This window comes from Lepisosteus platostomus, chromosome 2 (assembly GCF_059453375.1).
Source record: "Lepisosteus platostomus isolate fLepPlt1 chromosome 2, fLepPlt1.hap1, whole genome shotgun sequence".
Taxonomy (NCBI): domain Eukaryota; kingdom Metazoa; phylum Chordata; class Actinopteri; order Semionotiformes; family Lepisosteidae; genus Lepisosteus; species Lepisosteus platostomus.
This window is the reverse complement of record NC_142612.1, coordinates 2,936,276-3,043,139: the sequence shown is the minus strand read 5'-3', so window position 1 is coordinate 3,043,139 and position 106,864 is coordinate 2,936,276. Positions and strand designations below refer to the sequence as shown.

Here is a 106,864-nt window from a genome sequence, read left to right as displayed (position 1 = left end):
CCAGCAGTGAAAGCTGAAAAAAGCGCTTTCTTCTCGTTGCAGGACACATCGCATGAGGAGTTCGGTTCGATAGGGCTCTCGGTGTATTTCTCTGGGACTACCGATGACCTGAAAATCCACTTGATCAGCACCATTGCCTCAGGTTTTCATTCTGAGCTTTGAGAGGCTGGACTGAAGCCGACTAGAGAAGGGGCTGTTTCTGCTTGCTCCGGCTCTCTGTGAGCCTGTCTTTGCTGCTCTGCTCCCTCTTCTGACTGTATCCATTCCGGTGGCACGTTATCCCTCTCAGCAGTCTGACATCTGTCTCTCATAAAGATGGTCCAGCAGAAGAGGGATCTAATGTCATGCTCTGTTGAGGACCCTTCTGCTGATGTTCACTGTATGATGTAGAGTTAGGGAACTAAAGCATAAATCTGCTTATTTCTTACTTTGGAATTTAATTTGACCCCTTGCTAACAGGTATATGCTGTATATTTCATACTTAACAATTGCTTGGGTAGCTGTGCTTTTCAGTATGTCTACTAGTTACTGCCTTTGAAGCCTTTTCCAGTTTTCGACAGTCATACGTGTAATCTGTGGTTTCATGGTTTCATGAGAAGCTAAGAAAAGAGGCAGCAGATTTGTTTAGATCAATCAGTTTATCAGACCAAACGCTTTTACATGCAGCACATGATAGCAGCAGCACTCACAAGCTACAGACCTCTGCATCTCAATACTAAACTAGAATATTGGCTTGATTAATTAATTTTCTTTCTACATCTTGCAGTTTCTCTCAGTTAAAAATATGCCTTGAGAAAACACATGGCACTTAACGTCTTGTCAGAAAATCACATTGGTTGTGAGATCAAGTCTTTAGAGACAGGGTTTAAAATTAAAAGTAAGTGTGAAGCAATTGTTTATTTCATCATAATTACTGCGATTATAACTAAATTATACTGCAATAATAACTGAATGAAACACAAAGTGCAGAAAACAAATTCCTTCGCATTATTTTTCGGTATTGGTTACTTATTTTTTCCACTGAAAGGTCATTATAAAAGAGCACATGACCTGTCTGTAAAGGCTGCCAGTCGATTATTTAACGTTTGGGTGAACAGTTCTGTCTACCCGAAGACCTGTTTACTTTATGTAGCTCTGTTGTGCTTCAGGTTTCCAATACTTTCACGAATAAAGTGCAGTCTTAACGAACAAACTCCTCTGGTTTTGATCACACTAGCACACTCGAGGCTACAGTGAGCGCGATGAAGGTGTGTGCAAGAATAAATGTATTTTCTGGCTTGGACGGGTCCCACTTGGCGAAACTTTCTCAACGTTACGCACCCCTGAGCTTTAGATATTTTCCAAAGAGGACCTTTGGCTCAGCAAGAATCACGTCTGGCGCCCTCAGATTGTGTGATGGCAAGGGCGCAGGTTACAGCCGCGGTCCGACGGTAAATCCCGACGGCTTCTCGGACTCCGCACGCCCGCCTGTCCGTCCATCACACGCCTGTGGCTCAGGCGGCAGGGCGGGCGGAGCTCGGCGGTGCTGATGCCCCTCAGCCTGGCACCTCTCCCCGCAGGGGCCAGTGCAAATCCCCCACGCGCTCCGGCCACGAGGTGAAGACGGAGGAAGCGCGTCTCTCCAGCCCTGGGCAGCAGCAGGGAGGCACAGCATGGAAGCACCATTGCTCTGAAGGTGCCCCTCACTGAGGAGACCGCAGGTGAGCTTCCGACAAGCCTGTACTCCACCTGTCTGGCACGGCTGCACTGCAGTGACGAGGCCAGTCGAGGCAAAACCGGCCTGTATTTCCCAAAGGATTCGACTATTAATGAGGCTGACAAGGAGACCCTGGAAAGCTCATCTGGGGTCTCAGCCTCTTTTTTTTTCAACATTGGGCTTCAGTGGTTTAGACTTATTGGGTCCTTTAATTTACGTTTATAGTTTGAGTTTGAGCTATTGGTTTTGTATTGGCAAATAAGGGCAAAACCCTTTGACTGCCGGCGTCAATCACACGCCCAGTCCATGAGTGTGATCATGCAGCATTTACTGTATAATGATCTGGACATATATGTGATTGTGAAGTCTCTGCAATCCAGTTTGTCCAGAGATATATGTATCTATATATACACATATGGACACCTTGCGCCAGAGGCAACTGAAAAATGGAGACACTGACACATTTAACAACTCATTATCCAGAGTAATTAGCACAATCAGCTCATCAGTTCATTTCTCCCAGATTTATTTTCAACTGACATCTAAGAAGATAATTAGCTCAGAAAAAAAACACCTAATTATCTGTGTTTTATTTGCTTCAGCTATTGCCAAATTAAGAGCCCAGTACAATGTAGCTGAATGTCTTAATTATTTTTAAATTGCTTTTACATCTGAAGACAGATGCTCTTGATTTCAAAAGACTGAGTGTATAACAGGTTTATGTCATTTATCTTTCAGGCTTATAGCAAAATAATTTTATCGTGTGATGTAAATGTTCATTGTTTTTGTCTCACAGGCTCATTACTGTATTTTCATTACATGACTCTTTTTAAAACATTAGCTTTAAAAGTCTGCATTTCTTTGAAAACTACTCAAGGGAACAAACTTTTTGGCTTTTGAGGATTTACCTGTGACTCGAAATGCCTTTTTCCATTTGCGCACTCCTACATCGAGCTGTTGCAGTGATTGCTCTTAGAGAATGTAGTGGTATCTAAGGAAATAAAAAGTAACAGAACAGATCATCACTCAGAGCTGTGATATGATTTTTCTTTTCTATTTAAGTAAGGGTTTTCAAGAGTAATACACGTCTTACAGATGAGGAATGTTGGATATCACAGACATAAAATGCAGCAGGTCCCAGTTAGTGAAAATTCATTTTTTTTAAATCGCAAGCTACAGTATTAAAAAACTACTGTAGTTTTGTACTGCAATCAGTGCAGCTTCACCAAAAAAACAATCAAAAATTCCCTCACACCACAGACAACAGCTCCCCTCAGAAAGTGGTTTAGGAGAAATGAAGACTATTGCTCCTGGAGCACTGAGAATCTGGCACTGAAGACGTCAGGTGTCTGAGGGACTGTTGAAGCCCAGTGACATTGCCTCAGGCCTCTGTTCTGAGACAGAGCGTACGAAGAAGAAGAGTTTAGGCAGATAAGATGCATCTTTATAGTAATTGCAAGTGATTTGATAGGTCATCATTGCACAGCAAAGAGAGACGTAGATAATGCAGCTAAGCTCTTCCTTATCTTCAGCTGCAGTCATCTGTGTAACCTGTCTGGGGACGATCACTCAGATTACAGCTCAGCAGCTGAGCTGGCTTTCGGAGCTCTTCGCTCCAGTTCAAATCTTGCACCACTGTACTTCCTGCAAACAAAGACCAGCTCAAAGTTAACTTTGCTGGCACTGGCAGCTGCCTGTTCTCCTGTCAGAAACTGCGCCAAGCGCTGCAGTGAATGATGTGCTTGGAGGAATGCTCAACCTTTAATATCATTGCTATACTGTTCTCAGAGAACAGCCTGCTCATTTTCACCAGGTACAGGTGTTGAAAACAAAAGGAAACCTGTCTAAATAAAGAAGCACATATATATATAAAAAAAAACAAAGGAGGATCTTATAAAATTATGTGGTGCTTGTGACTGTGAATCAGAAGGTGCCTCTGAGCATCTGTGATTCCGTCCTGCTGGGATGGTACAACATGACTGGGAATCAGACACTGGGCTTGTTGCAGAGGATGGAGTTAAGAATGGGAGGACTCTCTGGCACTGAGCCTGTTAACGAAGGAGACGGTAATCTGGTGGGAGCAGCGTGGTGTTGGATTCTCCCTCAGCCGGAGGCCCATCCCTTTGGCATAGCAGAATTCTCCACTGACTGAGCCGTGGCAGTGTGTGGCTCTGAAGACCGAGCTGCTCTTCAGCTGGCTTGGAGAATTTGCAGCTGGGGCACAGCTGTACAGTACATTCTGTACTCACCGTGACCTAACGAGCAGCCCTGATAACCATGAAAACCCAGCTTCACCCAGCCCTTCAGATTGTATTGCATGTTCTAATTATAGGGATTAGACGTAATGGCGTTCATATCCCGCAGGATCCCAAATTCTCCATGTGTAAGAGGGGGCCCACGTCCTCCAGCAGGGAAGAGCAGCTCCCCCCGGGTGACATGGGGCAGATATTCTGCACCAGCAGGCCCACTGCTCCCATCAGGGGCGAGAGGAAAGAGATTCTATACTGGGCAAAGGAAGCTTACATTATGCGGCAATTTAACCATTTTTTAACACGTATTTTTCTCTTCCCGTCTCTTAGTGTGATCTTTGGTTTCTTCCCTTTGCTTGTTTTCACTGATGTGATTTTTGTTATGTACAATACATTTGGCTTCCAGGGAGTGTGTAGTCCCTCATTGCGGTCGTTTGAAACAGCCGCTATTTCTGCATGCTGGAATGAGCACGGATTGAATTTGCCGACCAAAGGAGCTAAACGTCTAGATTTGTACACCTCACAAATGTTCGGATTGCTGTACTTCAGGAAAACCACCTCAAGTCCTCTGAAACTCACTATCAATGGTATGATCACTGATACTGAAGACTGTTTCTGCCGAGCAATTAGTACACAGAACAGCATTAGGTTATGCTTTTCATTGGTTTACTCACCCATGTCCTTGATTCACAGTCTCTGTACTATATAAATCTTGATATTCAGAGAATGTCGGAGTCATGTGCTCATTTAGGGAAGACTTTAATTGAATTTGTGATCTAGTACTGGACAGTTATGCCCTAAGACATCCCTGGCCCTTCTCGCTGCCTCTGATAGCTTCCACCTTCCAGACTTTTGCATGAGAATTAAATGTACAGAATGTGAAAGTTGATGAATGAGAAATAATTATGTTAAGGACTGAACATTTTTTTGCGTACTGTAGGCTTAAAATGTGCCCGCATTGCCCGTATTTCTGATTTACCATTCTTACTGCAAACTTTTACCTCCACTAATGTATTTTTCAGCCTTAAATCTTTTTACCCTAATATGTAGTCAATTGCTTTGAATTGCAGGAATCACACACAATAAAAATGCTGGCATCTGAACGCCTTCTTACTCCAGGATGAAGCCATGTGCCAAGAACATCCCTCTGACGTTTCAAAAGAGTTTTTAGAATTTGCTGCTGAAATTCACCCTCTGGATACTAAATGGTACTTAAGAGGCTCTTGTGCCCCCTTTGCTTCTCATCCAAGCAAACTATGTGGTGAGGGGATCTCCGAGGTAGAGACCGCCGCTCTGTGTCACGAGGCCAGGCTGCTCCATGAAGAATATGCTGATTGCCCGAGTAGGTTGGTTTCACTAAGACTGCAACAAACGCAGTGTTCAGCCTGTAGAGCCGCGCAGTGCAGCCGCTCGTTAATCAATGTGATTTGCGGCTTGTCTGAAAACCCTGCTGCTTGTGTTCATGGCGGTGATGTTTCCACAGTGCACGCTTGGCAGGGGTTTATTATTACTGCTGTTGTTGTGTTTTTTGTTAGACTCGCTGGCTTGGGCTATCAGACAGCATCACAGTACTATTCCCGTCAGCATCCAGAGCTCCGGACTCCGGATGTTGCTCTGATGCCGATTGCACTCTTCTGTGCTATCTGACATTTCAAGTCCCGTCCACTACATTTCAAATGCAGCTGCCAACCTCGGCAGACACTGGGGATTAGGATAAATTGGTTCAGGTAAGTCTTCATGCCTTTAAATCCTCCTGTCAGAGCAATTTCTCTTCCACCCCGCATTCCTATTCAGTTTCAATCCCCAGGTTTTACTCATCTGAGTATTAAGATCTCATCCAATTTCCTGCAGATTTGTGAAGAGACGATATTCAAGGACATTTTAGCCAGGAGCCTGGTTGCCTCTGCCAGGAGGCTCAAGCGTGGCAGACAATGACCAATGACCAATGAGTCAAAGAGTAATAGATGGTTAATAGACCACAAAATCAAAATTTTGCAATGGCCTGTGGTTTGAATAACCGCAGACTGATGGATATCAAGGATCTGGAAAGATTCTGTATGGAGGAATGGTGTACGATACCCCCCAATGTGTTCTCCAGTCTTATGAAGTATTAGAGAAAAAAGCTCAGTGCTGTAATCCATGCAAATGGAGAGCACACAATGTTATACATGTGCAATGTTTTCATTTTCTTCTTTTTTTTTGTTCGCATTCTGTTTAAATGTACAGGAGTGCTGTGTGTCCATAAAAAAATTCCCCCAGGGGACAATAAAAATCTTATCTTATCTTACGTACTGTAATGCCAATAATTGCCGTCCTTAGTAGTTCAAGTAGGGAGCTGCGTCAGAACAAGTAAAGGTTCCTTTCACACCTGAGAAGGCTCCACAACCGAAACGTTGTGTTTCCTTTCCTCTCTTTTCCGCAGGGAATAAACCTTTACTTGTTCCACTGCAGTGCTTATTTTTCTCGGAAATGTAATTAAATAAATCGAGAAGTGTGTCATTACGGTTTATCGTTCAGCGGTGTGTAGTCAGTTCTCAGCTGTCACTGTGCCAAGTGGCTGAGCAGCAGATCTGTTGCTTCAGAATCTTTTCTCAAGCTGGAACCCTGACGATGGCTGTAGCTTCTGATGGCGGAACTCATCCAGACCTTCTCAGAAGCCGGAGCAGTTGGCTGTTGATCCATGGAGACGTACAACAAGAAATCAAAGGGCTGCTAATCCTCCCGTGAGATCGTATCTTTAAAATTACGTTGTCAGAGCACGCGAGAAGCTTCGGAGGTCAAGACGCAACAAGAATCATGCTCTTGCTCTGCCTGCAAAGGATAAATGTGTGATGTCACTTCATTGATGTTTTTAAAACTTAAAGGGGAATGTGTTGCTACAAGGTGTTTGTACAGTCTAATTGGCATTCGATGGCTTCATTTTTTAAAAGCAAGCTCAAGGATCTTAAACTCACTGCCTTCACATGACATGCCAGTAAACAATCATTCTGGGCAACTGTATAAACCATTATTCATTAACTAGATACACTATTATTTAGTACACAGTCAGTCCCTGGTACGAGCCCATCTGATTGAATATTTCCAGCCACAGCAACTGGGCTCTCACAGCAGAGCTCCAGTGTGAATGTTTGTGTCTGCACCGCTGGACTGCAAAGAGCTGAAATTCTGCTACACAGCAGACACGAGCAAAACACCGGCTGACTACGGAGCAAGGCAGAAGTTAAAACAAATAAAGAGTCACAAATGCATAGCTGGACATGGAAGAAAGTAAGAGGACCGCAAAGAAGATAAATGAAGAGACAAAATTACCCACAAGATCTCAATAACGGACCTCTCATTTGATGACTTTTATGTGAGCACGTAGGTTGTAAGGCCCTTCTATATAAGTTATTTCTTTTAAGAGGTGGTTAGTAACTGCGAATTGGATCTATTGCAGAGGAGCAGTTTTTCAACCGTCTCAATGAGCACAAACCCGAGGCACGGGAAGGATTTCTGCTGGAAGGAACCCACTGCAGAGGTAGAAAGGTCTCATTTGTCACACGCCTGACACTTCCTCCAGCCCCTCTTCAGCCTGCGCAGCGATCCAGCTCTTCCATTTGCTCATCCGACTTGTTTTGGAGTCAATTTAATCACTGAGAAGAAAGGAACAAGGCTTTCTGAAAATTCTTGGAAACCTTCTTACTTCAGGTAAAGGAAGGTCATGACTGTTTTGTACTGTAAGAGCTGTTCCTTCTTTATAAAGGAACATTTTATCCCCAGTCTTCTCCTCTTTATCTCACCGCCATGGCTCTGACTTCATCCCATCTTTTTATATCTTTCGATGATTTATTCCACCTACTGTTTACAATTCTGCCTTAGAGACAGTGTTTATCAACAGAAACGGCACGTTCTCATTTAGCTCTTCTGTGATTCTCAATGTTCTGTCGAGGTCCCTGACATGGCAGTGTTATGAGAGACGGGCAGAGCCCGTGTCTAATTTAAGGGATGGCAGGTCAGAGTCCTTTATCCAGCCACTGCAGTTACTGAGTCAGAGGATTGCTATCACACAGTACTGAAGTATTATCCAGGGGAAAGGACACTGTACCTAAGGCATTCTCCATTTAAAAGAGGGAACACATTCTAAAATATCTTGTTTTATTTTAATACAAACTCGATTTTTATAGGTTCAAATAAAAGCAGAACCAAAGAGAATGTACTAAACTTTTGTAAAAGCTCATTTTTATGTTGAAGGAAGGCCTGTTTCCGATCCAATGTCTTTGTCATGTTTCAAATGGCAGTCAAACAGTCCTCTGACGTTCGTTCCATCACTCTCCATGGCTCAGTGTGCACTGGTCTCAGATTTTGGGCCGCTCTGAGCAGCTCTGGTGTGAAGCTGGTGCCCACAGCACTTTCGGTGCCACTTAAGAGAAGATGAGGATTTCCAAATAATACGTCTCATGTAGTCCCTTCCTCTTTTCCATTATCATCTGTGGCTTGCACTCCAGTATGCAAAGCCTATAGTTTCTCAGTTAGTTTTTACATAGAATATCCTTCCTCTAACATCCTTCTTCTATAATTAGAAGTTAATTATAAAGAGAAAACATTTTTTTCCCTTTGATCTACAGTTACCATTATTTCCTCCTGGACCCTGGTTAAGTTTCTCTGGTTAAGACAACCGGCAGCTGGATTGTCACACCTCTCAGCTACCGGTTTCTCACTGTTCTGCGTGTTTTAATTATTTCTGAAAGCTCTCTTCAGCTTTCTGACTGAGCAGACATCACGCCGTTAATCCCAGCGGGTAATTGTTCTACGAGCTATGAGGCAGAATGCCGGAGAATGGTATGTTAGAAGAGTATAAACTCAATTAACATTCTGACAGATCACCCTGTTGTTTATGTTTTGAGCTATAATAATAATAATAATAATAATAATAATAATAATAATAATAATTAATAATAATAATAATAATAAAAATAATAATAATAAATGCTTCCACTTATATAGCACTTTTCTGGACACTCCACTCAAAGCACCTTACAGGTAATGGGGATCCCCTCCACCCCCACCAGTGTGCAGCCCCACCTGGATGATGCTCCAGAAGGCTCCTCACACACCAGCTCTCAGTGGGGAGGAGAGCAGAGTGATGAAGCCAGTTCAGAGATGGGGGTTATTAGGAGGCCATGACTGGTAAGGGCCAATGGGAAATTTGGCCAGGACACCGGGGTAACACCCCTACTCTTTTCAAGAAACGCCCTGGGATTTATAATTACCACTGAGAGTCAGGACCTTGGTTTTACGTCTCTTCCAATACAGTGGACTATACTGGGGCATTAGGACCCACACAGACCGCATGGTGAGCGCCCCCTACTGGTCCCATTGACACCAGTTGAAGCAGCAACCTGAGCTTTCCCAGGAGGTCTCCCCTCCAGGTACCGGCCAGGCTCACGCCTGCTTCTAGTAAGTGGGCGGCCAGCTGTGACTTGCAGGGTGACACGGCTGATGGCTTCTGCTCCTTGAGTAGTTCAGAATAGCCCGCAGGCGGCACTGTGGAGTCTATCGATGTACAGGCATGCACAGTGCTGACCCGCTCAGGTACTGTGTGTGTCTCTCTAGCAGTCGTGGCTGCTGCTGTCAGGAGTGGTCAGAGCGCTGCACCCACAGCTGGAAAAGGACCAGACTCTGCAGGGTGGGGCTGTTGTACCCGCCAGAGAAGAGCCTCTCTCAGATCTGTTCAGCAACAGCGCCCAGCTGCATTCATGGGCACAAACGTAAACTGCTCTGGCTGAAAGTGTCGGGCAAATAAAATTGTCATAAATGTCTGAGATTTTTGCTCTAGGCGGTTACGAAGCCCCTAATGGCCACGTTCGAAGAGCACAAAAATCATTTAAAACGTCCACGTGTATTGCAGAGCACCGAAGCCATTCAATGCCACCGAGCTGGTTATTACTCTGTGACATGCCCTGGTTCCAATACGTCTTTACAGGGCTGGGGGCACAGTACGGAGTTTGCTCGTTTGTCTGATCGGGATTTTTACTTCTTCATCCAGGAGAGATGTGTGAAGTAGACTATGGGTCACCTCTTTGAGATTCATCATTTCCTTGAATGTGTAACAGACCTTGAAATCTCCCTTTGTGTGTGTGTCCAGTGTTCATATCAATTGAGAAGCACCGAAGACTATTGACACTTTAGCATTTATTAATAGTTCAGTCCTGACCTATCCTCCAGTTTGATTTTTCAGTTTGAGTTCCTTTTATAGAATAAAGGGAAAAGGGCAACAGGGCATACACTGTACTCTGCTGAGGTGTTGGATGTGATTTTAACCCTGTCATCAGGTGCCAGAATACTAAATGTCTATTGTATTAAAACAAATCAGTGATCCCACTCTCCCTTATGGTTTTAATTTTAGGTGGTTTTGAATTTCAAGTGCCAACATTTCATCCAACATTAGGCAAAAGGAATGCACTAAATTAAATGTTGTACAAATAGAGTTCTGAAGGGATGGGTAAACACCATTGTAGCTGCAACACAGCTACCAAGAACATACTAAATTCATTTTGTTAGTGATTGTCAACATATCACCACTATACATCTATTTAAAATAGAGATGAAAAGGTAGTATACTGTAGGTGACTATGGGCTTTAGGAGGGCACAACACAGCTACAGTGTCAGCTCTGCAGAATCTACTCATTGAGAATAAGTCTATAGTCTTGTTTCTCTGAATGTTTATTATGACGTTCTGTTTGTCAAGATGTAAAAATAAATTTGTCTGTTTATGTATTCTCACATTATGTAGTCAAAACCAGATTTTTATGGCCTCAGGGCAGAAAACAACATGTACACACAGACCAATATATACACCTTAGTGCATGCCAGAAACCCTGATTGTTCCTAAGTTTGTTAACCTGAGCAAGTCTTATAGGTATAGTTGAAAAAATACAAAGACATTTTAGGATTTCGAGTTATAGCTTTAGGAAACAGCTGAGGACTTATTCACAGAAGTGGATTCACTGACACACTTTATTTGATGATGGCTCAGTTAAATTGAAGTAGTTTAATGAAAATGCCATCAGATATTCCCCCTGGCTCTGTATTAGAGTGAAAGCGATATAACTGGTAGGATATTATAGGTGCTATTAGGATACTGGTTATGTGTGTCAGTTCTAATCAAGGTTGAAGTTCATTGTTTCCAGATTTTGCTTCACTTTGTCCTTCTAAAGTCTCGACTTCTCTGTAGTGGAGTCTTTGTTTTCTTCCTTTCTCTCCTGGTTGACATATCTTTTAATGGAAGACCCTCTGGAGGGACACAGTGGGGCTCACTCTTTGCTGCCTGGGATAGTCCCTCTTTACAGCTGGCACTGGTTTATATGTAAGTCCGAGACAGAAGGAACTGTTGGTCTTTACTCCCTGTGCCCCAGTCTGAGTTTTTGCTGCCCAGTTTGACAGGAACTCTGCTGGGGTTTTGGATGGTCCTGAGAGAGCCTATAATAGAGTCACCAAAACTGATCTTTTCTCTTTGTCCTTGTCTTCCACTATTCACTCATGAATAAATATTTATGTTTGATCTAATTTCTCTCTCACTCAAACAGTAATGTTTTGTGTAATATCAGTAATACAGTTGACTTCTAAGCCAGGCAGAAAGTCATATAATCAGATTTTTTTGCCTCATGAATGGAAATGCCTTTTTAATGGCAGTGCGTGAAACAGTGATGTATATTTAGAAAATCCTTCCACACGCAGAACTGGATACTTATTCAGATCAATTTTCTTTCAAAGTTCTCATTTTTGCCCTGGCCTTTGGCCAGTCAGGGAATCATGAGTTTTTCTTCTTCAAGACAAAAATACTTTAGTTTTAAATGTTGATCTGAGATGCCGATGCTTAATGCCCGGCAGCCTGCCTAATTTAATGAATTGCGCACGTATGTGTAAAAGAATTTCAGCATGTTGTGAGTCACTAGACCCCTGAACTCCCTATCAGGTTAGGAATGTTTGTCCAGCAGATGATGAATAGTTTTAAACTGAAAAGGGTCAAGAAACCTGCTATGAAAAAGAGGTTACTAATTACTCACTCTCTCATAGCATGAGTGTTTCAGGTAGAAGGCACAGCAATGGTCAGGAATTTTCAAAAGGATCTCTGCTAAACAAAGCTGACAGTTCTATTCAGAGCCCATACACTATACGGCACTTTCTTTTTCATTTTGTTTTCTGTCAGCTAATATTTTTTCATAACCTGTCCTTTGGAAGAAGATTAATGCGCCTGAGCAAATGTTCATTCTTCTGGTGTTTTGTTCGAGAAAGAAGGAGAGGGCCAAGTCAAGACAGGGCCAGTTTTCCAGCAGCTGTCCTGTACGGTTTCGTCAAGAAGTGTTCATCTATGCTACACCGGCATGCTGTTTTGAAAACAGACTTCTATTAATTGGATATTCCCTAAAATGTTGAGTGAAACTCCTCTAATTTCCTAATTAAATTGTGGAGCCACAAAGGCCATGGAGATGGTGGGGACTGGTTCAGGATGGTTGTGGGGGGGTGTTGGTAGGAGAGCTTGAGGCAAGAGGCCAATCATTGTTAGGTTTATAAACCAAATTGTTTTTAAAGGCTTTTCTTATTCAGAGACTTGAAATCACCACAGAATACTAAAGCCTTTCAAAACAACAGGCCTGTCCACCTGCCTGACAAATCTCAGTACTGGGATGGGAGACAAGTGGTACGACCAGCAGGGGGTGCTCTTCCCTCTCTCCTCTCCCCCCCCCCTGCTGTGTTACTACTACAGTCCAGCAAATCTGTGAGGGAGTGTTTAAGACAGAGATCCGAAAATTATTTGTACGGTTACAGATCATTTCACAGGGATGAGCTGACTTGGTGATGTGCATTTTTTGCAAGATACTACAGAATTGCTGAAAATTACATGTTGTTTCCCCAAAAAATCTTGTTAAAAGATGTTATAATAATGAACACAGTTACAAGATGTTACGGTTATGCTACAGCAATGAAACACTAAATCAAAATGACTCCACAGTGCTCCCTTAAACTATGGCAGCTTGTGTAGAGCATGTAATACTTTAAGTAAATATTGGAGGAGTTGGCTTTGTTCATATTTCTCATACTATAACCCTTTAGAGCTCTGTGTTTCTTAATGTATTCAGTGTCATGAAATAACTGTACAGAAAAGACAGATGGCCCAGTAAAAATCAAACTACATATTTGATCAGTCCCAGAGAATTAAGGGCAGGGCAGTAACTAGAGCAAAGGTGTGGCATAGTTATTTTGCATGCAATCAAAATACAAAATACAAGAAGACGTTTATTGGTTGTTGGCAATGCACTTCATTAGGGCTAGAGTCTTTTTTACGATAGGGTCAGCTTTAGTACTGAGGGTTAAAATTGGAGGTAGACATTAAGAATGAAGGTTATGATCAAACACAGGGTTTAAGGAACAAGAGTTAGGATCAGTCTTAGGGTTCAGAGGTCAGAGCCTGCTACATCTTTGTGTGCAGGGGAGTACATTTTTATAATAATAATTTATTATTAAGTTATTAAAACAATATTTAAACCCTTTTTTCATGCAATTTTCACACATTGTGTATTACCATTTATTTGTGATTTGTAAGTCTGTTTGAATGACAACTTTAATTCACACAGTAACACCAAACCAGGTATGAATGAGAACTTAAATCTGTTGGTTTTGGAGTTGGGGAGTCGGTATCTGCGTTCTCATCGGAGTAACTGGAAATGATTAAACAAGGGGCATGAAGCATCATCGCAGATGGATTTTGCTTTACGCAAAACACGTCTAAGATGGATGGAGGAGAGGGCTGGGAGATCAGCACCAATGACCTCCTGACATATTGTCTTGTCATTGTTGATACAGTATGTTCTTACCAAATAAAAACCTTTTTAAGTGACCAGATCCTAAGATTACCTAACTGAAGTCTACTGTGCTTTATTCATCACTATCAGAAAGTACAGTAGATCCTTATCCAGTGCTCATTTAATAAAGCAGAAATACAGACACTGTAGGTGACGGTAAGTCAGGCTGGAAAGTGAGAAGCTGCTCGTACGTCTTGGAGGTTTGACAAGGTCAACAACAACAGGAAAATCACCAGGCACATTCAGCAGACTGAAGGGAATCTGGAAGAATGGAGAGCTACTGAAAAAGGCCGAGCTGGGGATTCTGAATGCACATGACCTTGACCACCTTATACAGCATGTGTAAGACATGGACTTTGAAGAGAACAGAGAGAAAGCTTGAATGTGTTTAAGATGAAGAGCTATAAGCAGCTTCTAAAAATCAACTGGACACAGTAGTTAAAGGTTATAACATAAAGGAGGAAAGACCTAAACAGACTTAGGAAAATCCATAGAAATGTCAAAGTTCAGAAACAGGCACTACCATATACAGTAAGCAGAAACAAAGATGACGGAATGCTTGCTGGGACAGGCTCTGGATCTCCCATGATTCCATACTGGATAAAGCAGTGAGAAAACGGGAAGGCCGTGACGTTGTGACAGTGTGGTGTGGACAGAGCCGCGGAGTCAACTACAGGGCACGGAAGACCATCGCGGTGTGAGGCTGGCAGGGACCGAAAACTGCTGTAAGTGTACCGCTGTGCCTCGTGACCTCCAGGCTGGGATTACCCCATCTAACGGGGGGCCAGCCTGGGGAAAAAAAGAGCCGCCAGCACAGCGGAGACCGGACTGGACTGACCCTGTTGAGCGGGGTCCAGTCTGGTGGAGCCGGGCGCGTCAGGCAAGGACAAGACAAGAACTCTGTGTGTGAGAAAAAGGTGTGTGTGCGCGCCTGCCCCAGTGAGAATACGTGATGGGACCAGCAAAAAGAAAAAGAAAACCTGACACGGGTGCAATCCCCCTCCGGGGCTGTCGGTGTAAACTCCCCCTTCCAGGCGTGTCCCGTGTGTCTTTACAGGACCCGCCCCGCTGGGGCTCAGCATCTGGAAGCCTGGACAGCCGGGACTACAAAGGCGAGACGTCGCCCTTCGACCAGGGCTCCACACTACCCTGGGCACTTGTCTCTGGTGCAGTTCAAATACTCCACAGTGAAACCCTTTCTAAGGCTACTGTACTGGTTCCTCTTTTTTCTGCGACTTCTTCTGGTTCTGCCTGGTTGTCAGTCCTTTTCTGGGCCTGTGAGTGTCAGTCCTGCTCGAGCTGTCTCTTAGCAACATCCTCCATCGTTTACAGCGGGGGTGCTTTTTTTCCTTTCTCATGTCGGTCCGTGTGTGGTCACATGATGAGCGTCTCCATGAATGTTTGGGAAAGTCCACTTTAAAGAGAGGCTTGACGGCTGTGCTGTGATCTATCACGATGTGGTCTCATTTCTGCCCTGCTCTCACTGAACGAGTACAGCCGTTCTGCAATTTTCCACTGCGCTCCAAGGAAAGCAGTGATGAAAATGTTCTGTGATCTTATTTATTCCATGTGCTCCAATTCATTTCCTTTTCTGTTACTCCTTGATAATACAGATTAAGTATGTGTTCCATTATTAAAACATCTGTAACTAGTAGGAGCAGTTCCAACATTATATTATAGTTTTTTTTAAATCTACACTTTCATGCTTGCACCTTAGCTTTGTTACCACAGAAAGATGGCTAATTAACCAGTCATTTCCTTAATTAAATTTCCCTTACATTTAGGTGTGATTGATTTCAGTGTCTGCAACAGACTGGTGTCCCACCCTGGATGTATCCTGCCTTGTGTCCATTGCTTGCCAGGTTGGGCTCTGGCTCCAGCACGACCCTGGACTGGATAAAGTGGTTATAAAATGGATGGATGGATGATTACAGTGTTTAAAAAGAAAGGCAGAAAAAGAAAAAAAAATATTGCACATTATAGCTGAGGACATTCATCACAGAAATGGTTTTGTTTTTATTTTTGGCGCTGTATCAAGGAGATCAAGATCTGTGATGTCCATAATCTAATTCTCTTAACATGCCCCCAGAGTATTGATCTAAAGAATTAGTCGAGTTGTGTTTGCTGAGAGCCTTGCGCTGCTCGTTAGTAAGTTAAATGTGATGTAGAGCCAGAGAAAGGTCATCTCCCTGAAGCACCCCAGCCACGACCAGAGGCTAAGATGTGTTCATAATTAAAATACCTCCATTGTCCTACTGCCATTTTCAGCAGATTCTGAGACATCAAGGGCTCTGAGAATCCAGGCCTTGTACTGTATAGAATTATACTTCTACAGTAAGACATTTTGCATTTTGCCTAGTCCCGATAATAGCCTGTGAAGGAATATCATCTTAATTCTGAAATATTTTTGTCTTCTTTTTCCAATTAAGTCTCCGGCCCTTCAATTCTGTTGTTCTGTTTAACATTTTTCACTGTCTCCTATTTTTATAGGTTGTCACTATCAGTCACATTCTTTCACTGCTGTGAACTGTTCACAGTGCAACTCAAAACTTCAAATAATCTACTGCAGTTCATCTCGAGACTCGTGTTCATTTTAGAACACAAGCCGTGTTGATGGATGGGATGATCTGATCATGATAAAAGAGAGGCAGGGTAGCACAGTGGTGAGCAGTGCTGCCTCGCAGCAATGGGGCCCTGTGCTTAATGCCCAAGGTGCTGTCTGTGTGGAGTTTGTTTGTTCTACCCTGCTGTGAGTTTGTGCGTGTTTGTGTCTGTGTGTGCCCTGCGATGGACTCATGTCCAGGGTGTATACGAACCCCCCAAAAATTCGGCATTGTGCCACACGCAAACTAGGTACATCAACTGAGGTACTGACTGTAATAAACACTCGTATTTACTAAACAATATTTGATGCCTCCTGAACTTCCTACTGTACATATCCTAATTATTCTAACAAGGAGCCCGATACTGAGAAAAGTGTATTTCAGCTTATATAATGTCCATAAACTCAGCTTTGATTGTTTGGATGAAATAACATTACTCTAAGTAAAATCATTATCGTTCTATAGGTTTATAACCTGCCGTAACGAAAAAAAAAGATTTTTATTAACAAAAGATCACAGATAAAATCTTAATCAGAATGCACTTATACATGAGTCTCTGAGTCTCCTCTGTAAGCTGCAGCCAAAACGTTCTAGATTGTTTGCCATTGCACTATTAAAAAATTGCATAATGTAGATATTAAATATTTAAAGACTTACAGACTCAATTCCTGCAAAAGCCATGTCATTTATTGGCTAAAGCTGGAGGTCTTTTTGCAGAGGAATGTCTCTTTCAAAGCCTTGCTTTCATTTACCATCTTGTTTACAAAAGAGTACACAGTTTAGAGCAGCGATAAGGAAAGGGGGTCTTGACACAAACATTGACAAGAATGAAGCATTTACATAAAATGAATTTCATGAGAGCTCTTGATTTAATGTATCTGCTAGAACACTAAACAAGATGAAAGATAGAAAAAAGATCAAGGAAAGGCACCACTGTAAGCAGCTCACTGCGCTTAAAAAAAAGCACACACAAAGAATAGGACAGACAGCTGAAAGGATGGAGAGATTAAACAAATGGTGTTTGTTTAAACAGAAATTCAGGTGGGGCTCGGTTTTAAATCTCGCACTTCGTCTTGTCTCCCGGCTGAACGCGAGGATGAGCTCCCCTCCCTCCAGAGACTTCACTGCGGCTTGTCCTCCGTGTCTGATACCTCGTCAGTGATCTCCGACCAGCACTGTCACTTCCTGAACCAGACGAGCCACACCCACATCACCCAGTATACGGTCGGTACAGCCCCTACCAGTCATGGCCTCCTAATAATCCCCCTCTCTGAACTGGCCTCATCACTCTGCTCTCCTCCCCACTGAGAGCTGGGGTGTGGGGAGAGGACTGGAGAGTAATCGGTCAATTGGTGTTCATTTGAATTTCAGAGGTCTGGCTAAATTCCTATGACGAAACCAGACAACACGTCCTGTAATAATAATAATAATAATAATAATAATAATAATAATAATAATAATAGTTACACTTATATAGGGCTTTTCTGGACACTCCACTCAAAGCGCTTTACAGGTAATGGGGATCCCCTCCACCCCCACCAGTGTGCAGCCCCACCTGGATGATGCGCCAGTCCTCTCCCCACACACCAGCTCTCAGTGGGGAGGAGAGCAGAGTAATGAAGCCAGTTCAGAGATGGGGATTATTAGGAGGCCATGACTGGTAGGACTACAAGCTCTGGAAGGCAAGAAACCCACTGTGTGGTCGACAGGGTTATTAGATACGGAATGACTGCAATTAGGGAAGGGGGAGATTTGTCTACGTTTCCACATTCCTCTAAACATCCAGCCAGCGGAGCAAAAGAGATTCACCCATTAAAGTCATGGAACATTCAGTTTTAGTTTGTTTCATTGATTTCGTACTATAACTCACATGCTGGATTCTTGTGTACTGGCACCAATACAAGCAATGCTAAATATTTTATTTAGAAATTCCATTAACCACTGCACAGATCAGTCCTTGAGCAAAGATGTATTAGAGACTTGGCACGAGTCAAAGGGAGCTTTCTTGGAAAGATGATTTCAGAACATTCACACGTCATCTTTAATAAGGTAGTCTGGCTTATTGCACCATTCATGTGATATGTTTCTGCACTGCAAACTAACTTCTAAGAAATGCTGTACACCAAAAATACATACATATATCATTTTGTAAGTATTTAAAGTAGCTCTTTCTGAAATTAAGTCATTTGTAAAACTGAAATTAAATTAATAAATAAAAATGGTAAAATAATTGGTCATTGTTTTCACAAATGAACTCTTCACCACTGGTCTGGAGCCGAGCCTAACAAGGGTGTGGAGGATCTGAGTTGTGGTCCAGTGAGTGTGGTCCAGCTATGCACTTCAACTCCCCAGAAGGGTTTTTCACTTAGGAATCTCTATGGCTGGTTACAGACACAGACAGGATGGCCTTTTTGAGTGTGTGTGTAGTCCAGTCACACTGTGCATCAACAGGAGTGGTAACCGAGTCTTCACCGACAGCAGCTGTGAGCTCACAAGTGCCTGGCAGGTGACAGGGATTGCTGCTGCACTGGGAGCTGAGGATGTCCAGTACTACCACAGAGGAAGGCCTGGTCACCCTGGTCTAATCACAGAGCTCACACCTGAATTGTCAGCGTCTCGACTACAGGATTCGCATTCTGAGCGTGTCCCATTTGTAAGCGGCAAATGTGTTTTCGCAGATCAGTACACGTGCTGTGTTCAGCCAGCGGTGACCTGCGTTGAGTGCCTCCGAATCGGGGTGCACACTGCGAGCTCCCGGACAGGGCCGCAGACGATGGTGGTGCAGGAAGATATTTTAGGGACTTCAAGAGCTCGATCTGGTCATGATGGAAATAACACACATTAAAAGGCATTTCCAGACAAATTGCTCCAATGAAGTTCAACAACTCTAAATTTTAGGGCTTACCAGCAAGATCTTATCTCAGACCTAGTGACCTCATTGAAGGTGAGCCCTCATGTGCTTCAGTCTAGCCCCTCAGAATACTCCTGGAGGCACCTACAGCCTGTACTGAGAGTGGATTTGGAGCGTAGTGTTGTCTTGTCGGATGTTATCAGGGCTCTGATTGCCGACATGTGAAAATTTAAACAGTTGTGAATGCATCAACTGCCCTGAGAATGGGTCTAGTTGTTGAACAATCAACACTGATTAGCACATTTTTTTCTTTCAATGTAAATGGAGGACTGGTCTCACCCAGTTGTGCAGCTTGTACAGTACAGTATGTCATCATACTTCGTCTTGTCAAAATGGAAATGACAAATTCTGTATGGAGAGACACTGCATTATAAGATTCTTTTGTAGCCTAATTGTATCGTATAAGAGCTGCTATTTTTCAAAATAAAAATTATGACTTTTACATTTAAAAAAATCCTTATAAAATATTTTGGAAGACATCTAGTTTATGTCTTATACTGTACATGTAACTATGTTCAGTTTAACCATGTAATGTAACCATCAGAGATATATTACTTGTTTGATGTTCGATGTTCTACTGAGATCTGAACTAGGTGTTTACGAGTACAGTATAACTTATTTGCTAACTTTTAATGATTCTTTCATTTAGCTATTTATATCTAAGATATTTATTTTAGCTTGAACATATGGAATAGAACTACAGCATCAGCCTGTTGTAATGATAAAAAAGAAGTTGTGGTTTCCACATTATGCATTTGCAAGGTACTAATAATTTAATGTAATGGATTTAATTAAAAAATACATATTACAGAAAAATTGGATTGATTTCCTTCCTAGTAAGGTCTAGAACAACATTATATTATTAGGCTAAATAACACATTCTTGGTACATATCCCATATCTTTCTTATTCTTGTAATATAAACAATAATTCCTACTTCTATGTTACACATTTACAAACTCAGTTCAAAACCGCCACTTCCAAAAATACTTGTGGTTGTTGAACAAACAGTTTACTTTTCTAAGGAAATGTTTGAAATTGTTCTGTTGTAAAGAATGAACAGTTGGTTTTGAAATCTGAAAAATAAGCGCACTACACAAATTCCAGATCAGATCAAGAAAACATAAAGCCGGGGATTTCTCGTGATAAACCTCGAGTCCTTCTCATTCTTTCGAACAAGCTGAGATCGCGTGAAAGCAGTCCATTTGCCACCAATATGAAAAAAAAATCAAGTGCCTCTCGACAAGCATCCATCAATGAATTCATCAGGTATCTATGTCACCAGTTTTGGGGAATGTACACACAATATCTGTTGGGATAATGCGTGAAGAACCTAAGAAATGGATGAAGATGTCCTTTAGAGCCGTCCAATATTTGTTTCTCCCTGTCATTCTGCCTCGCGCCTTAACTGAACCACTTAATTGAATAATTGGCTGCCTTTTCCAGGTACTAATAAATAGCTCTTCAGTGGCCCTGCAGAAGCTACCATTAAAAGTCTGCATTGACTTGACTGTACTGGCCCCTGTCATCATTGTATGCAAAGGAAAAAGTAAAGGTTAATTCTACACTGAAAAAATACTTTGTTTTTGTTTTTCTACTTACTAACCTCTGTTTATTCCTAAGCAGCACTGACACAGCTCCTCATTTGCATCTTTTTTATTTCAAAATGCAAGCAGGAGGGAGCAAATGACTCCACGGCTGTCGTCTTGGTTGATTCCTGTTCCTTTTGTCATTCAAATGGCCATCGTTTCCAGGAACAGACCGAGCATTTAACAAATGTTTAAGAGCATGATAACAAGGAAAGAGATTCTCTGAGGCGTTTCCAGAGTCAAAACCTTCAATCTTGTTTAATCTAGTTACAGCTGAGAGATGATAATAGAGTACAGTCCAGATGTATTACTGTTATCCAACCTTTCTGTAAACAAGAAACAATTATGCTGCGAGTCTCTAAACAGATGTCTGATCTAATCAAGAAGAACACTGCCCTTGTCAGCTACATTTCTTCTGGGCGTGAATAATGTAATAGGTGACTAACCCAGCGCTCCAGGGTGGTACACTGCTGCTCTGAGATGTCTGGGGAGATGAAGCTCACTGCTTGAAGGAGTGAGAAGAATGGTTATTTCATCAGATGAACATCTGTCAAATACAACATCATTCAGTCCTTCAAAGTACAGTGATTCTCAGCTCATGACATGGACAATCTTTTAACTGAACCGCTTTAAATTATTCATAGTACAAGTTACATGTGTCACCTCTAGGCTATGCATTAACAACACACACACATATTCAGTAAACACTCAGTCTAACGGACTACTGGGGGCAAGGGGTGTCTCTTATTGCCAAATGTCAGTAAAAACACAAATGATTTTTTTCAGGCCAAAAACACTATTATATGACATTATATATACTATAATATGTATATGCTCTCTGGGTATTTTCATTTAACAATTGCAATCAACACAGTCAATAAAAATTGTTTCTGTGCCTTCTTGGTCACAACTATAAATTATTTATTTATTTGCCAATAAGTATTACCTTATAAAAGTTGCTAGAGCATAGAAAACACAAACCAAACCTATCATAAACAATAGACCTACCCATATAGGGGACCACTGATAATTCCTGAATATGAAATCTATGTAGTCTTCATTTTTTAAGGTTTTATTATTTGTGCATTTCCCCATTATTGCAGGGAAAGTTCAGTAATTCTGGTTTAGGAGATTTTGTCCATTAAATCCCAAGTCCATTTAACCGAAGGTTCGCTGATGTTTATATATGCTATATGTGTGTCTCGATCATCCAGCTAATAAGTGTCACTTATAGGGGATTATCAATACTCTGCTAATACATGTTTAAATACATTGAATAAATGAGACTGAAGGATTTTTAATATATCTTTCATATTACACCATGATAGTCTCAACATCATTGTAATCATAACTCTTGTAACCTGATGCCTGTACTCTATGCAACCAGTAGTGACTCTGGTCACCGATGACCTCACATTGGTTAAAGGTTGTGTTTAAAACGCTTCTTTGTTAACAACGCGTCCTTGTAATTCTGACATAAAATACGGAGACTGCAGGCGGCTACAAATTATTCAAGAAAACATTTTTTCAGAGAAAGACAGGAATGGAAAGTCGTCTAGTTGCCGGATGAGGGCGGGTGTGTAGAAATGAGAATTGTAACTTCTGTTATCTGGCTGTAAAGAGAGCTCAGCCAGGGGAGACCGGCAGAAAAAGAAAAAGAGAGAGACCTCTTCTTCCTCCCATGCTACTGTGCCTAGACTTCAGCCGAAATAAAGGCCTGGCGATCGCTGCACACTGAATAAATACGGAGACTCATTAAAACCAGAACAATGTTGTGTATTTAATGCCGCTCAGGACAGTATTTCCTCAAGGAACTGATCTGCAAAAGCTTGAGTGGTGGTTTTCTTACCACAACTATGACCGGGGGGGGGGAAGAGGGAGGTTTATTTGCTTATTTCAAATTTCTACTTTCCGTTAAAAAAAAGGCTGTTAACTTACATTCTGTCACTAATAAGTGTGAAAGTACCTTACACATACTGAGCTAATTCAGGCTGCGGATGGAATGCACATGCTGTCGGTTGTACACCATGGTGTCCACAAGCAATGAGTCTTTAAAAAACATCCCATGCATCTAAAGTCCAATGCTTGCCGCTTATCTCTCTGTACCATTACCCTGTGTTTATTTTTATATGAAAATTAGAGCTGATATAAGAAGATTTATTAAGGCCCATTAAAGATTATATTAAGGCCCATTAAGAAAGCAAGTGTCAAGTGTGGTTAAATGGACAAGGGTAACTTCAAGCTGAAAAGTTACAAATCTTTCACCTCGAAAAAAACCTGGAGACATATCGTATCATTTACCTATGTAAATCATCTTGATGATGAAAAACACATAACCTCTTGCTCCCTAGGACTCAATTCCATAAAATTAGTCATGCAAAATTAGTCAATTAGCAAATGAGTCGCTGGAATACAGTGTCAATGTGAACAGCTGTAGTTATACATCAGTTAAACACTGTGGATTTTATTTTTTGGAGAGGTTGATATTCATACTGTATATCCAAACACATTCAGAACTACTTGGATCTCAACTAAAACTTCAATGCAAGAGCGTACTGTATATAAGCTACTTCAGCTTCCTTCCTCTGCTTTCTCTAGCCAGCAGCCATATCACCCTGCAGCTCACAGCTCACAGCTGGCAGCCCACTGGAGCTCAGCAGTGTGAGCCTGGCCAGTACCTGGATGGGAGACTCCTGGGAAAAACTAAGCTTGCTGCTAGAAGACATGTTAGTGGGTCCAGCAGGGGGCGCTCACCCTGCAGTCCGTGTGGGTCCTAATGCCCCAGCATAGTGATGGGGACACTGTGCTGTAAAAAGGCGCCATTCCTCTGAATGAGGCGCAGGACATTTCTTGAAAAGAGCTTGGGCGTTACCCTGCTGTCCTGACCAAATTTCCCCCTGGCCTTTACTAATCATGGCCTCCTAATAATCCCCATCTCTGAACTGGCTTCATAATGTTCTCCTCCCCACTGAGAGATGGTGTGTGGGGAGCATACTGGTGCACTCTGGCTGCTGTCACATCATCCAGGTGGGGCTACAAATTGGTGGTGGTGGAGGGGATCCCCATTACCTGTAAAAGTGCTTTGAGTGGAGTGTCCAGAAAAGCACTATATAACTGTGAGGAATTATTCCTCTATATTTCAGAATAAAATTCTAAATGTTCCTGCTCACCATGAAAGGATTAATTTCCTGCGTACCTTCATATCATTAACTATCGTCTTTGAGGTCTGTTTTCGATCTTCCTGTTCTTTTATTCCCACTATCAAATCCCGTCTTAAAATGTACATTTATACTCTAGTATTTAGTAGTTTAATTTACAGTATTAGCTCTATGAATACTTTTCCCTTTTGTTATGTCTTAAAGTACCTTGAATTGATGTATAATGAACAGGACTTTATAAAACATAAGACTATTAGTAGAGATGTAAATCTCCCTTCCAATGAGCCTTTAGTTTTGTAATGGGTTTTAGTTGCAAAGGTTAGGGGACCAAATCAAACTTTCGAGTAAGAAGCTGCGTCAGCATGCGCAGGCTGCAACAGGACAGGTAAAGGTTCATTCTGTGCTGAAAGGAAAGTAAAAGAAACCCAATATTTTGGCTGTGGAGCCCCCTTACCCATTCCTTAAAAAATAAAACTTTATTCTATTCTGCTTTAACCTCCAAATAAAAAAACAATTCAAAATCAAAACAGCTCAAGCGTGCAAAATCCTTGTCCTGAGAAAGCGGAACGTGTGAGCTCTGTGACTGTTCATTAGTTTGCTGTGTAAGGCCGTGACTGATGAAGGGTACATTTTAATAGAAAATAAACAAAGGGAGATCCGTGCAATGGGTTCACTGCCATCCTGTAATCCACACTGCCTCTGTCTAATAAGAATGGGATTACACACACCACATGACCCAAGTGTAACAGGACTACGCAAGACTACTATGACCGCCCCCTGATGGGCGTGGTGTAGCTATGCTGGTATTAAATCGTATGATTTTTTGCGAGCAGCATAAGGGATCCATTCAAGTAGGCATTTATGTGATGTTTAAACACAGCGATGTGAAATATAAAAACAATAATTTCCACAGTGCAAATCTGTCAAACCAGATCTTCCTCTTTTGCAAAACAAAATGCATTTCAGAGTGACAGAGCACCACGTCTCCACTTCACTGTTCATAAAGCCCCACAGAACCGCAAAACCGCAGCTGTGATTCTAAAGGAGCATGTATGTGCATGTATCCCAAAGCCAGAATGAATATCGCATTCAGCTTTTTTAAAGATGTACAGTATACCACATGCCCAACGAACCTCCTCCTTTGTAAGTAAGGGGTCCTGCATGACACCCCTGAACATTCCTGATGAGATGTTGAAAGGTCGAATCTGAGAAAGATGATCCACTCCGTTTGCAGTATATGTGTCTGCTAACTTACACTGTAAAATAAGAATGTATCATTGTCACCAAGATTAAAGAAAAACTAGTTACCATTTGTACCTCAGATGTAAAACAAATATGGTGGTGGTCCTGATTTACAAAAAAGGAACATTCTGTAGTCTATAACTGATGAGCAACAGACAAGTCAAAGTTTTCCTTATAAAAACTCACTCGATTGCAAGATAACATGACTAAAATGCAACACGTCCGCAGTCAGCTGATGAAAGTCTCGGGTCTGGAGGCGGGAGGCGGAATGCGATTGGAGGAGCAGGGGCTGAGCAGGCTGTGCACAGGCAGGCGAGAACGAAACCAAAACTCTGTCCAGACGCACGTGCAGGGGTCCAGAGCGAGGAAACTTGGAGCGAAGCCGCAAAGGATGATCCAAAGGGGTGGTCCGAAGCTGTAGATGAGCGAGCAAGGGTTAAAGCCAGGTAAACACAAAGCGAAAACACTGAGGGTTGTGGAAACAGGCTGGGTACAGAAGCACAAGATACAGTCCAGCGTGGTCAAAAGAGGCCGGGTTGAAGCACGAGGGAGTGATCCAGAGAACAATGTCAAGCAAGAAAGTAAAGAAGCAAGAGACAACGACCAAAACACTAGCAGGAAAATGCTGAGATACAAGAAAACACTCAATGATCGAGCATAGAGTTCTGTCATCGCTGATCTTAAAAATCAGCTGGAGGACAAGGTAAGTATTGGTTAACTGTGCGCAGGTGGGATAGATCTACACTGCTGATCTAGTAGCCACGGCAACTGATGAGTCAGCAGTTAGTCTTTTCTGGTAATAATAATAATAATAATAATAATAATAATAATAATAATAATAATAATAATAATTGCTTACACTTATATAGCGCTTTACAGGTAATGGGGACTCCCCTCCACCACCACCAATGTGTAGCCCCACCTGGATGATGCGACGGCAGCCATAGTGCGCCAGAGCGCTCACCACACACCAGCTATCAGTGGGGAGGAGAGCAGAGTAATGAAGCCAGTTCAGAGAGGGGGAGCAGTGGTTCTGTGCTGCTGTGAGAGCAGATATGATATTAACAACATTACCTGACCTTTTCTGATCACATGCTTATGCTTTGATACATATCCAAGCACCACAAACTGACATTCACAAATGTTTTGGAAAAATGTTTCCCACTATTTGTAATGGGAAATTTACACATTTTCCAACATTGCCTGACCTGCTTGGTCTCCACTTTTGATGAGAAAAAAGGCAGAAGCATAGACTAATGGGCATAGAGACATAGTATAGCGACAGCAAGATAAAGTACAGCTATACATCATTCCAACAAAAACTGTAAATTAATTGGAACAGCGTCCCATTAGTACATATACTGTAGTATAAAGTAAATATATTAATAGTAAATTTGTAAAAGGCACAATTGTGAGAAAGATGCAGCAAACACAGATAAGCAACACTAAAAATGACCATAACATTTAGTACCAGGGTACTATTAAACAAATTACCACAAGTTTCAAGCTTGCTTATATCACACTGATGGACAGCAGTCCCAACAGTCATTGACGCTGTGATTACCAACACAGTGCGCCAACTTTAAACAAACGATATTCAAAGCTGCAACATTTCTTCATCTGTCAGATACTATAAATCTCAAGTTACTCCATACAGAAGTGACACACTCTTACATCCCCTTTTGCACTGGACCCGTGACACCCTGATAGAGATCTTGAGCAGACGTCACTGAAACAAGCACAGCTATGTGAAAAAGAACCATGAAGAACACTGTTTAAAAAGCTGTGTTCACACCACATTGATTGATAAACCGATAGATTATATGCTGATTGGCCAAAGGGCCTCCTCTCCTTTGCAACCTCTCTTATGTTCTTATGTGTCACGCGCGACATCCCTCCCTAGGGGGCGCTCCACTGCTCCGTTATTGTCCGTGTGATTAAGCTCTCCAGGTGTACCCTTTTAGTGTTATTATTTAAAGACCAGCTCCTCCAGTCCTCGGCGCTCATCATTATGGTAAGATGTCGCGAGGCCCGCCTAGCACCAGGAAACCCTACGTCCGGCTCCTGAGGGCACAGGCCTCATCCCCGACACCTCCCGCTTCCTGAGCCCGGGGTCTGGAGGATCTCGCCCCGTCACCCTTGGACCTCCATGTTTTGTTTGTCCGTGTGCTCCCCCCTCCCGGGGGTTTTAACTTTGTCGCGTCCCAGGATGGATTCCTTGTTGATGGACTCTCGGACTGTGCTTTGACCTGCCCTTGGACCTGTTTGGATTTGGATGCCGTTTTGTCTTCCCCGTACACTGTCTCACGGACTCTCACTATTATTTTGTGCACTATTAAACCCCTGTGTGTTCCTTTTACCACGCTGTTTTCTCCAGCTCTTACCGCATCGCATAGGGTCTTCTACAAGATCTTGACACGGATTTCAGTCCGTGTTCGTGACATTATGAGCCACAGCTGAACAGTGAAGGTAGTCTGGTTTATTGCACCGCTGAAAGCTTGGAGTTCATTCTACAACACTAGGCAAATTGCCTAACTATCTGTGTAAGATATTGCAAATTTTCTGGTTAGGGTGGGTATTTGGCCCACATCCAGCAAAGGAAATAACCAAGATTCGAAATTAAAATAGTACTTCCACACTCACCCAATCAGTCCACCACAAAGATTTACATCTAAAAAAAAGCTATGATTACGCAGTTATCGCATCTGAGCCGCCGTAAAACAAAGAACATACAACTAAAATACAGAAGACTTTGGTCTGTGAAACCAGTCTTTATCATTCAGGTCAATCCCCAAGTAAGTCTATGTTACTCCATTTATTTATAAACAATTAGATCCATCGTAAAACTTAAACAGACCACTATGATGTAAAAGTAAAACATTATTTATTATTATTATTGATATAACTACAGTACTTACCATCCTATACCATTGTTTAGCATGTTATTTAAAGAATAAAATCAACACACCAACTGTTGGAACGTGGGAGCTGAAAGACACAGCCTTGTTTCACATTATAAAAAGCTAACATTTTCAGAAGATCATCTGCCTAAAAAAGGTAAAATCTTGCCGCTCGTTTAATTTTTTTGCCCCCTTTTGCGCCGAACATCCGAGGCCGGGAGGCAGCTAGTTTAAAAACAATCCCCGAGAGTACCGGAGTGTGGCATGACCTTTAGATCTGCACCTCACCGCCTGCTGTCGCGGCTGCTGTCAGAAGATGCTCTCTGTTCGCCAGGGACAGAACGCAGACCCAGTGGGCACGGCAATGGAGGACAACAGGGCGAGCAAAAGGAGCGTAAAAAAAAATCTAATCGCGTTCTCCTGCCGCAGCAGAGAGGTTTTTTTTTTTTTTTACTAAATTTGACAACACAATTAAGAACAATTGGTGATTCATTAACACAATTACACGCTTTGCGACTTACAGCAGTTTGCAAACCCTTTCAGAAACACATGAAAGGGCCCGGGGAGAGCATCTGACCCAGATCCCGAAATGGTCTTTTCCCCTGTGTGAAGATGACACACAACTGCCTTTAGGGTTAGGACACACACCCCGACGCTCATAACCATCTATGCTTCAGTCCCTCTGCATCTTTATATTTCCTTCTCTCGGTCTACATACAGTACGGTGCATTCCCTTTCTTGGTCATGAAGAGGGTAGAGTACACATAGGATGCACGTCGGTGTTGGTTTTTAAACCATTTTTCCTCGTCAGCTGTCGACAGCACGGTTGTTCCACTCCTGCCACCAGAGCAGGACTAAAACGGGACGATATGCCTAGAAAAGCACGCAGCCCATCACAAGGTATGACACGGTACGCCCCCTCTGGTTTCCTCGCCGAAGCCCTGTGATCTTGCAAAAACGAATACATGAAAAATAAAACAGGTCAGCGGTAAACACACACACACAAACAAAACGTTCTGTCCTGTTGTGACTTGCAAACAAAAATGTGAGTAGGCTTTTCAAAGCGTGTTTGAAATTCCATTCAACCTCTCCACAATTTCCCGATGTTCTCCCTGTGAATATAAAACAGCGCTCAAACGAACATCACACAGCGGACACTACAACCTACAAGCAAGAGAAGGTCATGTGACCTTTACAGCTCATTGGGTTCCTGGACCCCAGAATGTTATCAGGCCATTTCCTTAGCATCAGTTTCAACAACATGACCTGCTAGCTCATTCCATAATCCTGCAACCCTTTGCATACCAAAGCAGCTTTCGTTGTCACTGTTCAATGCACTGTCCTATTTAGTCCTGTCAATTTGTCTATATTAATTGTCATCTCCCGGGTGATTGCCCAGTCTTGAATTTAGTCTTTTTGATTTTCCGTTGCAGCATCTACAGTGTTGGCTGTTATGGCAGCATCAGTCAATTGCACTAGTTTACTAACTATAGAATAAATAGTTGTGGATATATAAAACAATATAACTAAAGAATCTGGATCTCTGACAGAAATGAGAAAGCATACTAATCAAAAGTCCCCTGTGGAGGTCAACTAATTACATCAGCTCAAACGGAACATCCACAACCGAAGTCCAGAAGTTGTGGATTCAACAAGCACTTCACAGCCTCCATGTTCCCGTAATAAAATTCATCACATATAACTAAATGGAATTGCTATTTTAATCACCCTGTTCAAATAGAATATAGGAGCTTCACGACGAGAGTTGGTTCTATTTGGATAGTTGTTACACAATTACAGGTTTCTTAGATAAACAAGAAATTTTTCATTTCTTTACCAGATTTGTTGTGACCTACGGTTGCTGGCTCACAACAGAGGTCACATGTACATAAAATACTTCTGTTAAAGAGAAGGATTACCAAATAATTACTTAGTTTCTAGTCTGCTTATCTCCTTGCACTGGGAAGAATGTGAATGATTTCTTGCCTCATGCTTTAGCATCAAAATAAATGTTTTTTGAAACATGAGCTTGCACATGCAAAATGAGCTGTTTTGAGCTCAATGCCTAAGTCTGAGTTTTGGTTTCTGAGGAATTTACTTTTTTCCAAAGCACATCTGACAGAAATAAGAGCCAACATCTTTCTTCACATAAACAAATGTAGCATTTTTTAAATGGTTTCTTCTGGGGACAAATATAGCTCAGGTGTTTGAAGGATCAGCTGATTAGGTATTTCAAAAGCCATCTCAAAGAAGACATAGAAGATGAGCCACAAAGAGCACCACACAAAAAAGACCAAATGTTTAAATGAAAAATTGAGTGTTTGAGTTTAGGAGACCAGTAGAATATGATTTCTTGTTTACATCAGACTGTTTACTTTTGATGCCATCAGATCAGGTCCTGACTTCTTGGTCATTAAAGATCCCATGGTTAATTTTTCAATAAATTGTAACAATGCCTCCGTAGACTGTAGTGCACAGATGGCAGCTACAAGGAACCATGTGTGGAAGTTGAAATTGTCAACAGTTACAAATATCCTGGCACTGTTGTTGATTTCAAACTAACCTTTGAGGTAAACGCAGATGTCAGAAGAGCCAACATCGATCGTTATGGTTGAGAAAACTCTGCTCTTGTGTGTAGTACAACAATGTCTTTAATTCTACAGACCTTTCATTTGGTCTATCCCAATATTCACTGCGGTAGCCTGGTCTGGTAACATTAATACACACAATAAAAACAGACAGTGAAGGAAGCCAGCACAATTACTGGTGCACAACAGCTACAGCTGAGAGATATCTACATCAAACGAACAGTGCGGAAGGGCTATATAATCAGTGACTGTCATGACCTTTCCTTGCACAGTGAATATGAGCTCCATCCATCAGTGCATCGATTCTGTTATTCTTTATTCCCACAGCTGGCAACCTGCTTAACTTGGACAACTGATTGTATATTTTACTCTTATATTTGTTTTTCTTTCTCATCAAGCATTGCGTGTTTCCTATTAGTTAAGGGGTTCGTGTCGTGTTGATTGTATTGTGTATTGTGTTATGTCTTTTACACGCCTGCAAAGCAAATTTCCCATCTGGGACTATGAAAGTAAGTTTGTCCTTGAGTTTCTGCTCAGGCACGCGGCTGCGGTCTTGAGGGTGAGGTTTTTCGGGATGAAATAACATTTCAGCTCCACACTGCCTGTCCTTCTTTCCCTCTCAGTGCAACATTCCCATCCCCGATTCCATGTCACCCTGAAGTATTCCTAGTCTTTCTTCTCACAGCTCTCTGTGACTCCAGGCTGCCCTGGGCACGCACAGATTGAAATCAGCCCACTGGGGCCTTGTCTCTTCCCGGAGACATTCAGGTAAACACAGGTGCCGCAGGTCCAGATGTGAGATGTGACCTCTGTCAGCACCACCTGCTGCCCGGCCCAGGAATTAAAGAGCCCTTTGACACCAAACACTTCCTAGTTGCTACATAAACCAAAAAAATAGTATGTTTAAATCACACCAGGGTTCAGTATGAATGAGTCAGGCTGTGTATTTTAAAATTGTATTTGTAGATATCAAGTTCTTAACTTGAACTGTATTCACCTAAGGAACACAGTCTAACTACAGGAGACAAGGTCTAGTGTGTTAATGCTACTGAAGGAAAACACTACTTAAATAACTTCTAGTTTACATGAGACAAGGATATGTACATTTCGAAAAACAATGACTAGAAAATTCAGTAGTAAATATAATATATTGACTCTAAACCATAGTAGTTGACATGTATGCATTGTTATTTCCTTTAGATCTGGCTGGAATATGTACTGCTTGTTGGCTGTGCATTCTGTCCTGGATTCAACCATGCAGTATTTCAGTACGCTCATTTTTCGAGCAATAGACATGGACAAAGCAGAGGGTTAGAAATTAATTTGAGGGGATCGGGAGGTTAGTGGACACAAACTGATCTTATACACCGCATTGTCTCTCACTGGAGACATGCTGTGTGCTTTTCTGGGCTCACAGACAACAACCCACGTGCTGTGCGATCATGCACGTTTTAAAAAACTCTGATCAGCAGCTACATTCCTACTTTCGAGATTGTTCTTGTTGGCGTTTTGCACATTTGCGTTATATAAACCTGAAAAACCTAGTTCACTGCCTGTGCTTGTTTCTCATTGCCTGTGACCAATTCAAGATAAAAGGAGGCTAGATGGTACGTTTACCGATTTATTGCTTATTTGCATTAAAAAAGGAGTTACATGTTGATCTTTCAAACAGACAAGTACAACTTTCTGTTGTTTAACCACGTGGAGGTGAGGAAGTTAAACTCTATACAAACCGTGTACACTGATTAGTAAACAACAAATCTGGAGACCACAGTAAACTATTCCTAAAACTCCTACCCTCACAAACCATCCATCAAAGATTTAAGCTATTTTATCCAATTTAGGTTCAGTGGACGGAATGCCAGTCCAAAGCAGGGCACACACAGACACAGAAACACACCAGGACCAATACTCTCAGAAGCCATTTAACCTACCAGTCTTTAGACTGGGGGGTGGAAACCGTAGGAACATGCAAACTCCACGCAGACAGCACCCCAGGTCCAAAATTGAACCCAGGTCCCCAACGTCACGATGCAGCACTGCCAACCACTGCACCACAGTGCCACTCACCCTCATAAACCATGTAAACTAATTAGTAAGCAACAGTAAACTACCAGGTTTGTAGTTCAAGCAGGTAAACATGATAATAATTCCGTTTAAAACTAGTTATATTGTTTAAATGCAATATTTTCTCTGTGGCGCCAACAGGTTTCCGCGCTACGGAACATACGGTATTTTGGAATCACGGTTTTTTATTTAACCCAATCCGTGACATCGAAAAGATAATATATCTACTTGTTGTAGATTAGTAGTAATAAACATATTACCTGTTAATTGGCTGTTTTTAAGGGTATGTGTGAGGGACACGCCGAAATGAATTGTTTGATCAGGGAAAGAGCAGGATTGTCTTTACTACGGCTTCATGACCCTGCACAGAAACTCACAACCCCTCAGTTTTTCAGCCTTTTATCATGTTAGCTCCTCCTAGCGGATTATTTTGATATCATCTGAGGGGAAAAAATAATTTACCAGAACATTGTGCCCTTACCAGAGTGCCCCTTGCCTGGTAATATTACAACTTTGTTTTTCGTCCCACTGCCTCGGGGGGGTGAAAATTACATTTCACGAAGAATTTCCTATGATTATTATTTTTTTATTCTTTAACGTACTTTTTTTTTAAAAAAAGGACGTCATTCGTTAACAAGTTCGGTGCGGTTCCTCGACTGAACGAAACAACCGACATATCACTATTACCCACCATTAAAAAAAAAAAAACGAGGTCTGAGAAATTGAATAAGAAGTCTTATCGAACAAAACAACGGACCCGGCGACCCGGAAAATACCGACGATAAGGAAAGCGAGCGCTGGCGGGCCGGCGTTTGACCGCGGCCGGGCGGAGGGCTTAAGGAGGGCGCTAGGCCTCGCCGCTCGAGCGAGGGACGGGTCCGACATGTTGGAAGGCTCCGGCGAGCGAAGCGCCCCGGTGTGCGAGGGCTGCTCTCGTCAATACACGCTGTCAGGTAACACACCTGTTAGAAATGCGCGCAGCTATCGGTAGTGAAAGTGAAAAAGTCATGTAAAATGGCATGTCCGTACCCCCCCCCCCCCGCCTCGCAAACACACGTACATGATAAAATGTTTCGTGGGCTTGTAGGCCAGGTTACGGTTTTAACCGCGGGCTTGGCGGCCATCAGAGGACATGACAGACGTAGAAAGCGATTAAAAATGGGCATGAACGCAAGAAGCTTGTGTACTCGCCTTGCGATACCGAGCAATGACGACCTGAGCTCCTACTTGCTAAAAAACGGTTTTGATGAGTGGAGGGCCGGAGAGGAGGAAGGGTAGGCACACAGAAAGTGTTTTTTGTGTGTGTGTTGCAGTTGGCGTCTTGATCTGTTTGTCAGTCGACTGAAACGTTTTGGTATAAAACCCATTAAGTGTCATCTCACGACACTATAAGTTAATGCACTCGGTGTCAGCAATGGTAAGTATAAAATAATTTCATCCACGAAAGGTCAAAGGTTCAAGGGTGATTTGGTCTCTTTTGGTACTGTACGTATAAAGCAGACTTTGTTTTCCCTTCAGACAAAAATATACAGTTTACAAAAATGAGTATTTCGTGCTTTGGACAAAATGCCAAGAAATATTTCATTTTTTAAGAATGCCTGAGAGGCTGTAGTATTGAGAAATGCAGGAGAAACTCTTCAAGTGTATATAGCTCTTCAAGTGGTATATCCCCTTTTTATGGTAATTTTGTGTAATATTGTGATGATTTTCTTATTGCCTTATGAGCAGTGGGGGAAAAAACGGTAGGCAGTGGCTTTTAACACTTAATTTTAAACATAACTGATTCACAAAAGAACTAGGTTATAGGGAATTAAGTGTCTAACTCTGAACATTTTAATGTATAGTACTAGAACAGGCTATATCCTTATTGTTGTGTTCAGATTATTTTTCATCCTCTTGAATGGAACTGAGGCTCCAGCACAGGAGGGATGCTAGTGAGTGGAAATATATCTTCACGCTTCTAATTCATTTTTGACAAAAAAGCTTCTCAGTGACGGTAATAGGAATAATAACCACGGGCGACAGGGATTCGGCACAGAGAAGCCGCGTGTTACTGTGCGATCGTAAAGATTACGAGTGGCTGTCAAATGCGAGCTGGAGTTCAGGAAAGAGATGTACAACCTCATTTTGACCAGTACTTTCTTGGTTAAAGGGGGGGTTTATTTTGGTTTTGTTCCACAGAGGATGAGGTAGTTGGAAACTTACCCCTGGTCCTGGTTTGTGGGCATGTCTTCTGTTCGTCATGTCTGTGGTCCCTGGCCAGTAATGGCGAAGTCATCGTGTGTCCACAGTGCAAGGTAAGGTCGCCCTGCCATACGGCAGTATCCCCATGTGCCAACCAGAGGCTACCAGAGGTTAGCACTCATTTTCATTGTGGCATTATGGCTGCCAGCAGCAATGCTAAGAATCCCTCCATTTTGCACCTGCTCTGACATTTCATAGTACTTAAGGGTGTGTGATGCTTAGGACGAATTAGGACCTTGTATTATTTAGTCTCATTGTGAAGATCTTTAGTAAAGAAAATACAGTGGAAGCATTTAATAATAATAATTGTAATAATAATACAAAAAAATCCTTAGATAGATATATAGTGTGCTTTTCTTGACACTCCACTGAAAGCATTTTACAGGTAATAGGGACTCCCCTCCACCTGATGCTAAGGCAGCCAGAGTGCACCAGTACGCTCCCCTCACAATAGCTCTCAGGGAGGAGGAGAGCAGAGTGATGAAGCCAGTTCAGAGATGGGGATTATTAGGAGGCCATGACTGGTTAGGGCCGATGGGAAATTTGGCCAGGTTGCTGGGGTTACACCCCTGCTCTTTGTGAGAAACACCCTGGGATTTTTAATGACCACAGAGAGTCAGGAGTCTGTTTTACATCTCGCCTGAAGGACGGTGCCTTTTTACAGTATAGTGTCCCTGCCGCTGAACTGGGGCATTAGGACCCACATAGACCACAGGGTGAGCGCCTCCTACTGGCCCCACTAACACCAGTTCCAGCTCCATAGACTTGCTTATGCCTGATTAAACTGTGTGCTTGGCTCCAAGCATCCATTTCATAATTACACATCACCCTGGAAACACTGTGTTATTTCACTAATAATTACTGTTTACACAGTAGCAGAGAGGTGAGTAAATTGATATTGATTTACTTAACTCTCTGTTATCGAGAGGTACAGTAAGAGTTTTTTGTGTGCTGTATCGTTAAGGTATAATTGAAAGTTCTTTGTGTGCATTAGTTTAAGTATTTTAAAGGTTTGTTATGCAGCATGATTAAAGGTTTGTTGTTGTCTTAATTCTAGGTAATAACTCACTTTTTATTAAAAGTGCACAGCAGTGTACCATAAGTTTATTCTAGAGTACTGTCATTTTTTTGAGGTGGCCATCATTTTGTTGAGAAGGTTTTGTTTTTGTGGGGTACTGCACGTTCTTTGCTGTCTCGTGCCCAGCTGTGGAACCTGGGGCCTGCGGTTGAGGCTGTTGCCCAAAACCCAAGTTATATGATTGGCGTCAGATTTTAATTTGAAAAAGTGTGGAGTGGAAGTGGGCTTTGTATTTGCATTGCATATCTCAGACACGGGGAGAGGGGAAGCCCTAACGCATGGCAGTGTCCCTGCAGGCTGAAACTCAGCTGAGTGTTGATGGGGTCGAAGGTCTTCCAGGAGACAAGAGGATCATGGGACTGATCTATACCACCGATATGAAGAGACAGAAAAGGTGACGCATGCTTGTAATAGAGTGGTGTGTAAAAAGGAGCAACAAAAAGGCTTGTTCTTTTAATAGAAGTGAAAGGGAAATGGGTGCATACTGTCCATTCTGCACTGCTGTAGCTCAGGGAAGCTGTTGTCGTTGAGCTTAGACTCCTGAGTGTTTTACTGTGATAAATGTGGACTAATAGCAGTACCTTAAAACAAAACAGTGTGCTTCTTTAGACAGGACTATATACACAAAACTTTATTTTATATCTTAATAATGGTATGATGAGTCTGATTAAAATGTAGATTTTTTTTTATCTGTGTGTCTTGGATCAAATATTAGGAACTAGTATTAGCATTACTTTAACTAACATTAAATGTCCTGATACATGCTTATACCCCACTTGATCATGTTTTTTTTTTCCCAGCCAAGCTAAGACTTCAGTCAGTGAAGAACTGCCAGCTTTAGAGATGTGTTGCCAATCTGTGCTTTTGAGTGATGTAAACAAGGAGAAGACTGTATTGGTATGAATACAATACTACATTTTGTGTTGTTTGTAGTAAAATGAGGACAGGTTATTTTAACAGGTGAATTTGACTTCATAATATTGTCAAGAATCAAGTCGCTGAAATTAGAACCACTGTGTGTGATTTGTTTAGTGATAGGGGTGCTATTTTGTCATTTAAAGTGGCCATCCTGTTGTCATATGCAGTGTGTATATATGCAGAATTTTTGCATTGGTTGGTAATATGAAATGTGCTGTTTCTGTAGATTGCATTGTCTGTGATAGCACCTCAATTGAGAACAGGTTTTGCAATTAAAAAAGTCTGTTTACTTTTTTCATGTAGAACTCAGATACCTTACAAGCACTGGATGATGCACTGCTGCTTGCCTCTGAAAAGATGTCTCAGCTTCAGAGCTTACATGAGGTGAGATTTAAAGGCAATAATTCCTTCTACTTACAAATTGCTCTTTCTGGACACTCCACTCAAAGCCCTTTACAGGTAGTGGGGATCCCCTCCACCACCATCAGTGTGCAGCCCCACTTGGATGATGTAATGGCAGTGATAGTGCACCAGTCCGCTCCCCACACACCAGCTCTCAGTGGGGAGGAGAGCAGAGTGATGAAGCCAGTTCATAGATAAGATAAGATCACTTTATTGGCCATATACAATTTCTTGCATTAGGAATTTGTCTTTTCGCATACCTCAACTTGCTCTCCATGAGAGGCACAGACAGGGAGAGAAGCTGGGGGTCAGAGCACAGGGTCAGCCATTTATATGGCGCCCCTGGAGCAGCTGGGGTGAAAGTCGAATGTTTACTTTTTTGCGGAGCGTGGGGTATACATTACAGACTAATGTGAACTATTTTATTCTTCAAGGTTCTTCTGAATGGTTTTGAGAACCAAGTTGAAAATGAGAAGGCCAGACTCCTAAAGGAAATAGATGAAGCAGTTCACATGGCAACTACTGCATTAAACAGAAGGTAACACAAACCTTTGAGAGTTGTTAGAGCTCTAGCATCTCCAAATGTGTGTTATCAGGTTCCTCACACATCTATACATATTAGCTTTCTACATTGTGTAGATCAGAGTCTGGCAAAAAAAAAGGTTTGTGGCATACGTTATTAGTGAATCCGTCCTTATTAAACTTCACGGAAAGTTGTTTTTAAAGATCTTCCAGGTAAAATGTCTATTTAGGGACCTAAAGAATATTTTTATTTTGAAGATTCTGCTGATTCAGCTTTATATTTCAAGCAGAGCATTGTGCTGGAAGTGACTCGGTACTCTTTTCATGTAGAAATGAAAGTAAAGAGGTTCTAGAGCTTTTGATGCTCTTACAATTAAATCATGTCACATAATTTTGAATTGAAAACTAGAGTTTGCTCTTTTAAGATGGATATGATTTTTAACTTTATGTGTTACTATTCTGAGTGACTCAGCTTGCATATCTAATGTAAGTAATTTTCATTTTTTATGTTTACTTTAACATTTCTTTCTCTATTTGTGAACTGAAAGTTTGCTATAGAGCCCTAAGATTAATGTATTATCAACTTTTGTCTCGGGGAAACTGCAGAAAAACACGCGTTAAGAAGCACTTCTAGTAATGTTTTTAGGCTTGCTGAATTTGTTGAAATCATTTATTGCCCTCAATTTGTTACAGAAGAGGAATATTAGTGGGAGAGCTGGCGAACATAAACCAGTATTTCCCTGCAACTAAATGTGCTATCGAAAAAGTGGAAGAGGAGCAAAGGATTTTGGAACTAGCTGTTCAGAAGGCGAAGCAAGTTCAACAGGTTCCTGCTCTTGGAAGCTACTGTGACGTGGAAAAGGTATTTGCCTCAACGTAGAAGGGGATTTGAGAGATGATGATGGAAGTTCTGCTGATGTCCAGGTAGTGCTCAGTGTGTAAAGGGGGATAGTGTCACAGGTCGAACTCCGACACAGTAAGGGAGCACATTGTGTTGAGGGGTCAGGACCACTTAAGTCCACCTCTGTGCCTTGGCACCCTCCCAGCAGATGCTCCTGCCTTGTCCATGCTTGTCTGTCTGCTGCGGTGTATCACAAGGCACGCAAGCAGTTCCCATCCCGTGGAGACCCTCCGGGGTGCAAGATAACAAATCCCATCCAAGAAAACAAAAAAAAATTCATTTTTACTTTGTATTTAAGAAATCCAGTGTGTGGAATTGCTGGGGCCTGAGAAAAGTGTGCTAACTCTTGTGTGATAAAACAGAAGGTTACCCTGGATGCAGAGTGTTGCCAAGGAGCTTTGCTGGTGTGTAGCAGGAAGTGGGTTGCTAAAGCTCTCAGCAACACAGCGGAAAAGGATTGGCTAATAAATATACCAGCATTACAATGTGGAGCTTAGCTCTCTGCATTAAAAGGTCCAGTAAGCTTTTAAACAGCTGAGGCCACCTGATCTAAGTGTTCCCACACAATGTTATACCTGAATCCAGTATGCTCTGGTTTTATTCTCAGATCCTGGGTAGAACAGGAAAAAATCGCCCACAGAACAAAACAAACTATTATTGGATAAAGAGAGCTTTGAAATCTGGAAATGCCGGACACACAGGTTCAGTGATCTTGGCTGTTTTCCATCCGCCCATTATCAGCAAACCCTTTGTTCCTGTCAAGAGCTATGGCAATCTGGAACCTCCTGGACATGCAGGACACAAGGCGAGACCGAACCCTGATACTGTAGACAGGATGCCAAGTCCAGGCGTGTGCACAAACACACGGGGAGAGTCTAGAATCGCCAGTTGACCCGACAGTCATGTCTTTGGGAGGCAGGTGGAAACTAAGAAACCTGGAGGAAACCAGAGTGTGTACAGGATAAGAACATGCAAACACGGAAATGCACACAGCCTAGTCCAGAATCGAACCCAGGACACAGTGAAGGGCCACTCTTCTTTAATTTCCTTGAAGGAAGAGACAGCTGTGAGCCATCCATGTCGATTACCTCTCAATCAGCCACTCTTCTGAAGAAACATGTAAACAAAGGGCTGCATGAAATAAGCAGTATAAAATCATCTTTATAAAAGATAAAATGGTGAAACAGTGTACGTTTAGTTATTTTTTCCGTGAACTGAGGAGTGATTTGAACTTACCTGTCCTAACAGAACTGCAAGGTGTATATTTAACACTGAATTACCAATCCGTTTTTGTTGAAAAGTTGAAAATTGAACTGTACTATTCTACTTGGCAAAGATGAATTCTGGTATGAGTGAAGTTCGCGTATTATTCTCTTTTTCCGATGAATAGTTTGAGCTTGAAATGTGAGGTGAAACTTAATGTACATTGCAAAATACAAATAAATGTGAGCAGGATTGTGTTTTTTGTTTTATTCAGGTTGTTGCAACCCTTCAGTCCTGTCTGAGCAGAGAGGATTATTTGTCATGTCTCGGGCAAGCATCTGGTCTGAGGTAGGAGGATATGACTGCAAATGGTTTAAATCTTTGTGTGGATCTGTGTTTTCCACTCTGTAATCCTTTGTTGGCTGGAATGACTAAATCGGTAATACTGCATCGCTGAATTTCTGTAGTTTTCTCTAACTTTAACCGTTTTTTTAGCTCCAAAAGATTCTTCTAAGACCTGTACCTTCTCGGTTTTCTTTACTGTCCTTGTTTCAGGAACGGAGCACTGTAGATCATGAGCAGTTGTGTAAGTGTAGTTTTTGGAGTCACCATCTTGTTTGTCTAGTGTTTGTATGTTCTTTTACTGCATGTGAATCTCCCCCTTGGGGATTAATGAAGTATATCCCATTGCTCTTGTTCATCGTATTCGGCGTTAACCTGGCTTTTGGAGATGGTGGGCCTGGGGCTTCTTGGGAGTCCCTGTGTGCTTTAATGAAAAACGTGTGCTTTGCATCACTCATAGCTGTTCCGTTTTCCCACAGCTGCAGCCTGGATTATGATGGCTTCATCCAGAACCTAAATGATGGCTTAAGGATAAGATGTGATGCCCCCAAAACGCAAGTTAATTTTGTTTGTTCTACATCTTAATCTGGAAGAAAAAATTAAGAATAGTGCCTGAGAGAGACATTGTATGGAGAGTGAGTTTTATAAGTGGACAGAAAGAAATAGTGTAGACAAATGATGCGGATCTATATTGAACTGCCCTGTGGGCTGGGAGCTACAATGTGCTATCGAAACAGTGGAGTCATATTAGAGATGTTTATCTTTTTACATTTTTTGGGTGGAATATTAGTACAACTTTTTTTGCAAATTTAAAATGTACAGTGGTTTTGGTTGTCTGAAAAACCTTGCCATTTTGTATCTGAAAATGCATTCTCTTGATAATGGTGGAGAAAGCAAAGACAGGCTTTTGAGGAATATGACTTTTATATAATTATATAAGGAGCAAGTGATAAGTTTATTCCATGCTGAAAAAAAGAAGAAAGAAAACAACGTTTCATCCGTGGAGCCTTCTTCAGGTGTGTCAATGAGCCTTCTCACACCTGAAGAAGGCTCCACGGATGAAACGTTGTGTTTTCTTTCTTCTTTTTTTCAGCATGGAATAAACCCATTACTTGTTCCTTTGCAGTCTACGCATGCTGACGCAGCTACCCACCTGAACTACTATAATTATATAATAGTATTCTTGTAGTTGTTATTAATAATAATTGCAGTAGTATTAGTATTACATCTGAAGAAGGCTCCACAGCAAAACATTTTCTTACTTCTCTTTTCAGCATGGAATAAAACTATTACTTGTTCCTTTGTAGTATTAGTATGGCCATATAACGGTAATAGGTTTAGAGCCCGGCAAGTCCAGACCTTCATGGAACCTTCATGTCTGTGATGTGCAGGAGAATTAGATACAGTGTAGGTGCCGCAGCAGTTATCTGTTACATAGATAACATTTTAGTTGTTGCATAGTAGCATTTTAAAAATAATGAAGTACTCCTGTTCACCTGAAGATGAGACTATTTCACCTCCTGTCAAACCAGACCCTTTCAAATGATGGTGTAATCATGCTTTATGGTTTTATCCCCCTTTTCTCAATAATTTGTGTCTGCAGTAGCATTCAGTAAACTCTGAATGCTATATTTTGAACAACTTTACTGAGTAGATAGACATTTAATCTACACCAGAAATTTGTATGAAAGATATCCATTTGTTCAGTGTGATATACTGTATGTCATACAGTCACAGCTAAAACATTCTGGGTTTGGTGTTGCCTATGACTGCCCTGCCCTTATTTGAGTTTTCATTGAGGTTTTTGTTGGTATTTATTAAGAGTCATTAAATGAGAATTATTTTTTTATTACCGAAAATATTTTAGGCATTGCACTTATTGTATTTCACTCGCGTTGCATTTATAAATACACAGCTAAAGATCAGCCAGCTATATAAATCAGCTAATTTAACTTCTTAAACTTCTTTCAGTTTGAGCATGTGTGTTTTGATTTGAAGTTTTCACCATGGTCAATGCGCCAATTGCAATTTAACAAAACAGGATACAGAGCTGAAGGTGATATGGTAAAGCCCAGCCTGATGTGCAGTATGTCACATGAGGACCTGCTAACTACATGTCGGGTGTGTGGTGCAAATGCACGGATCTCTGTGAAATAACCCTTGGCTCTTCAGTTCCTGATGTTTTAAGAGTCACTTTAACATGCGCCCAGATGAAGTGCCTTATCCCCTGGAGCAGTGGAGTAGTGCTCAGTGGTGTTTCAGATGATGATGCTCGTTTACGCTCATGCTGTCCCTGGATCAGGAGGGGTCAGGGAAGAGCCCTTTCTGTCCCGCTGTTCACTATGTCCTGTGTGAAAATCTTTAGCGTCGCGCCAGAGGATTCAAGACAGTTGAGCATCCAAAAGCAAATGAAGCCCTCTGTGACCCGTCACGGCAACCAAGAACCGCCGTCACAGCTGAAGGACTGTGGGATGGAGGTGCCTGAACCACCTTCTCATGAGTCTTTCGGCAGCTCAGATGTGATGACCTACAAAAACACGGAGATTCCAGGATCAGGCAAGTTGTACCATAATGTATTAAAAGCTTGCTTTTATTGTTTTTTAAAGACTTTTTTTAAAAAAAGAAATGCAAAAAATGTGGGAGGAATATGTGTTTTTTTAAGAGCAAAACCCTGGATTTTTCTTCAAAATCCCAGCGGTGGATGCACATCATCCTTGGATTTGCAGTCACAAAGATGTGGGTTCTTAATGTTCATTTTTGTGTTTTTTTGCCCTCATGGTCAGAGATGGGGAATCGGCACTGGATGTGTGCAGAACATTCATATATTCAAAAGAGAAGTCTAGCATGTAATTCTGCCCGTTTGTAAGTCAGTATAGATTTGCTTTAAAGTAAGAGTGAAGGTAAATGTTATTTTTTACTAAACGGACAACATTGTAGTCTTTGTTCTTTTTTTACAAGTCAACCTGTTATGAATCCCATAATTCAACAGAGCGTTAGAATTACAATCCAGGAGCACGTCAGGTATTTGAATCTTGTCTGGTGTGCTGCTTTGGTCTTATTAGCAGTGTCTTAGGTGAAGAAATGAAGGCTGTTCTGTTGGATTGTGTTTGGTATCCTTGGGTTTTTCCTTCTTTGATCGTAGCTGCTCTAAATACTTAACTAATGTATATGTGCTGCTCCAGGAACTGGAGTGAGGTTTCCAAGCGAAAAGTCGGCAATGCCAAAGAAAACTAAGAAAGCACTGGCAGCATGTCCCCCTTTAACTTCAAGGAGAGGTAAATATAGCCTTAGAAGCTTGGTCCTGGCACAGTCTTCTCGCATTTAAAGGTGTATGTTTTTATGTCTTGGCTGAACGGTTTATGTACCATACATATTCTAATATTAATTTACTGAACTGCAAGTTCCCAGCACAGAAAAAAATAGCCAAACACCGGGCATCTGGATTTCAGGAAATCTTCTAACTTCCACTTTTGTAGTTTTCCAGGAGTGGGTGTTTGTTACCCATGTGGTAAACCCCAGCCATTTCTACGTGAGAAGAGTTGCAGAAACCAAGGCCGCCGCCAGCTTAGCCAAAAAGATCCGATTGTTTTGCGATGATGAGAAAACCTTCCTGAATCCCGATGACGTTCTGGAAGTGGGTCAGTGGCTGTTAGTCCCCTCGTGTTATTGCCAGTGTGTACTGATACACCCATTCTTTAAAGTGTTTTCTGTGCATAACTATATCATCTGAGTGATTTGCTTCAATTGATTGATTACGTTAAAAAAAATCTTTCAAACGTGCATCTATGAGCATTATATATATATACTGTATGCGTTGTTTAATTTGGAGAATGGATGGTGTAAGTGATATTTGGTTACTGTTAGTTTAATGAGAGGTGTCTTTTTTCCCGTTAGGGACCCTGATTTTTGTGAAGCTGCAAGAAGAGAAGTGGAGCCGAGCCACTATTACCGAGCTGGTTCAGAGGTGCAGCGACTGCCAGTCTGTGCCCAGGTGTGCCGTGGCGCACGTCTCTAAACTCCAGGTGTATTTCACTGACTTTGGCAACACCGAGGAGATCTCTCTTGCGAGGTGCGAGACGACGGTTTCTAACCTTTTACGTTCCTGAAACATAATCTCATTAAAATTTGTGAAAAGTTGAAAAGTGAAAAGTTGCTTTAGTTTTTGAATGTCTTAATGTTGACGATCGTTAAACGTATCAAAATGCAAAACGGGTTAGAATTTTATTTTTGAAAGTATCCAGAGGTTATGTTATGGTTACTGGACCTGTTGTAGGAAATTATTTGTGTCCCCAAAATGTAGCATTTTGTTTATACGTAGCTAGCAGTATGTCACAATAATCTGTTTGTCCGTCTCATTATGCTCAAAGACATGAACTTCCAGATTCAGAGACCGTTTCTTCCCACAAGCTGTCTGATTACTGAACTCTACCCCCACCACTGGGTCAGACTGATGGTTTTTTTAAGTTGTATGTTATTTAACTTGTTGTTGTGTCTGCTGCTGCTGTTCTGTGTTTGTTTTTGGTGGTTCCTTTAATGTCTTTGTATTGGAGCACACATGCAAATAAGCATTTCATTGCACTGAAAAGAGAAGAAAGAAAACACAACATTTCGGCCATGGAGCCAAAAAAACATTGTGTTTTCTTTCTTCTCTTTTCAGGAAGGAATAAGCCTGTTACTTGTTCCTTTGTAGCCTACGTGTGCTGACGCAGCCACCCACCTGAAATGCATTGCACTTGTGCATATGACAATAAGCTGAAGTGAACTGGATAGGTTAAGATGTTTTACTCCAGTATCAAGCATTTCTTTTATCGGTGTCAAAGTAATTATAAAGAAAGAGAAAATAAATTTGGAATTACTTGTATGGTTGTCAGCTTTCAGTTCATACACAAGCTCAACATGACTGGGGAGCCAAATCTTGGCACAGGGTTTCTTGGTCCAATTAAAGCAGCAGTACTTGAAGAACTGTGAGAAGCCATTAAATACGTCCAATTAAAATTTTGGACCTGGATTGGACACCTTTGGGATAGCCTGTTAACCTACAGTACTTATTAAAAATTTCTAGGTCAGAAGACTACCCTGTGGGAGATGATTGCTCCATTCAGGTTGCCAACTTAAATGAGTGCATTAGAAAGCCTGATCTTGCTGTTCAGTCGGAAATGAGGAGGTGGACTTCGCTGGCAGTGAAGTGTTCACTGATGAGCATTGTGCCACATGACTGGGTAAGACCACCGCCTTTCACGGCCTTGGGTGTTATGATTAAAAATATGAAATATTTCTCAGTGATCCCCCCCCATCCTCTTTGTTTCATTTTGTTTTCTGAACAACGAAAGGCATTTGTTAGTATGTCAGACTACACGGTGTCAAATGTTGTGAGAAAGGCTTTTGTGAAAATGTCATTTGGGACTGACTTAGTAAAATCTCTTCTCGAGCTTCTCAAGCTCTGGGTTCTCCCACCTCCCAGAGACGTCCGAGACGGGTTGCTTGGGTTATGCTAAACTGCTCCTTCCATGAGGAAGAGGAGTGGGCCTCTTCCCCACCGACCTGCCCCTGACTTAGTTGGCATGAGGTTTGGGTGAAGAAGAGGCTGCAAGCCTGTGTTTGCCGAGGGCTGTTTCATAGTAAAGGTGGCAGATGTGGCTTGGTTGTGATGTGCAGCACCGCTGAGCTCTTGCAGGCACGGCACTGATGTGCAGGCTGGCCCTTTGCGCGGACCGGATACCCTCTCGTGTTCCTCGGGCGCGAAGGCGCCGCGGAAGAACTTTTCGGACCTTCCTCTTGGCACGCTGGGGATGTTCAGGTGAGGAGCCCTTCCGGGGTGTAACGGCTGGATCCTGTCCGCGTTTGTTCCCGATGCCAGCAGGAGGGCTGGAGGCGGGAGGCGCGGGGGGAGTTTGTGCGCGTCGTGGGGAGCAAGGCCGTGGAGATGAAGGTGTTCGGAGAGGACGGAGACACGCTGCTGGTGGACCTGCAGAAGTCGCGAATGGACAGACTGGTCAGTGACATGCCCATCTCCCTAAGAGAATACCTTGTCTTCATGGAGCTGGCAAGGTGAGAGCACCCAGACGCAACCACGCTTGACAGTCTTGTGTTGACCACCTGGGAAGTCCTTCCTGTATTTGTTTACTCCTTTCGACAGTAGACTGTCCATGTTTTTTTCTAAGTGAGAGCTCATTGCAAGGCTTGCACTTGTAAACTTTTTGTAGAGATCGACGGTCTTTTTGTCATTTTTGGTGTTCCTCGTTATCTTGCTGGTTGAAACATACACATCTCCTGGCTTGTCCGATCAGTCCTGGTCAGGTTTGTCCTCTCCATTTAGTTTCTGATCCTGGCTTTTAACACCAGGATGCCGGGTCTGTTGTCTTTCGCATCATGCTTTAAGGCACAAGAAAGGTGAATTTGTGATTGAGAGTTTCCTGAAAGCCTTTTTGCAATGTCTCATTCTTTCCTTTTGTTGTTTTTTTAAAAGATTTTACTCTCCAGGTCCTTGGAATGAAAAAACCTTGATTTGTGAAAAAAAGTCTGTGCGGTACTGCTTGCCGGTGTACCCTAAGCTAAATGAGGAGTTCAGCGCGGTAGTGTGCCACATCGTAACTCCCTCGGACTTCTACATTCAGCTTGTAAGTTCAAGGGGGAGCTCGTTTTTCATTTCTTGCAGTTCAGTATAACATAAGATAAAAGCTTGGAATGTACACTTGGAAGGTGCTTATCTACTTTATGGGTACAAAAGCACCCTTAAAGTCGAGAAGGGCGATCATCAATGAAAAACATCGTACGGAATGGGAGGAGGGGATGGGGGCCGTTCAGGGGGCGGTCGTATGGACCGGAGGTGGGAATGGGGGCCGGCTGGGTGGGTGGTTGTACGGACCGGAGGCGGGAATGGGGGCCAGTAGGGGGGCGGTCGTACGGACTGGGGGAGGGGATGGGGGCCAGTCGGGGGGGGGCGTACGGACCACATAGTTCAAAAATGATTGTACCGTCTGTTATTTCACACCCTGGGTTTAAAACCGTCTGGGTTTTTGCTGTTTGCATGGTGTGTTCTCAAATATGGTTCATTATGTACTTTTAACTTTGTTTTCAAAAAACGTTTTGTTCGTGGTTGGAGTTCATTGTATGCAGTCAAAAACAAACAGAATGCAAATGAGGATGCCTGTATTGACGACATTTATCTGGTCACAGGTAGACAACAGTGAGTCCCTTATTTTAATGTCAAAGCTTCAAGATTTCTACTCCCAAGGAGGGTCGGGGTTAGAGATACGCTGTCCCTGTCTGAACCAGGCCTGTGTAGCTCTGTTTAAGGATAACGCTTGGTACCGGGCAGAGATAGTTGGTGAGTGTAATCGTAAGTGCTTCTCAGCATGGTTTTCAAATTCCTGAACTTATCATAGAAGAAAACATAAACAAATACTTTTCAGTCTAGATAAATATCACCTAAGAAAAGGTCCATGTTTCTTCTGAGTTTTTTTAATTCATTGTTAAAAAAAAACACAATACCAAGATCTTTTTTTCACACTTGAACACTTGTGATGTTAAAGACACAAGTGTTTCGTGTAATTCTAAAGCGATACATTCAAGTTGGTAAAAAAAACAGTGAGATGTGAAGTTTTGAGATCTGCTCATGTGATGGGATCACTTCTAAGCTACAGTAGAAGATGGTTGAGCATTGAAAATGTGATCTGATCTTCATCTAAGTCATAATAATAAAGACAGTCTTATTTAACAAACAACACACACATTTTACATTGCCATATCTTTGTTGAACAAATGGTTTAAACAATCAAGGTCGTTGTTGGGAAAAGTGGGTTGTCCAAGATTGTGTTTTTTTGCAGTTGAATTATGTTCTGTGATTTTCAGCATAACACAAATATGCACATCTTTAGTGTTTTATGATGTTTTTTGTGTTCTGGAAAATGAATCTCAACAAATTGTGATTAATTAATAATACAAAAAAATGAAATTAAGATCAATTAAAGCCTGAATTACAGTATCTCCAGCGATGTATGTGTGTGTTATTGTAGGTCTCCCTGGCAATAGGACTGTGGAGGTGAAGTTTGTTGACTTTGGAAACTATATGAAACTGCCACTGAGCAGTGTGCGACAGATCAAGGATGAATTTGTTACTTTTCCAGCAATGGTGAGTCTTGTTTATACTGTATATATATACTTTATAAATTTGAGTCTTATATATTTACAGATATATGTTGGTATTATATTAAATATGTTTTGTATTTAAGTCCTAGGTATTTTTGGTGTTAGTCTGTTTCCATCAAATGTACACTGATGACATTGATCAATTTAAAAAGGAACATGTTCCGACTAGGCCTAAATGACCACATAAGGTGCTGCTCTGTACAGGTCATGTGAGTTCAAAGCCCTGGTAGTTCTGAAGGCAGATCTTTTTTATTTGTGGTTTCTTTCGAAAAGACGTACGAACAGAAGTACACTTGTCACCTGGTTCATAGCTATCAGGGTTGGACCTACTGTAATCGTCATGCGGAAAAGTCACCCGCCATTAATTTGATTTTTAATGAACTTTTCGTTTTGAAGGCTATCCAGTGCAGTCTTGGAAACGTGAAGCCAATCAATAGTATTGACAAGTGGGACGAAGAATCCACACAGATGTTTTACCAGCTTGCAGCTGATCAATTAGTGTCTGCAATAGCAACTGGTAAATTATGTGCTTAATATTTTGAGTATTCAAATTTCAGCTGTTTAAAGTACCTTTCTTTTTTTTCCCTGAAAATCTGCTTTTTATAGGTCAGTGTCTTAACACCTGTACAACTTTATGCTTTAGCAGATATTACATAAAAACTCTAGCGTACAGTATGTGTGCCCACTGATTGACTTTGAGGTATTTTACAAAGACAGATCACAGAGGGAGTTGTGAGCTTAGGCGTTGCTTCCGATTATAGAGTTAATGATTTAAAAAAAATGTTTTTCAGGCGTTGTTACCAAAAACCGTATTCTTCTAGTTGAGTTGTTTGTAGCAGTTGATGCCAACGATAATGTGGATATCGGTAAATATCTAGTAATGGAAAACCTGGCGTACTTCAGGAGCAAGTAAGTTCTCAAATATTTTTTTTGTGTTCTGTATTCATTTTCAGAGATTCTTGAAGACTTTGAGGTTTATATTTATTTGAGCAGGTCAGGAATAAAGACTCATCTTTCTCCCATAACCTGGAATTTGGTGTTATAAGTATGCTATTAGTTGTTTAACTGAAACAAACAAGATCTTCAGAGTTGGGGAAAAAAGAAATGCAATGACCATCATTCTCTTGATGTAAAAGGAAGGCTGGCCTACGTGTGGAGGTCAGGCGAGTGGTTATTTTGCAGAATGTCAAGACCCTTAATAACTTCTGGTTCAGGATTGAATTGGCCCCTGTGGCTCTCCTTTCCTGCTTCGATGACTAGTAAATGACAAAGGCTATTTTTTATTGCAACTTCTGCCAAAAAGTAAAAAGTTAAAACGCGGACTGTAAATCTTCTTTTTAAGCAGGATATTTGAGAGCGGTAAACCGCTGGCTCTTGGAAGTGAGGTCTGGGATCTTCCAGTTGAAGGGATTGGAGAAGTCACAGAGCCAGACTTGCTGGCGGAGGAGCAAGACGGACCAAAGAGCAGTTTGTTGAACCTGGACCTGGAGCTCCCTGACCACTTAAACGACCTCCGAGCACGAGTCTGCCATGTGACATCACCAGGAAGCTTTTTCGTACAGCTGTTTCAGACTGACTGTCAGCTTGCCAGGTAGGTCATCTCCAGTTTAAAGATCCTGCACACAAACCGGGATGCTGCTCTCTGGACCCAGACTGCCGATCTCGTTTGGACAAACCGGGATTCTCGTAGTCACTGCCCATGCACCACTCTTTCAGTAAAAGCCTGTGGGTGCCCCAGAATATGCAAGTTTTTCCACAACGCAATATGCACCACATGTTTAGCTAGTAGAGGGGATTACTATAGAAAAAAGTTTTCAGTCTCTGTTGTCTTTTTTTTGTTTTTTACTCCGGTCTTGTTTTTGTTACTCTTGTTTAATGGATGATGAGATGAATCACCTGTCCTTTCCTTGGTCCTGCATTGTGGTTTTGCCCTTGAGTTGCATGGGTGGTGTGAGCTGGGAACACCGTCTGCCATAAAAGGATAAGTGTCTGGACAGGTCCAGTAGGATATTAATTATATTGATTGTGTTGATCAGAAGTCACAATCTTCCTAAGAGAACAAGTGTTTGTGCCTGTGGCGGGAACAGTTTGGCATAGCTTGGCAAAGGGGTTCAGTGAACGTTCCTGGATATCGCCACATCATCCGCCTGGGAGCAGGAAAGATGCATTCACTGAAAAAATAGAGAAATTCAAAATGAACTTTAATTCGGTGTGTTGTGGAGCAATTCCCTCACAGTACTGGGGGTTTAGATGGTTCTTGTGGACATGTGGACTTTTTTGCCTTGTTTTGGGATGATTTTTAGGCTTAGGTCTCCATCTAATAAAGTCTGAGTCTAAATTATTAAGAACTGTAATACTTCCTTGTAAAAAGTTAACAGAGGAACACAAGTCACCAAAATCCCCCTGCTGTCATCTAGAAATGTTTAAATTGTAAGCTGAAGTCTACTGTGTGTCCACAGACAGAGCCTTCCTCTGGCCTCTAACTGATTTTGTCGATGGATATGGCGTGCTCACCGTGTCGTGTGACTGGGATTTGAGATGTTCTGTTTACGTTCGGGCTCAGCACAGTTTTCAGTGTTTCGGTCACGGGTTTCTGAATATTTCAGGATCCATGCGACACTGAAGGAGAAGTATTCCCATTCCGACAGCGTGCTGGTGAAATGGAAGGAGAACATGCACTGTGCCATGCTGATCAGTGGGGTCTGGGAAAGAGGACAGATCTGCAGTATTGAGCCTGGAAATGTGGCACAGGTAATATAACCTGTATCTCACTCTGTACCAGTGAAGGCATTGCAGGGATTTCAAGTATGATTTACCTTGTAAATAACATTGCACAAGCTGAACTGAATTTCAGAGTCTGCATAATCTGTAGAAAAGAACTAAGGGGAAGCAGGTTTTTCAGAACGCTGACTTTTTCTTTCTTCGAAGACGCGTTATGTTAAAGATCAGTTAAAGTAGCTGTGCTTGAAAGATGACGTATTGCTGGCACTGGCTCGGATGTTGAAATGTTTGGAATTGTAAATAAACTTTTGTTTTTTTTACCCAATATAAAACAGTCCATCAACGTCTGTTTTATAGATCTGTTGATGCAGCTTTTAAATTGAAAGCCTTTTCTGGACTTCATGGTGAAGGTTTGGGAGAGAAAACAGCAGCCAAGTTCAGCTGATCTTTGCCGCCCTAAAGCCTGATCATTTCTGACGTTAAATTTAACAACTACACATACCACATGTAAATCCCTTCTCTCCCTCGCATTTTTCTCCTGCCTCCTGGTCCCACAGCTCTCAGACAAGCGGGTCGAGCCAGACCTCCCTGCTGTAGGACTAAACCCTCAATGAAAAATGTCAGTACATTTGATTCTTGGGTATTATTCCTAGTGAACAGTAATTTGCACTGTCACTTTGAATTTATTGCATGTCACCGTGATGATATAATAATAATAATAATAATAATAATCAACTTACTTTTATATAGCGCCTTTAAAGGTGGCTTCTCAGAGCGCTTTACAGAATGACAACAACAATAAATAAAAAGAATACACAAGATAAAACACAATTACAATACACAGAGGAGAGAGTGGATGGTGGTACTAAGTAAAGTAGGAGCAGAGGGGTGAAGAATGGAACCAGTTCAGTAAAGGCTCTTCTGAAGAAGAGGGTTTTGAGTCTGGATTTGAAGGAGTTTAGAGAAGGTGACTCTCTGATATCCTTGGGGAGAGAGTTCCAGAGCTTGGGGGCACAGCAGGAGAAGGCCCTGTCGCCCATACAATGTAGACGGGCTTGGGGGACAGTAAGGAGAGCAGAATTAGAAGAGAGAAGGCTGTGAGGTGGGGAGTAGGGTGATAATAGTTCAGACAGGTACTGAGGTGCCAAGCCGTGCAGAGCCTTATAGGTGAGCATGAGGATGGTCAGAATTCTGGTTTGAACAGTTTGTTCAAAGTAGATTTAGATACCCCAGCGAGTAGATCATTACAGTAGTCAATTCGAGAGAACACAAATGTGTTGATGAGCTTTTCAGCCACAGTTAGTGATAACATAGGGCGAAGTCTAGCGTAGTCTATCTAGAGATATTTCTAGAAGACGTAAAGGATTTATAAAGGGACTGTAAGCTTATCTGTTGATATCTGTTCCAACAGTACTTGTCTCTTTGTCTTTCTGCCAAGTACCACCAGATTTGCGTTTATCTATCAAGCCGTATACTGCTCTTTTCAGAAACACATGTAGAACAAGGGAACATGTTTTGTACAGAGACATTCAAACAGCTTCCAGTACATTCTTCCTGTGGGAAAAGGGGACCTGAAAATGGCAGAATTATTCTGTTGTTTAATATAAATAACGATGATGATCATCATTTTAAGTGAGAAATAAAACCACAATGTACTGCTAGACCATTTGTCTGGGACTACTTTTGATTCACATGTATCACACGGTGATCTGTGTCTCTGTTTTCTTGTCTCATCTAGTAGAGGTTTATGGACCTAGCAATTAACTAGGAATATTTCATATTTTAATACCATGCTAAACATGCTAAATAAATGTCCTCACTGGGATAGGCTCCGGCTCAACCGCAACCCTGTATTGGATAAAAGCTCTTAAAAAAATGGATAGATGGATGAATATCATAAAGATTTGTTTTACCTTGTTAAGACCTGGTTTTCAACAGAATAAGATGGGCTTAACAAAGTCTACTTTGATGGTTTTCTTCAGTTTTGAAGACTATGTTACCAGTTCATTGGGTGGTGTATTTTTCAGAATTTTATTTTTCTGAAATGCAAATAGAGATTGTTTACAGCATTGATTTTTTAAATAATAAAAACAAGGAGATTATGTGGTAGTTCATGTAGATATCTATCAGAGGTGACTCACTGCCTGGGGTGGATGCTTTTTTCAAGTGTTTTCTGAGTGTTTTTCCCATTAAATACGTTCTAGGGTGTTAGACCTCTCAACAGTTACCCATTAATAACGTATTTGTATAATTGGATTGTCTTCTTGGTTCACTGGGCTTTGGCATTGTGATTTCACAGATGTCACATCCAGTCACTGATAATGACGAAAACCCTCTATAGATTGTATCAATGTCTTGACAGTGGAATATACACACTGAATTATTAAATGAAGATGCAGAATTTCAGCCAATTAAAAGATGCATCCTATCGTAAGGACATACATTTTCTGAACAAGGGGAGGCTATCTGGCTCATTTAGCACATTTAATTTTTAGCTATCTGAGGATCTATAGTATTTCATTTGTTTCTTGAACGAACTGGTGGTATCAAATTCAAACACGTGACTGGCGAGCTTGTGTAAAGTGTTCTCCTGTTCTCAGTTTTGAAATCTCTTTGCCTATCTTCCATTAGCGAGCTCTGCTTCCCCTTCCACTGTTGATTCTGAAAAGGACCTCATTTTCCTCTGTCCTGTGCAGGTGAGACGCTGTGATTATGGGAACAAGGTGTCTGTGCCCTTCACTAACCTGAGACCTCTCAAACAAGAACTGATTGGATGTTTGGCGTTAGAGTGTTCCCTGGAAGGCATAAGGTATTTATTTTTCATCTTTATTTAAACTGGGTAGTGCAACCATAAATTACCTTACACATTTCATTTATTCATATTATTTATTTGAATGTCAAATACTCTTGTAGAATTCAGTAAGACGTAGTTTCTTTATGGTAAGGAAGTAGGCAGCACACCTGGTCTTTGACTCCCCTGGAAGTGCATGTGTTTCGGGGAAGATCAGGTCTGGCGGTCTTCCAAAATAACCTGTCCTTTTCCTTATCCTTATCCCAAGCAATTTAAAATCCTGCAGGTACCAGAAGGCTAAAGAAAATAAATAAAACCAATACTAGCACAAACACGAGCAGCACAGGTTTAAATAACCAAAACGGTTTCTCCCCTCGGCGCACCATGTAAAAAGAGTAGCTGATGCTCATTAGTCTGGAAAGGGTTTCAAAACCATTCCTTAGCATTTGGGGATCCAGCCATCCGCAGCCAGACAAGTAGTCTATAAATGGAGAATATTAAAGACCTCAGTGACCCTTCATAGGAATGGTTGTCATTTTCCATTGTGTCTGTTAAGCCTCGAGTATGATTTGCCTTGACTTCGGGTATTATTATTGTGGTCATCTGCTGGCTCAATGACTGAAGGCTCTCTTGTTATCCGGTTCGGTGTCACGTCCCAGCAGCACACCTCCTGGTCTAGCTATTGCCTTCCTTTTAAGATCACTTTATCGGCCATATACAATTTCTTGCATTGGGAATTTGTCTTTTCTCATACCCCAGCTTGCTCTATATGAGACACACAGACAGGGAGAGAAGCTGGGGGTCAGCCATTTATAAGGCACCCCTGGAGCAGTTGGGGTTAAGGGCCTTGCTCAGGGGCCCAACAGAGTAGGATTCCTCTGCCGGCCGTGGGATTTGAACCGGCAACCTTCCAGCCACAGGCGCAGATCCTGAGCCACAGAGCCACCACTCTTGATGCTTGGTGCTTTTGGCACCAGGCATTTCTCTCACACGTCTGTGTTCTTCACTCTTCTTTGTCTTTGGCTAGAAAGTGCCTAGCTCTCTCTTTATTTAGAGATCGCCTGGTTCTGTGCCTCAGAAACCTGTCTTTTTTTACAGTCCCGCCGGAGATAGCTGCACCTGGTCTGCCACAGCATGCGACTTCATTTCCTACTACTTAACTGGAGCGATGGCATTCATGACCATAAAGGTATGGATTTTGAGGGTTAGAGTTTGTTGATTTTCAACACCCTCGGTAACAAGAGCTGTGGTTTAAGAATAAAGTGGACTTTTTAGAAAGCTGTTTTTTTTAGATAGTAGAGTCCTCTTCATGTGATATGGATGCACTAGGATATGAATGAAAAAATATAGTGAAGTTGTATAAGTAGATGTGTGTATATATATATATGGATTTGTAGACATTTGGTAAAAGATCTTAAGGACTTTAAGGATTTTTAAAATTATTCTTTAAAGTGACAAATACCAAAAGAGAATCTGTTGTCACGTGAACTGTTATACATATTTTGCCTTTATGCAATTCACTGTGATCCTCTGCTTTCATAGGAGCATGAAGAAACTACAGGTAACTGTAACTGGCACTTATGATACAGGGGGTTGACGTTCATGTGTGGGGGGAAAAAAAGGCTGGCAAACTTTGACAGATAGTCACGTTTGTTGAGAACAGGAAAGACAGCTTATGCATGAAAACTGGCGAAGGAGCTGGAAATCACAGCAGACATACAGTGATCTATTCTGGGATCTGATTTTATCCTCAATGCATGGTATAGCAGAAAAGTCAAGCACAGGGGTAAGGGATGCTTGAGCATTGACTGTTTTAAATGTAGCTGCTCACACTGGGGCTGTGGCTGTTGAAATAACTCCATGGCTCTTTTAGGTGACTTGTACTTTTCTCCCAAAACTTTATTAGATGGGATAAGCAAGCTAAAAAGGTAGTACTTTTTGCTAAATCCAGTAACAGGTTTCTTTAATTCATAGGAGAATACAACTAAACGGCCATTGCCAGTAACCCTGTATTGTTCGAACAAAGCTGGCCAAGACGTCAGTGTTGCAGATTACCTTGTTGGAGAGGGTCTGGCTTTAAGGGAAAGGAGGTGAGAACATTTTTCATTTTTATTGACAAATGCCTGTTTCCAGCAGGCGTGTATTACTTTTTTTTTTCTCGTTGTAAAATGTAAAAACCCCTGGGGAAATTCGGGTGTAGAACATAATACATTCGCTCCTTTTAATTTAAAAACCTGTACTGTGGTTGTTTAAAGATACATTCCACATAAAGAAAAATCGCCAGTGAGTGAACAGCCCAAGAAAATCTCTTCAGCGGAGGACTGTGTTGCTGCAGAAGCTCAGTGTGCAACCCCACACAGAGCCCCCGATGTGCCACGGGCCTCTCTACAGACAGCGAAGGCCTGGCCTTACCAGCCCCCTGATCTCCCTCACTGTGGCTTCACCCAGATGATCATTACCTCTGTTGGGGATGATGGAGCGATCTATGCAATGACCAAGCAAGCAGGTATGTGAGAACAAAGAAAAGACCAGGCTGGATAAAGGTGTCTGCTGGGATTAACGTGGCCTACCTCTACATTTCCTGATCAGTGAGGTTACTGGGGGGGGGATATTGAAACGTTGAGGTATACTGCTATCTCTGTGGCACATCAGTCCCGTGAGTCACATTTTCTGTCTTCTCCCCCCACCTTTTCTCTCTGAATTCAGCTTGCGTGTTGAAGAAACTCAAGGAGAGCCTTCAGCAGCACGTGAGGAGCCAGCCGCAGAAGCTGTACAGCTGGAAGCAGGGCGATGGCTGTGTGGTCGTGGGCTCTGACATGCTGTGCTACAGAGGGGAGGTCCTGGAAGTGATCGGTGGGCATGTGAAGGTCAGCGGCGGGCTCTCGGGAGACCAGTCCCGCTGGGTTTAGCTGCCCCCTCTCAGGTCCCGCCTGAAAGGCTCACGACACCTCTGCCCCTTCCAAGTAAAGCTTTGGTATTTGAATGAGCCATGAAACATGATTGGCTCATTTTAGACTTTCTGGGAGGGGTTTGTGTGTCGGCATGTAACCGGCGGGAAGGGTTGTGGGGAACGACCGGGAGATGGGATTGAATGATGGGATGAACTCTTGCCTTGTCCCCATGCGGATGCCCAGGTCCGGTACGTGGACCAGGGGCTGGTCGAGCACATCCCGGATTGCCACCTCGTGCCCGCGGTTCTGCACAGGGACCTGCCACGGCTTTGCATTCCCTGTCAGCTTCACGGCGTCGCACCTGTAAGTTTCACTCCAGTACACACAAGAGTTTTTAATTCGGCTCGGAGGGAGGTGGGAGGTGGGGGTTTGGGGCAAAAAAGCACGAGCGCGCCTCGTTAAATACAATTTCCGTACGCCCTCCTCTTTGGAGGAGTAAGTAAGTAAGCCGCCTGTATTCCTGGCTGTGCAGAGTCCTGGTGTCCGGCAGCACTGGTCGCCAGGACTGTGTGAGTAAGGATGAGTCAAGTGGGTGGGAGTGTTCGAGTCTAGCGCCTGCTCTTGAGGAGATCATCTCTCTTGACGATGTAATCTCTCTTGAGTACGCAATCGGGTCTGGGTTATCAGGACAAAGCCACTCTTATTCTAGTTTAGGTTCTATTGTCCCTGTATTGTTACCTGCAGGTCTTGTAGGGCTCAGACCCGTACGTGATGGAGCTACATCTTAATTGAGTTTGGGTATTGACTGAAGGAAGGTCATCTATGGACTCGGTTGGTTGTTTGCTCTCGGAATAGTATAGTGCCCTCCTGATCTGCAGTGTATGCTGATGTGCTGTTTTTGTTTTTAACAGGTCGGGGGTTATTGGCAGCCTGATGCTGTTGCTTTATTAAAAGAATTACTTCTCCTTAGACAAGTTAATGTGCAGATCATGGTATGTATGCCGATTGTTGTCAAACATAAGGCAACAAAGGTTCTGTGAGCCTGTATGTCCCGTATTCTAAGCCAACCGAACAGTCGATAGAGAATCTGATTAATGGCCAGATTTCTGACCTTGCAAGCCCACACTTTCGCAAACAAGAACTAAATTTCTATCCCACTATTGTAGCCACTCTAAGCAATTTGTAAAACCTATTTAAGTATCTTTAAGCATACCGTTGTCTGTATCTTTTTTTTTATGGCAGAAAAAGTTTTAACAATTGATATATTTTATCATTCTGAAATGTTTTGTGGGTTTCTGTTTATTTGGAAAAAAATGTCAGTAGAGACCATTTTTGAAAACGGGAGCAAATACCAGCAATAGGTGGACAGAAGATGTGTTATTTTGGACACAGTGGTTGTCTCTTACAACAGAAGAAGGGCGATGGCTTGTAAAAGTAAAGCTGGTGTGGTGTCTGGGCCTGTAAGCGCTGTGCCCTTTCTCTGCCTGCTGCAGGAGCGGCCAGCGGAGCCCTGTGGCAGGATGACCGTGCAGATTTACTTGGACGCGTTGACGCTGGGCGCGATCGTGCGGCATCACCAGCATGCCCTGCTGTGCCCCTCAGTCACCGAGGCAGAGGTAGGATCGTACAGCCGACGTGTTAAAAGGTAGAACCTCAAGGAATGACTTCTTTACACAAAGGGCTGCGGGAGTCTGGAACAAGCTGCTCGGTCACGTTGAAGCCGACACACTGGCTACTTTCTCGAAACAGCAGCCGTTCTGTTGAGCATGCATGTGTTCTTGCAATTCATTTTCCCAGTTCTTATGCCAGTTTGTGTTCCATAAAAGAAAGAATTTTAGAAGTTTTCACAACCCACCTTATCACGTTTCCAGACGTCGCCTCCAATTCTTAGTACTCTGCTCTGTTTTATTCTGTATACGAGTCATTTCATGTCGTGACCCGAGGCCTTTTGTTTTAAATACATGTCCGTGAGCTGGCCACGGTGCAGTCAGCCCTGCTAAAATCCTTTCAGTCTTGTTCAGACAGGGAGTGTTTTTGTCTGTCAGGGCAATCTGGTGAATTCGACTATTAATGAAACAGAGGACTGGGATTTGAACTACGAGGTAAGACTATTGCTGTTTATGCTCCTTTAATAAAGCTGTCACTCTTATTAGGATTGCTCTGTAGCTGCCCTGCCTCTTCTTTATTGTTCAACTGGGGTGGTGTGCAGTACCCCTATTGAATGAAAATTGTCAGAGAGGATTGCACTGAGGCCCTGCAACTGGGGATCACCTGCCTTCACCAGAGTTGGTACAACTAAAGGCCATTCACCTTCTGAGGGAATAATATAGTGAGGATCTGTGTGTTTACTTTACATCTGGATGCCTGCGGTTTGTTTGCCCTTTTGCTGGTACTGTTCCGAGAGCTGCTGGTGCCCCCTTAAAGCGCCCCCATACTCGTTCTCTTGGAGGGGCTGGAAGAGGACGGACCTGTGGCCGGGCGATACACCTACTCAGTGCTGCCACAGGAGGGAGATGTGTTTCCTGCCGCAGTCAAACACATCTGCACCCCTGATGAGGTACGGAGCCAGCCCAAATGAGAGACTAAATACAACATCTGCTGTGGCCCAGAGGAGCTTAATAGATGAACTGAGAGTGTTTGTGTAGTGAGTTATTTAACTCTTTCCTTAAGATTATTGAATGTCATTGGATGGAGGGTAGGCTGGGTGTACTCCAGAGTGAATAGCAGAAGCTGCCTTCTTGCCGACAGCTGCTTCCCAGGCCGGGCCCTCAGTCAGGGGGTCACTAACGATCTCCTCTGCACAACCAGATGTTCCTCCTGCCCTGTGGGGAGGCTCACCGCGCGCCTCCGGACGCTGGAGGAGACCTGGACGAAGCTCTGGACTGCGTCAACGACAGCGCTCACAGCCTGCTGCCGCTCTCCGACTTCGTCTCGGGTAACGGCCGGCTGGCGGCGCCGTTTCCTTTCCGCGGACGCGCAGGACAGTCTACGACAATGAGCGCTTATTGTGTTCCTGAGCTCTGCTTGCCTTCCTTTTCTTGCACGGCCCTGCAGGGGGCCCTTGCTTGGCCGAGTACAGGGACGGCATGTACTACAGAGCGCAGCTCCTCCAGATCGAAAGTTTCAACCCCGTGAAGATCCTCGTGAGGCATATCGACTATGGCTCAGACGATGTCTTGACCACAGACTGGTAAACTACGGAGTTCAGTCCGGACCCGTTTCTTTTTCTTTTTTCTGGAAGCTTCTCCACACGAACAAAGTCAGTTTATTATCCAGGCTCCCGTGTTTTTGCAACTCGTTTCTTTCACTGCCTAATGTATCGCGTTTTGATCGGCAGTACAAATTGTTTGTATTTCGAGATGGTTCAGGTTCTTCAGATATCGTATGCTTATTGAAGACCCAAGCCTCTTGGCATGAGCAGCAACACATGACCGTGAGAGTAAAGATATTGCACTATGTGTCAGCTCAACTCACTGCATATGCAGTGCTTATTTTATTGAGGGTACCGTCACTGAAGATGTATTATAGACGCAGACCTGTTGACAAGAGACGTGTTAGCTGTTTTTCTTCACCATGAAACTCCAACCCATGTTGACCTCCTGCAGTCTGCCTTAATTACTCAAAACGTCTAGACCCCCTTTAAAAAAAAAAAGAAATCACAGTTTTTTCCGGCAAGTTGAGTGACGTGTTTTATCTCTTCCAGCCTCCGTGAGATTCCTCTGCAGGTGCTGAGGTTCCCGTGTGAATTGCTGCAGGTGAAGGTGGCTGGGATTCAGCCTCCCAGGAATGATGGCGAAACTCAGAGACTTCCCTACCGACCAGAGTGGAGCTTGAAATCCATGTATGAGGCGATCGACCTGCTTCAGGGCAAGCAGCTGACCGCCTACATTGTGGTGAGCATTTCAAATAACTGTGGTCGATCCCAAATTTTGGGAGAGCTGTGGCAGGCAGTGTTGAATAATTAAAAGTAAAATATTTGAATACTAGGTACTTTATTAACATATGTTAGGTTCCCAAAACATAAGAAACTAGGCAGTTTCCATACGAAAGTCGTGCGAGTCCTATTTTGTTTTCCCCCAAGGAATGAGGAAAAAAACATAGGTCAAATTTGATTAAAGTGATTTTCCATCCTGGGGCTTCCTAATCAATTAAACAATTTCTAGGAAGGTGAGTATAGGTCCCTTTGATCAGTCAGCAGCCTTTGCTGTTACAATATAAAGCACAAATCTTTATTCTTGAACTGCAAACATGATTTTCAATGCATTAGCTATTTTAATGTCTGTTCTACGGCGCATCCTTTTTAAATTTGTTGGTAAACTCATTGTATAATTTATTTAGTATGTTTCTACTGGGAGTTTTTTTACTTTTGTTTACCACTTTGCATCATCTTTCATTACTTTAAATCTAATCTAAAAGATTAAATACTAAATCTAATAAAATACTGCCTTTACTATACACATGTATATAGTTTGTCCTGATGCAGCATAATGTTGGGTCTTTAGTTGGAGAGAACAAGACCCAGACAGATTCATTGCAACTGTAACTCAGAGCTCTCTTCACTCTTTAGTCTCAGACAGAACAGAATTTATTAAAAATGTGCAGTTTTACTTTTGCATGCAGTAAGACATATCATTGAAATGCTTTTTATTAAAACTTGAATAGGTACAGAAGTCCTTTTGCTTTCATTAAGGTAGTTTGCTGTATTTGTTTAGTTTTTTTTACCTACTGTATATTGAGTGCTAGAATATACATTAGTTTGAATTTTTGAAAATTGCTCACGAATAGCATCATGATTTTTTAAAAATCTGTAAAATTCAGATTTGCATATTTTTAAGTGATATGATCACAAATGTATTCCCTATTGTTTAATTGGACAGTTAATGAAATATATTTATGATGGGGGATGTATGATATAACTCTGAAGTAATCTGTAAGATGGACACTGCACAATTGTCAAAATAAACGTTTTGTTTCACCAGTCAACAAAACCTGCAATCAAAGCACATCTGTTTGATGAAAATGAAAAAATGGTTCTGTTGCCACTTGTGGACAAAGGTCTTGGAGAAGCTGAATAGAAGAGGTTAGTCTGTTTTCACAGTTGTCACTTGTGTCCTTTAAGTTAAAGGTTGATAATTAGAGTATTGCTCAAGAAAGATGAGGACTCATTTATACTGCTCTGCAATAATTGTCCTAAGCAGTTTCAGTTTAATTTTGCAAATAGCCAGGCACCTTTTACACAATTGAGGACAAGCAAAAGGACAGTTTTGCTGTTTAGTTGTACTGCAGCATTCTCCAACTTGACAGTGTTTTGAAGTTATAAACATTTACCTAAAACAACAATGTATCTATTCTAATTGAGGAAAGTAAAATTAATCTTATTTCTAGTTGGTGCAGGTATCAGTGGAAGATAGTGTCATTCCTCCATTCTTTTCAGAATCTGAAGTGACAGAAGGCTATTCTTGGATACCCAGGCATTAAGAGAATCTTCTCTCAAACTACTCTAAGGAAAATGGAGATGCATTTTTTTGTTTCTGCTCTATTGTTTGCATGGGTGGTGTTTTAGAAAATGACTTTTGGAAGGCAAAACTGTTGAAAGACCCTTTATTCTAAACTTTATTTTCAGTGTAGAATGTTGCAACTTTTCTGTACAATGTAAACTAATTCTGAAAAAAACTTACCCTCCGTTTATTTCCTACTTCAGTGCGTTAGCAGACACGGCTAAAATCTTTTCCTGTTTGTACTTGGGTGTTTTGTGTTGATAATGAAGAAATCTAGACCATTGATATGGTTGTACTTTATTTTTGTTTGACATTTAAAATAAAAAGGTTTGACATGGAGCAAGTATAATTCATGAGCAGAATTATTCAGTTTTATGAAGGAAATGGCTATAAGTTAAGAGCTCCCATTTTGATTTAGTGAATAAAAATAAATTACATTTTAATATACATTATGTACACTTAATTATAAAACCTCAGACGCAAACTCCACTCCTTTTCACTGCACACAACACAACGTGGGGACAATATACCAGTACAGTACAGCCAACTACACCACTCTCTTAATTCTACACACAGACCTTAGACAGGGCACTAATTAGGAGTAAAGAATTGATTTTGAATGAGGAGACAACAGGGCCTGCTCAGAGTCTACTTTTGTGTCCATAACAATATTCCCATCCTTGTCCTTGATTCGAACTCTGCCGGTAGGGTACTTGGTCTCTTGCTGGCCGTTGGCGTACACAGTTTTCACAGTTCCATCCGGGTACTCCCGCCTCTTGTACTCCGCCGTGTGGACTTCCCTCTGCCCGTTGTTGAATTCGATGACTTTGCTACCATCTCTGCAGCAAAGGAACAAAGAAAATGAGCGTTTTCCCATGGAATTTAATCTCCATTTTTTCCATCTGAGAGATACAACTAAACATAAATAAATCACGTTTTAAGGAAGAGAGGGAAACGCTGCATTTGTGAGGACTTTTGTTCTTGCTCGTAGTAAAAAAAAATGCCTTAGTATCCCATAAAGAGGCCTGGTGGTTATCCAGTAATTGAGAGGGCGAGCTGAGCGGAGAGGGGATGGTCCCAGGATGCTGGGCTCTGCTGTCGAGCCCTCATGAGGCATCTTGGGTTCATTGATGAAACACTGGTGGGGGGCTGTGCACTTGAGAACCCAGTGAAGACCCCACTCAGCCTTGACACTTAAGAGAGTAGAGCTTTAAGCAAAGGAGGCAACTGGGATGCCAGCGGGATCTTGGAGCGCACAGAACAGGAAGCACCTTTCAAGAATCCCAAGTAGCAATGATCCCGTCGTGTTCAAGATGTATTGAGTGTATTTACTAACTTCGACTTTTTCACAGGACTATTTCAAGATGCGTCCAACATGTGCATGTTCCGAGAAAATAAACGTGGAGAAATGTGTAGATGGGCATCTTGGACATAGAAGGAACATCTTGAACCAGCAGCAAAGCCATCTGGTCCTCCCCAAATTCAGCCGTTGTAGGCTATTTCCTGCTAAGTAGATGAGTAAAGAACAAAGCTAAACTATTCATATTGAACCAAGCCAAACTCTTTACGGGACTTACAGCTTTACTTGAATGATAGTTCCATCAGGAAACACACTCTCCTCCTGTCCATCAGGATACAAATTCTTAATGGTCTGGTCAGGAAACGTGATTTCTTTCCTGCCATCGGGGAAATGCTTCTCTGTTAAAAAGGAGAAGGGAAATAGAGGGTTAATTTTGTACACATTCAAAGTTAACTGCCTTCAGATGAATCTGAGGTGATGGTATTTGGAATTGAGTATTATGGGTTGTCTCATCCCCTCCATCATGAGTTCACACACACCTCTCTGTCCCCAGATGTAATACTGATAGGTACAGCAACTCTTTCATCCGCAGGGCAATATCTCTTTCAAACAATTGAACCATCTTCTGCCTGATCTTGTGGTACTACTGTTCCACTTACACCTTGTTTGGTTAAATTTCATCTGTCATTGCATTGCTATATTGGGAGTGTGCCGTGAAACAGATTTCCCCAGTGGGACAGTAAAGCAATGAAAAATAAAAGAGAAAAGTACCTATTTGATTATTGGGAAACTGTAAGACCTCCAGGCCATCGGGGTAGGTGGTATGCGTTGTCTGAGCATCAGCATAATAGTACACCTAAACACAGCAGCCGAGGTCGAGTTTGTTAGAAAGAAAAAGAGTTTGTTGGGGTTAAACATTTTTGTTCTGCAACAGCAGAACCTGTTTAACCCGACAATGGGATTAACTGCATCAACCATGATTTAATAAGCGTTTCCTGAGGCATGTAGATCAGTTTGATTGTTCTTCATCCTCACCTTCTGTCACAAATCAAGCGTCAGTCAAAATGTAAATATACATCTTCAGACAGTTCTGAAATACAGGCTACCACTCAGAGGTATTCAGTTTTTCTGTTCAGAGGTAAACTGGCCTTTTCTTTTCTCCCTTGGAAGAGGAACAGTAGCTAAGTACTTACCACTCTCTGATCTGCCAGTATTTGCTTGACATCCCCGTTAAAGAAAGTGACTTTAACACTCTTTCCATCAGCCATCACCTCCTTCTGGGTACCGTTGGGGAAGACGATGACTCGGATTCCACTCTTTAATACTTTTTCTATCTGAAAAACATGTTAGGCGGACCTCTTTTGTCAAGCATTTTATTCTTGGCCTTCAGTAATTAATATAAATTCACCGACGACTCGGGTTTCTAAATCTCTTATGAAGACTTGAGTCACTTGCAAGCGAGGTCATACTTTTCCATCTGGATGAATGGTTTCCTCCAAAATTTCTCCATTTTCCTCGACTCCACACAGGTCTTTTTGTGGATCGTCAGTCGGTACTGTGCTCTGCAATATAAATAGTTGAGCGTTTGGATATTATTACTCGTGCCGCCAGAGCCAGTTAAATAAAATAGTATGAAAATGGATTCATCTGCTTTACCCACCTACCAGGATTCCCTAATGAGATTGTAAAGGTCCTGCCTGTGTTTTATTGCGATAGTACAGTCCCAGCCTCACCCATCATTACTTTAATTTCTCTCCACATTATTGAGTTAGAGATATCATGACTAAAAGATTCTTGTAACGGGTGGGCAGGAAACCTGCTTTTCACATTCCACAGTTCACCTTTTCAAACAGGCAGCATTTTAGTCGAATGAACTTTATCACAGCATTAAAACAAGCCTTCAGTTACTTTTCTGTAGGAGTGCATGCTAAAAATAACATTTTGTAAGTATGTCATTGCAAAATAAACCGTTCCACCTACAGAAAAAAAACTCAACCCTAAACTGATATTTCAGGGGGTCACGCTGCCTCTTGATTTTGTTTGACTTTCTTCTATTTCTTTATTATCTGAAGTTATTAACTTGTAAACTAAGTTTAGATTAAGAAGCAGAATCCATAGAAAACACCCACTGTTCAACGTTAAGAACATTACCACTCATCAATGGACAGATTCTGACCAGTTTTATAACTGCTGACTGATACCGTGTTGATGTTTAATCCACATCTTGTTGCACAAAAAATCCATGACTGCAATTACTTCTAAGACTTGTGGCATAAATGTATTGGTATAAATGACTTTCTGAATGCAGAAAAGATCTTACTATGCTCTAATTTCAAAAAGTAGTACTCACAGCAGGTAAGACAACAGGAGACTCTGGGTGCAGTTCAGTTTTCCTCAGTTCAGACATCACCTGCTCCTCTATGCTGGACACAGCTGTGGGGACTGGAACAGACCTAATGCTGTTGACTAAAACATTACAGCAATTGTTCAGGAAGCGGGCATTCATGTGTGAAAAAAAATTCAAGGACAAGCATCATAAAGCTGAAACCCAAGAAACATTACAAAAATCCCTGGCTACAATTAGGGAAGAGGTAGAGAATGAAATATTAAATATTTGTTACATTCCAAACCAAAATGTTTATTAAATGAAACAGCAAATTCAGACAGAACACAACTTTGTTTATACAGTATGAATAATGTGACGCACATATCTTTGAAAGTAAACTCTGCTTGATATTCTGCTTGCCACCTACTATCCTGTAGCTCCCAGCTGACAGCCCACTGGAGCCCAGCAGGTGTGAGCCGGGCCAGTACCTGGATGGGAGACCTGGGAAAAACTAAGGCTGCTGCTGGAAGAGGTGTGAGTGGGGCCAGCAGGGGGCGCTCGCTCTGTGGTCTGTGGGTCCTGCCCCAGTATGGTGATGGGGACACTATACTGTAAAAAAAAAAGTTGCCGTTCTTTGAATAATGTGTAAAACCAAGGTCCTGACTCTCCGTGGTCATTAAAAATACCAGGGTATTTCTTGAAAAGAGTAGGGGTGATAATCCCTAGTTTTCTGGCCTTTACCAATCCTGGCCTCCTAATAATCCCCCTCTCTGAACTGGCTTCATCACTCTGCTCTCCTCCCCACTGAGAGCTGGTGTGTAGGGAGCGGACTGGGGCATCATCCAGGTGGGGCTGCACACTGGTGGTGGAGGGGCAGTAAGGTAGTGTCCAGAGGTGGGCTATACAAGTGTAAGGAGTTATTAATTATGTAAAGCATAGGCAACTTCCCTAAAAGGAAACCGAAGACGCCCTCTGTACCTGTACCTTCTGCCACAGTGCTGTTCTCCCTCGCTGTCTTGGTAGGCGGGGGGCTGTTTGTGGCAGTAACCTGGAGACTCTTAACAGACGAAAAACACGTCGCGTTACTTTCAGCTGCATCTACAAAGACCGAAAGCGATCACATGTTTTGCCAAACCTCGGTCCCAATGTTTTGCCATCGGCAGCTTCCTACATTTTAAAGACTCAACTGGACTGCCTTCACCTTTTGTTTCTGAAAATACCCCAGCCAGTTTATCCCTACTGACACGAAAAGCAGACACCCAGGGAGGAGCTACTGTAAGGCTGGATCCAACACTACACAACCGGTGCCCCAGGAAACACCTGCCAGCCAGTTGTCCCAGTACTAGTGCTCACGGGGAGTGAACAAAGTGGTATTATTCTTAAACGTTAAAGCGTATTTGCATAGAAATACCCAGAAATAATAGGTAACATTCTGCACTCTTGCCTCCAGTCCTGATCTTCTCGTCTCAACATACAGTTGGACATACAGCAAAAACAGCCATTTGGACTGACTTCACTGTGCCAATACCTATGGAAATGTGTGAAGTTGCAGTACTGTTTGTGTTACCTTAACCACGATTCCTGGTGTCAAAGGAATCTCTGTTCCAAAACCAGGCGGTTGGATGAATAATGAAAGATCTCATCTCTTTGTTCTGTTACAGGTCAGAAGTACTGATCTATAGCCAGATGGTTAATGCCGATTTTTTTTTTCTACGTCAGAGATACTATTACTTATTCGACTGACACTTTTATCCCAAGACAATTTAAACATTTGCCCCCATTTACACAGCTGGGAATTTTACCGTCGCTATTCAGGTGGAGCTTATGGACGGAACCGTCTCTAAAAGTATTGGCAAAATAAAAATTGTAACCGTTGGCCGTCAGCGGTCAGCGTGATCCCGTCGTTCTGCACCTGAGCAGTGCGCGTGAGCACTGGGGCAATAAGGAGCTCGAGCAGACCCAGGACTCACGGTGGGCTGGGGCCGCCGGCCGCCGGCCGCGGTGCCTTCAGCGCCCGCCTCTGCCTTCCTCCAGGCCTGCACCCGCAGGCGCCCCAGCACGCCGACCTCCTCGTGCAGCGCGGCGTTCTCCCGGCCCAGGGCGTCCAGCTGCAGGCGCAGCCGCCTCTGTGCGCCGGCCCAGCGCGCCTCCCGCCGCCGCAGCTCCTCCTGCAGGGCGGCCGCCTGCTGCCGCAGCGCCTGCAACAACACCAGGCCCCAGCCGGTCAGCGCGGGCCCCCTCTGCGCCTCCCCGCCCTCTGGGGCGACCCCAGCAGCGCGGCCACAGCCCTCACAAGCCCCAGCCCCAGCTAGTCTGCGGGTCCAAGTGTGCTTAGACACCACTCTGGTGTGAAAGAGCAAAAGGCAGATGTTCTTTCTCACAATGTCAACGTGGCCCAGTTATAATAATAATAATAATAAACTATTTTATATAGCGCCTTTAAAGGTGGCTTCTCAAAGCGCTTTACAGGATGACAATAACAATAAATAAGAAGACTACAACAATAATTAAGAAGATTGTTATCTCCCAGCCCCACCCCTTTGATGCTTCCTCAAACACACAACAAGCTTGGATCTGCCCAGCAGTCCAGATCTCCGGCCCCTCCCGGCTACTGCAGAGACAGTCAACATGAATGGCCCCGACCTGCATCTCCTCTCGCTCCTTCTTGTCGGGAATGGCTCTGGCAGCGGACGCGTACTTCTCAAACACCTTGCGCTCCTTCTGTAGTTTCTTCATCTCCTCCTTCTTCAGCTCCTCCAGTCGAGCCAGCTCCTCGGCCTTCTTCTGTTCAAACTCCGCCACCTCCTTCCTGCAAGCAGCATCTCCTCTTAAATACCATCGCAAACTGGGAATCCCCCCAGAACCGAACACTAAAACACTTGCAGGGACTTGAAATCCATTGACCCCGATTGTAACCAAAGAATCATCTCTTTTCAGTTCAGCAAGTCCATTCAATCATTTGGCAGAATACACAAGAATCAATGCAAGGTGATTTCTCAGCCTGCCCTTCTGGATCTCTCTGCAGAGGTCTCATTTAACGATGCCCCAGGTAGCTCTCATCTCCCTACCTCAGCTTTTCCAAAGCCGCCTCCCTCTCCTGCCGGAGACTCGCCAGCGCGGAGTTCTCTGCCCTGAAACGCTCGATTTGCGTCTCCAGTTCCACCAGCCTCTCCCTCAGCAGAGCGGACTGGGGGTTGTGGCCTGCAAGGACACAGGAGGAGGAGGGAGGTGTGGCATTAATACGCGCTCGTCCAAGTGCAGGCTGAGCTGCAGGGCCACGGGTTCGAACCCGAGTCACGTCACCAGCTGGCTGTCAGAGGACTTCCCCCATCAGTGGCAAGCAGCTAATTGGGAAGTCTGTGAAGTTGCAATGTGTGTTACCTCAACCACGATTCCTGATGTCGAAGACGCACAATTTCACAGTCTTTCTCCGTTCCAAAACCAGGCGGTTGGATGAATAATGAAAGATCTCATCTCTTTGTTCTGTTACAGGTCAGAAGTACTGATCTATAGCCAGATGGTTAATGCCTCCAACCGTGTTAAATTCTTCCCGATTTTGTTTTCTACGTTAAGGGATACTATTATTTATTTGGCTGATGCTTTTATCCACAATAACTTAAAAGATTTGCACCCATTTACACAGCTGGGAATTTTACTGTCACTATTCAGGTGGAGCACCCCTGTTCAATGGTACAACAGCAGTGCCTTGCCTGGGATTTGAACCCACAACCTTCCAGTTGCGAGTTCCTGTTCCTGACCGCTGTTCCACGCCGCTGCCCCAGCTTGTACAGTGCATACGTGATGCAGCACAGCTTGCTCTCCCACCCTGCAGTTAAATATCCCCGGCTCACCTGGCGCCGTGCTGACGGGATCATCCTCCCGGGAAGGGGCGGGCTTTGGTTTGGGTTTCAGAGCCGGAAACAGCCTGGCCATCAGGTCTGAGGCTAGGGGAGGCCCGCTGTCTGCAGGACTGCCTCCTGGTTTAGTGCCTGCCGCCTTCACCGCAGCCACTTTCCTCTTGAGCCCTTTGTCTGCGGCAGAGAACCTGCCGGCCGCATCGTTTCCTAGAGCGGCGTTGCCATTGACGTCCTCCTCTAGATCGTTCCATGTGTCGTCATCATCAAACACAAAGGCGTCCTCCGCCGCTGGCCCCGGCGCTGCAGGCGCTGTGGGGCTGCCGCTGCCCGTACAGCCAGCCTCGCCGCCGTCGCCGCGCTGCACAGCTCCGTCCTCGTAAGACGTTTTGTCGTACCGGACACGAGCGTCGCAACCGTGGCCGCCGGCGCGAGCTCTCCCCACCCGCGGGGCCCTCCCCCCCGTCAGGGTGTCATCCATGTCCTCCGAGGCCGAGCCGCTCTGCCATGACGAATCGCTGTCTTCATCACATTCCCCGTTTCCGTCTCCGGGACCTTTATCCAGGTCCTTCAACACGGACTCTGACCTCGCCTGCTCTGTCCTGGCGTCCCCCGTTTCAGGCGGACTCCGCGCGGCCCGGTCGTGGGCGCTCCTCTCCGGACCCGTCTTCGCGGCTTTCGGCGGTTTAATCGGAGTAGAGGACAGCCTGCGTCTCCTGCAGTCCAGCCGGTCCAGGTGCAGCACCCTCTGCACGAAGGAGGAGTTGCTGGAAAAGGATATTTCATCCGCCGCCTGTTCCAGGAGCTCAAATTCATCCAGCTCCAGGTTCTCCTTCTGCTTCTCTTTCTCCCAGCTCTCCAGCTTCCTCTGGAAGGACAGCTCAAAGGAGTACTCTTGCTCTGGAGGGGGGATGTGCGTTGATGTTTTCGGTGGCACACACTGTTTTGTCTCCTCTGAGCACCCCTGCTTCGCCGGGGCCGTCTTGCCAGGCCCGGTGCAGGCCGGCTGGGAACCTCCTGCTTTTTTGCCTTGAACCTTCACGGCCAGTGCTTCTTGGGCCTGTCCCGAAACACTCGGCTGTTTAGACTCTACAGCAGCGCCGTGCCCAGCGGCACTGCCAAGAACATTTTGCGCCTTGCTTCCCTTGGCCAAGGAGACAACCTGCGACCTGTTCGGCGGGCCCGCCAGGCGCTCAGAGCTGCTTTCTTTGCTCAGTATGGCAGTCTTGCGCTGTACGGGCTGTTGACTGCTTCTGGGCGCCACTGTCCTCTGGCAGCTCGTCTTGGGCTGGGGTTTAGCGTCAGTTTTACTCGTCTCTTTGACTGGAGCGGCCTTTCCTTTAGTGAACCGAGAAAGACCCTCTCCTCGCTTCAGGAACGCCCTTTTCGGCTGGGCTTTTACCTCTGCTGCAGCCCGGCCCTTTAGAAAGAGAAGATCACAGAGTCACTCTTAGGACACAAAACTGAAAGACTGAAGAAACCTATGAGTCGAATTATTTTTTCATCACAGTCAGTAATCGAAGTGGGTTGTTCCCCTGTGTGTTTGCGATTGCCCCTATATAATTATAATATCATATCATTTTTCAAAACTTTTCCAGGTCTGGAAAATGACATTTTCCAGGATTTCCATGACCGTGGAGTATGGTTGTTATGCATCAGGACCGCAGCTGTCATGAAAATGCGGTACTGTTTTAATCCAGGACCAGATTCATCTCCATGGCATGAAGTGGGAAGTGTGGGTCAACAGATCTGACAGTGCGCCGACCTGCTCCCGGTTTTCTCCCAGCCTCTGTTCCTCCAGCCTCATCTGCTCCTCCAGGAGCTCCTCGAACGTCTGCTTCCGGCCGCCAATCCCAGGCTTGATGGGCCTGTGTGCACCGAGATCCGCAACAAGTTAACATTGGAACAAAATGTGCAGGGTCGCTCGGTTTCTCATCCGGCCTCATGGAGGATCTAAACGACGACTAAAAGAATCAGAATTCTGAAACAACACGGAACAGTGCTCTGCACCAAGTACGGGCTTTATCTATCTAAATAAAAAGTTTTTGGAAAGATCTGTGCTTTGGAAGGGGTCTATGACGTGTGCATCTTCCCAGACTTGGACGTACAAGTCCTTCAAGCCTGGCGGTTCAGTTACTGATCTATTTCCAGTCTCGCCCTGTGCAATTTAAAATGTGCTCACAATGGCAGAACACACCAGCATCAATACAGTATTCCTGCTAATATGCACTGTGACAGACGGCAATATTACAGTCAACAATACAAGATCTTAAACCGCGAAAGGAACTCGTACCATCTTTGACTGATTTTTGGTGAAAAAGTTAGATTGAACATGTTTTAACACTTGACACGTGTCCCATCTCTCGTACTGAGACACCTTCATTCTGCCGGCAGATGTAATGAAATTCATCATCAAGGCCCATTCTGTGCTCCATGTGGTGGTGGTGATGGTGAACGGCGCAGCCCCTGCCTGGGTGGGTACCTGTCACTAGGCAGCGGGCGTCCTTCTTGTGGAGAAGCTGCTCCGGCTGGACCCGGAGCAAATTCGTCCCTCGCAGCTGGGTGGCTGCACTGGGGCTCGTCTTCATAACCACTGCTTCTGCACAGCTCTTCTCCACTCCGATCGTCACTCCACAAGCTTCTTCCTGTTCAAGACAGGACTTCTCATATGAAACATCACAGTAGTAAAGGACAGCGGTGTCTTTCACGGTCAGAGAGAGCTGCTCAGGTCACTGACAAACCGGGGACTACAGAAGAGTGTCCCGAACGCCTGGGAAGAGCTACTGCCACCCCCAGAACACAATCATAAGTACTTCCTCTAGTATGTCAGGACGTAAATCTCTGAACCACACCAAGATCACAGAGCACCGTGTGTGGGCAAGGAGATCTACCCAGACTGCAGTCGGAGTCCTCCTCTTCCTCGGTGTCAGAAGCGGCGCCTGCAGCCCGCTGCAGGACACAGGGGCTCCCTCCGAGAGCGCCAAGGGCAGGGCCCCCGTCCGCCTGCAGCCCTGGGGTGCACTGATCCAGAGGAGCCCCCCAGTCACCCGGGGGGTCGGGCTGCACTTCCGGGGTGAGAGGTCGTTCCCAGAGCTCCTCTCCCTCGACAGCCTGAGGCGCGTCCGGGTCGTCTGAGGAAAACAACCATCACTGCCCATCCCTCAAGTAACGATAACTTAGCTCATTAAAAAAAAAAAGCTATACACTTTCAGAAAAAAAATTAGATGTACCTAAATTAATCCAATTATCCCCCATATACATATTAACATCTGAGAAAAACATTCAATCTGCTTATTTAAGAATATCTAGCAAATCAGAATGGCTTTAACCCACAAATAAATAAAAAAATCTATAACCGTACTCCAGAAAAAAGCTATTTTTTTTGTTCCAATGCTCCTTTTTCTAAATCATTTTACCAGTGTTTCTTGTTAGGAACTGGGCTTCAGCTCCCCGGTGATGGGCAGAAGCGAGTTCAACAGTACCTGCGAGGGCCCGCGGACCGGGCCCACTGGCTGTACCTGCGAGGGCAGCCTGCCCCTCAGCCTGTGACGGCGGCCTGCTGGCTGTACCTGCGAGGGCCTGCTGGGCGGAGGCCATGTGCAGCAGTCTCTGCTGCTCCTCCAGCAGTCTGCGCAGCTGCTGCATCTGCTGGTTCTTCAGCTGCTCCTGCTTCTGCTGCTGCCACTCCTTCAGCTGCAAGGGCAGGACTGTCAGAACAGCGCGAGGAGGGGGCTCTTTTCCCTGTGCCACACTCACAAACTACCTGCCCCCCCCCAGCAGGGAAATCCTGCAACTCCAGAACAGCACAGACGCTGGCTGGCTACATTACTGCAGGCAGCGAGGGACCTTGTCTGTATATCCAACGTGAGGGATATCTCTGCCTACTAAGAGAGAGGCCTACGAACATCAATAAAAAATTATACCCATCACGAGCGATAAGCCGATCTCATCTGAGCTTTTTTGGGGGTTTGGTTTTGTGCCCTTACTTCAAACAGAGAGTGACAGCTGACCACAGGGCTGTGTTAAAACCCGTCTCTGGAACCAGTCACAGATGAGTGTGGACTACACCTGAAAGGAGGAATGAAATGCAGATACAGACATGTATCCTGTATGACTGCACCTGTTCCAGCTGTCGCATTAAGGGAGCGCTGTGCCTCTGTCCCGCCGTGTCGAGCTCCTCCGGGCTGCCCAGCCGAGCAGCCGGGCCGGGCGCTACGGACTCCGGGCCGGCCGGGCCGAGCGAGTCCACGCTGAGGCAGCTGCTGCTCCTGGACACGGGCAGAGGCAGGAACTGCGCGGAGAACGAGTCGTCTCCGCCCGGGGCGGCCGGGCTCCCGTCCCGGCCGGCGCGGCTGAGGAGGGCCGGCGGCGGGTCCAGAATCACCCCGGCTCGGGGGCTGCACGACATCCAGCGGGCCAGGAAACTGGGTTCGGGCTGCAGGCCCGCCGAGGCCGACATGGTGGAGGGGATGCAGTGCTGGGAAGGCAGAGTTCAGCTCAGAGGGCTCCCATTGAGGGGCTCAGCGGCGTCTCACTTCAAAACCTAGGACATTCACGTCATCAGATGCACGCATTTATCGGGCAGAAAATAACAGATTATTATTGCAGAAACTTAACAGACTAAAATCCAACAGACATTAGCTCGGGCAGGAATCTCATCATCCGAAATCCACTTCACCTTTGCCCCTTTTTGCACCCCAGTCTAACCTCATCGCCGGAGATCTGAACGTACCCATCGCACGTTTCTCCGTGTGAAAAGACGGAGATGCCAATGTCTGCCCGTAAAGACTCACCAGAAGCTGTCGTTCCCCGTTTCACCAGTGTCTCCTGGAGCTGCAAAAAGATATCGACCCGCGGACACGAAAGGAGAGCCGCGGGTTCACTACAAGCGCTTCGACCAAGACATAACTTTTTGCATTCCCTTTTGAACTATCAACCTTACCCCACAGCTACACAACGGCCCGACTCACGCAGGACCGAGCAGCAGTGAGACGGCAGAAGCGCACTTCTTCCGCCTGCAAGAGCTTTACACGTCTGCCGCTGGACTAGTGTAACATGTCCACGTCTTCAGCTATGCATGTGCAAAAATGGCCCCTTTTTCAGTTCGTGGGGGGCTTTCCCGAGACACCGCACCGTCCTCTCGCCGTTCAAGAGCCCGGGACATGCGTTGTCCATCTCAGCAAAAAGAAATCGCACCAAACCGGGCTCCTGTGTGCGAGTCCAGCTTAACATTCATTTGTCGACCTCCTCTCTCACATCACGAATCTGTGCCAAATGGCAAAGGACTGTCTGCATAACTTTCTTAAGAGACGGTTGTTGTTGTTTTTTTTGTTTTGCACATGTCTAATCCGAGTTGTATTTTATTGCCAGCGTAACCCTGTTTGAACGGGGTTGTCTCCGCTTTCCAGAGCCTTTTCATCGGCAGGATATCACAACTCTTAGAGCCGGGACGAATTCAAAGGGCTGTGTCAAACCGAGTTTTTTTCAGCGGAGATTTACTCACCTCGTCGATCCCAGACGTTTGGAGACTATGTATGAATGCACGAACTCACGCAGATGCGAACTGGGGAAAAAACACTTTCCGAATATACCGCCATATAAAAACAATACCCGCGAGAGAGACAACTCAGCGCCAGGGCTATGGGTTATGGGAATTGTAGTTGGACAGGCGGAGTTTTCACGCAGCTAAAGGCGGGGAGTTCTGATTCTGGACTACATCTCCCACAGTGCAGTGCTCCGAGTACGTTACAGGGTTGAACCGCCGGTGGGGTACGAGGTCGCCCGTGTTTGCGCTGTTGTCAAGGCGGCGGGGAGACGCTAAAGGTGTTGACATTTTGTATTTGTCCTCTTCTCTGCTGTCAAAAATGCGATGAAAGACGCATTTCGCAAGACCTTGCTGTCCTTGTCACAAAAGCAACGGCACAGGACCGCGCTCGAAGCAGCGAAATTAAATCTTGTTCTCTCGTCTCCAGGGCCCGAAAAAAAGATACTTCTTCACTCATTCTTGAATGTCATCCTACTGTTAGTTACCGTTGGTCAAGAACTCTGTTTTGTTCAACACAAGTTTACGATACCGAGAAACACGGACCCTATAACACTCGTAACTATATTTTTTCTTCTTTCAGCCTCATATACAGTGTAGTAAAATCTTAGTCTATCCCCGTGGCTCTCCAGTGTGAATAAACAGATCTACACGGTATATACTGTACACGGTCTTCGCTTTATAACGCGTTTTTTTCCTCTCTCCCCCGCAGTCGCAGCTCTGCGCAGACCCTGCCAGATGCGCGTTCTGCCGGGCGGCTGCGTGACGTCACACCTGCGCAGCTCAGCGAGTCTGCGGCTGCCGAGCGCTAGGAAGAACAATATATTTGCCCTTTCACACAGGTGGGACTCCCAGCAGCTACAAACTTTTAAGTCGCACCCCACAACGATCCCACCTCCCCCCAGGTAAAACTAAACAGAGCTGTATCGCTTTCACAGCCGCCATTTCGTCTAGTCCTCTGGTACGCAGTAAGGAAAAGTTGTTTTCTTTGGACTGTGTAAGGCATTAAACAAGACGAGACAAGAACTTTTCTCGGAAGCGGAACTGTTTTATCCAGGAAGGACAGGATATAGTCTGTGCATTTGAGTCGGTCCTGTTTTCTTATTCGTCGCTTTATTTTATCCCTTTTATTCAGACAGAAGACGTCTTCCGCGTCCGGCAGCCGAGGTGGGAGCTGACCAGTTCAGAGGTTCAGGAACCCAGGCGGATCTCTCTGGGGTCCGATAACGAGCAAATTGAGCCGACCTGTAAGAGCCCAGCTGTCCTGACCGCCTGTAAACACAAACACACAAACACACACACACACACCTCTCAGGAAATACACCTTCACATGTCCTCGGTGGCTTGGGATCGGTTTCTGCTCTCTTCACGGACTGCGTGTCGTGTACTGTAGGTGAGACCGAGCTGCGCTCTCCTGCCTTCTGACGCGTCTCCCGTCGGCTGCGCCGAGGACGCTAAACCATGCCGGCCTTTGACAACTGCCTTGTGGCCCTGGAGGTGAAGGACCTGCACATCGGAGAGAAGAAGAGGTTAAAGGCTGCAATAACAGACAATGGGGGGAGCATTGCTTTTGTCATCAACAAGAAGGTACAGTGTCCCTAAAACGTGCATGAAGCAGGGAGCAAAGTTCTGATGGTAGAACAGGCTTCGTGAAATGCTACATTTTTTTAGAAATCAGTGGATTTCAGTTGTGGACGTGACCTGTGGCCACACATTTATGACAAACATTGAAAGCCGTCTGTGCCGGGACTTGCAGGAGGCACTGGTTTCGGTAAACTTAAACAGGCAGCAAGCTTGCATTCACTCTGAACTTTCTAGTTTGTCATCACCAATGATATCTTTTATGTGTAAAGTGCCTTTCCAGTCCCAAGGATGCTGTACGTAGTGATAAAAAAAAGTACAACTAAAAGTAAAAGGAAAAAAAAAGACAAGAGCATACAGGTTCATACAGATAGAATGTGGGACAATCAGCCACAGGTAAAAAAAAAAAAACAGAAGTTTTGATATAATTTTTTTTAGATACACGTTTTCTCAACTAGACATTGCTGAGAAATTCAAGTAGGGAGCTGCGCCAGCACGCGTAGGCTGCAAAGGAACAAGTAAAGGTTTATTCCAGCTGAAAAGAGAAGAAATGAAACACAACGTTTCGGCTGTGGAGCCTTCTCCGCCTGAAGAAGACTCCACAGCCTTCACACCTGAAGAAGGCTCCACTCCCAAAGCTGTGTTGCTTTTCTTCTCTTCTCAGCATGGAGTAAACCTTTACTTGCTCCTTTGCTGAGAAATGTTTTTCTTATGGCCCTGAAAGGCCGTTATGTGCCAACGACAGGCTCTCTGCCGGTCCCGAGAGCAGCAGACCTGCATCGCTCACGTCCTGTGTCCTGTGTCCTGTGTCCTGTGTCCTGTGTCCTGTGTCCTGTGTCCTGTGTCCTGTGTCCTGTGTCCTGTGTCCTGTGTCCTGTGTCCTGTGTCCTGTGTCCTGTGTCCTGTGTCCTGTGTCCTGTGTCCTGTGTCCTGTGTCCTGTGTCCTGTGTCCTGTGTCCTGTGTCCTGTGCAGTGCACCCATGTCATCGTCAGTAACCTGGACAGCGTGAGCTCCAACCGCCTGAAGAGCATCCGCAGGTTCCAGGTGCCGGTGGTGGGGGTGGAGTACGTGTCTCAGTGCCTGGAACAGGGGAGACTGCTGGCGGTGGAAGGGTACTCTCCGGCTCTGCCACATCCCCGTGACCCCCCTCGCACCCCAAAACTGACAGGTAGTGGCCGGCGGCTCAGGTGGCCCGTTCACCACCCGCTGTCAAACGCAGTGCGGACGCTTTTCACTCAGAATTATTCCTTCTTCTAAAAGGCAGAAAATGGACCCTAAAAAGTGCAACAGAGGCTCCCAGAGCCCAATACAGCAGGTTTCCGGAGTCTCCTGACACTTTCACTGTTTTGAAGTCAGAGGTTTATTTTAAAGGGATTTGGGGCACCTGACATTACTCTAAGACTCCCTGAAGCCTGTTCACTCCTGTCTCATTTTCTTTCTTCCACTGAATTTACATGCTTCTCAAGGCAGGAGTTTGGGCTTGTCATTTAAAAGCCGGGGGAAACTGAAGATCTCTGTCCACTCCAGGTCAGCAGCCCAGAGAGCAGCCAAAAGACCTTCCGGAGCAGAATGAGGAAGAGAAGGCTGAGGAAGGCCCAACACTAGGCCATTTCAGGTGTGGTGGGCTTGTGCAGAGCAAACTGCAACACGAGATGATGCCTTACCTCTGTTTTTAAAAGCGTCTCCATTTTCTCAGGAATGAGGATTAAGGATAAGATCATGTCTACGACACTTTGTTCATGGTTTATGTCATTCCCATTGTACAGTGCCTTGCAAGTACAAAATGACTGATGCCCATTTCTTAAAATCAGTGTTTTGTTTAAAACCTGAATGCTCAACCTGAAGACTTTCAGTCTTAATCAGCTGACAACATATGGGAAAGATAAGTAAATTTCAGGAAAAATTGAAAAGAAAAAAACTTAAATAGGTTGATTGCAAAAGTATTCAGGCCCACAAACCTGGTAGCAGCACTTTTGGCAGCACATACAGTTGCAAGTCTTGTAGGGGAGGTCTCTACCAATTTTGCACACCAGCGTAGTGCAATTGTAGCCCATTTCTCTTGGCAGATGTGCTCAAGCTCTCAAGATTTATGGGAATCATTTGTGGGCAGCAGTTTGCAAGTCTTTCCACAGATTACTGATAAGACTCAAGTCCGGAGATTGATTGGGCCACTTAGGCACATTCACTTTCTTATTGTCAAGCCTCTGGCCTCGTGCTTTGAGTCCCGTTGAAAGGTGAATTTCTGTCCCGGTTTTGGGTCTGAAGCAGGTTCACCTTTGTGATCTGTCAGTATTTTGCTCCCTCTGTGTGCCCACCAGTCTTATCGGGCTTCCCAGTCCCTGCTGATGAGTGTCAGAACTCGAACATACTGCCGCCACCACCCTGCTGGACAGTTGGGATGGTGCTGACTGAGTGATGACCTCTTCTGGCTTTCAGTCAGATGTAATGCTCTGCGTTTAAAGACATGAGAAGGGCCAAGCGCCTTTTTCTCATTTGTAACCTATCTAGCTTGTTTGGTAGTTAGTAGTTAATTGGTTTATTTTTTTAAAAAAAAATCAAAGTTTTGTCTTATCTGACCAAAAAGCCTTCTGTCACCTTTCGGCACTTTGGTGCAGACCTGGTGGTGGAAATGCCTCCACTTGAATTAACCCCTGGACTGGGATCCAGGATCACAGTTCCTGCTGGGGAAAAGGCCAGGCAGAAATGTCGATTGCGTTTTAGAGCCAGCGCTTTTCATGACTGCCAGAGTCAAGTGTAAACATGTTTTAGTAGCCCACTTGATGTGTTTCTGTTAATATATTTGTCTTTTATTCACATTTGCTGTGTGCTCTCCTGTTTAGGGTTTATGGTGAGAATGAGAAAGGCTTGCCGACATACCCAGAAGATTTCCAGGTGGCCAAGTATTCTGTTTTTGACAAGGTAAACAGACTGTTTTCTTCCTGTATTCAAACATTCTGCTTTAATCGTCCTCTGTTCTGTAGCATTGTGTAATAATTATTGCAGGCAGGTATAGTGCAATCTTTAATATTTGTTTTATAAGTCTGTCATTTTTTATATATGTGAGACATGGCCTAATATAAAATAATTTCAACCCTTTTATTCTCTCCAATAGAAAATATGAATAGCACAAAATGACAGTTCTGATTTACAAAATGAATCATATTAAGAAGTTTAATGGGGACTCCCCTCCACCGCCACCAGTGTGCAGCCCTACCTGGATGATGGGAATAGCTTATCTCTGGTACAGCAGTCATGAAAGCGCTGTACAATCACGGACAGAAATGAGTCTCATAAACGTTCAGTATTGACTGTGTTCACACAGCCACCTGACAGTTTTCAGATTGCATTCGAAGAAGATTCATTTCTATGCAGTTTGTGCAGTAAAATAAAAATAAATCAGTATTGTTATGCAGTTTCTACAAGGCTTTACAATAAGTATCTGAGGACATGCGGGATCATTGGAGCTCGGCAGGCTAGGGTCCAGTGCAATGGAGAGTGAACCGCGGATGGTATCGGCGCAGATGTGCACACTACTGGCAGGAGTCCTGTCCGTGCTGCTGTGAGCGAGGGCCGGCCGGAGAGCCGATCCCTCAGCAGCCTGTCTGTCTGTCTGTCTGTCTCTCTCTCAGGGGGACGGTGTGGCCGTGGTGGAGCTGCAGTGCTGTGCGGGGAACCCAGAGCTGCCGTTCCGCGTCGCTCGGCGGGAGGGGGAGCGCTGCAGCAGCCAGGTCGCGGTCTCCTCTCCCTGCCGCCGCCTGAGCTTCAGCATTTCCGTTCGAACCTCCGTCTGTAAAAATAGAAACATCCGCCGGGATTTTTCTAGACCGGATTCTGTTTTTACAAAAAAAACAAAACCTCCCAGAATGAAAAGCTTTATTAACAAAAAACTTTGCAAAGGAATGGCATGCATCTGAAAGAACTGTAATCTCTCTGCTGTTCAGCAATATTAAAGGGTACCGTAGGCCTCTGCTCCTACACCAGTTTGTCGTTGCCTTAACATTTGAACTGTTTGCAGCTTTCAAAGGTTTTATTTTTAAATGGTTCCTTTTAAAGGTGTCAGGGGTATGGTCTTTACAAAGGTACTGCCAGCTCCTGTTCACTCCCTTGATCTCTCGGCAGGTCCTGAAGACCAGAGGAGACCTGATATTCACTGCCACGTCAGAAGCTGCCCTGCAGGCCTACGAGCTGGTGACGAGGGAGCTGACAGCTCGGGGCTTCAGGGAGCTCCAGGATCCCATTGGGGAAGCTCGCTTTCTGGGCTCGGAGAAACTCCAGGAGGTCAGAGCGAGTGGTTGATGTCTAAGGCACGAGAAGCTCAGGAAAATATTGTTAAATGACGCGATTCGTACGATTAAATTGCAATTTGGAGTTAGAAGTGCTTTGTCCTTTTTACAGTGAAAAGCATAACAGCAGCCAGACTGCCTAATAACCCGATCTTGCGAGAGTTTTTGCATCACCGGTTCACGGTGAATCCTTGCATGAATCCAGTCCGCAGACGCCTCGTGGCCGGACAGAGGACACTTGCGTTGCTCGGTCTCTGTGGCTTCCTTGCCCGTCGTGGGGATCCGCGGGGCATTGTGGGGCAAGAGGGTGTGGCGCGAGAGAGAGGGGAGCTCCTCCTTGACTCTGGCATTTTCTCCCGACAGCTGCTCCTGGAGGAGAGTCTGAACAGCAGCACCATCCCCCGGGAGGTGGGGGAGTTTGTGGAGCTGCTCTGGACGGAGGCCCTGGGCTGCCTTGGCGACGTGCTTGCCACCCCCGTCTCTGCCATCAGCCCTGGGGATGTGAGCAAGTCTCGGTGATGCCCGTCGTGCCGTCTCCCTCGTTCGGAAGGAATCTGCTCGCCGAGATGAGTCAGCGGCCAGTACACTGTAGAAAGCCGGCAGAGACTAATGAGTTTACCAGGACACAAGAAATTCCGCATGTCCCAGGGCCTCATGGGAAAACTGGGGTTCGGCGAACCGAAGTCGCGATTCAACCTATTAAAACCTCTCAAACGTTCTTTTCCGCCTGTGATAAATAAGGAAAACAATAAATAACAGTTAAAGGGAAGCAAAACAATATAATTTGGGAATAAGGCTGTATAGATCGTTTTAGACACGGTGAACGAGAGAGAAATGGCAGGCGTGGCTCGAGTCGGCAGGCAGCGCAGCTCACACGTGCTTGTCGAGCTGGCGGACGCTCTAGACTGGGGGGTCGCGCGAGGTTAAATGGCATTTTGTGTGGAAATTCATAGCTGCATCAGATAAATCTGTGTGTAGCAAGGGATTGCTGTGCTGTTATTTCAAATGAAGGATGTCTGGCCATCGGGCTCTGACTGCATCATGAAAACTACAGCAATTGGCTGTTCTTCCTCACTTGGGGTTTTAGGTGCCTGCTTGATGGGCGTCTCGGCGTCCAAACTGCGCTGTGTCATTCCCATTCATGACCGACTACAGGAAGGTGCTTCCGAGTAACTACGGCAACCGGTGCTTCTGCTGCTCCGCCTGCCAATCAATCAATTACCATGACAAGGCAAAGTAGCAGGAAGTCAGTCCTGCCTGTCCACTGTTAATGAGTACCTATTCCCACAGGATCTCACAGTTCATCCTCGCTCAGCCCTTCTTCTGGTCTGACCGTTTCCCCCATTTTCTTCATCGCTTCCTAGCTTCGGCCCTCGTTTGTGTTTCCGACTTTGGCTCTGGATTTCCCCCTGCGCTCGGCTGGGCTTTTCCCGGTCTGGATCTGAGCTAGTGCCCTGGATACGCTTCCGGATTCCCCCCCCCCCACCCATGCCTTCTCGTCTCGACCGGCTGCGAACTCTCTTTTGTTTTCCCACTACGGCTTGGCTTGTGCCCTCGATCTGCCCCTCTGCGGTTGACGTCTGCCTGCCTGCCTGCCTGCCAGCTCTGCCTCGCACCTGGGTTCACACGCTGCCGGGGACGCCGCGCCCGGCCCGGGGAGAGCGGCCGTCTTGACGTGTCTCTCTTGTTTGTCCGCTGCAGGTCAGCAGAGCTGAGGGCGCCCTGCTGCAGGTGCACAAGGCTCTGAGCGCTGGGGCCGGTCACAGCGAGCTGGCTGCCCTCATGGCCGAGTTCTACAGAGCCCTGCCCCACAAGGACCCTGCCCGCCCCACCCCCACGGCCAAGATCCTCTCTCAGAAAAGAGACCTCTGCCAGGCAAGACGAGCTGGGCCCCGCTTCTTGTATTATTAATTAACGATATTTCACCAAAATCTCCCATTTACATGTAATAATAATAATAATAATAATAATAATAATAATAATAATAATAATTGCTTACACTTATATAGCGCCTTTTCTGGACATTCCACTCAAAGCGCTTTACAAGTAATGGGGATCCCCTCCACCACCACCAGTGTGCAGCCCCACCTGGATGATGCAACGGCATGTAGGAAACACATACCAGGCCACAGCCTTAGGGGTTATTTAATCATCGCTAAACTCAAACACATATACTGTGGCTTTAGAGCACACACCAAATGGAAGATTGTAAGAATTGGATACTAAAACATATTGTCCAGATATTACGAGTAACTTATTGTAATCACGCTTTTCTAAAAGGTACATCTCTTTGTTAAAACTGAGAAAAGCATGCCTTTGAGTGCCTTGTGTCTCGTGCTCCCCGTTAGCTCATCAGGGACATCGTCAGTGTGAGTGAGGCCACGCTCTGGAGCTCCACGCCCTCCTCTCTGGCCAAATACCGAGCCTTGCGGTGCAGCATGGAGCAGGTGCACCCTGGCAGTGCCGAGTTCACAGCCGTGGAGAAGCTGCTCCACGACAGGTACCTGCGGCTCTGCCTGCACAGGGTAACGGGTCTGTGGGGGCGGAGAAACCACGTCCACCGCAAGGATGAGCTTGCCACGTGGAGCAGGGTTCAAATCGATTAACTACAGAGCAGCTTTAAAAAAAAAAAAAAGAGCTCCTACTTCGATGCAAATCATTTTACTGAGATGACCTGTGCAGCAGTGGGAGATGTAATTGAGCTTTGAGTACAGTACGGGCACCATGATGGTTCGTTCGGGGGTCAGAGCTCTTGCCTCACAGCTTTTTGGGTCCCGAGTCTGATTCCAGGCTGGGGATAGTCTGTGTGGAGTGTGCACCTGTCCCCCGTGTTCATCCATCCTGAGTGCTCTGGTTTCCTCCCAATTCCAGCAGAGTTTGGTTCCAAATTGGCCCATTCTCTGTAGCCCCGTCATGGACAGGTGTCGGGTCCTGTCTTGCCTTGTGCCTTATACTTCCAGGGTGGGCTCCTCGCTGCCACAATACTCAGATGTATTCAGTACCTCAGTTCTGAGTATATCTGAATGTTAAATGCATGCCTTATTTTAAATGGCCGTTTGAAGTGTTTTTAACCCTGCCATGTGAATAGATGAGCTTTTGTTCCTGCCTGGACCCGAGCGCGCTGGAGGCCAGTTTGACACAGGGGGCTGTGTTTCAGTTCCAGGCCAGTGCAGATCAAGAAGGCGCTGCGCGTCTGCAGGGCGGCGGAGCTGCAGAGCTTCCGGAGACAGCTGGGGAACGTGCGCCCGCTGCTCCACGCCTCCGCGCCCGGCAGCTTCGTGGGCATCCTGTCCAGGTGACACTGCGCCTCTTCACTGCGCGACGCTTCCTTGCCTTTCCTGTTCCTTGTTTCATGTCTTAAATATCGGAATTAGAAAAGAATCCAATCTGTTACGACTGCAGACGTGTAATTACTTTGGTGCAGAGGGAGGTAACGCCTTCAGAATAGTTATAGCTGAGTGCTCTTAAGATCTCTCTCTCCTGCTTTAGTTTTTTTTTTCCATTTGTCTAAAGAGCCCAGGTGTGCCACAAGATGGGAACGAAAAGCATTAGGGGAACAAAGAGCATCCTGAAACCCAGGAAAGCATGTGTGTGGTGCAGTAATGCAGTAAAGCCCTACTAAAGCATGACAGCTTCTTGTACTGTTGTTTTCCAAAGCACGTCCAGCATTTTGGCCATACAGCTAGATATGTAGCTGGGCAATTGACTGAGGCAGTGTGATTGAAGTGCCTTGGGCAGGTGTACAACCCAGGATTTGACTCCACCTCCACCTTGAATTGTGGCATGGTGTGGCTTGTTTTTCCTATAAGGGGGAGTACAGCATGCGATTTATCGATCAGGGATGGATGGGGGCGACGCCTCAGCCGTAAGAGAGCTCAGGAACGGAAGTGGGTTTCAGGACGCTCGGCTGCTTCCTGCCTCAGCGCTCTGTGACTAACTGTGCGTGGCTCTTGATGTCGCAGGGGCCTGCTGCTGCCGAAGACGGGTGTGGAGCAACATGGGATTGAGAGGACCGATGATGGGACCCTGGGCAGTGGCATTTACTTCAGTGACGCGGTCAGGTTAGCAGAGTCCCTCGTTGCCGTGTGGCCCTAATAAAGCATGACAGCTTCACGCCTCACGTACTGTTGTTATCCAAAGCACGTCCAGCATTTTGGCCATACAGCTAGATATGCAGCTGGGCAAGTGACTGAGGCAGTGTGATTGAAGTGCCTTGGGCAGGTGTACAACCCAGGCTTGGACTCCACCTCCACCTTCCTTCTACATGTCCTGAGGCCCAGTAGTCCTCCTCCCTGCTGGCTCGTTACCTGACGGTGCTCCACGTTCCTCACTCGCACATCCCTGGGTGGAGGAACGCCACAGTGTGCCGCGGGAGTTAGCACTGGAGACTGCCGATTTACCTCTCTCTTGAATCATAGTTTAATTATGAATCAATCACGCTGTAGTACCATTTTCTACAGCTGTGTTTCCAGTGTTGTAGAGAGACCATTAATACACCACTGCAGTGTCATTAATACACCATTAGTACACCACTGCAGTGTCATTATTACTCCGTTAATACACCACTGCAGTGTCATAATAATCCATTAATACTCCATTAGTACACTACTGCAGTGTCATTAATACTCCATTTATATGGCACTGCAGTGTCATTTATAATTCATTAATACGCCACTGCAGTGTCATTAATACTCCATTAATACACCACTTCGGTGTCATTAATACTCCATTAATACACCACTTCGGTGTCATTAATACTCCATTAATACACCACTGCGGTGTCATTAATACTCCATTAATACACCACTGCGGTGTCATTAATACTCCATTAATACACTACTGCATGTCATTAATACTCCATTGGTACACCACTGCAGTGTCATTAATACTCCATTAATACACCACTGCAGAGTGACTAATACTCCACGTCAGGCTGGTCTCCGTGTTCTTGCTTGCCCCCGGTACGCAGCACCAGTATGAAGTACTCGAAGCCCAGCGCCGCTGATGGCACGCGTGTCCTGGCGGTGTGCGACGTGGCTCTGGGTCAGTGCAAGGAGCTGGTGAAGAGGGACTTCAGGCTGGTGTCGGCACCCGAGGGCTACCACAGCGTGCACGGAGTCAGGCGGACCCCGCGTGGCCCTTCCGACTTCGAGGTGCTGTGTCCGCCCCTCTTCCACACACTCCCTAACTCCTGCACGTCGGCTCTCGAAACAGACCGAGCCACAGAACCGCCGCCGTCTGTTTTGGCCTTTTTGTAATTCCCTCATGATTTGAACACACTTAGACGTAGTCTACGAGAGATTGTGTAATGAGGAAGCTGCTATGTCTACATTTTGATTTCTGTGCGATAGAAAGTTTGTTTGTCGGTGTATTTCAGGATGATGAGTATGTGGTGTACGATACGAACCAGGTCCAGCTGAAGTACGTCGTCCAGTTCTCGGCGTGCGATGACCAGGTCAAGGAGTTTGAGCCCTCTGTTGATGTTTCCGCTCAGCAGCTGGAGCAGCTGGAGCAGCCTCTGACCTTCGACACAGGTGAGCTACCTGTGCAGCTGGGGGAAAACAGAACACAGCGGAGCTTTCCTCTCTGACATCATCTGCAAATCACGAGACAACTTTCTTCACTAACAGTACTCCTCTGCCTGGCAAACTTGACAACTTTCACACTTGACACGTATGTAGGCTGCAGATCATCTTGAGCAGCACGGTGGCGCAGTGGTTATCGTTGTTGCCTCGCAGCACTGGGGCCCTGGGTTCAATTCCTGGGGTGCTAGTATCTGCATGGGGTACCTCTCCTCTGGGTGCTCTGGTTTCCTCTCACAGTCCAGAGGCACACTGGTAGGTTAACTGGCCCTGGTGCAGGTGTGTGCGTCAGTGTGTGTATTGAGGCAGACTGGCATCGTGTCCAAGGTGTATCTTGCTGTGTGCCTGTTGCTTGCTGAGTCAGGCCTCAGCTCCCCTACGAACCTCTATTAGATTAGGCCATTAGAAAAAATAGATAGAGGAATGGATTCACTTTTAGCACTTTACTCTCTCCATCATAGTTTTGAAGAGAGGATTTCACAGATGGACACCTTTTTTTAAAACTGTAAAATTGGAGTATTAATAGTCCTGTTAGACAGGCTTTAGAAAACACTCAGCTAAGGACATTCATAACTGTCATTGAGGTGGTTTCTGCGCTGGATGCAGCTGTGTGGGTCTGGGTCTGGGCCGGGCTCTGCTTTAAGACTTCGTGTTGTCCGCAGTGTCTGAGCGCGAAGCAGACGGCCCCGGGGAGTACAGGGACCCGCTGCGGGAGGTGACCGCCGGTCTGCAGGACAGCGCTGGCCGGCCCCTCCTCCTGCAGCGCGTGCACGTCAAGGGCAAAGTGATGGACCTCCTAGCGCAGGTAGGGGGGGCGCCAACAGCTCGGGGGCCCCAGTTTGACGGCCCAGGACTCGCGTCGCCCACCTGCGTGCTGACATGTGGCCGCCCGTCTCCGGCTTGTCTTGCAGGTCGTGGTTTTTCAGACCTACACCAACCACAGCGCTGTTCCCATAGAGGCCAAGTACGTGTTTCCCCTGGATGAGTCGGCAGCGGTTTGTGGGTTTGAGGCCTTCATTAACGGGAAGCACGTGGTGGGAGAGGTAATAATTAATCATAATAATTCCTTACGCTTGTATATCGCTTTTCTGGACACTCCATAGGGTAAGTAGTGAAACAGATACATGATGAAAATAAAGTAAACGATCAATCATTACTTGTGCAAACTGAGCAGGTGTTTAGCTATGGGAATGAAATATGATTTAGTGCTATTACACATAAATCTTGCAAGTCATAATCGTGCCATCGCTGGGGTAGAGTTTCCTGAAACTGAGCTCCACGTGGAGTATCGGCCGATGGCACGGAGCATCACCGTCTCTGGACCTTGCCGTCTTCTGTGTTAAAACCCCAGTGTTTTACACTTCCCCCCCCCAGGTGAAAGAAAAGGAGCAAGCTCGGAGAGAATACAGAGAGGCCATTGAGAAGGGGCACGGAGCTTACCTCATGGACCAGGAGGCGCCTGTAGGCCTTGCATGTTTATCTGCCTGCTCCTCCGCCGATCTGTCTGGTCTGTCAGCGCGTTTATCTGTGTGTCTCGCCTTCTGTTAACTCTGTCATTCCCTCTTGATGCTTGGGTTTTAAAATGGAGCTGTTTCATTTTGTCTGGGCCGATTCTTGATCTTTGGAGTGTGCTTTCCCCCCCCAAAACGTATAGGTTTGCTCTAGTCTGCGTGTAGCAAGCGAACTCTTAAGTTCTGCTAATATTAGTATAAAACTCTCTCAGGATTTCATCTGCTTTGGCATTGTTTATGTTAGTGCTTGGGGACATAGAGAACGTCATATCTTAGGACAGTGAGGGAAACGTCATGGTGCCTTAAGGGCTGAGGGCCTGAGCGTCTTCCAATGTTCCTGGATATTTTAGGATGTGTTCACTATAAGTGTTGGCAACCTCCCTCCGGAGTCCACGGTGCTGATCAAAATCACCTACGTGGCAGAGCTCACCGTCAGTCACGGCCACATCACCTTCCGCCTGCCGGGCAGCGTGGCGCCGTGGCAACAGAGCCACGCCCTCACCCAAAGGACCCAGGTACGAGCCCGGTTTGGCCGTTCAGGAATGCATCACAGGGCCCGCAACATCAATCAAATAATACAAGTTCCGTTTGACAAGCACATTAAGTTGTTTTTAAAATTTCTGTCGGATGATAAAAGACAAGCTCAGCTGTGTAGCCTATATTAGTGTCAAAAAGATTTCCACTTGAAAGCGGCTTGGATAGATTAAGCATATTTGCGATCTTTCTGTATGACATTACAGCTAAACTGTTCCAGTTTATTTTGCAAGATAAATAGCTATCGGCACGTTCTCTGTTTTGCGTCTAGTCACCTTTCCTGTTTCTCAAGAAAGAAGTATATTTGTTGGTTCAGGTGGGTAGCTGCGTCAGCATGCGTAGGCTGCAAAGGAACAAGTAATAGGTTTATTCCCTGCTGAAAAAAAGAAGAAAGAGAACACAACGTTTCGGCTGTGGAGACTTCTTCAGGTGTCACACCTGAATTAACATGTTCACACCTGAAGAAGGCTCCACGGCCGAAACGTTGTGTTCTCTTTCTTCTTTTTTTCAGCATGGAATAAACCTATTACTTGTTCCTTTGCAGTATATTTGTTAAATCACTTGTACTGATAGGTGTTGAGCGGATGGACACTTCAGGAAATTTAGAGTAGTCGCTTGTTAACGACGTGTGACATCGCACCATACCTGTGATCTTTTGCACGCCCCTCACAAACAATGAGATCATGAATGACCGCTCTTTCCCTGCTCTCCAGGACACAGTGGGCAAGGTTGCTGTGAATGAGGTAGAGAGCAAGAGGTGAGTTACGAGCTATTGAAAGGGATTGTTTTTTTGTACTGCACAGTACCTTGCAGAAGATTGCAGCCCCTTCCTGTGGTCTCCCATTTGTGAAATTACAAAACGATGAGTACACCTTTTTAAAATGGAATATTTGACTCAGAACTTGAACGTTCAAACTGATGGCCTCTAAAGTGAATAAAATTGCATTGAATGTTAGAAAAAAAGTAAAGAAAAATATGCAATATGTTTATTGCATAAATATTCATGTCAATGACCTACATATTTGGTGGAAGCATCTTTGGCATCAGTCAAAGTCTTTTTGGGTAAGTCTCTACTGACTTTGCACACTGCCTTGGTAAAATGTTTGCACAGTCTTTCTGGCAGGCATGCTCAAGCTTTCTCAAGTTGCCTGGGGATTGCTGATGGGCAGTAGTTTTTAAGTCTTTCCACAAACCGTAAACAAGATTCAAGTCAGTATATTGACTGTGTCACTCAAGAACATTCACTTTCTCATTCTTAAGCTGGTCCAGTGTAACTTTGGCCTTTTGCTTTGGATCACTGTCCTGTCGAAAGGTGAATTTTTGCCTCAGTTTTAGGACTGCAGCAGATTATTCTCTGAGGTTTGTTGGGTCTTTGCTCCATCTGTATGTTCCCATCAGTGTTGACAGGCTTCCCAGCCTCTGCTGGTGAGAAACAGAACTAGGTAACTTTCAGTATCGCAATCGGCCACATGGTGGCGGCCCTCACCAGTTTCCTCCTTGCCTGGCTGCTTCAGTGGGGATCGATGGCCAGATCTACCGACTTCACCATACTCAGCTAATATGTGTGACATGTAAAGGTTTTTTATGCACCCAAATTAATTTGGTATTCTACAGCAAAGCATTTGAATTCATGACTTTTCCAATTTTCTTTTATATTAATGATCTATTTATTATTCTTTTTGTTTTTTGCTTTGAGTGTGTGGTGTAGAAAGTATGAAATCTGTTAAGGGATCTGAATACTTTCGTCAGTTTACTGTAAATTACATCCTGAATGCAATATCACCCTGGACAATGGTAATGTTTTTATTTTGGGCATGCCTGTGCTCTTTGTTGCTGTTTGTTGCTACATTACCTGCTGAATCGGACAAACTAAATCTTTTTTCAGAAGGCCTCATTTTAAAATCCAACTGAAAACTACAGGGCTGTTTGTAATCTGCAGGTGTTTTGCCCTGGACATGTCAGTTGAAATGCCCTACGAGATCACAGACATCCGCTCTGTAACACACCAGATCGAAATCAAGGTATTGGCCATGTGTTCTGTAGTGTTCTTGTCAGTGTGAAACCTCCCAGCACACTTCTATGGCTTGTGGTGGACAGTACAGTATACCGTTACAGTAAAGGACTTTCAGTACATACTGTACTGTACACGAGGAGCTGAACAAGCATACTGTTTTCCAGTCTTAATCCACTGATAAAATAGGGTTTGTGGATTGCTTCTTTGTCCAGAAATGCCTTTTGCATTTTCAGCGAGTGGAACAAATGTGCCTGTGTTATGCGTGTTTTTTTTTTCGTTTCTTTATTGTGTTTTTAAGCTTTGAATTTTTTAATCTGGCTCCATACCGCATCCCTGCTCATTAGGTCTGTTTGGTGCATTTCAGAAAACGCAGTGCAAGGCTGTGATCAGCACAGAGGGAGGCAGCTCTCTGGGGGCCGATGGCTTCCTTCTGTCCATCACCTTGGCTGAGATGCACCTGCCCCGAATGTGGGTGGAGAATCACCCGGAGAAAGACAGCCAGGTGAGCTGGCAATGCCACAGGTGCCACAGGTATCCTTGTTTGCTCCCCACGTGCTCTGAAGTCTGGTTTTCATTTTGCATCGTCAATCCTCCTCCTGCTCCTGTTGCAGTGCCTGGCTCTTGTTCCATTGTACCACTTCTAGCGCATTTATTAAGAGCCTTCGAGTCTCGTTCCTGCCACCTCCACTGAACCTCACCTGTCTGGAGAGCACCTGCGTGTGGAGTTGCTGTTCCAGGAAGATCACGAAGGTGCCTACCTTCGTGGTACTCCACACACTGTCTGTGCTTCATGGCGTCTGTCTGGTTGATGTTGATCCTTAGGCGTGCATGCTGGTGTTTTATCCCGAGTTCGAATCCAGCAGTGAGGTGGGCGCCGGCGAGGTTGTTATTGTCCTGGACTCTTCCAATTCCATGAGGGGTTCGGCACTACAGGACGCCAGGAAAATTGCTCTGCTGGTGCTGAAAGCCCTGAGCTGCAAAGTTAACGTGCTCTTCTTTGGTACAGGTGGGTCAGACAGCTGTGGGGAAAAAAAAGGCTGGGACACTCCTAGAAATTAAAATTCTTGTGGCCCTACTCGAAAACAAAATTAGCTTAGTCATTCATAAGCTAATTGATTTTATACCTTTTTAGTGGGAAGCACCTAACCAACATTAGACTTGATGTCGCTTCAGACCCCACTAATAGAAAAGTAAAATGAAGTACAAACAGTTATCACAAATAATGTGATTAAGGAGATAATTGACATGATGTTAAACCTGGTACAGATCTCCCTTTCAAATTCAAAGAGCTTTTATTGGCTTGATTGAGCGAGTGTTGCCAAAGCAATAATAAGTAGAACAAAAACATCCGTCCATCCATTTTCTAACTATAGGGATACAACGTATCCTGGCAAGCAATGCATGCCAGGCAGGATTAAACCCTGGGTGTGATGCCAGTTCATTGCAAGGCACACACAGACACAAACACACTCACACCAGGGCCATTATAAAAAAAACATTTCTAATGAAAACATAAGAAAAATATATTTAAATTGCCAGTGTCTGTAAAAGTTTTTTTTTTTTTCCTGATTGCTACTGCTTTGGCAACCCAGTGATTCATTGGTACTGCCAGAAAAGTTCTTTAAATTTGATGACTGTGCTCATTTCTCTTGTGTGTTTCAGACTATAAGGAATTGTTCCTCTGCTCCCAGGACTGTAAATCTTCCTTTGAAGCTGCCAAGAAGTTTATTATGGTAAGTACTGAACGATACGATCGGCTTTTAATCCCAATGTAAGAAAAAATCTGAAGAAACAAAAATATGTTATATTTGAACTATACCTGTACACGCAATACAAAGTCATTCTGAAATGTTGTAGAATTCAGGTGATGCTGGATTCCGCAACTTGAAATTATTCTTCGGCAAGAAAAAAAATGATGGAAATGGAGCACTGATTTTATTTATGAATATATTCTTTGATATTCATCCTAAATGGCCACTGATGTTCTTTATCTACAGTAAGTAGTTAATCCTGTTTTTTGGTGAATTTGTCATTTTGTCACACGACATAGTAAGTGTTATGTGTCTGGTGTTTCCCTTTGTATCCCATTCCTGTAAAACCTGGGCAGCTTTTCTAACAGACAAGTGAGGACTGCCAAGTGTTTAGATGAGCAGAAACCACAGAACAGTGTTTTAATGAAAAAAAGGTTCCAGACTTCAGAGGACCAATCAACTCAAACAGGGATTTAGATATATTTCATGATCTTTTCTTGAGACCTTTGAAAGTCCTTGTCTCTCTATTATAATTTCTGTGCACAGCAACTGGTTTTGGGCGTTAACACTGACAGAAAGGATGTCTCTTATATCATGCTCTGGCCTGATTGAGATGTAACCTGGGCTTAATTCCGTTGTTTAGTATCTTATTTCGCTTTCTCTGAAATGAATTGCTGCTCATCTTCCTGTTCGCACAGACCGCTCCACCAGCGGGGGGCGGCACTGAGCTCTGGAGGCCGCTACGCACTTTCAGCCTCCTGGCTCCCTCCCGAGGCGTCAGGAACCTCCTCCTGATTTCCGACGGACACGTGCAGAACGAGGGGCTCACCCTGCAGCTGGCCAGGGAGAATGTCCCGCACACCAGAGTCTTCACGTGTGGCGTCGGGTAAGGACAGGGTGCAGGGATCAGAGCCCCGCGCTATCCTCCCGGATATCGGTGGCTCGTCACGAGGGTCCTGCCGGAAGGACGGCATCATCACCTGTGCCTGTGTGGTGTTTGGGGTCAGGGGGCAGGAAACGAGTTGGTTCACCTCGCTGTGGCTGCTGTGGCCTGCTGTGGCCTGCTGTGGGCAGGCCTCAGGCAGGACCTGCGGACATGTGTGCCACTTTCGGCTTCAGTCTCGTCCTTCTCTTTGACTGACCTCGTGGAGAGAGAGAGAGAGAAGTTTATTTTGAGATATGTGCATGTGCATTGGGATCCATGCTTGCGCTGGTCTCTCGGGACATGTACGATAGAATAGACGACACTTCCACACTATGTACACAATGTTTCACACAGTGCAGCAGATGAGCAGGAGCAGGAGTCTCTGGGCGAGAGACAGATAAGCCCCAGGGGACTGTGGGCAGTGCGTTGACAGAGAGTCCGCAGTGCAGAGGGGCAACCGGACTGGGGTTCAAAGCCAAGATCACAGGCAGGTAGTGGTTGCAGAGCCGCAGGCATGGTGCTGAGGTAGAGACCAGCGAAGGCACTGAAGGAATATCAGAAAGAGGAAATCCAAAGCAGGCAAGAGGTTGTAGCGTTGCAGAAGATTAAGTGGTCCGGGTCATACACGGGAATCAAGGGGGAGACCCCGGAATTGTGGTTGAGGGAACAAGCAAGAGTCAAGTCTGGGACAATCTAAAACACAAGGGGAATAGTCTTAAGTACTCAAAGACCAAACTCTGTATCAGAGCTGTGATCAGAGTCCAAGGTTCTCCGATATCCCTGTATCACCTGGAGCGGCGAGATGTTCATGGCCTCCAGGTGACCCAGGTCTCTTGTTAATTGGTGCCCATGGCAACTGCTGCTGAGTGGCAGGTGGGCTGGGCAGAGGCCGGCTGCCACGACAATGCTAGCTCAAACCCCACCCCCCCCGGGCAGCAGCCGGGACAAATATGACAAGGTTGACAGTTACAAATGAGGGCAGGGCAACTGATTGACATCACTGATGGATCCAAGAATCTCATCCAGCCGTTTCTTGAAAGAAGCCAGGCTATCAGCTTCAACAACATGCCTGGGTAGCTTCTTCCATATTCCCTTACCCCCCTGTGCGAAGAAGTGCCTCCCTTTTCTCACTTCCGCGCAGTTGCCATCCTGCCTCGTGCTCTGCTTGCTCTAGTGCAGCCATTCGCCTTGAGCAGTGCTGATTTCCAACGCCCTCTGTCGCTTTCGTCAGGTCCGCAGCCAACAGGCACATGCTGAGATCCCTGGCTCGGGCCGGAGGCGGAGCCCACGAGTTCTTCGACGCAAAGACCAAGCACACCTGGCAGGAGAAGGTGAGGCCGCGTGGAGAGGGACGCGGGGGGCCAGCTCGGTCTATTGATAGCCTTGCATTTTTTTTAGACTTGCGCTTTTCCATTTCGGCTGCCACACTTGAGATGTCGGAGAAATACCTGCCTCGTCGGTGGGATCCAGCCCCAGCCTTGTAGGGAGCAAATGAAAACCCCATTCCCTTGGAGCTCTCAGCACACACGGAGGCAGTACCCAGCCTGCAGGCTGGGGCAGCTAAACGGCTGTACACCCCAAAATATACTGTACCAGCTTTCCAGCACCATGCAGCTACCTTCATTCCCTTCCCAGGCCTGCTTGCACCCAGAGAGCCAAAGACACGCCGTTTCTCTGTAGTCAACCCCCATGAGCACATGTGATTGTTCCAGTCAGGCAGCACTGTTCGGCTCCGTGAATCACGTGATCTGTAGCAGCAGTGTGGGAGGCCCTTAGGGCTGTGGGCTCAGAACCTCTGCAGCGCTCTTGAGCGAGGTACAGGTACTTCTAGGACGTGCCGCGGTCAAACGCAGCTCCCCTGCTAATGTAGGGCGCTCTGGGTGAAAGCGTCTGCCAGATGAGTGAAATGAAGATTTTAATTCATTAAACTTGGATTCAATTAGAACCCTAATGCCCCAACATAGTGATGGGGACACTAAACTGTAAAAAAAAAGGCGCCATACTTTCATTCAGATGAGACATTAAACCGAGGTTCTGACTCTCCTTGGTTATTAAAAATCCCAGGGTGTTTCTCGAAAAGAGTAGGGGTGTTACCCCAGCGTCCAGGCCAAATCTGCCCCTGGCCTTTACCAGTCGTGGCCTCCTAATAATCCCCATCTATGAATTGGCTTCATTACTCTGTCCTCCTCTCCGCTGAGAGCTGGTGTGTGGGGAGTATACTCGTGCATCGTCCAGGTGGGGCTGCACACTGGTGGTGGTGGAGGGGATCCCCGTTACCTGTAAAGCGCTGTTTACATGTAAGGAACTATTTATTCATTTACATAAAAAGAGCAGTCTACTTAGCTGTCTCTCTGGCGCCCTCAACGGGCCGCTCTATGGCCATCACCTCCTGGAAAGGGCTGTCGCAGTACGGGAACGGCGGCGGCGTGCTGGGCAGGGCGCTCCTCTGCGGCGCACCTGTGGAGAGACTCGCTGTGCTGTAACCTTGCCAGGTGACGGCCCAGGTGAAGCGCATGGCCTCTCCGGGCTGCAGCTCGGTGTCGGTGAAGTGGCAGCAGTTCCGCTCCAGAGCACCCCCTCCTGTCCAGGCCCCCGCGCAGCTGCTCTCTCTCTTCAGCGACTGCCGCCTCCTCGTCTACGGGTTCGTGCCGCACTGCACAAGGGTAAGCGGGGCTCCTGCTCGGCGCTCGTACGGGACTTCGGTGCGCTCTCCGGTCAGGTTTCTTCATGCAGATACTATGTGGGAAAGGTTACAGTGTACTGAAGTGCCAGAGGACAAGCTGGCCTGGTCCTGATCTTGTATTTATTCCAACCATCCAAAAGGGAATTATATCATTTGAGACTGTTGTTAGTGTTAAGTCACGTCGGCCGTTCAGACCAAGGACGCTTGCAGTGGAACAACAATGACTGCCCTCTGATAACTCATCAGTATTGTTTAGGACTGAGAGGACTATAGTCGCTCTAAGACATCTCTCTAGACCATGTACGTGTTTCCCCTGGCTGGAGAATGAGCGATCGTTTTGTTTGCCTTCAAGGCCACTCTGACGGGCAAGGTGAGCGATCGGGAGATCGAGACCACGGTCGCCACCACAGAGCTCCAGAAGACCAAAGGCACGGTAAGACGAGGAGCACGGATGTGGCGTGTGGACACCTTGACGTCGCCGGCCCGGGTTTCTCTGGTTCCGTGATGTGTGATGTGTGGCTCCTGTGTTGTCGCTCTGCAGCTGCTGCACACACTCGCGGCGAGAGCGGTCATCAGAGACTACGAAGAGGGGAGCCTCCACGCGGAAGAATCGGAGCACGAGGCGAGTCCGGGCAGAACCCGAGCCGCGGCTGCTGGGCGGTGGGCTGCTCTCCGCTGGGCTGATGTTGAGCCAACAGCGGACAGCAGTGCTGCTCTCCTCGGGAGTCTGCAGCGCCAGGAGCCATGAGCACTGAGCTGCTTACTCACGCAGGAGCAGGTGGAAGCACACGGGGAATCGTGAGGTGGACACGTGTGCTTTCAGCACAGCAGATTCTGGGTGGGACCTAATGGCATCACGAACAGGTCGTAGTCTGAGCCCCTCACATCCCAAAAATGAGGCACGACCGGGCCAGGTCAGTCCCGGCGTGTGAGACCTCTCCCAGAAGCCAGCTGCTGCTGAAGGCGGTGTTGGCCGACCAGGAGGTGACACTCTTCCCTCTGGCCCAGAAGTCCCTCACCAGTGCCTCAGGGTGATGACACCGGACATGGCATTGTAGAAGGTGCCACTCTTCGGATGAAGCCTAGTCCCTGACTTGACAGCTCAAAAAATATCCCTCGGCACGATTCTTGAGTGTAGGGGTGTTAACCGCAATGTCTGGGCTGAATTCTGCTTCGGCTTTGCGAACAACTTCGCCTCCCTACATTTCCCCCCCTAGTGACATCGTTCAAGCACGTTCTGCACCTGATCGGCGCTGTCGGGGGACTACTGGTGTATAATGGGAGCATTCTGTGCTTCAGTGATGGACAAAGTGGGCGTAGTTTGTCTCCAGGGATGAAATATGGTATATAAATATCATCAGTTTTTAATTGCTGGTATAACATTGTTTTCTATGATGAAGGTTAAGAGGTGGCCAGTTTCAAACTGATATACCATAAACAAGAACGTTTTTGGGGGTGGGGGTATTAGCATAATATCCGCTTTTTAAGTTTCCATCTTATTCCACTCGGTGGTAAATAAGTTTTGTCATCCCACTGTTTTTTTTTTTCTTCCAGGCGAGGAAAGCAGAGTTAAAATCGTACATCATTGGCCTGAGCAAAGAGTACTCAGTCGTGACGCAGTTCACCAGCTTCGTCGCCATTGAAGAAAGGGTGGGTACCCAATGGACCGAAGGGCATCTAAACTCCAGGGTGACAACTGGCTTATTCTCTCCCTTCTGCAGTCACTTAAGAAGGAGGCGCTGCAGTCAATACAGAAGCCAGGAGTGTACTACGGTGCTGAAACATTTCCCTTACAGGTCCTCCGGTCACCTTAAAAGCTGATTTGTTCAATCTGTATTTCTGGTTTTGTTTGCTCACATGTTCACATGTTCTAACGCCCGTCGAGACACGGGGACCAGGACAAAGGGCTGTGGCTTTCTCATGTGCAGCGTTGGGGAAAGACAGTTTAAAAAAAAAAATCCATTACAATTACAAGATACACGTATCAGGCGTGAGATTAATGAGACGTTTGGGGAAACTCATTTAAAAAACTTTCAGTGATTCCTGTAGTATGTGTGTAGTGTACTGTAGTACAATACCTGTTGACAGTTAATGCCCTCAGACTTCTTGTTAGTTTGAAGAGAAATCCCTTACACGAGTCACATTTGACAGTAATGGATTACTGTTTACAAGTAACTTTCCTCAACATGTGTTCGTATGCCTACAGTATGTGTTCCATAATTCTGGGCTGGTGGACACGTACACCTCCAGCGAGTTCTGAGATTGGTTTGTCTTCGTATTTCAGGATGAAGAAAAGCAAGAATTTGGTTCTACAGACATAGAGGAGCTGATTGCAATGGAAGATGTGGACTGTCTGCCTTACTTGGAGTGGGAGAGTCGAAACCAGGGTTCTAACCAGGTAACCGTTAGTTAACGACCTTATAATTCATGTCATACAAATACAGCGAGTGCAGACTCTGGACACTCCACTCACAGCGCTTTACAGGTCATGGGGATCCCCTCCACCCCCACCAGTGTGCAGCCCCACCTGGATGATGGAAGGTTAGTATTGTCGCTGAAGCCTGTGCCTCTCTCTGTTAGCTGAGCACACTCCTTTGTATCGATACAACCTTTGTATCGCAGGATCTCTGCAATGTGATCAGGTGTATTCTGTGCCTTCCACAGGAGCTTCTCAAGCTGTAAGGATCAGAAAGACATGGAAAACATATTGTTGGTGGTGGGGGACAGTGGCAGGGTGACAGAGTGGTGGGCATTGCTGCCTCGTAGCGCTGGGGCCCCGGTCCGGTTTAATTCCCCCACCTGGGGTGCTGTCTGCGTGGAGTTTGCATGTTCTCCCTGTGCTCACGAGGGATTCCTCCCACAGTCCAAAGACGTACAGTACCGGTAGGCTTATTGGCTGCTGGTAGAATTGGCCCTGGTGCGATTGTGTGTGTCTTCCCTGCGTCCCCCTTCCAGGCTGCTTTCGTTCATGAACATGAAGGTTATTTTATAGTGTGCAGTACTTTAAAATAAAGGAATTGAACCCATTGCAGTGATGCTCACCACTGACATTCACTACCTTTTTCAGATGTCCACACGTGCAAATCTCCTGGATTGTGTACATCTGCAGTTCCAGTTTATCACAACTGCTGTTTTCTAAAAAAAGGTCCCTATTTAAATGTATAAGGATTACATACTGTATGAAAACACAAAAAGGTCATTCAAATAAATGATTGGCATTTAATACCCAGTTCACTGCAGTGGTGTTTTCACTTCTCTTAGATTACTGGTGATTATTTGATGAATACGTCATTAATTTGTCTGTTGTTGGTGCTGCTTCAGAACAGCGTAAGCATTTGTGGTTCCTAAATTTTATGGAGTTTTCATATGAAAAAATACAAGACAGCTTTTGAAAAAAATGAATACCGTCAGTGTGGGATAACAAGCACACAGAACATCTTGTGAGGTTAGTTTTAGGTGTGTATTTCTGAAGCTACAGTGCAGTATGTGAACAAAAGCACAAGATAAACGATTGCCACTTGCAAAATGTTTCTCTGAGCTACAGACAGGATGAAGATCTTGACTTTGCTGCAAGTCATGTTTGGTAAATAATAACTGTGTGGAGACATATCGGAGTTACAGTGATATCTCACACACTGTATGTAGTTTCATGTGGAACAGTCCTTTTGTACAAATGACTTCCATGCGTGTGACACACTTTGTTTGTTTTTAGGAATATGAGGAGGAAGATGAAGAAGAGATGGACAGAGAAGACCATGTGCTTCAGTCTCATTCTTTGTCTGAATCTGTGAGTGACAAACTACCTTCTCTGTAATGGTTTCTCCAGTCAGATGCCACCTTCCTCAAATGGAGCAAGTGTTTTTTATTTCCTGTACCTTTGGCCATTTAACCTACCAATATTATACCCCTGGTATCTTGTGCATCTGACATTTGTCCTCTCATTAACAGAACAGAACATTTTTTTGTGTTTATCAACAAAAAGAGCAGAGGATAGAAAGTACAGTGCGTCTTTTTAACTCAATCCATATGAGAACTTTTCACTGCGGGACTGGGGGAGGAAACTGGGGCTCCCAGCAAAAACCCATGCGGAGGCGCGCGGAACATGCAGACTCCACACAGACAGCACGTCTGGGCCAGGATTGAACCCGAAGCCCAAGCGCTGAGAGGCAGCAACGCTCACCGCTTTGCCACGGTGACATCCCTTAGTGTTGTCACATGTGCGCACACGCTAATCTCCTGAATCACGTTCAGCTGTAGTCCTCATTTATTACACTTACCATTATCTAAAACAGGTCATCTCTTAAACATAGAAGGATTACATTTAGAAAACATAAAAAAGGTCATTCAAACAAATGGTTGGCATTTAATACCCAGTTCACTGAAGTGATGTTTTCCACTTCTCTTAGATTACTGGTGATTATTTGATGAATACGTCATTAATTTGTCTGTTGTTGGTGCTGCTTCAGAACAGTGTAAGCATTTGTGGTTCCTAAATTTTATGGAGTTTTCATATGAAAAAATACAAGACAGCTTTTGATAAAAATGAATACCGTCAGTGTGGGATAACAAGCACACAGAACATCTTGTGAGGTTAGTTTTAGGTGTGTATTTCTGAAGCTACAGTGCAGTATGTGAACAAAAGCACAAGATAAACGATTGCCACTTGCAAAATGTTTCTCCAAGCTACAGACAGGATGAAGATCTTGACTTTGCTGCAAGTCATGTTTGGTAAATAATAACTGTGCGGAGACATATCGGAGTTACAGTGATATCTCACACACTGTATGTAGTTTCGTGTGGAACAGTCCTTTTGTACAAATGACTTACATGCATGTGACACTTTGTTTTTAGGAAAATGAGGAGGAAGACGAAGAAGAGATGGACAGAGAAGACCATGTGCTTCAGTCTCATTCTTTGTCTGAATCTGTGAGTGACAAACTACCTTCTCTGTCATGGTTTCTCCAGTCAGATGCCACCTTCCTCAAAACAGAAAAAGTGTTTATACTGTATTTCCTACATTTTAAAGCTTTTCCACATTATATAATGTTAAATGAGAAAACACAAGATAACTTCACTAGGAAGTGAACAATATATTATAATGTTTTCAGAAAGTACAAGAACAGAGGACTGTACCTTTATGTGAGCAAAAGTATGACGTGCATTGACAGCTGGAATTTGAACTTTTAAAAATAAAAATAAGGAAATATTTCTCTCTGCTGAAAATGAACAATGCAGAGACTTGCAGTAGTAGCAAGGTGTTTACATTTTTATGTTTAAAAAGTTTGATGTGATGTTTTTTTTTTAATAAATCTTTCTGTATGTGTAACGCCCTTTATTTTATTTGTTTTAGCATTATGAATGTGCCGAATATACATTTCTGCACATGCCTCTGTTTGAGCAGAGTGAAGCCCAGCTGAACGTTCCCTATATAAAACCTACATTTTCGTGTGTGACCTCCATGGCCCAGTCTCCTTCCCCGCCTGTCGCTGCGCCGCAGTGCTCTACAGCGGGCTTCCTCTTTTCTGCTTCAAGCTTCCACCCCCCTGCAGCACCCACAGGCCCCTTCGGCGCAGGAGCAGCACCCACGGGCCCCTTCGGCGCAGGAGCAGCACCCACGGGCCCCTTCGGCGCAGGAGCAGCACCCACGGGCCCCTTCGGCGCAGGAGCAGCACCCACGGGCCTCTTCGGCGCAGGAGCAGCACCCAGGGGCCTCCTCGGCGCAAGACCAGCACCCAGGGGCTTCCTCGGCTCAAGACCAGCACCCAGGGGCTTCCTCGGCGCAGGACCAGCACCCAGGGGCCCCTTCGGCGCAGGAGCAGCACCCAGGGGCCCCTTCGACGCAGGAGTAGCACCCACGGGCCTCTTCGGCGCAGGAGCAGCACCCACGGGCCCCTTCGGCGCAGGAGCAGCACCCACGGGCCCCTTCGGCGCAGGAGCAGCACCCACGGGCCTCTTCGGCGCAGGAGCAGCACCCACGGGCCTCTTCGGCGCAGGAGCAGCACCCACGGGCCCCTTTGGCGCAGGAGCAGCACCCACGGGCCCCTTTGGCGCAGGAGCAGCACCCACGGGCCTCTTCCGCACAGGAGCAGCACCCACGGGCCTCTTCCGCACAGGAGCAGCACCCACGGGCCTCTTCGGCGCAGGAGCAGCACCCACGGGCCTCTTCGGCGCAGGAGCAGCACCCACGGGCCTCTTCGGCGCAGGAGCAGCACCCACGGGCCTCCTCGGCGCAGGAGCAGCACCCACGGGCCTCCTCGGCGCAGGAGCAGCACCCACGGGCCTCCTCGGCGCAGGAGCAGCACCCACGGGCCTCCTCGGCGCAGGAGCAGCACCCACGGGCCCCTTCGGCGCAGGGGCAGCACCCACGGGCCTCTTCGGCGCAGGAGCAGCACCCAGGGGCCCCTTCGGCGCAGGAGCAGCACCCACGGGCCCCTTCGGCGCAGGGGCAGCACCAAATGGCTTCTTTGGCACAGGAGCAGCAAACACAGGCCTCTTCGGGACAAGACCAGCACCCACGGGCCTCTTCGGCACAGGAGCAGCACCCACGGGCCTCTTCGGGACAAGAGAAGTACAGACAGCAGAGACGCTGTCATGTCAGCCACTGGGGATTGGAGAGGCTTCCCTCGTGCTCTCTGGAGAGAATTATGGGGACACGCCGGTCCCTGTCCTGGGTGCGCTGGGCAGCGTCCTGCCAGATTGGGGCACACTTCATTCCTTCCCCTCTCCCCAGCCCCAGCTGGATCTCCCAGATTCATACCAGGCCGGGGGCGGCTTCAGGACCTTCTCAAGAGCGTCGGACAAGGACAGGAGAAGCGGGGATGCCGTTGCTCTCAGGTCTTTCCCAACTCATTCACCAGTAACTGTGGATTCAGCCCCACACCTGGGTCCATTACAGGACCCAGCGCCTTCACGCTTGATCTCCCAGGATGCATTATTCAGCCACGAAGGTGTTCCCCTGCCCCCTTCCCTGTCCCCACCATGTTCGCCTGACCTGATGACTGCTGCAGAGTCGCCCAGACCGGCTGAAGGGGCGTCGTGGGCTTTGGGAGGAGGGGCGGGCATCTCGGCTCGACGCGTCAAACAGAAGGCCGCTGTACCTTCAGCACGTCTCCGCCTACAAGAGGTGGGATTCGCAGCCCACGCCCAGCAGGAGATGGAAGAACGCGGAAAACGAAAACCAAGCGCAGGGGCGGTAGTCTGGTAGTTACACCTTTTTTTTCCATCTTCTATTCTGATCACTTGTGATGTCTAGTCACGTTTGCCGCTGCCCACGCGGTTATGTTTTCTCTGCAAGCCATTTCAAGCACACTGCTCCTTGTATTGAACCCCCTGTAGGTAGTGATAAAAGCACTAGCTTGGCTGATGCAAACCAGGGCGTGTATTTTCTTACCAGCTTTTCTGGAGCCATCGCTATCGGTGTACGATTCTGATGATGGCGGCCTTATTCCCATCAGCATTGAGCTTTTGCCCTTTTGCCCAGATGTGTCTGCCCCGCTGTCAGGGTGCGTGTGAGGTCAGGGTTTTGAAGCTGCTTCAGTGTCTTGTGTGCAGACCTGGATGAAGGGCCACGTCCGGCCTTGGAACCCGGCTTTCATGACCTGTGCTAGACCTGTGATTTGTGATTGGATTCCAGCCGCGAGACCAGGGAGGAGCTGCCATCTGGATCTTTGCGGAGCCAGAGCTGTGTGTTATCCTGGAACCAGCTGTTTGCACTGCAGCACAAGGTAAGGGCCCCTTTACCTGTTTAATTAGGGCAATTAATTAGGGAGAAGATCTCACATACTGTGCCCATTTTACAGTCCTTCATGCCTGGTGTGTCGGCGTGAATGTTCCTGTTGCGCAGTAAGTGAGTACTGGTCTGCTGCTTGGTGTCTGTGACGTGTAACTCATATGTTTATAATGCCTTGTTTAGGATGGGTACTGGCCGTGCACTGCAGAACTGGGCTCTCTACTGGGTGTAGATCTCGACTTCCTTGCCAACATATTCCTGAAGGAAAAGGGCATCCTGTCTCTAGGTAATTAATATCAAAATGCAGAATCTCAGAGCACAAGGAATCGTTCAACTCAACCAAATGCCACCCTGTCATCAGTTTATTAAGGTGGGTAGCTGCGTCAGCATGCGTAGGCTGCAAAGAACCAAGTAAGAGGTTTATTCCCTGCTGAAAAGAGAAGAAAGAAAACACGTTTCGGCCGTGGAGCCTTCTTCGGGTGTGATCAGTTTATTAATCACTGTGATTTCCGGTGACCTCATAGTACTGTGGAAATCTGCTGGTATGCTGTACTGGCGAACTTTAACGTTTCTGTGGCTCGTGGGGCACAAATACAACACCAGCACACTAACTGCCAGACACACAAACGCAGTCCTGGAAATTGTTTCCTGGCTCCTCATGCAATTTCCTGTTGTGTGCAATAAATAAACCGCATGAGCCAGACACACCTTGCTGTAATATACCAGTACCACACACACCAGAGACACTAGTTCAGCGGCACCAGCATCATGCTGCTTCAGTACACCTTCCTGCTGTTGGGAAGCCATCATCTCCAGTCTAGTCTTTAGACTGATTAAATAAACGAGCGTGGATTTCACATGGGGCATTCTTAAGGCGGTGCCTTTTTTACTGAAGTCCTTATTGAATGTCACTGTGCAGTATTTGTGTCAGAACTACACAAAGCCTCCTTCTCATGGCATGTCCTGGAGCGGTAAGCAGCTTTCGATTTCTCCTGACCGCTTGTTGGCGGTGGGGTTTTTTTTGCTGTTGGATTGTTGGCACAATTAGGACTTTTCCGTTTCAAGGCTTGAAGGCTCGAGAGGAAATCCTGCAGCTGCTGGCCACCCTGCTAGTTCTCCAACTCCTTCGTTTTACGGGACAAACCGAAGGAATGCAGCTCACCTCCCTCTTTCAACTCGAGGACACGAAGCAGCCCAGGTCTGTTGAGTTTTAGTCTCTGCTTTTTGTTTTTGACACGACCGAGCTTCCCTTTCGGATCGAGATCCCCAAGAGCGAAAGACAGCCCCCAGTACTTCTGCCCCAATAGACTGATTAAATTCGTGTCCCAGAATTGGACCTACAGCTGTGCTCGCTCAAGATGGTAACTGCGATTATAGAGCATCCCGTCATGCAAGATTTTTAATAGAGTTTAACGCTGAGAAAGGCTGTCCCCCTCTTCCCCCAACTTCTAAAACGTTCCTCTGGGAACAAGGAGCGCTGGTGGATTAAGCCCGTTCGGCGGACGGAGATCGGCCCAGTTCTCCCAAGGGGTTCTCGACAAAGATGATCGTGGCGCCTCTTCAGGCATGTCACCCCAACGAGCCCTCTCCCAGCGTGCACCTGTTACCCATACTCCTCCCATCGCTGCAGAGAGAGGCTCGTGTTTGCTGGTCTTACCTGTACTTGTGTTAATTGTACACCTCCCCCACCTGTCCCTTTAACGCGCAGAGAGGAGGAGAGACTTGCCAATAACCCTCGCTCTGTCTTTCCAGCCAGGCAGACATTCGGTTTGTAGAGTTGCGTCTCTGTGCGTCGCGAACGCTTGCCTCTCGGTAGTCATGCTGTGCATCTCCCCCCCACCGCAGGCCGGCGCGCTGGGGCGACGTGAGCCGAGCGGTGGCGTGGGCCCGCGCGGCGGAGCGGCGGCACCCCTGCGCCTGCAGCCGGCTGGAGCTGGGCCGCGGCTGGGAGTCCGTCACGCGCCGGCTGCTGCGCCTCGAGCCCCTGGAGCGCCGCTCCCCCCTGCGGCCGGTCCTGAACAGGGCCTGACCCGGCCCAGCCGGCCCGCCCCCCACGCCATCACGGGAGCCGCTGGACGACATGCCTGCCGGCGTATTTCTGCACTTGCCCTGGTGTATGTTTACCGCAAGATGCACTTGCCCTTCTTTCAATCAGACTGTGCTTTGGGGATGATTTTCTAGATTTAAACAGGAGGTAGTTTCACATATGGAACTTAATAATAATAATAATAATAATAATAATAATAATAATAATACTTACTGACATTTATATAGCAGTTTCTGGACACTCAACTCAAAGCGCTTTACAGGTACTGGGGATCCCCTCCACCACCCCCAGTGTGCAGCCCCACCTGGATGATGGGAATTGCTGCTCTGGTACAGCAGTCATGAAAGTGCTGTACAATCACTGACAGAAATAAAGCGCCAAACTTTCGGTATTGATTGCGCTGGTGCTGTTCCTGCAAATAGATTGTGAAACACCTCTGAAGGGGGAATAAATAATGCAAACCACAGTCTGGTGTACACGTGGTGACTTCTCTGCTAACTACCGGTGCTCTGGAGCCAGCACTCCATGGCCTCTTCGTTCGTTTCCGGGGCCGGTGAAAGGGGACCTGCAATGCTGCTTTTACAAATTCAGGATTGGGAAGGACTGGCATTGAGGTGTGCACTACAAACCACCAGACCAAGTAACATGGTAACATGCAAAACCACAATGAGTGTAGACGGTAAACATGTGAAATCTC

The 106,864-nt window shown here is 45.2% G+C and overlaps 3 protein-coding genes across 15 annotated transcripts; 2 read left to right on the top strand and 1 right to left on the bottom strand.

The window, feature by feature from the left end:
- The first annotated feature begins 32,831 nt into the window (after nucleotides 1–32,831).
- On the top strand, nucleotides 32,832–62,843 carry rnf17 (ring finger protein 17). Of its 6 annotated transcripts, none has more exons than XM_088645552.1 (37): nucleotides 32,832–33,798; nucleotides 35,027–35,142; nucleotides 36,464–36,561; nucleotides 36,968–37,064; nucleotides 37,389–37,469; nucleotides 37,922–38,025; nucleotides 38,703–38,871; nucleotides 40,388–40,461; nucleotides 40,935–41,009; nucleotides 42,821–43,011; nucleotides 43,638–43,730; nucleotides 43,932–44,093; nucleotides 44,350–44,524; nucleotides 45,518–45,674; nucleotides 46,313–46,503; nucleotides 46,922–47,072; nucleotides 47,632–47,782; nucleotides 48,471–48,586; nucleotides 49,000–49,120; nucleotides 49,395–49,512; nucleotides 49,949–50,194; nucleotides 51,210–51,354; nucleotides 54,021–54,133; nucleotides 55,214–55,304; nucleotides 56,090–56,205; nucleotides 56,371–56,621; nucleotides 56,822–56,982; nucleotides 57,250–57,369; nucleotides 57,918–57,998; nucleotides 58,500–58,622; nucleotides 59,052–59,108; nucleotides 59,456–59,563; nucleotides 59,815–59,941; nucleotides 60,061–60,196; nucleotides 60,710–60,899; nucleotides 61,986–62,086; nucleotides 62,392–62,843. In XM_088645552.1, exons 1-36 carry the CDS (start codon nucleotides 33,729–33,731, stop codon nucleotides 62,079–62,081), a joined length of 4,671 nt encoding a protein of 1,556 aa, XP_088501678.1. In that variant the 5' UTR covers nucleotides 32,832–33,728; the 3' UTR covers nucleotides 62,082–62,086; nucleotides 62,392–62,843. The 6 variants fall into 6 exon arrangements, with proteins under 6 accessions (XP_088501678.1, XP_088501658.1, XP_088501704.1 ...); XM_088645532.1 differs by having other exon boundaries at nucleotides 32,833–33,798; nucleotides 49,946–50,194; XM_088645542.1 differs by having other exon boundaries at nucleotides 32,834–33,798; nucleotides 49,946–50,194; nucleotides 62,441–62,843.
- Nucleotides 62,784–76,938, bottom strand: cpap (centrosome assembly and centriole elongation protein). Of its 7 annotated transcripts, none has more exons than XM_088645603.1 (17): nucleotides 76,835–76,938; nucleotides 74,105–74,527; nucleotides 73,554–73,677; nucleotides 72,876–73,115; nucleotides 72,467–72,629; nucleotides 71,750–71,852; nucleotides 69,982–71,404; nucleotides 69,199–69,331; nucleotides 68,774–68,939; nucleotides 68,101–68,328; nucleotides 67,109–67,187; nucleotides 66,155–66,270; nucleotides 65,274–65,366; nucleotides 64,998–65,138; nucleotides 64,576–64,660; nucleotides 64,082–64,202; nucleotides 62,784–63,343 (listed from the first exon to the last, which is right to left on the bottom strand). In XM_088645603.1, exons 2-17 carry the CDS (start codon nucleotides 74,441–74,443, stop codon nucleotides 63,100–63,102), a joined length of 3,798 nt encoding a protein of 1,265 aa, XP_088501729.1. In that variant the 5' UTR covers nucleotides 74,444–74,527; nucleotides 76,835–76,938; the 3' UTR covers nucleotides 62,784–63,099. The 7 variants fall into 7 exon arrangements, 5 of the variants coding, with proteins under 5 accessions (XP_088501729.1, XP_088501745.1, XP_088501719.1 ...); XM_088645619.1 differs by having other exon boundaries at nucleotides 74,105–74,461; nucleotides 76,835–76,904; XM_088645593.1 differs by lacking the exon at nucleotides 76,835–76,938 and adding an exon at nucleotides 75,488–75,682.
- Nucleotides 76,939–76,957: 19 nt separating this feature from the next.
- LOC148675698 (protein mono-ADP-ribosyltransferase PARP4-like) lies at nucleotides 76,958–106,633 on the top strand. 2 transcript variants are annotated; one of them, XM_088645516.1, is made up of 36 exons: nucleotides 76,958–77,113; nucleotides 78,081–78,276; nucleotides 78,636–78,723; nucleotides 79,949–80,027; nucleotides 80,738–80,836; nucleotides 81,228–81,386; nucleotides 81,755–81,892; nucleotides 83,093–83,266; nucleotides 83,740–83,891; nucleotides 84,549–84,686; nucleotides 85,354–85,452; nucleotides 86,361–86,544; nucleotides 86,769–86,925; nucleotides 87,636–87,778; nucleotides 87,885–88,016; nucleotides 88,348–88,434; nucleotides 88,835–88,999; nucleotides 89,732–89,775; nucleotides 90,958–91,039; nucleotides 91,397–91,534; nucleotides 91,855–92,038; nucleotides 92,695–92,765; nucleotides 93,482–93,669; nucleotides 94,940–95,039; nucleotides 96,201–96,371; nucleotides 96,744–96,824; nucleotides 96,933–97,013; nucleotides 97,946–98,041; nucleotides 98,676–98,789; nucleotides 100,104–100,178; nucleotides 101,243–101,317; nucleotides 101,742–103,591; nucleotides 104,025–104,115; nucleotides 104,304–104,406; nucleotides 105,186–105,318; nucleotides 105,966–106,633. In XM_088645516.1, the coding sequence occupies exons 1-36, from the start codon at nucleotides 76,988–76,990 to the stop codon at nucleotides 106,147–106,149; spliced, it is 6,177 nt and encodes a 2,058-aa protein (XP_088501642.1). In that variant the 5' UTR covers nucleotides 76,958–76,987; the 3' UTR covers nucleotides 106,150–106,633. The 2 variants fall into 2 exon arrangements, 1 of the variants encoding a protein (XP_088501642.1); XR_015941219.1 differs by lacking the exon at nucleotides 105,966–106,633 and having other exon boundaries at nucleotides 104,304–104,490.
- Nucleotides 106,634–106,864: the final 231 nt, after the last annotated feature.

Excerpts from the sequence above, each read along its gene's own strand:
- rnf17 (XM_088645532.1), top strand. The coding sequence starts at position 33,729 with ATGTTGGAAGGCTCCGGCGAGCGAAGCGCCCCGGTGTGCGAGGGCTGC. Across the intron at positions 46,504-46,921 it reads GTCTTCATGGAGCTGGCAAG|ATTTTACTCTCCAGGTCCTT; the intron begins GTGAGAGCACCC and ends TTTTTTTAAAAG. Across the intron at positions 57,370-57,917 it reads AGCTTCACGGCGTCGCACCT|GTCGGGGGTTATTGGCAGCC; the intron begins GTAAGTTTCACT and ends TGTTTTTAACAG.
- cpap (XM_088645603.1), bottom strand. The coding sequence starts at position 74,443 with ATGTCGGCCTCGGCGGGCCTGCAGCCCGAACCCAGTTTCCTGGCCCGC. Across the intron at positions 69,332-69,981 it reads TCCCGTCAGCACGGCGCCAG|GCCACAACCCCCAGTCCGCT; the intron begins GTGAGCCGGGGA and ends GTGTCCTTGCAG. Across the intron at positions 68,329-68,773 it reads AGGAGCGAGAGGAGATGCAG|GCGCTGCGGCAGCAGGCGGC; the intron begins GTCGGGGCCATT and ends GTGTTGTTGCAG.
- LOC148675698 (XM_088645516.1), top strand. The coding sequence starts at position 76,988 with ATGCCGGCCTTTGACAACTGCCTTGTGGCCCTGGAGGTGAAGGACCTG. Across the intron at positions 78,277-78,635 it reads TCGCACCCCAAAACTGACAG|GTCAGCAGCCCAGAGAGCAG; the intron begins GTAGTGGCCGGC and ends TGTCCACTCCAG. Across the intron at positions 105,319-105,965 it reads GAGGACACGAAGCAGCCCAG|GCCGGCGCGCTGGGGCGACG; the intron begins GTCTGTTGAGTT and ends CCCCCACCGCAG.